This window comes from Pelecanus crispus, chromosome 1, assembly GCF_030463565.1.
Source record: "Pelecanus crispus isolate bPelCri1 chromosome 1, bPelCri1.pri, whole genome shotgun sequence".
In the NCBI taxonomy this organism is placed as follows: Eukaryota; Metazoa; Chordata; class Aves; order Pelecaniformes; family Pelecanidae; genus Pelecanus; species Pelecanus crispus.
The window spans coordinates 91,339,067-91,483,245 of record NC_134643.1 but is presented as its reverse complement, the minus strand read 5'-3'; the positions used below and the strand labels follow the sequence as shown (position 1 = coordinate 91,483,245).

Here is a 144,179-nt window from a genome sequence, read left to right as displayed (position 1 = left end):
GGTGAGTGTTGAGGGCTTTGTACACAACTGGAATTGCACAGAAGGTTAGGTAAAGCTGTGAGACAGTTAAATGAAAGCTCAGCCCAGTGTGGTTTTGTATATGAACAAAGTCGTCTCTTGTCTGTAGTGGCAAGCTGCCGAAGAATGGCAGAAAGACCTGGGCCTCTCTGTATACTTTGCTTTCACCATAGCCAGGCTTGCTATTACTGCTGATAATGAGCCTGGGATGGGGGAGGGCAGTAGTTACTGCTGGCAGCCCTCTCTAGCAGCGGAAAGTAATGTCTCTTCCTCCTTCCTGGATGCAGCAGAAGTGGTAAGCTTGGCTCTTTGCCTTGGCCCAGTCACATCTCTGCTCAGAGATTCAGGTGAATGAGTAAGAACTGCTTGTGCAGAGAGCAGCTGCTGTGTGCAGAGAGCAGCTGCTGTATGCAGTGCCCTGGACCCATCTGGGAAGCATCTGGGTTGGAGCAAAGAGGTGGGCTGTATGAGTTAGCCCATACCCCAGCATCAGATCTGCTGGGGAAAAAAAAAAAAAGGTAGACAAGAAGAAAAGAAACTATCTGGCCTCCATGTAAGTTCCTAAAACCAACAAGTGGATATTTTCTTTGTCCATTCAAAGTTGTCACCTACCTTGATTGATTCCTTACTCCTTACAGTCTCTTTTCCCACCCACAGACCCTTGAAGACCCCATAATAATTTATATCTAGGTCTTTAATGAGTAGAATTTATAGGAAGCATTAGGATGAAATTGCTGCACTCTTATCCCTAAAACTTTGATGTAGCTGCTTGCTTTCTCTATTTTCCCTTTTGCCCATCTAGATCAGGTATCTCATATTTTCTGTCTGGTCTCTCTGCATTCTGCTTTCACTCTTCCTTTGCATCTTTCCCTAGCTGTCTGGTTCCTCTGTCAAATTCTCTCATTCTGTGTTTCCTGCTGTCCCCTTCATGAGTTAGAACAAACCCAGTGTGAGGCTGACTCTTGGTTTAAGGTTGTAGCTGCTGCCTTTATAGGTCTTGATGTAAAGAGGAAATATTACATCATCCTGTGGAATGACATTGGGAATCACAGGAAAAAAAACATGTCCAGAAGAGCTCTGTGTTCTTATTTAAACACAAGTATATACATGCTCTTGCAATGGAAGATCGTGTTCTCATCCTCAGTTTTTATCAGGAATGACAATCTATTGATGAGTGAGTGCAAATACACGTGATTAAGGGGTTTCTGACCCCTCAAAATTTGAGCTTCCCTAGATAACAGCTTACATGTTACATCAGTAAGCTACTTCATAATAGCCAAACTATTTCATAGCCAAATCACTGTAGTAGTTGATGTACATCAGCTCCAAATACCAAAGGCCAGTGGGTTTGGCACCTTCTTTGGCTTCCCTCGAAGGGAATGGGAAGCTGTGGAGGATTACCTTGATGCTCACTTTTCCCACTGGTTACTGAGCGCTTGGGGAGAGATCTTACTCTACAGCAGAGTTGAATAAAGGACCCCTCTGCTGTCGTTGTCCAATACTGCTCGTCTTACCATCGCTGACAACCCGGAGTACAGCTTCCGTGGCTCAGCAGTCCCAGCAGTGCTCCTGCGGGCTCGGCACCACCCGTGGATCCCCCAGAAAGGGGCAGTCTAGGGGGAACTGATCTTCCACAGCGAAGGAGGGGCAGAAGTCATCACCCATCGCCCGTTGTCTCATCTTCCTCCATCTCCCCTCCTTCTCCTCTCCGCCTTCCCCTGTGCCGCCGCCCGCCCCGGCGCGCCTGGGGCCCGGTCCCAGCTGTGAGGTGACCTTTGCTGTCTCTCCTTTGAAGCCCGGCTTGGGAGGAAGACGAGGGGTGGGGGCGGGAGCCGGGAGGGAGCCTGTGCCCTTCTCCATGGCGAGGCAGGAGGAGAGGAGGCTCCCGAGGAGGGACGCCGGGAGCTGACTCAGCGGAGCAGGCCGGCATGTTTTCCCGGGAGCACGGCTTCCCAGCCGGAGCCTGCGGAGGGTACGTACTGGCGCCCTGCCGTTCCTCCGGCAGCCGGGGGACGGGGCAGGGGGCCGGCGGGATGCGCTTGGGGCGAAGGGCTGGAGCGGGTCCCAGCCCCGGCGGCGGCCGCCGTGTTGTGGGAGCAGGAGGAAGAGCGCTCATGGGTTGTCTGAAAGAGTGGAGAGCCGAGGAGAGGGAAGGCGAGGGCCGTGCCTAGGCTCGGCTCTGGCGTTGGGGGCGGCCCTGCTGGCGGCAGAGCGGCGGCGTAGGGCGGCCGCGGTCCTTCCCTCGCTGGGCCCCGCTCCGGTCGGGAGGAGGCGGGCGAGCGAGGCTGGCGGGTGCTCCTCTTGCTGAAGGGGGGAGAGGGCGCTGGTGAGGCTCGCTGGCTTTGCTCCTGCCTCCGCGGAAGTGGATGAGCTCTCTAATTTGGACTTCTCAGGAGGTGGGAGTGTGGATGCGTGGCGAGATTAATTTCCCTCGGGACTTCTCCTTTCTCCTGTCCTGCAGGAGAAACGCGGGGAGCGAGAGCTAACTGGGCTCCCCGGGGTTTCTTCGGTACCCTGCCCACCCTTTTTGTCGGTGCAAGAAGAGACCGAGGAGGTCCTGAGCAGGGATTGCGCACGTCTGGGAGCAGTGGCTCTCGCGGAAGGGGCGGGAGCTCCCCAGCAGCCAGAGAGGGGAGTGCAGCTGGAAGTGGGGTTCCTAACTGGAGGTCAGAGTCTATGGGCAGAAAAGTTTGTGACCAGCTGAGAGGAAACTGTGTCTCATCTGTAGTAGTTGCTTCTTTCTTCTAGTTCTGTCTTGGTAATTCTTTTTCTTGAATTTTAGGAATCTGTGTGTGAGCAAAATTCAAAGCCATAATTTCTGTGCATACCACTGTTAGTAGAGTAAGGCTGTTCGTGTCATGTTTTCGGCTGTCTTCACTGAACACCTAAAAGTCTTTTTTGATAGGCAAATATGCCTCTCAAAGGGAGAAACAAGGGAGTGAAAGAGCAGAAGCTGTTGCTCAAGGGAAGTGGTTGCCCAGAATCTTCATTATGAGCATTTCAGGCCTGTTCTTCTTGTTTCACATTGCCTTCAGTTCTCCTGAATCGCCTGTCCCTTCTAGTGAGTGATTTCAAGAACATATCAGCATCTCATTGCAAGAATCACTCATCAGGCTGGGATGCTACTTATTGTACTGACTGTCACTCCATAATTAACTGCAATCGTGGCTTCCAGAGTAGCAAAGGTTTTTACAATAGCTGTACACCTGCTTCCCTGTGAACTTTCAGGAAAATAGTTACCTGAGGATTTGGGGCACTTGTCTCTTCAGAGCACAACAAATCTCCTTTACCTCTGGAATACTTATGAAAGGTGGATGAAAGGATGTATGAAATCTGTCAGGGCCAATTTGTGTTTTTCTCAGAACAAGTGTTTGCATTGACTTGGTTATTGAACTGTGTCAGCTGTAGCAGATGGGAATGATTTTGAGAGAGCTGTATAGAGAGATCCCAGGACTGAAATAGCAGAGGATGCTGCCAGATGGGAATACAGGAGGAGCAGAGTTGTGTGTGCAGAGATAGTGGCTTAGAGGTCTGCGAAGGTGCTTCTCACACCATTTCAGAATTGAGAGTGGAGTCTTTAGCAGTGTATGAGCAGTGCCTACTTATAGTTTGGCTACCTGCTTGATATTAATGCACTGGTTACTGTCAGTAGTAAAATCCTAGTTTAGTCTTTAGCATTTTCTAGGCCCTCTGCTTCCCCTTGTTGCCACTTCCTAAAAATAAAGCTTCAGCAAGTATACATATTCCTCTCTCAGTCTGCAGAATTGTTTTTCAGAAGGATGATATTCTGCTTTTCTGTTGTCAAAAAGTTTGAAGTTCCAATTTGAAAAGAAGTATGTTCTCCTTCTAAAAATAAAGCTTAGTGCTTTTCATTCCAGAAGTTCAGAATTCACAAATGGACTTTCAAGCAATAGTTACAATGGCCCCAAATTTTTGTGATATTTTGTAAAATATAAAATCTAAGTCATTCTTCTGGATTTTTAAAGTCCCTTGGTACATTCTTAATCTGGGATAATTACAGAACTGAGAACATCTCTGAATGTATAAGACTGGTGATTTTGGCATCTGCTAGAGTCATTCTGATACTAGAACTGTACTAGGATTGAATGGTAAGGAGCAGTTGCTGCACAAAGTGCTCAAGTCGGTCCAAAGTGTGGAGATGAATTTATGGTGAGAGAACAGGGGCAGGACTGGCCACACTGACCTCATGTAGGAGCTGCCAGACTTCTGTGATGCAGGTGTGTATTTTCCTCTTTACTGAATGCTTCAGGATTCAAACCAGTGTCAGCCAAAGAAAAACACTATAACTTGCAACAAGGCCCCAGGGCATCCAGCTGCACAAAAGTTCTACTATTATACTTCTCCGGAGATGGCTAGTTTATGAAAATGAGAATTTATCAGATTAAGCTCTTACCTTTTTAGTGCTCACAGAACAGAAACTTCAGCTTTCTAGAAGAAACAATTAAAATCTTTCATGTACTGACTTGGACATAAATTTTGTTAGTCCCAAACATACTTCAAGTAAATGAATAAAATAATAATTCAAGCATGTGTTGGTATAATATTAATATTCTTTTAAAAAACATTTGCTATCTAACTATTCCAATTTTTATGTGAGGATGTCGGGACTAACTCCTACATTTTTCCCTCCCATACACATTATGGATTTAATCTTTAGATGCATTGCACAGATCTCTCTCATTTGAGTTTTAGGAGAAAATTGTGGGATGGAGGCACTGTGTTACTTTGTGTGGATCAGTCTATATACAAGTTACATGATGCCATTGGGCTATCCAGATAAATTGTGAATTGTCAGAAAATTGGTGGGCATAGAGATTCTCAGAGCTTGTAATAGAGCGTAGCTTCATGATTACAGAAATATGTTACACTTCCATGCAACAGGGAATGTAGCCACAGGGTTCAAAGCAAGAGTCTGCATGACTTGCAGATACCAATCTCTTAGCATGGAAGCAGTGGGAGTCATGCATCTAACAGAGGATAACAATTCATGATAGCGTTATATGATCACATAACAAACAATTCGCAATTGCATTACAAAGTGGATGAGCCTTGTCTCTTGGATTAGAAACTTGGATTTTGTTCCGAGCCCCACCTATGTGACCTTCACCATAACTTAAACCCCAGTTGTGACTGCTAGTAAAATCTATGAATGGCATGGAAAGTTTATTTGCTAACAGTAGGAGAGCTGCAGCTAGCAGTGGGACTGTCCACAGTGCAATGGGCAATGCCATATATGTCTTTTAAAATACAGTGTATTGTTTCTATTATTTTTTTGTTTTCGCTTCTATGAAATCAAGTAAGTGCTGCTGCTATTTGTATATGCTGCTGCTCCAGCAAGGGCCAAAATAATAATATATTTTCAATAGAAGATGTACAGACAAAAGTCCATCTAACATGCACACTGGCTTTACCAGCAGTGGTAACACAGAGCCGTGCCTACATCTCTGCTGCAGGGTGTATCAGTTCTGTTCTGGCACCATCTCTGTTATGTTCCTGTCTTGGAGACTCATACCTGGGTTGTGGCAACCAGGGCTGTTCTTTAGGTGCTGATTTTGGCGATATTTCCAAACTTTCAGCTCTTTTAATATGGTTCAGTTTTGGGATCTGATCTCAAAGATTCCTGTGAGACCTGTCTGTTCTGCTGCAAATCTATGATATAGGAGGAACTTGGCAAAAAAGATCATTCAGCACTTAAATGACAGTTCTGAGGAAAATAGTGCATATGAACAGAGACAGAGCAGCAGTCAGGGCCAGAAGATTTTTGCTGTTATATCCAGGATGCTTGCAAGTGGTAAGTTAAGACAGCTCAGGGAATCTCACAAGGAATGACAGCTTCCTCATAGGCAAGAAATGGTCTGGGGAAAGGAATAGTAAGCAGACGGCAAAGGAGGCACTGCAGGCAAGCACTGGCATCTTGAGTTCTCCCAAGAGTTGGAAGTTTTTCTCCACCCTCCAACCGCCCCCCCCCCCCCCCCCCCCCCCCCCGCTTCTGCCTCTGTCTTTTACAGGAGGTCTGAGGAGGGGGTGCGCTGCTTCAGTGATGTTATAGACTCTCCCACCCACGGCTTTCCATGTGCTCTCGCTCCTGCTGTCCCCAACAAGGTAAAGGCAGTCCATGTTCCTCTGGCTCAAGGTTAGAATGTGCCTGAACCACTGAGCAGAAGAAATGACTGAAAGCAAGCTCGTGTGCATGCATGTGTTATAGCAATAGTTGCCCGCTTCTCTGACAATCCTAAACTTGTTCATTTAATCATTTCTTATGATATACTGTATCAAGTCAGTAGTCTGACCCACTGAAAGAGAGAAATTCCTGATACCTGTCCGATCAGATTCCAGGCTAAGCATTTGCAACACAAGCTGAAGACAATTTGGCCAGTTGTATTGTCCATGCTGTCAGTTAAGGAAGAACAATTCCATCTTGTCTTCAGTGAGCAGTAGTTTCTGTGCCAAAACATCGAAGGAGCTGTTGGTCCTTCAATATCTGGGTTACCACAGAAGATAACGTTAGCTTCTGCAAATGTTAAATTCTTTTCCCTGTTGTCTTTTCCTTTTCACAGACTGTGGACTTGTTTGAGATGATTGAAAAAATGCAGGTAAGGAGAAGTTATTCTGTCAAACTTTGGGATATCTTGAGTTTTTTGTAGCCAAACAAATAATCAGCTGCTATTTGTCTTGTCACTTCACTCCTAATACCCTTTAATTTGGGCTTGCAGAATATTTAGCTCTTCTAGGCCCAAGCTCCTATACCTACTCCTAAATGGGGTTTCAAAAGTGTTTTCCTGTGTTCATTTTTCCAGCGAGCATGGTGGAAGGAATAGACACAAATTATTATAATTCTGTCTGTTGTTTGCAGAAGTGTGATTCTGAGAGAAAATCAAAGTTGCATTAAGGTGTATCTCTGGCATCTTCAAGAAACTATGTTTCTGCTGGGTAGCAGCTGCTAATGACAGGTGATTAATGGGATGTTAACATAACTGCATTTAGCAAGGTCAAACAGTTTAATAAATAACTACTGTAGGCTCTGTCTTTAATGTGCACAAGAAAGAAGGACTCTGGCTGAATTATCTTATGAAAATACATGCATTTAGTTGCATATATTACCTAATAAAATTAAAATAGAGCAAAAGGGAAAAAAACAACCCTGCCCTACCAAATAAAGAGATAGTAATATAATAATATGTTACAATGTTATGTATCTAACAACAAAATCTTTAAAACTGAATTTTTCAGATGGTCTGTTCTCAGAACATCCTTACAGACTACCAATATTTTCTCTGAGTGGTAAAACTTCTTTAAAATGCTGTGGTTAACTTTGACCTAACATAATATGTAACAAGGCACATAATGCCTGCATTTTATTATGTGCAGGAATTAAACTTATTAGAAACAATTAACTTCTTTTCTGGGATTTGGGTGATCAGATTATGGATATGAGGAAAATGCAAGACTTTGGTGGGACTATAAAGGTGAGGAGCTGGAAGGTAGCAGCAAAATGCTGAATACAGAGTTATGAGGCTGAAGTACTATTTGGGAGACTAGAAAGGAGAAGTGGGGGAAGGAGGGGCTGAAGGTATATCTTCTATATAGTCATGTGTGGACAGACACAGACCTTGAAACCACTGTACTGATACCCGAACTATATTTGGGATATATGCTCAGCTTAGAATAACAAGCTCTGTAAGCGTGCCTGGCTCATTTAGCTCTGTACTAGAAAGTAAGCTTGAGCGTGCAGAGCTTCTTGTTCAGTTCAAGCACATGTTAAAAGGTATGACAATCCTTTCCAGGCCTTTTGAAATCTGTATAAGGAAGAATCACTAGCAGATGTCCCTTACTGGAAGACTGTGTCGCTTAAGAGTCTGTGTTTCTCAGCTCCCAGTTTACCATATGAAAACTGTCTCTCGCTGGATTTGGACCTTTTTAGTTAGAGATATAACAGATGGAGCTGATGAGAATGTCCAACATACGCAGACCAACCAATTTTGCATCTATATTGGTTTCTTAGCTGCCCATTGTTAAGACTGTGTAGTGGTTTTTTTTATTTAATTTAGCTTGTTTTATCACCTGAATTGCACTCGGAGAATTAATAACTGCTGCTTAAGTATGACAGCAATTTTTTGAAAGAAGGGAAGAGAGGGGTTTTCCAAAATAAAAAACACCCCCCGCAAAATTTCTTTTTATTATTCGTTGTGATCTTTCTTTATATTTTTACTAATTCTTTCTTTATTCTTTTTTTATTTGTTTTTGCTTTCCCTTTCCTTCCATTTGACTCTGGCTATCCTTTAGGTTTATTAACTTATTCTTGAAAATTAGATCTGGGATTTTCATTAGCAATCAAGTGAGTGAAAGCCAAAATAGGAGACTCGGACATTTCTCCTGTAAAATAACAACAACAAAGCCACAGGATAGAATTAGTTTTTGAGTACTTTAACAATACGATTGGAGCATAATTGCTTGACTAAAAATTAACATAGTCATTTCACATTATGTGTGATGAATTAACAAGTAAAGTTGTGCTTTCTTTTTAAACTGGAACCTGTCCCCAAGGTCTGGGAATAAAGTTTGGCCTTTTTTTTTCTTTTTTTTTTCTTTTTAATCTTAATAATCATTACTTGAAGTAAATGGGCTACCGGCCACATTGTTCTATGTGTACAGATGTAGTGAAGTCACAGTAAATAGTTTGTTAAGGACACTTAGGAATACATTGTTCCTAGGTTGCTCTGCAGTGCAAGCAGTTGAAAATCAAGCAAATCTTTTCTCAGCCAATAAACCCAGATGTTTTAAGTCTTCACATACTTGCATAACCACCCCTCTTCACTTACCTGCTTTTGTCTTTTATGGTGTGATTCTCTATTCTGCCGTCGTACAGCTTCAACATATCCTTCAGTCTTATTTTCTTACAACTACCTTCATGTTTGTTTTTCCTGTGTCCCCTTTTATATCCAAGTTGTCCGTTTTGAACTAGCCCCCCCAAGGCACCACTCTTTCCCCATAAAAAACATGTGTTAGCATAGCATTGTTATGCCACGTTGGACCCAAGTGTGGGTCTGGATGGATTTCACTCTGCTGTCCATTCTTTCATCCTGCTCAGGCCAGGTGTTTCCCCTGCACAAGATCCTGGGAATATCAGATCCTCAGACCGATGCTGTCTCCAGTAAGCTAGCCAGGGAGACAGTGAGGGAAAGCCTTTCCTTAATGGCAGTGCTGCAAGCCAAACTGCACCAAACCAGAAGGGTGTCTCAATGGGTGTCTCAACAGGTGTCTTGAGACTGCTATAGTTTATGCCTCTCCCTGTTGAGGAATGACAGTGATCATCAACCAGTTGTTTTGCCCCTGCTTTGACACTTCAGTAACTTATGCTGTAAGTTCCCTGTGGTCCTGGTTACCCTCTAAAATAAAGCTTTGGAATATATGGCCCAGGGCTGCATTACATCTTTGCCAGTATCTTAAGCTTCACTCTAGAGGAGGGTTTGGTAGATTTAGGCCTACATTTTCTGCGCCCAGGCTACCAGGAGCTCCTTTAACAGTGCAGAGTCATGGAATGTGCTGGCACATTCCTGTGAACTCTGTGGAGGCTCCGATACAAACAGCAGCTCCTTTACAGCAGCCCAGGAGGTTTTCCCTTAGGCCTGGCTGAGATAGTGGTCTTCCTTTGAAACTGGAAACTTTTTGCAGTTATCAGATCTGCCAAAAATGCCAAGGAAGGGAGAGATATTACAACATTGCAGTTTCCCAACCTCCATTTCTGTTCAGAAATCCTCCGGTGCATAGCAAGTTTATCCTGGTACTTTCCACAGTTTCTTCCAGAAGGCTGGGGCTGCTTTGTACCTGCGTGTATCTCCTGTCTCAATCCTGTTTTGATAGAGCATAGGGCTTTCTTGCCCCAAAGAACTGTTCCAAAGACCCCTGTTTCAGGACCTAGCCTTCCTCATGAGCACCAACGCACTAGGTTGACAAGTGAAACTCCAGATCACATCAACAAAACATCTATTTGCACTTATATTTCATGCACTCCACTTTCTCAGCTTCATGACTTCCCCAAATGCAAAATGGTTAGTACTACCTCCACAAAAGGTAAAGATCACTTGTCAGCCTCTGTTCCATCTCAATTTCACAACCTACCACATCCTAGTAATTTGTTGTTCATTTTGTCAGTGCTGCCTACTGACATTGCAGTTTGAAACAGATCTTCTGACATTTCCCTGTGAAGAATAGTTCTAAGCTGGTATTTGTTGAGGCTCCTCTGTTGAGAATATAAATCAAAAAAAAAAATTTTTTGGGGGGGGTAGCTCTCTTTTTAAGCTCAGCTTTTATAGTTTGATCTTGTGTCACCCTGTAGACATTTTGGCAAGCTTCTTTCTCCTAATATAGTTAAGGAAAATAATTTTTTTGCTGTTATCTGCAGATTGTTCCTCACCTGCTTTTCTGTCTGTCTGTATTTCACCAACTAAAATTTGTTGTTATTGCTGTTTTTAATGTTTGAACTCAACTTCAGACTTACGAAGAATGCCCTCATGCATCTACTATGAGTCTCCCTTACCTTGGAGTTTAGTCATACTGGTTTACTTCTGGTGTTTCTAAGAGTTTTTTGAAGGTGTTACGCATTTGTTGTGACCTCAAGGTCTGGCTCCCCTCATCATTCATGAAAGGTTTAGGTTTTTTATGGGTCATTTTTAGGTTCTTTTAATAAGCTTTCTTATTTTTGTATAACCTCGTTTTTATGTGTAATGGATGTCTTTTTTTTTTTTTCTTTTTTTTTCTTTTGTTGCTCCTGTAAAGAGCATCCTGATCATTATCAATCCTCAATCTAATGTTGCTATTGCCCAATGTTAATGTTGTTGCTATACTAGCAGTTTTTTCACCCTATATGGCTGGACCATTGGCCCCAAACTTTTGCTGTTGAGCCTCTTACATCACCACTGTAGAGCTCCACTCAGATGTACGTATTTCTACCAGAGGCTAGTTTACAAGCTAGTTCCACTGTAGGATACTTGCATGGATATAGCTGTTATAAATCAGATCCTGCTTATTTTCAGAACAAAGTCGAGAGCTGCTTATCCTGTCTGGAATCCCTGATTAGCCACTCCATTAAGCAGTCACCAATGGTCTATAAAAATGTAGTCTCAGCATCATATTTGGGTATGAGAGTTACAAGATTTAGGTGGCAGTAGTTGAATACTCATGTATTCTGTATAAGAGAAAGCTGCAACTTAAATCCTGGTCTTCAGCTTCATATCTGACAATGCAAATTTTGCCTCTTACTCTTCTGTCTGTATTGATGCCCACTTGGACTATGGCCAGCATTTTATGGGAGCCTGTTGGCCCCCATATCTTTTTGGTGTATTTTGTTCTGGAACTCTGCTCAGTCTGCGTTGGGGCTGTTCTCACTAAAATTTTCCTATTCATCTGTGCTTCTGCTGCAGAAGTGTGGTGGAAGTGAGCTAGTCTTGCCATAGCGAGAAGGCAGAGGGTGGAATAGACTTAAGAAAGAGAATCGAGTCTGGATGCCAGCTGCCGATTCAGGAAGAAACCAGGCATCCAGTAGTCTCTTGCCATGCCATTCTGACCCACCTCAAAGTAATGGTGCGTAGGAAAGCAGATGTGCAGGGCTTTGCTACGTGGCTCCTTGCTGCCTGCAGGAGTCTGTTGCACTAGTCAGATGTATGAATGAAGAGCAGCTCTGATATTCTGTCTTACCTCCAGGAGACAGATTTGTTCCCTTATGTGGATGGAAGCAAAGCACATAAACTGCTTAAAAGTCTTCTTGCTTAGCTCTAATTCTCAAAACAAGTGTTTGTTACTTCTCTTAACCCTACTCTGAGATTCTCAATGCTCTGCTTGACAGTATCTTCAAGGGAGAGGTAAGAGTAGAACAGGAATGAATGGTCTGAAATACTGTTCTTTTGCGTTCTGTCTTTACCTCTTCCTTTTTTTATTGCTTGGGATAGGAAGTAAAGGAGCTAGACGAGATTAGAGAATTAAATAATAAAATCGGTTTGGGAGATTACTTTTGATTTCTGCCAGCTTTCTGCTTTTTAAGAGATGTAAGTTGGGGGGGCTTTGCAGTTTTAATGCCAAACTAGGGGACTGGCCAAGTTCCAGCTTTACTACTTTTCTGTTTATTCCTAACTTGCATAAAATAGAAGATTACATAGAGAGACAAAATATGTATATTGGGGATATGGAGAAGGACACAGAGGGTAAGTGAAACAGACATGCTAAAACATAGGATTCACTGTCTGTGACTCTCTGTTTCCAGGGGAGTCGTCTGGACGAACAAAGATGTTCCCTTCCGGCTCCTCTCAAGGTCAGGCCAAGTCGTTGTTGCCTCCTAAGCTGCTGAGAATGGCAGATAATAACTGACCTGACTTGCAGTGTATTTTCATCTTGGAGTGAACAGGGAGCTTACGAACAGCCCAGGATATGCTTGTCTTTTTTATTTTTTTTTTTCTTGAAGTTGCTGCATGAGGGTGAAACTGTAGCTGAAACAGAATCAATACTTCCTTTTTTCAAATTTAAGTGGTTCCAGTAATCATTTAATATTATTAACAATCTTAGTTTTGACTAAATAATTTCTTAAATTTTATTCCAATAAAGAGCTATAATAATATTTATGAAACCAAACTGCATTTATTTCAGTAGTCTGCTTGAGGACTCATAGATGCTACAATTCCTTCAGTATTGGGCCAATAAGAACAGATTTCCATCTTTAAATTCTCAACTCTTCCTCTCCATTCTTTCAGTCTCAGCTCAGGCACAGTAACCTTAAAATCAGCCTTGACCTTGAATTTAATCTTGGAATGACCTTAAAAAAACCCAAAACCCACATAGAGAATTGATATAGCTCAATTCTGACAGAGATAGTCAGTGCTCTTTGTGGTGATGGAAGGGGCATCCAACTGGCATGAAGTGGCTCAGGTAGTCCTCGTATTCTTGCAGACAAGCCTGAGCCCTGCTCAGTTGTATACCATAGGTCTAGCTATAGAGATGACACAACCTTGATTTCGCTGTAAATACAGTACTGTTTCTACCATCCCTACTGTCATCTCTGTCTGCAGCTGTCTAACACTGTGTGGAAGGAAAGGAGAGAGAGGCTCTCACTCCTAACCTCATCCAATTTGTCTGTAGTTTGACTAACTCCTCGTTTTGCATGCCTGTATTCTGTGTAGTTTCAAGGAGGAAGGTGGGTGAAATCTAACTCCTAAATTTATTGTTCTCAAAGTTCTATATTATAATGCTAAGACCTGGGAAATGGAGTCTAACCTTAAATCCTAAAGTAAAACTGTAGAGATGGACTAGGACAGAATGGAAGCTGAGGGCACAGCTGGCACCATCATGACAGCATAACACTTTAAATCGTGTCACACATTTTTGCTAATGGTCTTTTCCGATTTCAGACAGAAGAGGAGTATATTCCTTACCCCAGCATCCATGAGGTGAGTTAGTTCTCTCTCCTGTTTTTCCTTGGACTTTATTGGCCTTTCAGGTTATTGGCCTTTCAGCTTTCATGTTCTGTGTCCTTCTGAATAGGTATTACAGAAAGGGTGGCCATATCCTCTCATTATCTTACCCCAGTTTGGGGGCTACTGGATTGAAGGGACCAGCCACAACCTCTCCAGCTTGAGTCCAACTCTGTCTGACGTACCCTTTCCCTGGAGTGGTAAAGTGAAACTGGAGAGTGACCCTACAGCCAAGCTGTACCGCAAACATTTTCTGGGGAAGGTAAGGGTGATGATCTTCAGAGCCTTCTCTGCCCACCCAGCCTCAAGGCTGAAATGTCTCTTGGGCTTTTCCTGATGGACTTAGAAATAACTGCACAGCCACTCCATTTCAGTTCCTCATGATGCCTTGAACTAATGTAAATAAGGTACATACTACCGTATGGCTAGTAGTGTGTTAGTTAGGTTGGTTCTGTCCCCTTGTGATGTGTGCATCATCCTGGTTTGCACAGGAAATGCTTATATTTGGTTAAGAAGCTCTTTTGAGGCTCCTAGACAGATACCAACCTTGGGATGACAAGGGGGAAAAAGTATAATAATATTGGTAATGGAGATGGTATTATTTTTAGAGGGGACTTTAGCACTGACAGTGCAAGCCCCTTAGTAGTAAGAAAAATGGTCCATTTTCCTCATTGTAGATAAGTAGCAAGTATGGTCATTACAGAATGTATATGAAGAAACTGGACAATGTGTTTTATAGTTGTCTGATTTAAGTAAGTTTGGTGCTAGCTGTTGCCTGACTTTAAAATTTTCAGTCTGACAGATAGGGAGACAGAGCTTGGCCTCATGAAGTGGATTTTTGTTGGCTGGCCATTAAGGTCCATCTGGGCTGGCCTGCTTAGGGAATTGATTGCTTCCCAGACTGGATCTCAGGATGGTATTTAACCACCAAGAACAAGTGAGAACAAACCCATGATCTTTTCTGAAATTCAGCTCATGGCATAAGGAGATAAGAAAACCTGACAGGTATACTCACTCTGCATCTTATTCAGTGGTCTCTCTCTGACTGCTTAATATGTTCAAAACCAGGAAGAGGTTGAGTTTTGGGCAGTGCTGGGGACCTGTTCTACAGTAGTTGGACTTGTCTGAATGACCTTGTGTAGTGTGCAACACCAGAAACCAATATTAATGTAATTTATATGTAAAGTACCCTTCCTGGAAGCTTCCTCTCTAGACTGACAGATCTGCTGTACAGTCTGTTAATGGACACTTATCCTGTGACATTCTGGAAGCCTTCAGTATGCCAACTGTAATTATTTTTCTGTCATGGTAAATTTAGGGTTGCACTTGAAGGTTTCCAGAGCCAGCTAGGATGAGAGGCAAATTGGGATATGATTTTTTCAGTCCAATTTTAGGATTTGCTGCCGATCTGATATCACAGAATCAAGAAAGGTTGAGGTTGGAAGGGACCTCTGGAGCTCATCTTGTCTATACCCCTGCTCAAGCAGGGCCATATCATTGGGCCTGTCCTTCCAAGTGAGATCCAGGAATTCCCATGCCATTGGACTGTATACATTTGCAAAGCGCCCAACCACCAGTGCTTCAGTACTACAGAAAAACTCCTCTTACCTATATTCTTTCTTTTCTACAGCATCCAGTGTTTTATTCTGTCTTAATTGATGTGAATGTGTGTCTAGGGTCCATTAAACATGCAAGTTTTTGAGCAAGCCAGTGTCAGAAAAGAACAAGGTGAACAGGACTCGTCGCAGAAAACTCTACCCATGGGTAGAAAACTTTACCCATGTCTTTACCCATGGCTTAAAGGCTTAGGTAACAAGAGAGCTCAGAGCTTTTCCACAAGGAGAGTATTTCTTCAGTTCAAAGTTGAGAGACCGGTGATTTTGATGCTCTGTGGATTGAGTCCTTTTCTTGTTGATAACATGGGAAGGTTATTTCAGAAAGGTAAAGAAAGGTCTCTTGCATGCTTTGAATAACTGTGGACAGTTCTTAGCTGAAGAAGAGTCCGTAAGCATCACGTGATGGGAGAGGCATAGCCAGTGGTTTAAGGAATATCCTTTAAGCAAGATGGGGGATTAGAGTATGTGTGGTATTACAAACTTAATGCGCATGTCTGTGTTGTGGGTGTGCATATACTAAGTCAAGCAAACTTGGACAATTCTTCTGACATTTTTTGCAGAACACCTTATAGCAGATTGTATAAAACAACCACAAAAAAAAAGTGCTAGGACATAAAAGCCATAGCTCAGTTCCTTTCCTTTGTTTCATGGTCTATATTTTATATGATTACACAGTAAGATTAATTTTGCCTGTAGGAAGAAGGCTGTAAAATCTTATGTCTTATACTGTAGGAATTATTAAATGTCTATGTTCTTTTTCAAGGCTATAATAAAGAGAAGTAGCCTGAAGCCAGGAAGGATTTAGTAAAGGTATACATTGGAAATGCCAGTCAAAGAATCTTAGGGTGCAAGTTTCACAAGCACTTGAAGCTGGCAGTGCTGATGAGAGAAGCTTTCTTGCCATATGTTCATATGTGGTCATGTATTTCTCCATTATGCTGTCCTTTAATTGTGCTGGTTAAAGTATTGTTGCTGCAGTGCTGTGAACTGTTGGGGAACTGACTCAGTGGAGTCCTCTGAGTGGGAAGAACTGTGTCTTAAGTTATTAGTGTGAAATTCTAGCTTAACCTAGGACAAAGAGGTGGAAACTATTTGAAGCAAAGGACAGTTTTATTATTGTAATAATAATTGTAATGATCTCTTGTTATTTTAAAGTCTCTCTAATTTTGTTTCATTACTGCAAGTCTATGATTTTAGTAAATGTGTTCTCTGACTTGCTGAGACTGCAGGTCTTTGCATATTCAGGATTATTTTCCTGTGGTGTGCAAATACATATATTTTGGGGCTTGTTACTGTTTTCCTGTCATGACAAGCTGGCATCAGCCCAAGACTTTTTTTTTTTTTAAAGTTTTCTCCCAGCAGAGATGCAGGGAGGGCCTGCAAGGAGACAACCTTCTCAGGTATTATTTCAGCACCAGCCCGGCCTTAGTGGTTCTGTGTTCTGCAGTTGCCAACAGTGATAGTAGCTTCTAGGTCCTTGTTGTCATCTGACTGGCAAACAACACTTTACACTTCTACTAAACGGCAGCTTGCTGGAATAATGATGCTGCCTACTCAGTACTGTAAGTTTCTTAGTTCACAGTTGATAGGTTTGGATGTTCAGGTATCATTATCTTCCTGTAGGTCATCACATAATCATTTGGCCACCAAGGCTGCTTTTCTTCCTTCTTCAGGAATGAAGTCATCCCAGTATCTTACCAGGTGACCAGAGGTTGCTGAGTTTTTTCAAAGTTAATTGTTTTTTTGATTTTCAGTTGTCTTGAAGGAAGAGAATGGGCTAATGAACCCATTTTGAATCCTGTAAAGATCTTTTAGTGTTCTCTGGCTTCCTATGCTCCTATTGCTAGAAGAACTGATGAAACATACCAGGTCCCATGGGGAAGACATCTTTTACTTTTGTCTGGTTTGTTCATCTTTGGTGCTTCACTACTGAGTAGTGAAAAATAATTCTATTTCATCAAAAAGAACCCAAGCAGCTAAGAACATGGCAGATGTCTTTATAACTTCTCAGACAAACAGTCAGCACTCTTTGTGTATTCTGTTAAGTCTTTTCCCTTGGCCCCATGGAAGATGCTTAATTGCTTTTACAGAGATCCATTTGAAATCCAGAACTTCCTTTCAGACTGCCTTAAATGTTATAGAAACCGCTTCTATGGCTGGACAAATTTGTACCTATACAATAGTCATCTCAGCTCAAGGGTATCTTGCCACTGCTGAGTTGCCATCTTCAGTATTAACCATAAAGCCTTTTGATGGTTCATCTCTAACTTCAGGACAGCTAACAATAAATGCGGTTGTACGCTGAAGGACTCTCAGTCTGCATTCTGTTGCCAATGTGTTTTTACAGAGAAAGAAAATCACAAAGGAAAAAAAAAGGTCATAACAAGAAAATTACAGTTTTGTTCATACATATGATTACTCAGATCTCAGTTTAAACCCAGGCTTACATTCAGGATCAAGCTAGGCAGCCAGAGTAGCTTTGACAAAAAAATCAATTATTTTAAGACCTCCACTAATTCTGGTGCCTGTTCCCCTGTGAAGACTGCACCCCTTTGTGCAGCTCTGCCCAGTTATGCTGTCTGCAGAGCTGATAGCCCAGTCTCCAAAGCAACTGAGATCCCAATGTGTCTGACCTGCTGGGGTCTGGCTTAGAAGTCTCATCAAAAGGCATCCTGTTTTCCGGTCCTTGCAGCTCAGTGTTACTTTTGGCTGCAGCTAACCTCAGGCTCTGGTTCCTGTTCCTTTGTTCTGCCTTCTAGTCCTGACTTCCGTTGGCATTGTGCCATCTTTTTCCTTAACAGCCTGTCTTGGGCATCCACCCTAGCATATTACTTCTTTGGTTTATGGACTTCTTTGATTCTAGACTTCAGCTGACCATTGAGCATGCTCTTGTTTTGCTCCTTGAATCTGTCTGTTCCTCAGCTGTTCTGTCTTTCTGTCCTTCACAATGACTACTGTACCTGCTTCTTGTTCACATTCCAAAAATCTATTAGTATCCTGAAAGTCATGGTCAGGAGAAATAAACTGTCCTCTCAGCCTTTGTGGCTTCCTTTGATTCAGCTTTTCTTTCCATGTACAGATAAGTTCAGTCACTACCATTGACTTGTGTGACAAATCACACTGGACTTCTGTGATTTGAACACTGCAGCTAGAGGCCACATTATTCTGTTAGCCTGTTTGCTGCTCTTTACTTATACCTTATCTTTTTCAGGACCCACTCGTTTAGTCTGCTTCAGCAGAAGGTAGACTATGCTAGCACCAGAAGCCATGAAACTTTTTCCCCGTAAGTCAATAACAGGGCAGTTCTGGGTGTTGGGGTTTTTTTCTGTCTCAGAGAGGAAGTGAGGACAATGATATCTCTAATACTTAAAGAAGTTCAATAGCTTCATCTTCACATCCAAGTTCAGGGTAGTGACTGTAGTCTTAGTTACTCCTCTCAAGGATTGGTTTATGTCAGTTTACTTCAAGATGCCTATGTCCACAAAGATATCAGAATATTTCACTAGATGTATCTTTATTTCATAGTGAGTCAGAACTATGACTAACATAAAAAATTGTTTAGAATTTTTTCCACGTCAAAAGGCAGTCTCACCAGTGTGCTGAAAGAGGTTGCAATCCACCAGAGACAGAACAGACCTGTATTTTCTAGGCAAAAGGCTGAAGAAGGAACTCTTAGACTAGCAACTCTTTTTGATCAAATTACACACTTTGCTCCCATTGACTCCTTATTTATTAACTAAGTCCGGAGTATCCTACAGAACACATTCCAAATCATGCAAGTTCTGACTGTACAACTGGACACTTACTGTCCCAGTGCATAACACTTCTGTGTCATGTACACGGATGCATTTATGCAGTTCTTTCTGTGATGCTCCGTCTGAGTCTTGCAATCCTGGTTACTGACCTCATGCTCCCTGGCCATCTTCTCAGGTTGCAAATGACTGTCTTTGATTTGAGATGACTGCTATTCTGGTGGTGGAACAGCCCATTCATTATTTGCAGGGGAATGGTATTTTATCTCTCTCCTCCATTTAAGTTGACCATGACAAACACTTTGCATATAGGCTGAGGAGATCATTTCTACAATCAGACTTTCCTCCCACCTTGTTGCCTAAACTGTTCTGCACTGAAGATCTCTGTGGACGCATTCCTGATTCCACCATCAGCAGATTGCTGGATGACTTTCTCCGGATTTTCATGGTCCCAAGGCATAAGGAGGCACTGATAATTCTGCCTGCTATAGGGTAGCTGAGACAATTTTGGGTTTGGGATTCTTTATTTTCTTTTATTTTCTTTTTTTATGTATTGTTATTTTGCTTTTCTGAGAGGACTTACCCCAACTTCCATCATTGCTAGCTCAGAAGTACTATGCCAATCTCACTATATTCTCCTGGGTTGGAGGCTAAATACTGGAACGTACTACAGCCCCTTTCAACAGAAGTTGTCATTAGCAGCAAGAGATTAAGATATTAATCTAATCAAATCTAATCCAAAGAGAATTGGATCCCCTGTATGACATTCTCTTTGGTCTCTCTGTCCTGTTTATACCTCAAACCCAATAATTTTGGACTGTTTGCTGAAAGCATGAGTTCAGTCTCAGCTTTTTGGTCAGAGTTTATGTAGCAGCCAGTTCCAAAAACTGGCCATAAAGTGGTTTTCCATTAGGAAGATGGGAGTGATCAAAGCATTTCTGGATTATTCTACCTATATAGCATTCTCATTGTGCTAGAAGTTTCTGTTCACATCCCTTGACAAAAGGCTTTAACCTTTTGAGGTTAGAGGTTATATATATCAATATATGTTTACATATATGTAAAAAAATAAAAATATATATCTACTAAAAAAAAAAATTGATATACCCAAGCCATTGGAACATGGCTGTATACCCAGGAGAAATGTATGGCCACAGACACTTCTATATAGAGCCTATGAAAATGTTTGCATTAGGGTTCATTGTTTGACTGAACAACTCTCTCTGTTTGAGGCACACTCCACTAAAGCTCAAGCAGTGTCAGTGGCACTGCTGAGAACAGTCTTCATCTGCATAGTAGTTACCTGGATCTCCAACTGCGTCCTCCCTGAGATGTGAGTGCTCTTAGAGATCAACCATTTGGTATAATGATCCTGCTATTACTGTTTGTATGGAAAATTCCCATGACCACATCCAGTTGAATATGCTGGAGTCCACTACTTAGTCATACAGAGTCTGAATGGATACAGGGAAAGTCCGTGAAAGATACAAATTTATTTATAAGAAATTCAGTTTCTTCAAAATGTCTTGCTGAATGTTCTCATCCTATTCCTTCTCAGGAGCCCTTCTGATGATGGACAGCTGAGGAGGAACTGAACTGACAGTGGATAAACTTCGACGGATATGCTCATGCATTGATCACCAAGGGGGCTGGGAGACAGCATATGCATGTCTTCAAGCATGCCATTGCTAGTTAAAGAAAAAATTAGCTAATCTTGAGTGACACGTTGTATGCAAAAAATTTGGTAAACTTCTCTGGGAAGCGTGTTGGGAATAACGCATTTTGGCTTCCTGTTTTCAGGAGCACCAGAACTTTTACTCCAGTGACATGTCCTTGGGCTACCTGGTACTTTCTGTGAAGTATGAACAGATTGAGAAACAGGAAAATCTACGCCTGTTGCTGAGGTAACAGTGCCTGTTGTTGAAGTGTATGTTACTGTGCTGTGTCTCTCGTCTTACCTTGAGCTTCCTCTGCACAGATATGGTGTGAATCTCGTGTCTTTCTCCTGGAGAGGACTGCAAAGCAACCTCTGAGCCTTCTTTTCTTGCCTTCCCCTCTGAGTTTCTCTCAGCAGTTTCCTTCAGGAAGCTGAAGTGGTGTTTGCAGGCACATCTTTATAGTTCCTGTGTGAAAGGAAAAGTTCCCTCAAAAAGTACGTTCTTCTGTTTATTCTGTTTACTTAGAGACATGTGAGTACTCTCTAGGTGAATATGGATTCCCCAACGGAGGGCAGCTTACCCCAGGCCTGTCTTTGTACTTGGACTTTGTACGTGAGACTAAGGCTCCCTTGAAGGTGAGCTAGAACATTCCTTAGCTTCCGAGGACAGCCTGTGAAGTGCCATAACCCTTAGGGCTTCCACAGAGAGCCATTACCCAGAGAGAGCTGCTGAATGAACTAGAGGAAGAACAGAGATGGATCTTGCATAGGTGAGAGGCACACTACAGAAAAGCTTTTTACCACACTATGGGCTGTGTGCACTTCCAGTAGGCAATATGTTACTGGAAGCAACTGACGTACAGTTGCTGCTGACAAGGACTCATACAGGGCTGAGGGAAAATACTGGTTGCGTAGGAGTCAGCTACAAAAGAATCACTGGTGGGTTTCCTCCGCTGTAAGTGGAGAACACTTCAGAGTGCTGGCCAGAGCAATAATCTGGGGGGAAAAAAAAAAGAGAGCCCATTTGTGAGCTGTGCCAGGGAATGTTTATCTGAGCCCAGAAGCCTCCTACATGGAAGAGACCAGTGAAGAGCAAAAGGGTAGTAATTCCTCTATTAAGATACCGTATTATATGTAGCACCTTTTGTTCAATAGCTTGTTTATAATGGTTTGAAGGGAACTCTGCCCAATGTTTCTTCCCCCCCTAGAAAGACATCTCTCCAGACAGAGACAGAGAGAAAGGAAGCTTTTCTCCATCAGCTTTCTGGAACAATGCTACACCAGTTTCTATCTCCTATACTTTGCACAGATCTGCTTTCCTAGGTTGTCTCTAACAGACCTTTTAACAGTCTTTCAAACCCTCATTGTATGATCTTGTGAAGCCATTATAATACTGTGTCCATGAACTGTATTTCAGCATTTAGATTTCTGCGAAAGAAAATGGCGGGGGGTGGGGGGAGAGGGGTGGAGAGCAAACTATTTCTTCAAGAAAGGAAAGAATGCAAAGGAGCAAGAGACTAAACATCCCTGTTTTGTCTTCCTCTGCTCCCCACAAGAAGTGATGAGCAATAAGAAGTGTAAATACCTCCCTTTTCAAATGATTTTATGCACCAGGCTTAAAATTAATCCTCTGGAATGAACTGCTTTAAGGATAATCTGAAGGAATGGCTACTCCTTCTTTGAAGAGCCAACGTTGCTTATGTGTCTCTTCAGCTTTTACTCTAATGCCTTTTTTGTTTTGTCTCAGAACTCGGACTGGCACCAAACATGACCTGATCCCCATTTCCTGTCTGAATGAGTTTCCCAATGCTGTCCAGATGGCAAAGGTGAGATTCGTGCTTGCCTGTTCACTCTTACAGCCTCATTCTTCAAGATATTTTCACCTCTGTCCTCCCATTTCCCCCCAATAGTACTGTCATATACTTCCCTTTTACACTTCCATTTAGCTTCTCTTCTTTCTCTTCTAATTTTACCTCAGAATTTTTGCCTGAAGGGACTCCTATCAGATGGTTATAAACAGTGCCTACACTCTCATGCCCACAGCAATCTAGGGCACATGATAATCAGACTTCTGTTTCCCTCCCTCCCTCCCTCTCCCTCTCTCTCTCTCTCTCTCTCTCTCTCACTCGACAGCTACTATGTGAGGATGTGAATGTTGAACGCTTCTTTCCTGTGCTCTACCCCAAGGTATAATGTTCTGATATGTCTGTATGTCCCTTTTCCGCCAAGGTCTGGCTAATGACATCCAACTGATAATTTGTATTTTCATTACCTCAGGCTTCGCAGCTTATTGTTGCATTTGATGAACATGTCATAAGCAATAACTTCAAATTTGGGGTCATCTACCAGAAACCTGGACAGGTAGGCTCCCTCAGATCCCACAATACTTGAGGCAAAACACAGAGTCAGTTCTCTTAGCTTAAATGTAATAAGAAGGTCTGTACTATCCTGTGAAAAATACAGACGCTGTAAAGAGAAAGGATAGAAGCTTGCCTTAAGTTGATTGATTTGTTTGTGCAGGTCCTCAAAGGTGGTTGAACCGTGTGTAGAAATTACTGCCTGTTCTTTGTACTGCTTGTGCTCCTTATGACTTCTCCTTTCCTTTTGAAGACGACCGAAGAAGAAGTCTTCAGTAACACAGAAGAGAGTCTGGGTTTTCTGGAGTTCCTGGATTTTCTTGGTGACAAGATTCAGCTGCAGGATTTCCGTGGGTGCGTACCCAGCGCTGCTGGAAAACCAGATTGAGTTAGGGAACGCCACGTGTTCAGACGTTGCAACTCTGTTAGAGCCCTGCTTTCTAAAAAATGCTGTGTCCTCTGGATCCCAGTGCAGGTGGAGAAGCCCAGAATGCTTTTGTCAACCATCCTGTCTGGGAACCAGTTAGAGCTTAGGTCTCTCTGCTGGTATTTTCATTTAAAGGTCTCCTGGTATGTCAGTCTGACGCACAGTATTGCACAGTAAAATAAACTTATTCTTTACTGAATGTAAGTTTGTTTCACAGTGGTAGGGGTAAGTATTGTTTTAGTCTCTTTCTGTGGAGCAGCCTGTCCTTTCTGTAGTTCTAAAATACGGACTGTGTTTCTCGGAAGAATGCCAAAGAAAGTAGCTCCTTTGAGGATCCCTGATTTAGCTTCATAGCTTTTAGCAAGCATGTTCATCAGCAGAAACATTGTGCAGCTTCAGTCATTGCCTTTGTTTTGGGAAGATTTGGTACCCCATTATCACTGATTTCTTAAAAATCACCTTTGATAATATTGAGGTACCAAGGTACTGTTACTGATACCTTCTCTCTTCTCTCCACTTTCTCATGTCTGTCCTGTCTGACTAATGGCATGGTATGGATTTGCTCAGGTTCCGGGGAGGCTTGGATGTCACTAGAGGTCAAACAGGCACTGAGTCGGTCTATACAAATTTCCGGGGCAAGGAGATCATGTTTCATGTGTCTACAAAGCTGCCTTTCACAGAGGGAGATTCCCAGCAGGTATTGGAAGGAGAACTAAGGAATTCAACAGTGTGGCTAAGAGTGGAGGGGTATTTGATGAGGGCTAGTTGGAGGGGAGGATGCCTAACTGTGTAATGTTGGGAATTATGTCTGGAGTAATGGTAGAAGTAGTGATGAGGGGGTTGGAGATGCTAGACAGACTGGTGTTTGAGGCCCCATCATACTGTTCTACTCTCTTTCGCCTGCCTTCTCATGTTATTTTTTTTTCCTCCCCAGCTTCAGCGGAAGCGTCACATTGGGAATGACATTGTAGCCATCATCTTCCAGGATGAAAGCACGCCTTTTGTCCCTGATATGATTGCTTCTAATTTCCTACATGCCTATGTGGTAGTTCAGCTCACTCATGGCACCACTGGGGACACTCTCTACAAGGTAAACAGAGCCAATAGATTCCTCTGTACTGATTTACTGATCTTGATCCTTGAAGTGGAAACCTGTTCTTGGGCCTTTGTGAGAGGTACAGGTTCAGCCAGCTGTCATCCTAACAGCTTTGCTTGCTCTGTTAGTAAACTTGATCAACATTTTCAGTGAAAGGCAATGATTAGATCTCTTACCAGTAAACCTAGAAATCTAGTAGCTGCCACCAGCTCTCCTTCCCCTTCACCCACTCTTTGATCTCTGACTGGGAGTTCCTTCCTGCTGTGTTCTTCTCTATACTGTAGGTTTGCAGAGGTCCCCTCTGGTGTGATTGCTACTATTTAGCAATCTGTGTTCATGTTTGTTGAGTATTCAGATTTCATAAAGATATTGATAAGCTGGATGGGGCTAGGAGGTCAGGCTGAGAATGATTAAAATTCTGGAACACAGGTATTTTATTGAAAGGAGTACAGGACTGCTTACTGTCTCTACCTAGCAAATAGAAGGTTAAAGAATAAATTGATCAATTTGTTAAGTATCTACACATGAAACTAGAATGTACTTGTATGTTTTTCAAAGTAGCTGTTGAATTTCTGAAGCTTAAAGCTTGGGAATTGAAGCAGGATGAATCCAAATAAAAAATTTTTGTTTATATCAAAGAGCACGAGGAGCAATTGATGCCATTTTAGGAGATACCTGACTTGTATAATGCAAGCAAGACAAAATTCATTCACCTGACTTACAGCCATGTCTGCATTGCTCATGCTGCAGAGCACAGTGCTGAGAGCTCGCACTGCCTGAGACTGCAGATCAGATACAGGTGGTTGGCCCGATCTATGGAATCCAAACCAGCTATATCTGCTTTGTGGGATCCCAGAACTGGTGCCCATCTGGCAGGGAAGTGCTACCTGTTAGGGCCCTCCAGTTGAAAGAAGCCCTGCTAGGACATTAATTCCCTAGCTGCAGCCTTCAGACACAGCTCTTTCTCTGTCACATGATTCTGTGTGGATGTGTATGTAACTTTATATTCAACTTTCAGTCATGCTGAGAGAGCAGAAAATATATATACAAGCTTGCAGTCTTTGATGGATTTTCCACTGTAGAAACATTTTAATCAAAGTGCTATGTCTCATATTATGTAGGAATTCTGATTTGGTGATGAGTCCTTATGCCTTGGAGGTCTACAAGAACACCAAGAATATCAAAATTAGGACAGGTTCCCCATCTCCTCTCCCACTAAAGAGGGTACTAGGGGTCAAACAACCACCTTCCATTGTTCCCTATGCTATGGGCAGCCAGGTCTGTAGTGACACAGTAGCCTCATGTTGATCAGGGGCATGGGTTTCCAGTTCTTGTTCTCTATTTTGTAGGGCACAGAAATTCACTGGATTTTTTTAATGACAAGAGAAAAAGCTAGGGAAGCTTGCCATTTGTCTTGTCTCTTCCTACTATTGTTTTCATCTTTGCCTGTCTGCAATGGCATTGCTTTTGTCAGTGTAATAGTGTTGCCTGTATCATTTCATGAAAAAGAGATAGTACCAGTCAGCCCTAGAGCCAATGCAGAGTTTTCTGCAAAGGCTTTGCCAAAGGGGTTTTAACTCATTCTGCCTGGAGAGCATTCTAGTACCTAAGAGACTGCAGTTTGGGAAGATTTTTTTTCAATGTGTTGTTCCATTTACTTAAGCTTTAGTGCCCAGTGGTTAAATTTGAATATTAATGGCATTTATGTCTTTGAATCAATTTTTGCAATCAGAAAATTAAAAACGCAAAGTAGGATTTAAACTGATAGGTATCTATTGGGAGGGAGAGGGAGGCCTTGTAATTAGGGGAGCTGGCCTGCAATGTGAGAAATCTGAATTAAATTGAGGGCCCCTTCTTACTCTCATTAAACTCATGCCTCTCACTGGCTCTGTGACATTTACACTGCAGTGTTATTCTAGGGCAGTTGCTGTTAAGTTGTTCTGACATTGTTCCCTGTTGTGTGAAATGGCAAATAATGGTATTGTTCCATCTCAAACATGACGAAAAAAGTAACTTGAAATATTCTTAAGTGCTGTATGTATGTGGTAAGATAGCTGCATGTAATTATAGGTAAGCACTGTGAAGAGCCAAGTTACAGTATGTAAAAACTGGACTGCATTACAGTTACTTTTTTTGGCATTGGTATATGAGGTAGGTGTATGTTTCTAAAAACAAACAAAAAAATCATGGATTTACTTATCTCTTACTGGGAAAGTGCTTTTGTATGTTTACCACATGTGACTCAGAGAGGTGGTGTCACTGAGAGACAGTGCACACTGAGAGGAGTATTTCCACTGAAGATTCTCTATCAAAAAAATAGGTCAGTACAACCATATTGACAAAGGTTCTTCTAGTGGAGGTAAATCTTGCAAGTGGAATAGAAGCATCTTATTTTTCTGTTCTAAATACACTGGTTATTATTAAAAATATATATTAAAAATATTTTTTAAAGAAGCAATTGCTTCAGTTGTTTTTTGTTCATCTTACTGTGTGCACATCTAGCTGACTGAATTTCAGGGAGATAAATCAGCACATCCATTCACTGCGTACAGAAACAGATGGATGCATGGGACAGCATATTAGATCTCTTTTGGATATGTAAATGATTCAGGAGGGATCAGGTGTACCATAGTAGTTTGAAGGCTTTGATAGTCCCACTTGTGTTATGATATTTATTTTTTTTCCCCTTATATTGTTTCAGGTTTCAGTCACAGCCCGAGATGATGTCCCCTTCTTTGGACCCCCTCTGCCAAATCCAGCCATATTTAGAAAGGTTTGTTTCTCTGGTCCAGTGTTAGATGGCAGGGGGATATGGTACATACCCTTGTGTCTGAGTCAGTATTGTCAGTCTGGCTAGATGACTTTGGGGTCTAAAGAGTAGTAAGGCAGAGCTTTTTCTCATGTGATACTTTTATTACTGTTTTCATCCAATCTAGTTTTCATCTTGTCTTGTAGAGTGCAGAGTTTCGTGAATTCCTCCTGGTCAAGCTTATCAATGCTGAGTACAGCTGCTATCGAGCTGAGAAATTTGCTAAATTAGAGGTGGGTCTATTACCTGGTTGCTTCCATTAAAAATTATAAAACTATATTACTGACAGATTAAGAAAATACGGTATAATTTTTTCCTTTCTTCTACTTGTAATTTTGTGTTGCTTAAAAAAGGAGGATTAAATGTGACTATGCTCAGCTATGTGATGTTTCCTTTGTATTCCGCAGCAGGCATGACAGAAAATGAACAGGTACATTCTAATGTAAAGATCTAATCCTCAAGTAAGAATAGAAATATGATGCATACATTTTGCTGGAGGAAATTCTGTATTAGCTGAAAGGAAATCAGTATTGTGCTACAGAATGCATACTGATATCATTGATTTTGGTTCAAGGTACCAAAATTCTGTTCCAGACTCTGCTGCTTGCCTGATCTAGAAAAAACTGCCCTCGATCCATGCCTCTGTTTCATCACCTGTAAAAAAAGTACTATGTCCTTTATGACTTGCTTTAGAAAGAGTTTAAAAGGGCTGGGTATTACTGTAATATATTCCATAACTATACAGCTGAAACCACTTCATACTGCTTAAATTAATTTTTATAGTGATCTCTCTTTTTTTTTTTTTTCTTTTAAAAGAGGATGTGAGACACTGCAAGAACAGGAGGAAAAAAAAATCCCTCCACTCCCAATAATAGCTGTGTTTTCATTCCCTGTGTTGATGCAGGAAAGAACCCGGAGTGCCCTCTTGGAGAGCCTTTTTGAGGAGCTGCAGCTTCGCAGCCGCAGTATGATGGGATTGCCCATCGGGGAGGATGACAAGATAGAGAATGGCAGTGGGGGCTTCCTCGAGAATTTCAAGGTGAGCCATAGCAGATTGATTCCTTACCCAGTTGCTCACACTTTTCTCAAGCTCATTGTGTCTCTCTCCAAGGAATATTGACCCTGCTGATCAGCTGTGCTTAGGGTGAGACAGCAAAGAAGTCTTTCTATCCAGCAGCATTTCTTTAGAGCATCTTCAACTGTGCTTTACCATATCTCTCAAGAAAAGACATTTTTCCCCTTCCTGTGCTCCTTTCTACAGAGCTACAGCATGGTCCAGGGTGGAGTTTCATACTGTCCCTGAGAAGGCAAACTCTTTATGCTTCATGCTGGTATCTAGTGTCAGATAGGGTTTTACTTCATGACTTACAGAAAAAGGAGTGAGTGTTTGCAAGAGGAATTTTAATAACTAGTAGCAAGCAGCTTTCAGATCCTACAGCAGATCTCTTCCCATTCATTTTCATTATAACTGAAAGAGTTGCAAGACCCACTGCAAGAGAGTTTCTAACATATCTGTGGGTGCACTGTCTAGAAAAACTGTGATGGTTTACTTGCCCTCTAAAAGCCAGAGTTAATTTACCTTTGTTCAGTGTAGATGACACACTTTTCTTTCTTTTTTTTTTTTTTTTAATAAATCAGGATCAGGTGATAGAGCTTACTTCTAAAAGTGATCAAGATATGAGAAAGCAAAGGTTTTGTATGAACAGGCAAACTGAGTTTTGAAGTGACTGTATAGAGAGAATCTTATATCACTTTCCTATCTAATTCCCCTTTCCCACTTCTGTGGGAAGTGCTTCACCACTTCTTTTGTATAATAAGTTATCTGTCTGGATAGAGAAACATATTATAAATAGCATTTCTTCAGATGACCTCCACCTGCTTTGTATGGTTGGCTGATTAGAGTTGTTAAGGGCTGTGATACTAATCCATTCACATACAGGTTTGGTAGCTCTATGTGTAGCTTTGTTCAGGGCTGGGGTGCTTCGGTGAGGTGTATTTTTACATACCATCAGCCTACCCGGCCTTTGCTGCTAACCAGGAGTTTCATACCCATCCATGTCTTACACTAATTATCCCAAAATGTCCTTTTCTGACTTCTAGCGGATGCTGTGATTTGCATGTCATGTACACAGATGACCTTTGTAAAATGCTGGAAAAGGCTGAGTAAACTCAGAAAATGGCTTTTTCAAATGCTGCAGATTTTGATATGGCTGCTTTCCCCTTGGAACCAGCATGCAAGTTCATGCAAGACTGAACCTTACAGTCTTGAACAGGAGTTTGAGTTTGTGTTTTATAGCCTGTACTGGGTAGGACTGCTCCAGATTATGCTGTCTTATCCAGCATGCTGGGATACTGGTAGGGAACCTCTATTTATTGCAATAGAACAAGGCAGGTGAAAGTAGAGAATATACTTGAGGAACAGTTCTTCCCTGGCAGTGAGCTCCATGAATTGGCTAGGACCAAAAATGAGTAGTGTCTAAGATGCTGCCTTCTAGGAGTTACAATTTCTGTGGTTCTGGTGTTGGTCTGTCACAACTTTCCACCCAATCTGTGGTGCTTTTCATGCTGCCCTACCGTGTGCATGTCTATATGTGTATCTGTGTCTGTTTCCCTGCCTCCCTTCTGTTCAGCGGGTGATCAGAGGCCGCAGCCAGAGCCTGGATACCATGGGGATATCTATGAGAAAGCAGCAGCCAGCCACCCTGCCCAGCCGCCCAACTACAGCTGGCCTTGCCCTCAGCCAGAGTGTCGCCGAGGGCCCTAAGGCCATTGCTGCGGTAAGGTATTTGGGTGGGCTGTAAGAAGAAACCCAGCGTACCTTCGTGACCCACCCATACATTTTATTTCTCTTTCCCTATTAGTTTGTCCTCTTGTCCTTCTGTGAATCTCTTTTTGTTGTGTCATCCCATTTCACAAGTGGTGACAGCATGTGTTGCAGTCTGTTTTCTCTGTGCCTATCTCTAGCCCCAGTTCATCTGTAAACTAGAGCTGAGATTGATGCAGACTGGGACGAGAAAGCCAAACATGATTCTACATCAGACATTTATCTCTGCTATCCTGGATTAGATCATGTATGTTGCCATACCTTAAAAAAAAAAAAAAATGCATGCACAGTGGTTTGACCAGAATGGTACTGTATTGTCATATGGCAACAGCTGAGAACATAAGGACACTAGATCCGTTCCATTTTCTTCAGTTTCACTGATCAGATTCTTTTCTGTAATATAAACAGGTACACAATGTTACTCAAGGTGCTGTTTTGCTGTAAATAGACTTTGCATGTTGGGAACAAACAGCAGAATTAATAAAGTTTGGGGTGAGAAAAAGAGTGAATATTTCTAGCCACTGTCAAAGCCTTTCTTATTTGATGGGGATACTAAACATACGTGATCAGTGTGAGCATAATAAATCCATGACAAATGTTACCAGGAAAGGATCCATGTTTCTGATATTGGAAATATGGTTACCTTGACCAAAGTGCATCCAGCTGATTCTTGTCTCTGTACTAGTGATGTCAATACAGGCAAACTACCCAAAAAACCTCTGAGTAAGCCAAGAAGGTGCCTTTCAGAGTGCAAATTTCGTGGTGACAGTTTACTCAGTTGGATGCATTCTTTATGTCAGCACAACAAAGTCACAGAATAGTAATGACTTGGGTTTGCTGCCTCCTTCTCTCCTTTAACTTCTAGCCTTCTGTACCTTTCTGATTCTGCCTCTCCTCCCGTCATATGGGGATACCTTCCTTCCTGAGCCTCTTTCTCTGTATACTGGCTGTGTATCTTGTTCTGCCTTTGTTTCTATATCTCTCTATCTCTTTCTCATACCACCTTTGTAAGCCGTAGCTTCTCTTTCTCACTGACGGAAAGTATTCCTCCTTGCACCGGTGAAGCTGGGCCCTGCTATTGTATTGCAGAGTAAAGGAGAGGATCTGGATCCATATCGCAAACTCCCTCTCCCATGTTTCCAGTTCTCCACTTTTTCGTGTCTTGTTCCCCTCCCTCCTGTCTGTCACAATTTCCTTTTTTCTAGTCTTTTGCCTTGCCTGGTAGGAGCCCATCGCGTACTCGAGCCAGCCGCTTCCACGGGCGACGGAGTAGTGCCATTGGCATTGAGAACATACAGGAGGAAAAGAGGTATGAGCTGTGGGAAGATGAGACAAAGAGAGAGAAAAGAAATAGGAGGTGGTGAGAAAAGGGAGATAGAAATGCACATACAAGGACAGAAAGGAAATCAACAGGAATGAGAACTGAAATGGAAATACTTGGAATGAGAAGAAAAGCCTGATTATCATCTAATGGAGAAATGGGCAAGTGGCAGAAATAAACAAAATAAAAAAGGACATTTGGAAATAGGGAGAATCAGTAGTTGAGAAAGAAGGGAGGAGATGGGTGGAGGAACATAGTAAGATCGCTCTTGAACATTGTGCAGCATGATCCAGGACTCTTGGTTCTCCTGTATTCGCCACTTTTAGATAAAAGTCAAGTGAAAGGCTTTTACTTGGGAAGGGGGAGTTGGGTGCGTGCTTGCTTGCTTGTTTGTTTTCATGTTAAAAAGTTCAAATAGGCAAAACTTCTGATATCTTAAAGGATTTTTTTAAAAAAGCTTTAAGTCAAAACAACTAGCATTTAAGTTAGATGGTCTGAGAAATACTTATAATTAAGGGGTAACATACAGGTTTAAGGAGTGATTTGGCATATTTGACAGAACTATAACCATTCAAAAGTTGTCTAATGGTCATGAGAGATTATTTAATTAAATCAATAAATTTGTCTCAGCTCTAGCTGAGAGTCTCAAAAGTCACGAGTGCTCTGCATCTAATATACAGTTTTCCTAGTTGCAAAAATTGCAGGGAACAGATTAAAGATGCAGTGTAAAAGGGGAAAAGCATCTTTACTGTGGAAACTAGTGATTTCACAACAGGAAGAATTACTACATCTTTCCCTTCTTTCCAGTTATTCTCTTGGACCTTTCGTTAATGAGGTGCCTGTGACCTAATCAGAATAAAAATAGTATAAAACTTTCAGAAAAATAAAATCTTCTGAGACAACTTCCCTGTAACAGTCTAAGCCAACACAGTAGCCACAGCTCCTCACTACTTCAAAATAGCTTTATACCTTATGCAGCTGTGCCCCTCAACCCATTACTTTGTGTATGACATCCTTCACTATGCCCTAAAAGATCTGTAAAAGCTTTCTACAACAAGGAAAAACCCTGGATTTCTTTTTTTTTTTTTTTTTTTTTTTCTTCCTAGGAGGGAATTGGTAAGCTGTTGGGTTTATTTAGCTTTCCTTTTGCTTATTTGTAATCTTAGATATGAGGAACAGTAAGCCTTATCTTGTGTTTTGTTGAAGACTTTTTGGGTTATTCTTGAAGGTGCAGTTTCACTAGCAACTGGTCTGTTCTAACAGTTCATTGCTACTGAAAAGCAGATATCATACTTTCCCTCTCCCAGTGTCTCTTCCAACTACCCTATCCTGTCCCATTCCTTGTGATGGCTCAGATGTTTAGTGGACCCTTCATGGAACTGATTCAGCACATTAATCTAACAGAAGAAGTATCAACTTTCTTTCATTGAACTGATTGTCTGCCGGGTTCTGCCATGAACTGGCTCATGGAGAAGTCTGATGGGTACCGGGAGTGATGGAAAGTACACTCGGCAAGTGTGGAGGAGGCTGGAGCAGGCTCTCTCTCTGGCAACAGTGAGCTCAACATGTCGTGTGACTTCACCCTTAAGCTGTAGTTTAATGATATGCAGGCTTTGATGACAGAGCTGACCCAGTCCATCCTGCTTATTCTTGTGTCATAGAATTTGCAGGGTTGTTTTAGTTTCAGGATTGTTTTTTGTTAGGATAATTTCCAGTCTCACAAACAGTTGTATTAGCACAAGTGAGGGCATGAGGAATTGCGATGTGAGGGGTATGGGTAGGATCAAGTGACCAAGAGAGCAAAGGAGGAACTTTGTGAACTCCATCACTGAAGCTACAAAAAACCCCAACAAAAACCTGAGTTTTCCAATCCTTAATTAAACATACCCCACTTTTCAGTTACTCACACAGTTTTCTTCAGAAGTATCTTGACAAGTACTATTAGCAATAAAACTATTGTAACTATCCTGAAACAGGGAAACTTGCCGAATCCTTTTTCTTTATGCAATAAATATATAAGCTCTCTAATCAATCTTAAAGCTGCTTCAGACCAATGAAATGGGGAGGGCAGAAGAAAAAGTTGAAGAATTAAAGGAGAATACTGAAATTAATTTAGGCTTTTATATCAATTCAAAAGGAGCTTAAAGTTCGCCATTTCTAATATATTGCCCTTAACGGGTGCATCTAAGGAGTCTGCCCTTTTCAACACAACTGCAGTTGCTTCCCTTTCATGTGTATATGAGAGATTCAGCTTTGTGTTGTGGCTTGTAAGGAAGTGTTAGAATAGATAGTGGTTAACTCTGGCCCTGGGGTATAGCTGGTTTCTCTTTTGTCCCAGCAGAGACACTGCAGAGAGGATACAGAAGGTGCTGGACAGTCCAGGAACTTTCTTTGACCTGAAGTCTGATGGATCATCCAGTCCCAGCTCCCCAGAGTTCCCCAGCAGGAAGAGCAAGTGAGTTGAAAATAATTTTAATACTTGAAAGATGCTCACTGTGTCTGGTACTGATTTAAGTGTGGTGCATGTCTTGCTCTGTTGGAGGCTTTACTGAGATTGTCCATATCAGGCATTGCAGCATCTTAAAAGTTAGATGTCTGGCTGTGGCACAGTAATTTAGAGCATGTAAGTAAGGAACTCGTCTTTCTTAAACAGCCAGGGGAGAAAGATTGGACCACTTAAAGGTGATTTTGGCTATATCTTTACTGTAATGTTAGCTTGCATCCAACAGGATACACAAAGCCCTAGCTGTCCAATTATCTATGCTTATTCATCTATATGTTTCCTCTGTAGTTTGCTCTGGAGTGATTTTGGAGCTTCATGGAGAAGCTTGGACAAGGGTATGTTGGGATGTTGAGTTGTACTCAAGTTCTGCCCTATAAGCAGGATTCATGCTGCTGCTCCCAAACAGTGTGAGTTAGGCTGCCTTCAGTCCTTGCAAAGTGTTACAACAGGGTCTCATGTGTTGCACTTAATGTTTCATTGCTAAAGCAGGCCATACCACACCCAATGTTATCCTGCAAAACACTTCATGCAGTAGTCTGCAAAATAGTTCTTCAGTTTCTAGTGGTCAAAAACTGGAAAAATGCACTTTCCTGGTAGTGCAGCTTTGCTATTGTTAAGCTGTATTATGCTGGGATGTGATCCGATCTGAGACACTTCAGGACTTCATGGAAACCATACATGTTAGCTCAGTTGGTTAGAGCGTGGTGCTAATAATGCCAAGGTCAGAGGTTCAATCCCTGCTCACTGCAGGGGGGTTGGGCTAGATGATCTCTCAAGGTCCCTTCCAACCCAAAGCATTCTATGATTCTATGTACATTTCCAAGACTCAGAATCATCCAGGTTGGAAAAGACCTTGAAGATCATCAAGTACAACCATTAATCTAACACTGCCAAGTCCACCACTAAACCGTGTCCCTAAGCGCCACGTCTACGTGTCTTTTAAATACCTCCAGGGATGGGGACTCAACCACTTCCCTATGCAGGCTGTTCCAATGCTTGACAATCTTTGGTGAAGAAATTTTTCCTAATATCATAGAATCAGAAACTCCAGAGCAGCCTGTCTGTAAATCCAAGACTGCAGCTGACTTTCTGGAACAGCTTACCACACCTGATTTTTTTCATGAGAACTTGGATGAAATTCAGTGCAAAAAGGGCACCGAGTACTTTGTAGTAGGGCATGTCCCTTTCTCAGGACTGGGTCTGCTCTAAGAAAATTTCAGGAGATGCCCTAAAGCCAGGCCTCTCTGGTTGTAGTTGCTCCAGATGCTGAGTCTGACAAGGAAGGGCTTTGCTTCCAACTAGACCCCATGCTCCCTAAGAATTACAGGCTGGTCACTATCTGCAGTAGTTCAGCTGCCCACGTGTATGCTGTAGGACTGCCCAGAATTTTGTCACAGCCAAGGTGTAGAGTTCTGGTAAGTATGTTTTTGTGATACTAGTTTTTGGGTTGGGTGGGTGTCCAGAATTTTGGTGGGGAGGAGAATGGGAGCACAACCAAGAGATACAGACCATTTAAGATGCTAGCTCTGGCAGCCAAGGACAAGAGAGAATGCAGGACATGGAACTGCTGATTGGTCAGCAACCCCCATCTTCCAGTATTATACATCGTTGCACCTCCCCTTCCTCATCCTGCCTGGGACCTTACTAGTGAACTAGAAGTTCCTGGCTAGGTACATGTGAGGGACTCTTGTTCTGATTAGGTAGCTGAAATAACCTTGCATAATCAGCAAAAATTGTGCCTAGTAAGAAAACATCTCACAGCTTGGCTAGTCCTGGTTACCCTACTGTAGAATGTGTGCATGTCCTGGAAAACAATGATTAAGCTTTCTTGACATCTGTTCCTAATTTCCACATTTGGTTGTGGGCTTCCCCACTTCCCAACCCCCATTCTCCATTCATCACCTGAGGAGGTAAGCCAGCTGCAATGGCTGTTTCAGATTGATATCACATGCTTTCAGAGAGCAAAACAGAGCATGGGATTTCACTAACAATACTTGCATGAATATTGTTTATGCACGAGGCATGACCTGTATGATTTGGCAGTCTGTCTACTTCTGTCTGCAGGATTCTCTCTATGCATCTTTTTCCAGTCATGCACTCAAAAACACTTGTACAATCACCAGAAAAAGTCTTTTCACAGTTATGGTGGTTTAGCCAATTCCTGGACAGTTTATGAGGTGGGATGTATCATGGAGTTTTTGCACAACTGGTGATTAGTCAGAGTTGTGATTTCTGAGTTAGGGACCAGCCCACGTGTAGTCCTACCTTCTGCATCATATCTGGGACAGGGGATCAAGGACATGTGATGCCACCATATAAAGCACACCATTTTCACTAAGACAGTATTAGCACGGTATTTTAGGAACAGGCTTGGGAATGTCATTCTAACAGTCTGTGTCAGAGACAGTTTTACTGAAGTTCCACTGAAATAGTCTACTTATTGTTCATTAATTGTGGAACCAGAGATTGGGATCATGATACAGGCATATTTGTAATGCAAAAAGAGTTCCAGCTGGTGCTAGAGTAATTTTTGCAGCCCATATTAAAAATGTTATCCCTGGTACTATGTCATCAATCCACTCCTGGTTCTCTCCAGGGAGCAGTATCACAAAAATTTCTCTATCGCAAAAATGTCCAGCATGTTGCTGCTGGTCTTAAATAATCATTTGAGATTCCCGACTTGAATGATCAAACTCTTCGTCTATGTTCTACTAAAACCAACCTGGAAATAAATCCAAAGGGAACACATAAATAATAGATTAATTCTTTTACAGTAGAGACAAACCAGCACTTACTTTCTGTCCTTGCATGCTGATTTCCAACACACCCTTCTGCAGTGATCAGCCTGCAATCCATGAAACCGCATTGTTGACTTGGGCTAACAGTGTCTTCTCTCCCACATACACAGACAATTGTCCTTAGTTTTTCTGCTCCACTGTCCAGGTAGCCTTCCAAATAATCCTTCTTCCCAAGGGACAGACTCAAAAGAACAAACCCAGCCTAAGTAACCGGGTAGCGAAGCTCCTCAGGATCAGATGGCTTTCTGGGTTGCCTCTGAAAAATCAAGCAATGTACTGTGTATGTCCAATCCTAGGAAAAGTACATGGGTTTTTTGTGTGTGTTTTCCCTCCTCAGACACATCTGAGTGGGGACATCAAGCCAATCAGGAGTGGACCGGATGCTACTCAGTCATTGGTTGCCTCACTGAAGATATTGGCAAGACTTTTGGGGTGAAATGAGAGTCCTGGCTAAGAGGAGCATGAACTTATTAGAGGACCTCAAGGACTGTGGAGAGACCAAGTGGCACCAAGTAACGCTCCACTGGCAGTTCCTGGAGTAGGAATCCTGGGAAAGGGAGATGGACAGAGCTCCTATTGGAGTATTTTGGCTCTATGCCCTTCCCATTGCCCAATCAGCAGCCACTGAACCAGCCTCTACTAATGATGGGGGAAGGAGGCCACCTTGAGTGCCTCCCCTTCTCTTCCCCTCCCCTCAGATGAGCGAGAAGAGAACAGCTTGGCCCACAGAAGGCAAGAGCAGAAGAACATGTTTCCACCTCTGTTTCTAGTTCCTTTGGATGACATAGGTCAGGAAGTGCAGTGCAGAGAATGAGGATGGAGAATCCTGCTGAGGAAGGATGCTGAGAAGGAGATACTTTGTGGAAATCTAGGTCCCAGCTCACTTGAATTCATGTTATTGATGTGCTCTGCCAAGGGAGAAGCATGTTGGCCTTCATTTTCTCCAAAATATATTTCCTAATCTCCTGAGGAAATATCTTTGGCCTATATTGGCCCTATCATTACTGTTCTCCCTGTTGCATGCTGGCATGTAATATGCCTGGGACTTCAGGTTTCATTACTGCTTGTAGGTCAAGACTGGCCACATTTTGCAGTGTTTCTGAAGGAATAAATATATTTAGTATGTTAAAGGTGTCTTATCTTTCTTGCCTCTCTTAGCTTTTTTGGGTTTCTTAGCATTTTTAAGCACTCCATCTCTCTCTTATTGCTTGGTCTCTTGTGCAGGCTGTGAGTATTTCACATAAATGTTAGGCTTACATGCACAGTGCACCTTCCACCATGTAAGCGTATCAGCCTCATGGACTACTCTTTCTCCTAGATGACTGCAAGCAGTGGATCCCAAATTCTGAGCTGGGAGAAGCTGACCTAAAGGGTCTTTCTTGACAGATATGAAACATGCATCAGACTACCTCAGTGTCCATGACATTTGAGAGAGTAGTGGTCAAGTGATTCAATACAGTTTGCTTTGAATGTTCCCTTTGTAATGACCCTGTGTGAGCTAAAAGTCTAGTGGGATAGACCTACAGGAGCCAGTCTACTGGCAACTGGGCACATGCAAAACCACCAGGATGGGCATCCTGACCTAGGTATGTTCCTATCTGTAAGCAGGAGGAGGGTTCTGACCTGTCTGTGCAAGAGCTTGGCACTTGATCCTAATAGTTTGGCACTGAAACATCCTAAAATAATGCAGATCTTGGTAATTTGTTTCTACCTCCCCATTGCTTCCTTAAACTTTCTTAGTTAACCTTTCTATAATACTGGTTAATGTCTATATGCTTTCCTGACTCCTCCTGTTACAGCTGTCCAGAAACACAGCGATGACAGTTTATAAGCTCTATGACATGAAAAAATGAGCTTTTATAGGCCCATTTTACTGTCTGGAATTTCACGTAAGACCAAAAATGATAGGGTGAGAGTGGCTGTGGGAATGGGTGGCCTAGGCTGGGTAGTGCCTTCCCTTTATACTCAGTTTAACACCTCATCATGTTGTGTTTAGGATCCTAAAATCTCTGATCTGCAAAATGAAGACATCTGTTGATTTTAATGAATGTCTAGAGGTAAACAGTGCTTAAATACAGGTGGTTTGACTCCACTTTAAGACAATTAGGTCTGTGACTTAAAAATTCAGTTAGTCTTGTTCTTTCATACAGTTATCCAGAATGGAAACAAGAAGTGGTGTTACTGCTAAGTGAAGTAGCAACTAAAAATTAAGGAATGCAAGCCAGTTCACCTGAATTCTGTTCCTAGGTGGAAAAACTAGCTGTGGATGAATAATTTCTTCTTACTGTTTCTGACTGCTATATAATAAAGCTATGTCACAAAAAGTGCAAGTCTGTGTGTACCAATAAGCATGATGATGTTGAATGCTTGCATTTCACAGAATGCTCAGGAGTCAGACTTCAGGATACTGTGTGATGCAGCCATTCTCATGCTCTTCATCCACTGTAAGCAGTTGTTGTAGTGGTTTGAGGGAAAATGAAACATCCGAGGAAGAGGAGAATGACAGGGTGGGTGTATGATATCTAACAAATAGGCTACGTCCCTGATTTTACCAAGTGCATTGTTAAAAACACATCTTCTTTGCCCTCTCCAGGAGCTGATGTGCTCTCTTGAGGGCCCTCCAAAACAGGATTCAATGGTTCAGAGTATGTGGCTGGATGACAGTGACTGCACACCCAGTACTTCCAGCTCACCAGGTAAAAAAGAAAGAAAGAAAGAAAACCAGAAAAAATCCTCTGCTTATGCTTCTAGAAGCATATGTCAGGTTGGGCCATATTCATTTGGCACAATCTTTTGTATAGCTATACTTAAGATTTGAGAAGCATAGGTAGATGATAGGCTCAGAGAAATGGGAGAGAAGCTAGCATGCAAACTCTAATGGGGAGAGAATGGGAAGGGGAAGTATGTTTCAGTAGCGTGACTAAATAGTGCTGTACACACTGCAGAAGGAGTTACAGTAGATTGCAAAGAATTGATGTGTTTACATGTGTCTATGGAGAGCATGAATCTCAACGGTTGCTTTTCTGAATACAGTGCCCCTTTATAAACTAGACAGTTTGGATATGGGAATTACAGAAACAGTGCTTCCTGAACAAAGCCGTACGCTCCTGAGAAGGTGGGTAATCAGGTAGCTAACCTGCACTGAGCTTTTTGACTGCCAAAGCTGGCCTCTTAGTGTAGTACTTACTTAAAGTTGAACTGGTTGATTAAAGTCAACTTGGATCCATTCACAATGTGTTGTGCCTGGTGGCATGAGGGTTTTCACTGTATCACCATAACATTGTGCAGGCTACCATTTTCACAGGTCTGGGATTATCCTGAGCAGGCCACAGCTTCCCTCACAAATGTCTGAGCTTTATTCACTCCTGTTGCCTCTGTGGCACTGCACTGAGACCAAGCAGGTGTGAAAGATGGTTCCCTGTCAAAAGTGAACAAACAGCTTGTGTTTACTTGTGAGGAGAAATACTAACAGGAGCAGAAAATTAGTATAAATGCAAACTAGTTTGTTTTGCTTGAGTGTCAGAAATTGTCTGTTGTCATCAAGTAAAAGATTTCACATTCCTTTTGACCTTGTGGGTAACTGCAGTTCCCCTTGCCATCCATGTATCTGAGAGCACTCCCAGGCACAGACATAATGCAGTGCTGGTTTTAACAATGCTGTTACACCTCCCCTATGGGCGATGGCCCATAGTTTAATCCAAGTGTGATCTTTCCATAAATCCACTTATCACTCCCATCTACCTGCATCGCATAAAGCCCAGTAGAAGTGATCCACTGTAAACTTTCATTGTATTGGCTTGGGTTCTCTCTCCTTTTACCCTTTTACTCACTTGTGCAACATTTTCCTTCCCGCATTCTTTTTCTTCCCAGAAAATCCCACTGGATCCTAGAGCTGTAGCTGAGCTATGAACGTTCTGATCTAGATCCAAATCCTAGGCTGATAGTAGAGGCCCAACTCACTCTAAGCTCCCAGCTTGCCACCTTGGGGAAAAGCTGCTGACTCAGTATACTCTCTAGCAGAAGAGTGTTAGGTTATTCAGCCTAGCTGTTTCCCTTTGGTTATGGATATTGGAAGTAGGGATGCTTTCCAGTGGCCTTTGCTGCTCTTCCCAGATAGCTTCCCTACCTGCTGACTCCTTATTGTCCCACAGGTATATACATCATTAATATACATCACTGAGAATAATCATTACAGAGAATGCAATGTGAAGTTGAACATAATTTTTAGGTTTTATACGCTCCATTGTCAATGGTAGTGATCTGATACTGACACTGTAAAACTTTCACTGTGGTTTCTCAGTACCTTGACATGGTAGTGTTAGGTTAATGGTTGGACTGGATGATCTTAAAGGTCTTTTCCAACCTAAACAATTCTATGATTCTATGGTAAGACAGCTGCACCCTGCAGGAGTGGCGATTTTTTGCTGTACCATATCTACTCTTGTATCTTCAGTGCAGAGTTTAAGGAAAAATGTGTATAAAGGTACACCAACAAACATGCAGCTTTGTATATGTGCTTCTGATTTATGCCAGGAGAGCCATGGTTAAAAGGGATAAACATAGTGTATACCTTTCTGACTGGTTGAAAGCAACACACCTAATCAGGAGTCACGAGAGATGTAGTCTTGAGTGCCATTGCTGGTTGCAGTAAGGAAGCTTGGTGATGTTACCATCCACACCATTTAGAATGTGTTTGTGGTAATAGATGAAGGGGCAGAGAGGAAGGAAATAAAAGGTTACATGTGTGTGAGGTACATGAGGTAGCAGAGCTGAGCCTGTATTTTCTAAGCACAGCGTGAAACCTTGTCCTTAGGAATTTCAAAGTTTTTGAAATTTTATTTTCCAGAAATTCTGATAGTTCTTGAGCTAGAAAAAGATAGGATTAAGAGCAATTTGTTGTGCTAAAAAAAGTTAGGACAAAAACCAGGGATGATATATTTATTTTCATTTTTGCAAATGCTAAAAAGTTTTCTATTTATGTACTACAGCCAGTCCTGATAGAAGACTAATTACCAAAAGATCAAGTGTGACAATACGTATTAATATTCCTAGACAAAACTACATTTAAATGAACATTGATAATTTGGGTTAATCTGTGCAACAGGGAAGAACTGTAACTATCCATAACTGAGCATAATAAAAAGAAGAAATGCCAGAGTTAAGCTAAACTGAAAGGAAAGAAAACACCTTGGGACACAGAGAGGCATCCAGGTGTTTTCATCTTGCCCTTTAGTGAGCTATACAATAACTATTCAGCCACAGTTAAGGTACTGTGTAAAATCAGACTGAACTGATTTTTTATGAAGAAACCTAAGATGTTTTGGATACCCACTGTAAGTCTGGATCTAATGCTCAATGATTCTAGAATTCCTAACCCATGTACACATTCCTGGATTCTCCAATTTCCCATTCAGATTCAGAGAGCAAAGTTACAGGGGAGAAAAAAAAAAAAAAAAAGCAGTAGTCTATGGTCATTATGCTGCCAGAGCTAGATAAAGACATAGAAAACTGCTATTGCCAAAACTGCGATTTTCTGAGTTGGCTTTAAAGCACCAACACGTCTCATATGCTAGTGCGTATCACATGAGGCAGAGGTGACTTTCCCCCTAGCCTCAAGGCCAGGATATAAATTCAGCTATATCCCTCCTTAACACTTTATTGAAGACTCTTCTAGGCTAGTTAATACGCATAATTGTGTTAGATGTGTTTTATTTCAGTTACTCGGTCTATTAGTGACTACCTACAAACATACATCACAAATTTCAAAGTACTGGAGCTGGGATAGATACAAAATGGAGAAGAACCCTGGTACTGCAAATTCATGTTGTTAAAAACCACAGTTTAGCAACGAATGGCAGTGATTTACTAGTTTTGTTTTTAAACCTCAGAGTTTTAAATTACATCATGAAACTGGGAAAGGGGGTAGCTGACCTTAAAAAACTGCTGAAACACAGTTGCATCTCATCTGTTCCCTAGAAAATATTGGTATGATCATGTATAGTTCAAAAAGAAAAAAACATTCCTCCTAAGAACATCTTTGTTTACCATCTTATTGCAGGAATCCCTCATTAGCAAATTTTACAGCTTTCTTAACTTTCCTGATTGAATGGTGGATAGGTATGCCATCAAAGTCATTCGTCTGCTCCTTCTGCCCCCTTAGCACATTCCACACTGACACCAACTCTTTAATTCAAACTGTTTCCATTTTCCTCTGATTCAAAGAAAAGAGTTGTAATACAGATTCACTGCTGCAATACAGCTATGCATAAACTCCCAGAAACGATACTATTTATGAAATTACAATATTTAATAATTTTAAACTATCCTTAGTGCATAGGATGGAGGGTCACCTAAGAATAAATTAGAATGGTGTAAGAAAGAGGGCTGTTAGGTTAAAGACATCATACTCATTACTTGTGAAATGTGTATGGTGAATATAAGCTGATCACAGAAAGCAAAAGAATGTTTTAAGTTTGTGAATTTTGCAAAGGATTTAATCCCTGGTTTTGCCATGGTGTTGATACATGATGACAGGCAAATTCCTTAAACCCTGTGTCAGGTGTGGGAATCTTAAGGGAGGGGGCAGAGGGAGGAGAAGGAAGAGAAATGCTGTGAGAGCATAAGGTTAGACTGTGCTTCACAAAGTGTATTCTTAAGGATAAGGCATTCAGGTTGCACAGATGTATTCAGTAATGGCATTTCTTAGCTTGACTACACGATGCTGTCACCTACTGGAAGCTGCTGTATTATTTTAACGGGACTGATGGAAACATTTGGGAAAGTTGGAGAATGCCTTCATTACTCATTAGATAGCTATAGACATAGCTTCTTTAGACAAGAAGCTATAGCCAGAACAGCTGTGGCACTGAAACAGTCTGGAAGCAGTGGCCAATGATTTTTTTGAATGAAACAAAAGCCAGGTAGACACTTTCCTCGTGTTTCAAGCTGGAATAAGAAGTAGGTCAAGGTAACATTAGTCAAGTTGGGTGTAGATACGTTCCTTTCATTCTTACCTGTGGATGAGCCACAGATCTGAAAAGTTTGGGATAAAACCAGCTACGTGTGCAGCTCCTGGGACACCCTCTTGATTATTTATTTATTGTTCTGTGCTTGGTTCCCTTCTAGGAAGCAGGTTGCTTCCTTCCAGCAGTGTTGCTGGCTCCACTGGAAAAGGAAAAGGCAGCAAAGCAGATGCTCAGCACCATAATCCAGTAAGTGCTTTAATAAAATGTTTCCTTCTCACTCACACAGAGGTAAGGATGGGAGAAAAGGGAGAGACTTAATTTAGGAGGCTTTGCTTGTGGAGGGTTGAAAGGACAATAAGAAGGTGCTTGCAGGGGAAGGTTAAAGAAGTGCCTTGTTCTGCAGGCCTCCATTTTGTGCTGCGTGTGAGGTCACCGCTGGAGGACTGTCTCGGTGCGCACTGGGTGAGAAGCACAGGTAACAGGCATGGAGCAGCACTGCAGGCTGGTGGTTCAGGGTGGAGGCAGGCCCCTGGGCCATCCCTGGCCTCACTGAAAGAGTGCAGCAAGTACTGTATGGCTTCCAGTAAATAGAGTTAATCCTGTACCTTCTTCCCCAAATGATCTTCCACGGCTGGCTGACTCTGGCCTGTTTAATCTACCTAAGCTCTGCCTGTCTTGGTTGCCTGCTCCCTCTCAGGGAACAGCATTTCCCATCAAGACACCTCTCTCTGCCCTAATCTATGCCCAGTTTTATTCTTTTTCTCTCATTGTTCAGTTTCCTTTGCTCAGATGCCACCTAGCTTTCTCTGCACCTATCCTCCGCTTCCTATGATTTCATTATTTTACTGAACCACTTTCTTTTGCTCATTTCGTGACTTTGTGCCTATCTCTGCACTTGCTTGTTTGCTGTCAGCCTAGCATTGGTGGGACCTACTTCTCCATGCCAGTTTCACAGCTTTTCCAGACATGGGGAGTGGGACTGGCTGTCCTGGTGAGGTCTGTAATAGAGCGAAACACAACTCCCAAGTTTGTTCTCTCGAGTTCATACTCCAGTTTTGCCCCAAGTTGCTGAGAGTCTCTCTTTCGGCTCAAAGTCCCTTTCCTTGCCCAGTATCTTCTCTGGCTTAACAGCTAAAGAGCATGCTGCCTTGAAGGTGATGTGGATGTGAGGCTCTCAGGAACTATTGGTATATAGCTAAGTATAAGAGGTATCATCTTTATGGAAGAAAATTCTTCCAGCTATTCCTAAATAGCTGGCAGTTCTTATTACTGCTTAGCATCTACCTGGTAAAAAGACACAACAGTTTAGATCCTCAATGTTAAATTTCAAGTAACGCTCAACTTTTAGCTGCCCTGCCACCTGGTTGCATTCAGAGCAGTCCGATAAACAGTTCAACTCCATGTGATAGTGGCCATTAGTGTTGCAGCAGACTGACATTTACAGGTCAGAAAGGGAAGCCAGGTAAAGAAGCTGGCACTCAGTGCTGAGACTGCTTAAATGCAGACTACGCCAAAGTACTGAGGATGACAGTATAGCTGCCAGCCAGTGTTTACTGGGGTAATCACCAGAGTGTCTGCCAAGAGCTTGTGCTTATGATCAGGTCTCTGTAACGCAGGAGTAAGGTTGCCTAAACAAGAGGCAGAACTTCCTCAAAGCTCCACTCCCAAACAGGCAACTTTTGCTTGAAGTAGGCATACAGTCAGAATTGCAACAATATGCATACTCACTGACGTAAATGCAAAGGCTGTAACCACTTAACTAGTGGTTATCAGAGGCAATAAGCAATGTACAGAAAATCCCGAGTTTGGATTTTCCTTATTTCAGTATTGTTTAAGTACTATTTTAGTACCTAAGGCTTTGAGCATTTCATTTCCACTGATTTCAACTAGGTCTAAGGGCCTTTAAGATAATTTTGGGAAATACATAGCAGTCTACAGGATCCATCTCGTTTGGTCCATCTGCTAAATCAATAACATTCTGTCACAAAGGCTGTTTTTTTTAGCCAGGCTGGTTCAAAGGACAAAGTTTCATGAGAACCTGGCTTTCACCATGAGATTATTTCCCGATGTTCCTTGCATTCTTCCCACCTTCCCACCAGAGTTCATTACCTCCCATTTTACCCATTTCTGAGAGCACTGCCTATAGCAGTGGCCCCAGGTCACTGGCGTGATCTGGCTTAAAGTGATGTTACAGTCATTCCATTTTTATCACAACCTCAGAATCAGTTTGATAGCACAAATTCGAGACTAGCAAATTTCAGGGGGGGAAATGGTAAAAGATTTCTGCATGGCTTCAAGGGACTCAAAGAAACCTATCGCATCCACAACATGATAACTTCCCTGTCATTCTAACTCCTACATGAATATAGCCTCTTATATCTCACAAAGATTTCCTTAAATTCCAGGCTGGATTTGCCCAAAGACTAATGGGTGCACTGGTGGAAAGGAGGAAGGAGTTCTCAAATGATAGGTACTTCCTGAAGAGCTGAAAGAGGTGTAAGAAGGAAAAATTGTGGATGGGGGAACAAATGATACTCCCGCAACACTTACAGCTATAAGAACATGAAGGATACAGAGTTTTTTTCTCATGCTTTGTTCCAGGATTTGCTGTTCAAGTGAACCAGCATAAATATGCTTTACCTTAAAGTTCAGAAAGAGAGAAAAAACGGAATTCCAGCTGCTGCTAGTTCTTCTGCTTCCTTCAGTGATGCGTCAGAGACAGCCAGGAATCACTAAGAAATCAAGCCTCATACAAATCAAATTAATTTGAGTGCGTTATTCCAATTCAGCCAATACAGAGCCAGGTTCAAACTATTTCAGTGTGAAATTTCTAAATACTGTAATCAGAGATGATAGTGAAAAATCAAGTGTTTTTGTTTAAATTTTGTTGTTTGCATCTCTTTCCCTCTGCAGGTTGTATGATGGGAAGTCCCTCATAGCCATATCTAAATCACCTTTGGATGGGCAGCAATTAGGCTGTCCTTGAGGAAGCAAAACACAGTCTGGTTCAGTTACCAACTAATCTTACATGGTATTCACCATTGTCCTCCAAAGACATTACTATAAAACTGGCATTAATTAAAAACCCCTGCAAGGTCTGGGGCTGGTGCCCAAGAACGCATGCGTGTGGTAGTCCTCTCAGATGTCAGTCACTGCAGAGCAAGGTGCATAAAATACTATTCAGGAGGATGACAGCTCCTTTTGAAATACTTGATTGGTTCCCCAGATTTTTCTTTGGGCTTGAATTGTCCCTCTCTCTTCCACTCTTCGCTCTCATGTCCCCTCCAATTGCCATGCTGCAGAGTAAAAGGAAGCATGAATACCTTGTCCTGTACTTCTAGTGTCTTTGTAGTATCTTGGACTTAAAATAAAAGGAGAATGTGATCAGCTTCTCTTAGGCTGTATGTGTGTGTGTTTCTGAAGGACAAGCAGGAAGATACGAGAAATCCAGAGATCGCAGTCCTGTAACAACACTTTAATCCTCAGACTTTTAGGGTAAGAGAAAGAGAACTAATCAGGAAAGAAGAATATTTAATCTGCAAGAAGTTAAATATTTAATGTTTAGTCTTTAATGTTAATCATTAATCTGCTGAAAGAAAAGAAGCACATTTGTATTGGTGAAGACTTCACCAGACTGGTAATACTGGCAAACCTTGAACTTCTTCAAAATTAGAGATGTGACTGAGCTGTAAAGTTAGCTCTTAAGGATGAGAAAGCCATCTCTATAAAATTGGATACATTCAGATGAATCACTGAAGATTGACCATGTACATATATATTTTCACTCTTATCTATTTCCCCAGAACTTTTCACATCTTGGAGCTTGGAACTGATGGAACTGGTCCCAGCCATTTTTCACCTGCAAGACAAACCAGCACAAAAGATAAAGTTAAAATTTAGTACATAGAAGTGATTGGCCAGTCACATTTCTGCAGTAGGATGACTGTTCCTACTCCTCTTTTGAAGGGTAACTACTGATGATGGAATACAGATTTATATCTTGTTTGGCATGCTTCAGCCAGCTCCATAAATCCTTCACTCTTCTAGTCACAACTGAAGCTGTACAGAGGAATTATTTTCCTCTGTCACAGATGAGAGATTCTGCAGGTCTGTGGCACTCCATAAGAGGGTGAAGCCAATTCCTTCTAGGACTCCTTTTTTTGAGGGGCTGGGGGTAAGGAAGAGAAAGAGTGAAGGGCTGGGGAGTCAGAGAAACAAAAGGAAAATCTGTTGAAGTCCTTGGAGTTGAGGCTAGAAACCAGGCCATAACAAACCAATTAGGATTAGTGACTATTCCAATTCTCTAAAAATTTAAAGTTCATATTCTGTTAATAGAAAAATGAAAAGAAGGATGATCAATATATGAATTTCTGTTAAAAAGTTGTGTAGTTAGGTAATTAGAAGTTATGGATTGGGGAGCTGTGATGATGTGCTTTTTATTAAGAAGGAACAGATACAAAATGAAAATGTTAAAACTACAAAAAAAAAAGGCAGTATCAGGCATAGTCTTAATCTCAGCCAAGACCTAACCAAAAGGTTAAATATGAACATTTTGATAAAGAGTTTCAGTAGTAATTTGAGAATGGCACATGGAGTACAAAGCCTTGAAACATACCAAGAGAGGACAGAGAACACAAGTTACTTCTAGTTTGGAAAAAGACTAGATCTTTGGTCACTCTGACTGTACTGAGATACAATCCAGTCAGCAGTGTCATCCCATGAGAAGGATACCCAACATTATTTAATATTTGAAAGACCTTAAGAGTGTTTTATTTAGCTGTGTTACATATTTCATTTAAAGAGGGCGAAAGCATGAAACCAAAAGTGGTAATATTAGATACACTCACCTATAACGCTGCCTAGCAGCTCTAAACGATCAGAGCCAAAAAAGAGATGAGGTTCCCCTTTAAAATGTGCCACAACAGCAGGCATCCCAAATGCCTATTGACACCATGGAGATGAGACAAAGAATGTTATAATGAGATAAATTTTTGCAGACACATGATCAATCTTCAGGAATAAAAAGCAAAAACTTCGGCTTTTTTTCCTCCCCTTCTTTTCACCTTTTTAATTCTTAAAGATGAGTCTAATGGAGCCATCAGAAAACAGGGGATTCTCCAGAGCCTGTGTGCCCCTTTTGAAGGAACCAAAAAAGCAACCTGATAAATCTACAGTTTTATGTCAAGTAGCGATAAATGGTATCTCTTAGTACTGGTCCTGTAGCTCCTCATCCTTGCTTTCCAGCTGGAATGAGCTGAATGGGTCAACCTTGGCTTCCCAGATGACAATGAGATAAACTACCACCAAACAGTGAGTTGGCTTTCACATGTTCAAAAAACAAAGACCACCTAAGAGGGATGGTCTATATAGTGCTTTCTAATCATCACCTTCATTGTTCCTTGCTTCCTGGTATTCTTAATAGGGAAGGAATGCATAGCTGTGATGCCAAGTGGCATTGGAAGCATCTCACCCCATATTTCATTGCTTCCTCTGTTGTCTCTTTCAGTCGGTTCTTCACTGCAGGGGATGAAATCATTTCAAGTAGTTTCTGGGCAATCTCTGATGATAGCCCAGCCTGTCTGGCAACCTGAGAAAAGATGATATAATTAAGAGTATTCTAATACTAAATATTCTAATTCCTACTACAGTCTAATTGACTTAATCTTCAGTATTATCACCCAAGGTCTATTACTAAAAAAATTACAAATACCCTTGAAGCACTTTTTGCACAACTGTCTTGCTGTATTCCTAACCCATTTATCAACTCGCAGATACAAAGTAGAAGGGATATTTTAAACTTCCAAGCCTCAAATCTGCACTTTTTTTCAGGAGTTCCTAAACAGGAAAAAAAAAAAAAAGAAAGAAAGAAAAAGATAAATACTACGTTTAACCTCTGATCCATCAGATAACTTACCAAAAAAAAAATTGTTTTGAAAAAGAAAATCTTACTGTACAAGCCTGGGACAAAACCAATTTGTATGACGAATGTGGTCACATAGGATCTATAAGTGATACTGCATGAAAGAGACTGTAACTAACAGAAGTTAAACAGTTGCTAGTGTTATTGCCGTATCTTTTTAGCTTCCTCTGTGCCTCTGCCACACAGCAATGAGATAAAGTGGCCAAAGGTAAAGGTCCAATGTTTATCGATTAACATCAAAGTTACAAGTACCTATTTTAACAAAGTATTTCACAAAAAATGTTAACATCCATGCCATCTACATGAATGACATGCCTTTTTTTTTCTTAAAAAAAAAATTTAAAAATGCTTACAGTATTGCACACAGACCAGTAATCCTGCACATGCAGGTGTTAATGAATTTTTCCTTCTTTCTCGCAATGACTTTTTTGTTTAGCATCCACATTTTCTTGTGCCTTCTCCTACCTCCACATCAGGGAGATTAGGAGCTCCTTTTGACTCTGCTTGAACAGGAGATAAACAAGTGGAGCACTGGAGTAGAACAAAATGCTGCGTATGCTTGGTAGCCACAGTGTATAGACTGTGTTAGGGCACAAGGGGTATTTAAGTGGACTGGGGCAGGATTCAAAGACTATACATTGCTTCTATAGTAATTTATGTGAAGTTACTGTTGACTAAAAAGAAGTAAAAAAATACTAAGGAACTGTATCAAGTAAACAACACTCAATTTTTCTAATTGATGTGTAAAATAAATTCACCTATAAAGACTCAGGTGAAAGGGTTGGGACCCCTCACCCACCTTTGGATGGCATACTTCTAGAAGAGAGGAAAGTCTAGTACTTGCTGCAGGGGTGAAAGAAAACAGACACAAGCAAACAAGGAGATGCCTACTTCTCTGCCTTGTTGAACATAGGGGGATGTTCAGACCAGAGACCACCAAACAGTGACTAAATTACACAGATATCCGAGTATGAAGTTTGTTTCTCTGAAGTTCTGCGTGTCCTTGCTTTATCGTATTTAAATAATGATGGATTCAGAGACTATGTGAGGACTTTCTGTATATATTTATGTCCTGGGTCTGGCTGGGATGTAATTTTTTCTTCACAGCAGCTCCTATGTGTTCTGTGTTTTATATCTGTGACCAAAACAATGCTGATATGACGCTAATGTTTTACCTGTTGTTGAATGGTGTTTGCACAGTGTCAAGGCCTTCTCTGTTTCTCACTCTCTGCCTCCCCCGTGAATAGACTGGGGGTGCGCAAGAGGTTGGGAGAGGACACAATAAGGCAGATGACCCAAACTAACCAAAAAGATATTCCATGCCATATAACATCATGCTCAGCAATAAGTGAGGAGGGGTTTTATGGAGGTTAGCCACCTTTTGCTTGGGAACTGGTTGGGCATCAGTCTACCCATGGGAGGTGGTGAGTAATTGCCTTTGCATCATTTGTTTTGTTTTGTTTCTCTCTTCTTCCACTTCTCCTTTGCTTATTAAGCAATTTTATCTTGACCTACAAGTTTTCTTGCTTTTATTCTTCTTTTCCACTGTCCCACTGGGCAGTGGGGGGAAGCGAGCAAGCACCTGTGTGGTGCTTAGCTGCCTACTAGGGTTAACGCACCACAGTTTAATTACATCCTTCAAATCTTGCCTCTTGAAAAGGCAAAATGCAAACCTTTGCTGAAATTCTGGTAAAAAAGGTACACTAAGGTGAAGCTGAAGTGCAAGGACTAGACTCTGGGGAAACAGCAAGACTGCAAGTTTCAGGTTTCAAATAGGGATGTTGGATAGGAAAGACTAGTCATGGACAATTCCTCTCTTCACATTCCAAGAACTTAAAAAATAAAATAATGTAGAAATGAGAGCCCTTAAAGAGGATCTCATGGTATACTAACTTAGATGTCATTACAGCTTTTACTGTAATAAACAAAATCTAAACAACAAAAGAAAATACATCAAAAGAGTACAATTTCTAAGCACATAAAGGGACAACTCAGCCCTGAACTTAATAGTAAAGCCTGGCTCCATCACTCCAAGGAAAGCCAACTTCCCCGAAGTGTTGCATTTCACCTGAAGATTTCATGTAGCAGCAAAACCTCAATACGTACTGGAGACACTGTTCATACTTTCACTACCGTTAATACAACAGTATTAACAAATAATTTGTTGTCCATCCTGGGTATCTCACCACATCCATTAACAAAAAAAAAGGAAATTCTGGTTCTGAGTGTCATTCAAAGCATGACAAAAAAAAAAAAAAAATTCCAAACAGAGCTGCTAGGGAAATGAAATCCACTTTTTTCTATCTGAAATTTTTCAGACCTCCAAGTGATCATTTCACTAAGCTGTCTTCATGTCTATTACTCATCCAAGCCATCAATAAGAATCTATCAGAAATGCAGAAGCACCAAAAGAAAAGAGACACTTACGGCCAACATATTCTCCGGCTGACTGATATCTTCATGCTGCCAAAAGAATAAAGTAATTCAGTACTTAAGAACAAAAGCTCAGCTCTGGACTTGAAAGAAAGTTTTCTAAGAAAATAGAAATAAAAACTGTACAAGTTGCTGGAGAAATTTCCTCAGAAAAAGTTTTAAGTCACCTAATTAGGAATGTATTAAGTGCTTTCTGATACGAACTACTGATCCACTCAGCCCACAGGACTCACCATACATACCTAAAAGGCGGCAAATTAAGCTGACTATAAACTAGTTCTGTTCTTGTAATGGCTCCTGAACCACTATGACCTTAAGTTTCCTGCTATGACTTTTCATTAAAATACACATTTTCTTTCTCTTGCTTGAATTCCACATTTGAATGAAGTGGGACAGGAAGGGTGTCAAGGAAAGGATCAAGAAGTTGGCTTCATAAAATACTGACCTGTGACCAAAAACGTATCCAGAACTCCCTAGATAAGGGTTCCAAGTATCGTGGTTGTGTCATATCAATGGCTGTGATAAAACGCATGGCCCCAAGACTGCCTGGGATTGGTGGGGAGACAGAGAAACATACTGAACAAGGCACAGGATCAGGAACTGATATAGTCTGCACAAATGCCACCTAAGAACAGTCTGATCTTCTCTGTAACAGTCCCCAAACAGTAAAGCGCATGTTAATTCACAGTATCTTCCATGCTAGTATCATTCCCAAGCATATTTCTCCAGAAGTTCCTTTTATGGTTAAAAATGCACATACTTCATATTGCTCACAGATACAGGAAGAGGCTGTGGACAGGGAATTCATCTTCACCCTTACTGTTCGGGAGAACTTGAACCAGAAGTGCTAGAGTTGAAAGATACCAGCTAAGCTAAGTCTCTTACTTACTTGTACCAAGGATACGTTGGAAGTCATCTTCTGAAATCTGTACAGGGACTTGGTAGTATTTTGCCATCCTTTTTATATCCTTCAGCATGTATTCTGCACGCTTTGGCAAAAGTGCTGGGGGCTTGTTACCTTTCAGAAAAAGTTCTGTTGAGATTTTCTACTGTATTATAACAACACTGGACAAACCAAAACTAGACAAATTAGACCTTATCCATACATGTGCCTAAGGAAGAGTATAATTTTATACTGGCTTACTGAAACATACACAGCTTTTCCAAAGATAATGCTAGGGTTTAAACATGATTTATTTTGGTTTTGCATAGATCAACCCATTAAGTTAGCAGAATCAGTTTTAAACCAAGGTACAAACGTCCTAGCAGGGATTTATATTGATTAAGACAGATGACTTTTAAGCTAAACAACTACTAATGCATGGGTAAACAAATGTAGAGATTTGCTAATTTCATGAGTTATAATCTCAGCGATTAACTTGTTCTAATGAGGCCACAAGTACTATTTTATGGCATACTTGGATCCTTCATATGTATTACAAACTGCAAGTGTTCCACAAATTAATTCTGGTTTGAACTCAACAGAAAAATTTTAGGAAAACTTTCCATATCAAATTACTATTATTGTCCTATTTTAGAACTGACAAACTTTGGCATAGACTGCATGTGCCGCAAACAGTGGCTGTGTAGTTGCATAGTGTGAAATTCCTTATGGCTGATTTCTAACAACCCTATAGTTAATGTGTTATTGGTGCCAAAACTTAAAGCTGGCTCTGTGGGCTCTGCACTCACTAAGAGCTTGCCTGCTAGTGTCCTACTAGTAAGGAAGGTATTTCCTTACAGACCTCATCTCCCCGTATTGCCTACCAGTTGCTTGCATTATGCCACCAAGGAAAGCTGGACGAAAGCGCAGATCAATATTCCAGATGTGCTGGTACCGGCAGAGCACCTGGAACATAAAAAAGCAGTGATGGATTAACAGTCAGAGGAGATGTCTATAGAGCTGCATGCAGCTAGGAAATAAGCTACGGTATTAACTAGACACTGCAGATGAATCCTTTTCTGTTGTATTAGTGATAGCCCTAAAAGCCTTTTCTGGATGCTGCGAGAGAACTCTGATCTCAGAAAAACTGAAAGGACCGCGTTCGTATCATGACTATACAAGTCTAAACGGGGTAAATAAGGAAAAGATCAAGCTCATGAGTAAACACGTGCACTTGTTAAACATCAAAACCATCAATAAAGCAAAATGTTCAGCAATAACTCCAAAATACGCCCAGGCCATGCTGCCATTTGGCTGAGATACGCTTCCGTAGCGTCCCTGGTTTTCAACACGTGAGGAAGAAGCCCAAATAGGCCTCACAAGTGAGATTAAAATAAAACCGGAACATGAGGGGGGAAGGCCCGGCGAGGCGGCCGGACGAGCTGCCCTTCAGCCGCCTCCGAAGGAGAGGCAGCAGCGGGAGCGACCGCCCGGCCGGTGCCAGCAGTCGCAGCAGGCCGCGGGAGAACGGCGGGGCACCCCGGGAACGGCCTCCCTCCGTCTCCCCTCCTCCTCACCTCAAACCCCAACCAGGAATAAGGGGACACCACATCGTAAAAGAGCTCCACGAGCGTCCGTCCCATCCTATCCTGGCCTGGCCGGGCCGTCCCGTCCCGTCCCCTCCCGTCCCGCCGCCGCTCCTGCTACCCAGCGCGCCCCAGCGGCAGCGGCACCTCCCCCGGGGCAGGCGGGGACCCGTGGCGGAGGCGGGGCGGCTTTCTGCTCCCGCAGTCCCTGTTCGTCCCATCTGACTCCTTTTCCCCGCCTTCCCCTGTGCCGCCGCCCGCCCCGGCGCGCCTGGGGCCCGGTCCCAGCTGTGAGGTGACCTTTGCTGTCTCTCCTTTGAAGCCCGGCTTGGGAGGAAGACGAGGGGTGGGGGCGGGAGCCGGGAGGGAGCCTGTGCCCTTCTCCATGGCGAGGCAGGAGGAGAGGAGGCTCCCGAGGAGGGACGCCGGGAGCTGACTCAGCGGAGCAGGCCGGCATGTTTTCCCGGGAGCACGGCTTCCCAGCCGGAGCCTGCGGAGAGTATGTAAAACTTAAACAAAAAAGGCAAAAAATTCCCAAACAAAACTAATCAGTCGGGGTAGCAAATTGAAGTTCTTGCTAGCTACAAAATTCATAGCTATGAATCATAGAATCATAGAATGCTTTGGGTTGGAAGGGACCTTTAGAGGTCATCCAACCCAACCCCCCTGCAGTGAGCAGGGACAGCTTTAACTCGATCAGGTTGCTCAGAGCCCCATCCAACCTGACCTTGAATGTTGCCAGGGATGGGGCCTCCACTACCTCTCTGGGCAACCTGTTCCAGTGCTTCACCACCCTCACTGTAAAAAATTTCTTCCTTATAGCCAGCCTAAATCTATTCTTCTTTAGTTTAAAACCATTACTCCTTGTCCTGTCACAACAGGCCTTGCTAAAAAGATTGTCCCCATCTTTTCTACAGGCCCCCTTTAAGTACTGAAAGGCCACAATAAGGTCTCCCCGCAGCCTTCTCTCATCCAGGCTGAACAACCCCAACTCTCTCAGCCTGTCCTTGTAGGAGAGGTGCTCCAGCCCTTGGATCATTTTTGTGGCCCTCTTCTGGACCCTCTCCAACAGGTCCATGTCCTTCTTGTGCTAAGGGCTCCAGAGCTGGATGCAGTACTCCAGGTGGGGTCTCACCAGAGCAGAGTAGAGGGGCAGAATCACCTCCCTCGACCTGCTGGCCATGCTTCTTTTGATGCAGCCCAGGATACGGTTGGCCTTCTGGACTGCAAGCACACATTGTTGGTTCATGTCCAGCTTTTCATCCACCAGCACCCCAAAGTCCTTCTCCACAGGGCTGCTCTCAATCCCTTCATCCCCCAGCCTGTATTGATATCGGAGGTTGCCCCATCCCAGGTGCAGGAGCTTGCACTTGGCCTTGTTGAACCTCATGAGGTTCACACAGGCCCACCTCTCCAGCTTGTCCAGGTCCCTTTGGATGACATCTAGTCCTTCTGGTATGTCAAACGCACCACTCAGCTTGGTGTCGCCTGCAAACTTGCTGAGGGTGCACTCAATCCCACTGTCTATGTCATTGATGAAGATGTTAAATAGCACCGGTCCCAGTACATACCCCTGAGGGACTCCACTTGTCAACGGTCTCCATTTGGACATCAAGCCATTGACCACTACACTCTGGATGCGACCATCTGGCCAATTCCTTATCCACTGAACAGTCCACCCATCAAATCCATATCTCCGCAATTTAGCCTTCCTTATGTTGTGGGGGACTGTGTCGAATGCTTTACAGAAGTCCAAATAGGTGACACCTGTTGCTTTTCCTTTGTCCACTGATGCAGTCACTCCTTCATAGAAAGCCACTGGGTTGGTCAGGCAGGACTTGCCCTTGGGTGAATCTGTGCTGGCTGTCTTGAATCATCTCCCTGTCCTCCATGTGCTTTAGCATAGCTTCTAGGAGGATCTGTTCCATGATCTTCCCAGGCACAGAGGTGAGGCTGACAGGTCGGTAGTTCCCAGGGTCCTCCTTTCTTCCCTTTTTAAAAAAGGGCACAACGTTTCCCTTCTTCCAGTCACCAGGGACTTCACCTGACTGCCATGACTTTTCAAATATCATGGAGAGTGGCTTGGCAACTACATCAGCCAATTCCCTCAGGACTCTGGGATGCATCTCATCAGATCCCATAGACTTGTGTACATTCAGGTTTGTCAGGTGGTCTCGAACATGATCTTCCCTTACAGTGGGAGGGGCTTTACCCCCCTGGTCCCCATCTTGCGGTCCATTGACTCGGGAGGTGTGAGGAGAGAGGTTGCCAGTGAAGACTGAGACAAGTGAAGACTGAGACAAGTTCTTGAGTACCTCAGCCTTCTCCTCGTCTGTTACTAGGTCGCCATTCTTGTTCATTGAGGGGGGGTACACTTTCGTTAACCTTCCTTTTCTGGTTGACATACCTGTAGAAGCCCTTCTTGTTATTCTTTACATCCCTTGCCAAATTCAGATCCAGCTGCACCTTGGCCTTCCTGACCCCCCCCCCGTCCTGGTTTAGCCCCAGCCAGCAACTAAGCACCACGCAGCGGCTCGCTCACTCCCCTTACCCGGATGAGATGGGGGAGAGAATCGGAGGTGTAAGAGTGAGAAACACTCCTGGGTTGAGATAAGAACAGTTTAATAATTGAAATAAAGTAAAATAGTAATGATAATAATAACAATATAATAATTATAGTAATAATAATAATATACAAAGCAAGTGATGCACAATGCAATTGCTCACCACCCGCCGACCGATACCCAGACAGTTCCCGAGCAGCGATCACTGCTCCCCAGCCAACACCCCCCCCGCCCCAGTTTATATACTGAGCATGACGTCATATGATATGGAAGCCCTTTGGTCAGTTTGGATCAACTATTCTGGCTGTGCCCCCTCCCAGTTTCTTGTGCGCCTGGCAGAGCAGGGGAAGCTGAAAAGTCCTTGACTAGCTTAAGCAGTACTTAACAACAACTAAAACATCAGCGTGTTATCAACATTCTTCTCCTACTAAATCCAAAACACAGCACTATGCCTGCTACTAGGAAGAAAATTAACTGTATTCCAGCCGAAACCAGGACACCCCCTCCCTACACAACCGGGCAGCTTCCCTGTACTCTTCCCAGGACACCTGTCCCTGCTTCCACTGCCTGTGCAGTTCCCTCTTACTCTTTAGTTTGGCCAGCAGGTCTCGACTCAGCCATGCTGGTCTCTTCCCTTCCTTGCCTGATTTCTTACACTTGGGGACTGAGAGCTCTTGCGCTTTATGGAAGGTGTCCTTAAAGATCTGCCAGCTCTGTTCCGTTCCCCTGTCCCTGAGGACCACCATTTCCCAGGGTGTCCTTCTGACTAACTCCTTGAAGAGCTGGAATTTTGCTTTTCTAAAATTTAGGGTCCTGATTGTACTCCTCGATTTTCCCATGTCCCTCACAAGTGTGAACTCCACCAATGCATGATCACTGCAGCCCAGGCTGCCTCAAGTCTTGACGTCACCAATGAGCTCACTTGCGTTAGTGACCATCAGGTCCAGTATTGCATCTCCTCGGGTAGGGATGTCTATTACCTGGCTTAGGAAGTTATCCTCAATGCATTCCAGGAATCTCCTGAATTGCCTACAGCGTGCCGTGTTGCTTTTCCAGCAAATGTCAGGGTGGTTGAAGTCCCTCAGTAGGATGAGAGTCTGCAAGTGCGAAGCCTCCTGGAGCTGGAGGAAGAAGGCTTTGTCAGTAGGCTCCCCTTGGTCAGGGGGCCTGTAGTAGACACCAGCCACAAGGTTCCCTTTGTTGCCTCTGTCTCTGATTCTTACCCATAAGCTTTCAACCTGCTTGCGGCTATTCTTCAGGGACAGCTCTTCACACTTTTTTTGGTATTATGTTACATTCACCAGTCAAACAATCTGTAAGTCTCTTTCTGTCTCCTTTTATGATGTTTAAAAATCTTGTCAAGTATATCCTGATACCAAGCTTGAGAAAAGCAAATGCTTCCCCTCCCATGAAACAATGTAGCCAAACTTGGAATGTTTCAAATACTTTATGGGTAGATGGCCTTAGAGCTTGCTATAAGATTAGACAAAAGGGAATTTATGGGACATTGTATCCTTGAGTAGAATAGATAAGGAGGATGTACTAGAATAAGCTAGTTTTGTGTCAGTAGAATTGTATAACCAAGCCAAAAATGAACTGAGCATGCCAAAAAACCTGAGTTCAACCAGCGAACACAGTGAGGAAGAGTACTGACGACCACCAGAGGACCCTGAAAGACCACCAATGGACATAAGTACGCATGTGTGAAGGACATTTACATATGTTAATGAGTTCCAAGAAATAACATGACTATGATAATAATTTATTGGAAATGTAATGAATATGTATATCTTAATCGTATGTAATCTTTGTAGTTAAGTAACCTGGTGCGCACACTTAGGTGGAGAGATCCCCTGTGCGCCCGGCACCGTAAAAAAGAACGCCTGCTTTCTAAAACTCCAAAGATGGGTCTTAGAGAGTTTTTGCAACCAGCTGTTATGGTAACATATTCCAATATCCCATTGAAGCATATAGCACATGGTGGCAAAATATTAACTTGCTACTTCCCATCTCCATTTTGATATACTCGGTAAGTTCATTTTGCTGTTTTAAACGTGGCTTGTGTACATGAGCAACAGCGCAAAGTCAGCTCTTCCAAAAGCACACAGCCCATTCTAATTCCATCATCTCTTTCCTCAGGTGACTCCTCATGTTCAGAGACAATCACAATCTGGCCTTAGAGAAGTGAATTTCATCTTTCATGCTATCTGATCTGGAATTGCAGTATGCTTCTCTACCACCTTCTTCCACCATTGAATATTTGCTCTTTGAAGTAATTGAGGTACACCTACAGACTCAGCTCTTTGGTCTTTACTTCCTTCCTTATAACAGTGAACAATATTGAATATGCTGGGCTAAATTCAGCTCTTGGATAGACATCTCCCACTGCATTTTATAGGTTTCCAGGCACTCAAAAGCTCTGAAAATGGGCCTGTTCCTCTTCAGAAGTTGAAACATGAATGTGTCTAACTTTAGACAGTAGGTTTTAAATGTTGAGATTATGACAGTTTCCAGCGTAGAACTATGGTTGCTTATAAACTTCCATGTTTTAGAAAAATAAGATGTTCATTATAATAGAACGGTTTGTCTTTATATTTAACATGTTTAATCTATGAAACTATATTGGTTGATGATTCTACATCTACCCTTGGAAAGGAAATGTGCTGTTTCACATGTAGTTCTGAAATGACATTGTAAGGATGGGCTAACATTAACAGCTACAATCAATACATATTTTCTAAATGATTTTGAGTGCTGCTTAAGAATTTAATCCACTTGAGTTTTTCTATTAAGTTCTTCATTCACTGATACTATAAACAATCAAGAGATTCAATTTTCCCTTGGAGAAGCCAAACTGGCTCACAATTACTGCTTATATTATATGTATTTATACAAAGACAGAGTCAGACTGGCTACCTTTGAGTGGAGCACAAGTTGTTCCTCTTTGTATTAAAGGTGTTTCACTCGGCTCTCTAAGATTACCCAAACCACACATTATTTAGTTATGTCCATCTTTACCTTACCTCTGGCAACACAAGGTAAAGAAATTAAATGCAGACAGAAAGAAGGAAGCAAAACCCACTCTATTTGTCCTCTAATTTATTACTTGTTATGTGAAAACACTGAGAAACCTTGCCATAAAGCCAGGTAGAGTCAAGACAACTCTCTTTATATGTAGGTGTTAGGGCTAGCAATTGTCCTGTTAAAAATCATTGAAAAGTATAATTTAAAATCACAAAGGATTTCTCCTTTGTTATTAACTAAGTCTTCCCTTCTTTAAAGAAGGCAAATTCTTTAAAAAGTGGTTTGAAAAGTAAGTCATATACATGAGAATAAATCAGCTTTGATAAAGAGAACATGTTTTCTAAATAACAAATACTGCTACTTTGAGGTGATAATTAAGATAAATGTGAAAGCAATCTACTGCTGAGTACCAGTAGCCTGTTTATTCTCTCTTTGCATCTTGTCTTGAAAACAGATGAAGATGAGACACACAGGCACTCTCACACTCAGAACTGGCCCTTAGAGACCCACTCAACGCTGCCCAGCTCTGAGGTGGCCTCACCTACTCACTGGATGGTCTGGTTGGATCTTCACTAGCAATCACACACTCATGTGCATTCCTGCACTTGGACCTGTGGTCTGTCTCCAGTTGCTGCACTCATACCCACACACATACACATGTACACAGGGTAAGAGAGCCCTCACCCAGCAAAGAGTTAGAAAAGGCTTCAATAAGAAGATAAGACAGGTGCAGGGCATGGCCAGACAAGTATACTGACCAGCAAACTGTTTACATGTGACTGTCGCTTTTATCCCCTTACCCTCTATTTTCCTACCTTGTCTATTTTCCTACTTGTTCCTTCTCCCGTCACCTAAACCCTTCCCTTTTCCCACCTTTGGTTCCTCCCCTAACCATCCCACAAGAAGTCCTGTGCAATCCCAAAACGTTCTTCCCCTGCATCCTGTAATGCGTCACAGTCCCCTAGGTGGCACCCCCCTTAGTCCTAGATGTGATCTGGAATATGCTCCCGATGACTCATCTTTCTGTAATCTTGATTTTTAACAAAGTGGCTTTCTGAAATTAAAGTAACTTTAACTCAAGGATGAAAAATTTGAACTGCCAACAGTAGTTTGTTACCTCTCACTGAAATCTTTCTTAACACCTGAGTACTGAGTACCTTAAGAAAGGATTTAGGAGAGAGCTGGGAAACTTCAGTGTGAAGTCTTTACCAGGCATCTTGGTAGACATGGTGGCAAAAAAGAATTAATGAACAACTGAATAAAAAGACCTATTTGGAAGAATTGGTAGGGCTTCTATAAAGGAGAATCCTGCCTTACGTTTTTTTCAAGGAGTCAACAAAACTATAGAGTATGACGTTAAGGGATGTTATAAGACACTGCCTCTGGCATCCTTTGGGGTCTGGGGATTTCTTCTTCCAGGCCACCGGAGCCTACGGATGTGGCTGCTGCTTTTCCATGTGCAGGTTCAACCAGTAGTGAGGCTGAGGGTGTGGCCCAGGCAGATACATGCGTGCACCCACACACATACAGAGGACACTAACATGGCCAGTTACACAGACTGCAACAGGCAGTGTGCTGCCTTTAACAATACTTACATATAACGCTACCAGAACTCAAAAAAAGTAAGTATAGATAGTCTGGTCCTGTTGCTCTCTGGCTGATTGGGGTTAACTTCACTAGTGAAAATATACCCCTTCACCCTCTAGATTCACAAGAATATGCACATTTGCAGATCCCTTGAATATCACCATGGGCCCTCAACCCCTCTCATGTTCATGCCCCGATCCTGAGTCCTCTTGACCAGTATATGGGTCTTTTACTTGCCAGCTAGTCCAGCTCAATACTCGTAGCAAACAGAGGCATGCACTTACACACTTGTCTCACAAGCACTCTTACACTCATGGATCCCTTGATTATCAGCAGAGGCTCTCAGCTTGGCCCATGGACTGTGCTCTAAGCTCCTGTAGGCACTTCCAGCTCAGACATGAGTCTTTCCAGGTTTTCCTCCTATGAACCAGGTAGTACAGTTTGAAGTTGTTAGGTTATCTGATAAAAAACCTAATCTGCACATCCACAGAGAAGCACAGAAAGACAATAGTGGATGGGGGAGCCCAAGTAATACCCTGCCCTGGCTGCTTCCTGGCCTGTCACAGGAGCATGTCACAGGCCCATCTCTGCAAGCGCAGAGGTGGTCAGGGGCACAATGGCATGTGAGAACCCAAATTTCACCTCTCCAAGAGGTGGAACACACTGTCCTGGGCTCCTCCCAGGGCTGTCCCAGGACAGACATCAGCCCCATGGTCTAGGGATAAAACCCATAAAGTCAGCAGGAGCAGGACTGTTGGGGGCCTGGGGGTGGTACTGCAAAGGGGTCTGGGATGCAGGGTAAGATCATTTTGGTTTTACAGTAGATTTATGTGGTGTTTATGGGAGGAACCAAAGGCAGGGAAAGGAATGAATCTAGGCAATTTCAGGAGGAATAAGCATGGGAAAATAGAGGTATAACAAGATAAAAAGGGCTGGTCATATGTAAACATGACTTGGCCACCACAGGGACCAGGGGACTCCCAGTCAGCTCTGTGCATGCATGCCTATACGTCTCAAAGGGCAAGACCACAGGAGTTGGCTTCCAGAGGGGACCAGGGGAGTCCCAGCCAACTGCTGGAAAGTTGTGAGTGTATGTATGTATGTGTGTCAGTGAGGAGGTCTGTAACAGCAGCTGGAGTGAGGCTGTGGCCTCAGGGGCTTCTATGACCAAGTGCCAGCAACTGGAGAGATTGGGATCCAGTAGCCAGCTACTTGGTAGACTGTCTTAGTCAGGTATGGAGGGGAATCCATGTTGTACCTAGTGGATCTTCATCCAGATCAGCCAGAGCAGGGAGAGGATGAGGCTGTTGGTTCTGTTTGTATTTATGTGAGTGCTGAGTGTGTCTGACTGTGTTGATCTGTGTTGTATATGTGTGTTTGTGTATGTGCCTATCTGGCACACACCTTCTCAGTTGCACTACTGGTCGTACCTGGGATCATAGAGCTGTGGCATCCTTGCTTCTGTCAAGCTACCAGATTCATCCCATCCCTACCAGAAGATTTCTAGCAAATTACACATACTCACCCATGCACATCAGGTTAGGGGAAAATATAAATGGACAGGTCCTTCCATTAGCTGGCATCCCAGGTACATGTGGCCTATGACCCCTATGACCCAGCACCTGTTGTCAATGCTGAGACCCCCCACAGTTGGTTGCTGGCACCACAAAGAGATGGGCTCTTATCACCCATGATCTAACTTGAGTTGCTGGCATTTGATTCAGTTAGTCTGGTCTTTCCAGTTGCTGTCACCTAGACCTTTGAACAGTCTCACATGGGATAGAAGGTGAAATTCAACAGAAAGATATTTAATAAATATTAGTAAGATAGGATAGCCTGTGATCAGGCACAGGGCTCCTTCAGACGCATTCTGACCAGCAGCTGCTTATACACAAATGGACCGTTTTGTTCTTCCCCTCTGTTCCCCCTACGTTGTTCCTCCCTGATTCCCCTTTTTCCCTACCTTTGACTCTTTCCCTAAACATTCCTTAGTAAGTTTTGCATAGTCCCCCAGGCCTCCTCAAATATCCCTAATGTTCATGTTCTGTTGTTTCCCCCTTCTTATTGGTTACGAAGTCCAAGTCAACTCTCTTCAAAGCTATTTCTGTAGATTCTTGATGGCCCATCAGCTAGTGGTTGAGGAATTTTAGTCTTACTGTCTCTCTTATCATTTCTCAGTTATGTTTGTGACTCTGTATGCACAAGAGCACAAGGATGTGTCAGAGGGGGGTACCTCATTTCCAACCAATTGACTCCAACATCTCCATCCTTCAGTCCCCCACTGCATTGTCTCATTTCAGTCTGTGGTGGTTCAGTAGTTAATTTAGAATAAGTTCAATATGAATTAAAACATAATTCCTTCTGCTCTGGTGAATGAACCTTGCATCTGTGGCACTGTCGGGTGGGGTGGTATTGGTCTCTGAATGCTGTTTCAACCCTCTTCCCCTGCAGTGACCTCTTCTAAGTGCTGTTATTTTTAGCAGTTAAGTTATCGGGAAGGCAGGGATGTTGATGGGTGGGATGTCATGCAGCGTAACCTGACCACACATAAACTGTAACCTGACCCATCCTGTGCATCCATATTTCTGTTGTTCTTCAAGGGAAAAATCTTTAAGGTTCCCTAAGAGGGTCCAAGTTTTTAGAAATTGTGTATTTTCCCTTGGGTCAGTATTGTTATCCAAGCATCCTCAGAAACACAGGCCTATGTGCTGCTGAAATAATACTGGCTGACCCTGGGTTATCCTGTCCAGCCATTTCTTGCTTCCTAGTAGGATGTCTAGGTGTTTGTCTAATGACAGGAGCTGTGAGAAATGTGCATTTCCACTAGGTATATTATTTACATTATTTGTGGAGTACTGTTGTTTCAGAGAAAGATTAAAGGCAGTATAGGGAAAAATAGGTATGGGAGGATTAGAGGGATCAAACCAAGCAAAATTAGGTGAGGTTGAAATTTATATGCAATACTCAAGAGTTCTGCTATCAGACTCCATTAGGTTTAAATCTCTCTGTAAATTGAGGCTATACCTTTGCAATTGTGTATTTTCCTTTTGGTCTGATTTTTTCACAAATTTTAAGGATTTGGATTTGTAATGAGCTCAGCCTTAGCTCAATTCTCTTTGTTTTCATCCTGCTCATTAGCCAATATTGTGTCTGATTTCATAATTTGAAGTGATCTGTTACTTATAGGAGGTCTTACACATACTTCTGTAAGCATCTGTTTTCATCCCTCAGAGTAGAACTTTTGCCTGAGTAGAACTTTCCCACAGTTAAGCAACTTTACATCTCTTATTATTCTTGTGTTCTGTTAATATGCTTTCAATCTGATTACTCCAATTATCTTAAAAATTTCCTTGGGCAGGTCCCATTCAGGTGCACTAGTAATGCAATAGAAGATTGGTTACAAATTTTAACACTGTGGGCACATTTCCAAGATATCCACTTGCCATATTGAGGATTATATACACTTATATACAATCACCTGGGGAGTACTTGGCTCAACTGGATCATGCAATGACATCAGTTGTTGCCATCTCTGAGGCCCAGGGGATTCCTTCCTGGTTGCTGGAGCTCAGCCCAGTGCACCCAGGGAGGGGAAGTTCTGTCCTGTATAGATAATTCTGACAGGGATAAATAGTCTGCTACACCTATTTCTGGCATAGAATTGGTTGCCCCTGTCAGTTTCTGCTGCCTTTTTCTATTCCTTGCAAACACTGACTGTTTCTGCTTTCCTAGTTTTTCTATTAGTGAGCCAGGAAAAGCAGATTAGCGTGATGCAGTTACATTACATGGATGTATGTGTTTCCCTCCTTCTGTGACTCACCGCATGCCTGTAGCATGCCTGTCAGGTCTTGCTGATGCTGCTGGAGAAGCAAGCAGCAAGAATTCCTTTCTCAAAGACTTGGCTACTGCAACAGCTTTATGTCCTCCTGTGATCCTAGGTTTAACCAGGGAAGTAAACCACTCTTGCCTGGAGCTAGATGTCAAGGTGGTTGCTTTCCCTTAGGATCTCTTTTAACAAAGTGCCTTGTCTTTGCCAGACTTGTCTTTTCTTTTGAATTTCTTCCTCACTACTTCCAGTCTAGCTCGGAAAGGATAAAGTTACGCAGATAGAAACATGCATCACAGAATCATGTCAGTACAGAGTACTCCTGTGCTCTCACAATATTCCACAGGAAGCTCCATTCAGTGCTGAGAGGGAGGCATCCAGGGAAGCATGGGTTTGCCAGGATAATCACTGAATACCAAGAAGTATTCTGTTCATCTCAGTGCAACCTCTTCTGTCTCAGTCTTTGGCATGGGGTTGTAGGGTGTCTTGATACTGGGCTAATCAGGTTAGTGAGGCTGTTTGGGAAAGGATTTGCTTGTCTCTGTGTCTTCTCAGCTGTCTGGGACAAACTCACATTTCTTTATGTCTCATGATGGCTAGAACAACTGTTGTTTTTATGTACAAATGAGAGTCTGTTTTAGAGTGGTTTCGAGGATTCCCAGGGAAAGAATGGCACGCACACACAGACTATCTAGCAGCACAAAAGACTTTATTAACTACACTACAAGCGTTCAGCAAAGCAATAGTCTTACCAACCCAAGGACTGTGAGGGAGATGGACCATCCATACATTCTTGTGCCATCTTGTGCTGCGAGCTCAGCCCAGAGGTTGGTAGGTGCCAGCTTTACGTGGGCGTCCCCACGGAGGCAACAGTGACCTCGCCGTACACCTGCCCACCCCTCTTCAGGAAATCCCGATATTTATATTGCAGAGGAAATGGGTTTTGACACACGTGGCCAGTGAGTGCTGAAACACGCCTCGGTTGCAACAAAGGGAGACTATGGTGCATGCGCCCGCTGGCCAGGCACACTGCACGCGCCATAGGTATCCCGTCTGTTGGTTCATGGGCTTTGTTCACGCGGCATATTACCATAATCCAGCAGTCACGTATCGACTGTGCTCAAGCCAATAACAGGATACTTGCAAAGCAAGTAAAATTGTGAGCTGTGCCTTGTATCTTCACAGCTGCACATCCTCCCTAACATTTCTCAGCTTTCTTATCTCTATGGTCAGCATTTCAAACAATAAATTATCTGTCTCCTGTGCTAACTGCATTCCTTGGCTACCTAATTCTCACCCAGTGTCCATCCATGGACCAAAATTCCATCTTTTAACCCTTCCGTACAGAGAGTCTCATCTAGATTATGGTTCACAGGTATTTATTCTAGACACATCATTACACTCACATGCTCTAGGCAAATTCTCAACAGCTTGCATTTCCACTACCTCTGATCCAAAAAATCATATCCATGTTGAAGTTTCAGACCTTTTTCTTTTGAGATACTTAGTTGATCAGAATAAGGCTCATAAAAAAATTCCTTCATATTCTTGACTAAATTAGCAGCTTTCTTGGGTGGAGAGGGAGTGCCTACTAGAATGGTAGGGCTCAGATTTTGAGGGATAAATGGAGGCTAAGAGAGATGACAGAATGCAAGGGAGGCTTTTTGTTTCAGCACCTGAAAGAAATTTCATTAGGAGCCAAGACAACAATACTTCACCTTCTATTCCATCAACATGTGGACTTTTTTCAGTTTGCCTTCATATGATTAAAAGAAATGACATGACAGACACCTATAGGTATGACCACCACTTGCCATTTGTGGAAAGATAGTAAACTGTCTCTTACTGTATAATTGGTAAGGCTTTGGGAGAAAATAAGTTATGATGGTATAGAGGGAGAGAAGAGAAGCTTTTCCCTCCAATCAAATGCATGATTCACTTGTACATAATTCAAATGACAGACCTGCATCTAAGGTGAGGACAAGAATAACCTCTTGCTGAGTTTCTCATCTCACAAAGTGATATCTAGGAAATTAATTCTAGTCCTCACATTCTGTGTGACAAGCAAGAATAACCAAAAGATGAAACAGAACTTGGATTTTCTTACAGTTCGGTCTCCATTTCTAATAATCTCCAGAAAGCTGCCCCATATATCTGTGAGGAGAAGCAAAAATTTGAGAAGAGATCTTTAAACAGTTTCTAATATGAAAATATCATAAGTTGAAAAATTAACTCAGTAGAAAAAAAAATTACAATGAAAATATTTAGAAATAAAAAGCAAAAACTGTCCAGGCAGTCTTGGCAACAAGAAATTGTAAGGGAAATTGGAAAGATTTTCTTAACAGTCATGCTTGTATTTCTTCTAAGTATGTAATTGCTTCTCTGCAGATAAACCAAACTTAGGTAAACTAATCCTAAATGCAGGTTGTTCTGGTTCTACTAGCACCCGATTAGCATTTTATGAACAGAGGTGTATTTCCAAAAGTGGTCAGTACAGCTCAGCAGTCTCTGTCAGTGTCCCAGCTCTTCAATGTCATCATAGCCTGTATCTTCAAGAGCAGGGGATGAATCTCTCTCAGCCTCAGAGGCCCTGTTTCCTGACACATTAGGACTGCAGTCTGGAAACATGAAGGGAAGAACACTGAGATAAAGGCACATCCTGTATGTATTACCTTTACATGGTTGTGCAGCTGGCAGCATGAGTTGTCCGTTGTCTTCTCCAGAAATTGGAACCATAGATATGTGTGGCTGTGAAAGACCTGAGAAATACTTGTCTCATCCTGCCTCCTGCTACATGTACATATATCCAAGGATCAAGCTTACTGTTACTGATCTAACTTTAAACACTTCTAATAAAGGCAATTCTTCAATATCCCTAAATAACCCAACTCTGTTTTACTGCCTCAAGTGTTATCTGACACACTGCAAATTTAGTAGATCTGTCCTTGTCCATCCCACAAGTGTGCCCTGATCTGGCTCCTCCCAGATCTGTCGCAGGAGAGTGCTCAGCCCATTGTCTGTGTGTGAAACCCAATGAAGAGGACGTAACCTTACTGACTGAGGGGTGTGGCTGTCCTCAAAGGTATGAGACTTGTTATGAGATACAGGGGAAGAGCATCTTGGGATCATAGAAAACTTACTATGGGCTGCTTAGGGGAGGAAACAAAAGCACAGGAAAGGAGGCATCAATGTAGTTTGGGGAGGAACAAACATGAGAAAACAGAACAAAAAGGGGATAGAAGGGGCTCATGGCATGTAAACAGGCTGCTGGCCAGTATGCGTGTGTGGCCATGCCCTGCATCTGATCAGTGGCATCTGTTCTGTCTTCTTATTAAACTCTATTTCTAACTGTTTTCCTGAGTAAAGGGGCTCTCCATTCTGTGTGTATGTGTGTGTATGGAGGTCTAAGTGCCAGCAACCAGACCCGGACCATGGGTCAGAGGGGTCTGTGTGTCCGTGGTGCCAGCAGCTGGAGAGACCGGAGTGGCTAGACCTCTAAGTACCATCAACTGGGGTGGAACTTGGGGGCTTACATGTCCAGACACCAGCAACTGGGGGAGGCCAGGGGATCCAGGGGCTAGTAACTTGGTAGACTGCATGCCTAAGCTCAGTTACTGGGGGACGCGTTGTGCGTATGTGTGGGTGTTAGAGTGCATGTGGGTGTGTGAAGTAACTGGAAAACCAGGGGGTTCCAGGACCAGTTACTGGATAGACTAGGTATCTAAGGCGAGTTACTGGTGGAAGTATAGTGTTTGTGTGCATGTGTGGGGTGTGTGTGGGTGTGCATGTGTAGGTCTGATTACCAGACACTGGAGTGGGTCTGTGGGCCTCCAGGGTTAGTACATGCAGGTGACAGCAACTTGAGAGACCAAGGAACCAGGGGCAGTTACTGGATAGACTTAGTGTCTAAGGCCAACTACTGGAGGGATCCATATTGTGTGTGTACATATACATTTTCCACCAATAGGCTTTCATCCTGGTCAGTCAGGGAGGGGAACAGGATGAGGCCATTGGTGCTGCTTGTGTTTGAGTGCTATGTTTTCTGTCTGTGTGGGCTCTACAAGCCAGCCTTGTGTATCTGCATATATGTATTATACATGCATGCATGTATGTGCATGCCTACACATGCTCAGCCTCACTGCTGGCTGGACGTAGGGCCATGGAACCTCCATCAGACGACCAGATTTAGCAACCCCTAGTATCTTCTGATTTTTAGAAGACAAACACATTATGAGGAGGTGAATATACCTTAATTATACACAGTTTTTGCAAACAGCAAAGGTTGTCAATACAACTGAGCAGCTTTGTATGAAGTCAGCAGCAGGTGAGGTTCACAAAGACACTGAGCATTTGTTTAAGTAAGGTAGAAATGTATACAACTTTATACATAATGTTAAAATGAATATAATCAGGGGCTGTTAAAAAAAAATCTCTATTGTTTCTCTAATCACTTTAAGTCCTAAAATATTTTGATAATTTTTTCATGCTTTCAGTCTGTCTATCACTATCCCAAAAAGTGGAGTTCAACCACTGATCAGAAGGTGTTCTGCAGTTATATTAAGCGCACAGAGAGAGAGAAGTCTTATCTTAAATATTTTTTGTTAATTCTTTTTGAATTAGATGGGCCTGACAAAATTCAGTGCTAGGATAAAAACCTAGCTGAATCCATCCTCCAGCAACTATCCACTGTCTTTAAGAACTCACAGAGAACAGGCTCTGAAGGACTGGGAAAACATGAACAACATATACTTATTTTTAAGATGGTGTGTGTGGGAGAAACAGCAAGATTAGGAGTTACAAAAGTTCAAATTCAGAAGAATATGAGAACAAATAAACTACTTGTAAGGAGACAGAAGAAAAAAGCAGGTAGATAACATAACATGGATTTATCAAAAATAAATCACACCAGATAAATCTGATTTTTCTTTTTGATTATCTAAAAGTGCTTTTAGGAGGGAGTAGAGCAAATAGTCGCTCACCTCACATGATATTTTTACAAGTAAACTAGAGAAATATGGTCTAACTCAAACCTTTGTAGACTGGGTACAAGTTCAGTCAAAAGTGGTATTCTTAGTGTAGCTCACTGTATCAGGTAAGATTCTTTGACAGCCCTACATACAACTAAGTATTTTTATTAAGTCCTAAGATAAAATAAACATGTTTTTACTACATTTTCCAGAGGATAACCATACTATATTAGAATTCAAATGGTCTTGGCAAAGTTTTGATGAAAATAGAATGAAATCTAATAAGGATGCTTAGAAGACTACAAATGAAGGAAGAAACAATCAACTGCATAAATAGGAAGATTGATGTCTAATGTAGTATTTTACAGAGCAGACATTGAGCACTATCAGAAGTGTCATGCTGTTGCAAAAAAGGGAGACCTCACACTGGCATGCATAAACAGAAGGATATCCTGTAAGACATATGAAGCAGTCCTTCTGCTCTACCTGACACTAGTAAGGTCTTAGTATCATGCTGTACAGAAATACTGTAAAATTTTGGTTTTGAAACACTTTTTGAAAGATAGGGACCTACTGACACAGCCTGGGTGGAGACATACAGAATGTGCAGAGGTCTAGTCAACAGGACCTGTGTAGAAAATTGACTAATTTAGGTTGCTGCAGTCTAGAGAAACTAAATACAAAACAGAACAGAGGGGAGATATATTAACAGTCTTCAAGCACTTAAGAGGCTGTTACAAAGGTGAATGCAACTCCTCTATCCCCATGGTCATTAGAGTAAGAAGTAACAATTTTAATTTGCAGCAGTGAAAACTTAGGTTAGGCCACAGGCAAGAATTTTATAGCTGTAAGGAAAACACAGCATGAGTGTAGATTACCTGCAGAGGTTGTGGGAACACTGCTACCGAGTGGCTGTAAGAAGAGAATAACAAACATCTAACCTACACTCTTCATGTAGGTAGATAGTGTTCCTTCCTGACAGTGGTTAGATAAATCCTAGGTGATCCCTTGAGGTACCCTCCACCTTGATTTTCCCTGAGTTCAGTACAGTAACTACAAATTAGGAAAACTAACAGCCCTGCTCTTCTGGCCTCACCTGTCCATGAATCCTTGTTTCTGTCACTTTCTTCAGGGATCTCAATGATTTCATGTTCATTCTGCTCTGAAAGAGAAGCATCTTTAGGTCCAGGAGCTTCTGTCCCATCATCATAACCATCTTCCAGGGTATTTCCAGGCAGTGGAGAGAGCTCTGGAACAGTACAGGTATTAACTGTAACAGGGAGAGATCTTCCACTAGAGAGAGCAGTAGCTGATGGTCCAGCGACAGGGGCCTGTAATACTGACATTATCATGATGATAATGAATGATAAGAAACCAGGAATCTTCCTAAAGACTCTAAGGTATTCCAGACAACAATGATATAGCTCCAATAATTGTTATACATTGCTGTAACAAGTAGAAAGCAAAAATCAACATGGAGGAGGGACAGGAGGGGGAAGAAGATCTGGGGAAGGAGGCAGTTAGTGACAGGGTTTGTTTCAGAGTTAGCTTCCCCATTGCATTTCATAACTGCACAATGACAAATCACTCCTTGTTTATCTCTGTGTAGCACTTGCTTCCTTGTCTTTTCATTGTTTTAACCACCTTCTGTTAAATTTCTCTGAAATGGTCTTGCTAAGTAGCTACCCTTGGCCATTTGCCTATGGACATGTGGCTACAAACTTAGGCCAAACCTTTGGAGAAAAATATCTGCAGTTCTGCTTCTCTTCTCTGGGCTGAACACCTCCAAATCTCCCAGCCTTTCTTCACAGGAGAGGTGTTCCAGCCCTCTGATAATTTTTGTGTCCCTCCTCTTGACCTGCTCCAGCAGGTCCATGTCTTTCCTGTACTGAGGACTTCAGAGCTGGATGCTGTACTCCAGGTGGCAGACAGATGCTGTACACACCAGAGTGGAGTAGAGGGGCAGAATCACCTCCCTCGACATGCTGGCCATGCTTCTTTTGATGCAGCTCAGGATATGGTTGGCTTTCTGGGCTGCACGTGCACATTGCTGGCTCATGTCCAATTTGTTACCCACAAGTATCCCCAAGTCCTTCTCCACAGGGCTGCTCTCAATCCCTTCATCCCCCAGCTTGTACTGATCCTGGTGATTGCCCCGAGCCAGGTGCAGAACCTTGCACTTGGCCTTGTTGAACTTCATGAGGTGAGGTTCATATTTGCCCATTTCTCAAACCTCAAGTGTATCAACAGCACCACTCAGCTTGGTGTTATCTGCAAACTTGGTGAGGGTGCACTTGATCCTGCTATCTACATAAGTGGTAAAGATATTGAACAGTACAAGTCGCAGTACAGACCCCTGAGGGACACCACTTGTTACTGATCTCCATTTGGACATTGAGCTGTTGACTGCAACTCTTTGGATGTGGCCATCCAGCAAATTCCTAATTAATTGAATAATCCATCCATCAAACTCAGTTCTGTGAGTAGCCAGCTCTCTAATTCCTCAGGGGCAACTAGCTCTATGGTCTGTACCTAACTGAAAGCCATCCCACAGGGAATATTAGTTTTCATTGGTTTATAGTATATACCTACACACATGGACATAAAAATAATACATACATAAAATTAAAAGTCAGTTAAAGCACTCTTATTTGACTTTTTACCTAGTACTCAATATTCAATCTGAATAAGAAAGAGAGGTCTTATTTGGAATAATTGCCTTCTTGATGAGCATTTCAAAGCAAGTAAGGGAAAGAAAAGCTTTTAGTTTAATTTTAAATAATAAAACCCCTTAATGCAAGAAAACAATAGAAAATAAAATTAAAGACATAGCACAGCAGAGATTCAGGGATATGGGCAGCTGAGGTCTAAAACTGCTCATGCCTTTGGCAGTTGACTCTCTGAGACCAGGCAATAGCTAAGAGAGCCTTTTGGTCGGCTCCAGGAAGATGCAATTCTTCTCCAAACACTTGCTCTCCCTCAGCTTTTCAAATTAAAAAAAACCCCACATCTGGCAAACTGCATTTTCTTCAGATCACTCAGATTAAAATTCACTAATCAGCTCCAATGGTATGCCAATGTTCTTATTTGGAGAATGTTTTTCCTCTGTCTTAATTCTCCCTATTTATCTCAGAAAAGAAGCAACAGCTTACACGCTGTTACAGTTGCAATTTCTGGGAGAAGCAGTTGTCAAATTTTTGGATTCATGTGAGTGGATCCTTGAAGAGTGCAATACTACCAGCAAACATTTGTTTTCAAATTCTCATATAGAAGACTAGCACTTGTATATGAGATTGCATGACATTCTTCCACCACAAGAGTTAAACAAGAATTTTTGGTTCATATCAGAAAATCACTAATAGGCATGAACTGCAGCAAGAAAAAAGTTTTAATCACCAATAATGGTTTGGAAATTAAAAGCTACCCTGATTTTGGGTCTCTTTCTTTGTAGGATCCCCATCTTCTGTTACCTTGAGTAGCTCCAGGACCATTTTCTTCATCACTGTCCCTGCTATAAAACTGTGCCTTTGTTTTTGAACTCTGTGAATGAGAATCTAGGCAAATGAGAAAGAGTGTGATATCAGATTAAACTCTCCTTAGCTGCTAAGACTGCATCACGAGGAAAAGAGTAGGCTACAGTAATAACATCCAAGTCAAGCAGATTCTTGGGCAGTCATTATTACTCCTGCAAGGTAAAGTGCTTACAGTGGAATAGCCAAGAAGCCCTCAGGGACCCCATAACACCTCTCATGGCTCATGCGGGAGGCAAGCCACGAAGGGAGAAAAGGATTCAACAGGAGGAAGCCTACAGAGACACATAGCTACTGGGAGGGAGATACAAATTATTCCTTTATTTGCTCCTGCTTTAAATAATTGCAGCGAAAGCTTTTTTATTATTATTTGTTGGGGTTTGTTTGTTTGTTTGACCTATACTGATCTATGGCTGCAGTGAGGACAGCATAAAGTGAATTGTCCCTAGGAGAGGAATTGGCAGAGTCCAGTGGGCTGGAATCCCCTCTCCTCAAATCTAGGAATTTTCAGTTTCCCAGTAGATTTGGGAACTGCAAAGTATCAGACTGGGATCTGGGCCACCAGGTAGAATTTTCCCTTGAAAAGAGCAAGACACACAGACCTGAGAAGCCAGTCGTGCCCTGCTTTTCCCTCATCAGGTTATAGCTGATCTCTTCATAGACAGCCTCAGAGAAAGGGTTATAGGATAGTCTGGAACCTGAAAGTAAAAGGCAATGATCAGTCACACAGTCTCTGCTCATACCCAGGCTGGGGTCATGAAAAGGAGAAGTGACCTAAAGGGGTCTACATGGCCTGGTTGGTACCCAGAAAGTCACCGAGAGGTGCTGAGGATAAGCACTGCTGGGCTCTTTCACTGCCACCTACCTCTCTGCTGTGCCCTGGCACTTTGGATCTGTCCAGCAAGAATGGCAAGGACCAGGCAGAGAAGAGCCCCCAGGACAATGCAGAGGATGACAGGTGTTGAAATTCTTATAGTGTCTGTTGCAGGGCGGCGGGGAGGATCTGAATGGAAATGAAGAACCAACAGGTAGAGAATCAGGTGACCCAAAGGGCTGCTCCTCTGTAGCCTCCTGTTGTGCCCATGCTAGCTGGGTGAGGCAGGTCACCTGCTGCCCAATTGTTGGTCTTGCTCAACCAGCTAGAATTCAGCAGCTGGGGATAGTGCCACTCGGCTCTCCTTTACAAAAGGCTGCAGGAGATGCTTTCTGATGAGCTGGAATATACTGCTGATTTACCTGCTGTGCAGTGGCAGGGACATTAAATCCTCATTTGATGGGACAAGGAAAGAGGGAAGAAGGAATGTTTTACCTGCTCTAGTGGGCGATGCTGTGGTGTCTGTCATACCTGCAAAAGGAAGGCGAGTCCAGATTAAGGAAGAGGCAAGTGTGAAAAATAGGGAGAACATCTTCACATAATTTGTGAGGTTTCTGCAGTCAAAATTGTGAAGGGGCTAGTCACTGTGATGTACAGCTGACATAATATTCCTCTATCCGCCTCCTTCCCAGATCTGTGTAATGAACCAAAGGACCAGTCACTAACCGGAGCAATTCACAGCAGCATCTTCCTTATGATCACAGTTTTTGCTGAACAAGGGCTTGGCAGGACAGTCCCAAAGAGACAGCTCTGTTCCTTTACAGTGCACCTTCTCCAACCAGATGGGACCAGTCCCTTCACCAAAGGCAGCTTCACTCAGAGCAGACACAGCAGATCCACAACCCAGCTGCCTGCATACAACATTAGCATCTGCCACGTCCCAGGAATCATCACAGACTGTTCCCCAAGAACCTTGGTACCAAATCTCCACTCTGCCTGAACATCCATTCTCTCCTCCTACGACTCGTAACTTCTCCCTGTCTGCAAAACACAGAAATCTTGTGTATTGCTGAAACAGCAGGAAGGTCTGTAGGGACAAATAAAGAGAAAGAAAGAGGTAGAGGTACCTGAACAACTTGTAGAGTTTGGACACTCAGCAAATGTGGCTGGAGACGTTGCCTCTTTTCTTTCTGCAGAATTTAAATACTGAAGTAAATAATTTTATTATTCTCTGAACAGAGTGAGGGAGTATAAAATGCCTGAAAATTAATAATCAAAATAATTTTTTCCTATTATATATATATGGCCTATTTAGTACTTAGTGGATCACTGTTTGACTATTGCTGTGAATTAAATAATCTTTCTGATGACTGTGCTTTCTTTCTTGTGTGAGGCAGCTGCAATCCCTTTCAGGAGATCTGAATGTCATCTACAATTAATTTACATTATAGTGAGAACCCACAGGTATGAAATACTGTCCTAAGAGCAGGCATTAGAAATGGACCTTTAGAACTGAACTAATTCATACACTTGTCCATGGTTATGTGCATGCACATGCGTACATGTAGATATGCACTGATATGCCTCCAGATGTGTAGAAAGACATACATGCCTCTAGACTTCTTGAGAAGTCTGATTCTAACTCAGATCTCACAGACTGACTTTGTATCATAGATTTTTGCTTTAAAAATATGCAATGGCACCATCCTATCAGGGACTTCCTTGGGATTTCCACTGGGTAACCGCACTCGGTGACACTCATGTAATTTTAATTCACTCATTTACATCAAGAATATAGACAAAGAAAAATGTTTGTGCCATTTGCATGAAACTAGAAATAATATATACCAGATAACAAATGAACGTGAGGTAATTACTACAATGTCCATATATGCATGCATAGGGTTATGCATATATGTCTGGGCAGTCCTGTACAGATGCATTTCTAATTACCAGTGCAAGAAATATGGGTCTCTTCTGCTCGGTTATCACATGACTGAGGATCCCAGGGGTCTGACTGACATTGCCAGAGAGAGCTATGTTGCTCAGTACACTCAATGTGGTCCAGCCATGTGGGCCCAGAACCTCTGCCATATTTGAAGTCTCCTGCAATTTCCCCACCATCTCCACAGTTCAGCTGTTTGCATACAGTTATTGCAGTGAGTTGAGACATATGATTGGAGCAAATGCTCCCCCATGTGCCATTGTAGAAAACTTCTAGCCGTCCAGCACAGTCATTGCCATTCACCAGCCTCAGAGCCAGGAACTCTAGAAGTGAAGACATAAAAATGGGATTAGAGGGGCCTGATTCTGCTAGGAACTTGGCTGTGATGAGCGAAACCCAGAATCTGCTAACAGTCCTGTTCACTCTGAATGAGAAAGTGCCAGAGGAAACCACTCTAAAAGTGACAGACACTTAAACCCAAAAGTCATACAGTGATCCTCTCTGCTTAGCCAGCATTCACCAGCATCTACATCAACAAACAACAGTGATGGCCACCCCCACAGCTGCAGGCATGTTTCTTTAGTATGTTGAAGCGCAGGGGCCATGTGCTCCTCTGATTTGTTGAAGTTTTGGTGTGCAGTGACTTGTTTACAAACAATTTCAGAGCCAGCTGGAATAGCTCCCCTGCAGAAGCGCAGGGCACCCCTGCAGCCTCCAGTGACTGAAACCCTGCCAGTTGTAGCCAATATATTTCACCCCTCACCTCTGTGAAACACCTATTTAAGAAGTGTTTGAACATACATTCATTATAAACTCTACATCATCATAGTCATAAAATACATGCATTATAAACTCTACCCTTAGTCCCAGACAATAGGTATTTACATTCTAACAATGTGTGCATATAGTCAATAAAAATGCTACCTTTCATTCTGGGAACCACATTATAGGAGTTAACATCATACCAATCTCAACATATATTTATTACAAGATTCAGACCTTGTCCCTGCAAAACACATGAACAAGAACATTGTTTATGAGGTAAAGTAAGATTACTGTCTTCTCTTTACTTTATGTAAAGGCACACATTTCATTGTTCTTTTTCCAAAGACCAACCAGTAGGTAAACCCTGCTCTTCAAACAATAGAGACCACTTTCTTAGGGATTTCAGCTGTTGCAGGCTTCCCAAACCAACCCAAACCCTCTCTACTCATTCTTGAATGGTTGTACTTTTATAATGACTTACGTTGTCTGATTCCTGCCTACACGGCATTCTGTGCCAACAGATGTTTGTTTATTCCTTCTAGGGTGCGACCTGTGTTTGCTGTCTGAGTGGGGAAAGCTTCTAGCCACCCTCGTGATACTCTAGCACTATGAGAACATAGCATCTGCCAGTGTTGCTGGGGCAGAAGGGGTTGGTCTATATAATCCATTTGCCAGGCATCTCCAGACATTCATTTCTCTCACTGTGCCTACTGTTTCATTGTTCACGCTGTATGTTGTGTTATTCCACAGACATCACACTGCCTAATTGCTTGCATTATGTCTTCCCAGGACAAGCCTAAGCAGGCTTCTCTGTCCTCAATCCCTCACAGCATGCTCAGCAGTTTCCTAGGCTCATCTATCTAAAAAAAGGTTTTCTCTATGCTTTCATCCCACATCTCTACTGACAGGTTGAGCCAGCTGGTCAGCTTGGTTGCTGTGTTTGTCTTCTTGAGTTGCCTTTGAATTTGGGATATGTGCATTATTAGAGTGACATACTAAGCAGGTCTTTCTTCAAGCAGCTGTGGTACTACTTTCCATACTTCTGCTCAAAATGTTTTTCCTCACTGCTGCCAGTTATCACAATTTCATTCTTCAAGCCATTTCCTTACCACACTATTCACCATCCAGGAGTCTGTATACATGTGTCTGTTGATGCTCCTGAGTATGTTCCAAGGCTGTTTTCAAGGCCTTTCAGACTTCTGCAAGTCTCCTTCCAGATGGCAGCTTCTCCCGTAGAGGTATTTCAAGGATTTCCACCTCCCGTTTCCTGCTGTGATTTTACAGGTTCCATCAGTAAACAAACTCTGTTGTTTATTTTCAGTACTTAATTCATCATATGCTACGGCTTCGACAGTCAGAGGTGTTTGGTCTTCCTCATACTATTGATTGCTGGCCATTGACTTAGTAAATTCAACTAATCCTGGTCTGGAGCTTGAACCAATATGTGCAGATTGGCAAAGGGCCAATAGCCATTTTTGCCATGAAGTTGTGGTTGCTCTTCCCTCAGTGGTTTTGAATCCTTGAACTTAAAATTCAGCATAGCTAGTCTAGGGCATAACCACAGTGACTGCTCTGCACTCACTTCAGTGGCACTCAGACACCCTCTGCATATGCAGCTAGGACTTCTTGCTCTAGAGAGGAGTAGTTTTTTTCTGCTCCTTTGTGTCTCTGACACTAGAGTGCCAACAGTGTCTCTCATTTCTTGAGATGCTCAGTGCCGCAGACTCCATATGATGCTTTTCTTTCCTGCATGTGTATATAACAATTTTTTTACATTGCTACCTACCCATATTGGTCCTAATGCCATGGCATGGACTGTCTCCTGCTGATCATCTCCAAAGCTTGCTGGTGTTCCTCTTCCCACTCAAAATGAGGCTTATTTCAAGTCACTTGATATGTGGGTTTGGTCAATTGGCTATCACCAGGGGTGTGCATACATCAAAATCCAGTAATGCCCAAGAAAGCCTGGGTTCTTGTTTATTGTGGGAAGGTCCATGGTGGTTATCCAAGCAATTTGGTCAGCTGGTATGTATCTGCATCCATTTTGCATGCCTAAAACCTGTATATCTTGAGAGGGCCTTTTTACTTCGGAGTGCTTCATGGCAAATGGTAATAGGTAATGATTACCTACAGTCCTTTACTTAGTACTTCTGGAGTTGTTCCTCCAGTCAAATACATCATCAAGGTAGAGGAAAGTTCTTTGGAATTCTGTTGCTTTAAATATTGGTGGATGATGCCATGGCAGATAGCAAGGGCTGTGTTTCCACCCTTGGGACAGTGGTTCCAGATGTACTGCACACCACTCCAGGTGAAGGCAAACTGAGGTCTTGGTTCTTTGACCAGTGGAATTGGAAAAAAAAGCATTTGCAATATCAGTTATAGCATACCAGATATATGCTTTAGCTTCTAGCTCATACAAGAGCTGCAACGTATCTGGAACTCTAACAGGTAATGGGGGTGTGACTTCATTCAGAGCTCTGAAGTCTACTGTAAACCATCATTCTCCAGCAGACCTCCATACAGGTCAAGCAGGACTGTTGTAAGGTGATTGTGTGTTTAAGACCACCCCTTGTTTTTCAAGGGAAACAATTATTTTGGGGATTTTATTGGTGGCCCTTTGGTCAGTTTGATACTGCTTTTAGCAAATTACTTGGATTGCCAAAGGACTGACACCTGTGTCTATTTAAGCAAATTCAGCAATGTTTGGGTGATTAGAGAGTCCTGGGTAGTCCCATAGCTGGTTCTCACCTGTGCAAGTCACACTGCCTACTCCAAAAAATCTGAAGCCTTTCTGTCCCATCCATCCATCTATCTCCGGTGGTCAAGAAAGTCAATGTGAAGGATGACAGGGGCAGTAGGGTCAGTGGCAGCAAATAAGGTGTACCAAACCCATCTATTCAAGCTTAGGTTCCCTTCCTCCAGAGCTGGGCGTGTTTCTCCTCCAGTTACTCCAAGAACTATTTGTTTATCTACTGCTACACAGAGGGGACAATAAGGTGCACTGAGCACCGCTATCATTAGGTATTGACCAGCACACAACATTGTTGAGGCAAGGGTGCCTGGCCACCTACATCTGGACAGTCTAATAACTTTGGTTAACTTCATCCACTGTCAGGCCAGGGGAAAACCCCCCAGTGCAGTAAGTTCAAATCAGTTGTCAGAGCAGTATGTGGTCCAGAAGTGGGGCTGGCAGAAGGGAATTGTTTGGATAAACTCTCACCTCTCTCCTGTGCTCACAATGCTAGGTCTATGAAGGGCTTTTCCTCCCAGTCTCTTGTATTGTCTCCCTTTTCTTTCAGACACAACCTTACATGTCAGTGTGTAGTTTTCGTGAGGTTGACCAAACTGCATGATCCTCAGCAGCATCCTTGTCTGCACTGCTAGGCTTGCACTCTTCTTCTGGCATCCTCACTCCAGAATCGTATACATAGGTCACCTCTTGATCAACAGGGCATCCCACTAGGTTGTACCAGAGGGGCATTAGTAATTGTGCCTAGCTGTTGGAGATTTCAAGCATTAGTGATCACAAGCTTTCCAGAGTCCCTCTCCCTTTGCCTGTAACCACACTCCAGCAGTCCAGGAAACTGCAGTTGATTATCCCCTTCTTCCCAGTCCTTTCAAAGGAGTATTTTTTTTGTAGGATCAGCACTGCTCAATGTATCTCTCCATAAACTGATCCCAAAGGCCTCCTACGTTGTGCAGTACAGTCTTTACAAGTAGCTTATGCCCCGAACTCCCCAAAGTCCTGCTGTCTCAAGCTTTCAGCTGTATCTCTCCTGCTCTGGTGTCCCAGCAGTGCCCTAACCACTGCAGAGGCCTGCCTCTGGAGCAGTGACTGTAAGTTTCTCCACATTTCTCCATTAATTTACACTCAGAGTAAAGACCCAGTGAGTGGTCACAGCCTGGGGAACAGTGTACCCTTTTCTGTAGGGCTTCTTAATTACTGTAACTACAGCGGCCTGAATGGACTAATCTTTTAATTAATCATAATCCCCTGGTTTCCCCTCCCAAGGTGTCAGGGTGCCCCGCCAGGTCAGTCAATCTAAGCTGTAGGTGCTCCCACAAGCAGCCTGAAGCTTGCCATTTGACCGTTTCAGTGCTACTAGCTGCTAACTTCTGACCAGAATCCTCCCTTTTGTGCTGAGCACTAATTAACATCAATTTACCAGACCATTACACTGACAGAGACCATCAACTAGATTCCCCAGCTCTGCTAAGCTGTCCCAGTGCCTCTTGAAGCCCTGCTGTGAGCACATGGTAGGCTCTGGTGTACCCACAGCAAAGAAACACACCACTCTTTTGGGGTTTCACAGGCAACATAACCCCTTTGCATCTCCTGGGCTGATATTCCTGGAGACAAAAATAGCCAGGCTCCAGGCCACTGGAGTTCTTGCCAATCACATTCCCCTCCAACAAGGTCTGTCACACTCTCCATTTCCCACCTGTTTACACATAGCTCGTACCCTTCTCCTGCCCCACCTCCTGCCCCAAAAATGGGTGTACCATTTACTCGACACCACAACAAGATAAATTTCCAATATCAGAATCAAGGCTTCTCTGGAGCTTCAAAATCACTACAATTATTCCAGTCCCACGGCATGCCAGGTACTAGTGTTGCCAGTGTCTCCCACATTTACTGTCTGCTGTCATGGGCAAAACAGTTTCCACTTGGGAAATTTAACTTGATTTTATTTTTTGCACCTAACATAATCTTAATTATTGCTTTAGGTAATGAGGGCAAAATCAAAAACATTAACAATTAAACAAACACCTAGGTAAACATCTTTGATCCACTCCATTAATCCCAACTTCCTTTGTTTTCCCTCCCAATTCCTTCAGTGAGGGTGGCAGTGCAGGAGGTTGTGGGTTTTTTCTGCTGCTCCTTGGTTTTTATTAATTTTCCTCTACTCCAGCATGGATGCTTCACAGGCTGCAGTCCCTTCAGGGGTTGTATTTGCTCCATTGTGGGTTCTCGAAAGGTTGCAGTCCCTTCAGGATTTGTACTTGGTGTAACGTGGCTGACCAACTGCTGTCCACAGGCTGCAGTCCTCTTCAGGGTTTGTTCCTGCTCCACCGTGGGTCCTCCACAGTCTGCAGTCCCTTCTGTTCCAGTGTGGCGTATCCACAGGCCACAGGCCTCTCAGAGGCATACATCCCCTGGCATGGAAACAATGTCTCCAGTCACATCCCCAGCAGTGCCTTTTTCCACTTTTCCTTCATTTCTCCTCTCTCTTGCAGCTGCCACTCTGTCTTAAATATGCATGAGCAGAGCCACCATATTCTCCCCTGATTGGTTGATGCTTTGGTGCACAGTGGGTTGTTTCTGTTGGTTTCAGAGCCAGCTGTAACTGACTGTAACAGGCACATGGCAGTTGATGACCTCCTCCCGCACAAGGAACACCCACAGCCCCTTGCTGTGGAAATCTTTATGGAAACCGTCCAATTTACCCTCCAAATATCCCACCCCACCACACATCTTTTGTGTGTGTGCTAATGCAAAATAAGGACTTCTGTAGACCCTTTGCATCTTGGTGGGACCAAGGTGATGTGCTGACCAACTGTGCTTGTAGTCAAGAGAGCAAGAGGCTGTCCAAGCAAGTCTCCACTATTCCCTGCTTCCCCTTCATGTAACCCTCCCCTTTCAACCCACAGGCTCAGAAAAGGATTTTCTAAACACACCTGAGCACAGGACTCCAGCATCCTCTTTGTGTTGGCAGTTGTGCTGGCCCCATGCCCTAGAAGGACATGCCCAGAGATCAGATTCAGCCCCAGTGCAGTTCACATCATCCAGCCAGATCTGTCCCGAGCCTTCGCCATAATGAGCAGAGACAAATGCCTTGATGGCATGTCCACATCCCAGCTGTTTGCAGGCAACATTAGCATCTGATAGATCCCAGTTATCATCACAGATGGTGCCCCAGATGCCATCATGATAAAGCTCTACTCTCCCAGCACAGCGCTTTGTTCCATTCACCAACCTGATCTGTCTGCTACCTGCAGGAAGACAACGCAGCTGTCAACATGCAATATGGTAATGCACAGGTCAGCATTATGGCTGTAGGTTTAAAGCACTTTTAAGGCATCATGTTCTTGTCATATTCTAGTTCTTCTGTTATGGTTTCTTGGGCAGAACTCCTGTGATGCTAAAACTGCATAAAGGGAAAGGCCTACTCCTGCATCAGGTAAATGTTTGAATAATTTCTGTGAGATGTTGCAAACAAGAAGGAGTGTCTAGTCATACTAAGTATATGCAGAGATCACCTTATCTGATAAATCTGGAGAAGCTGTTTTCTATCTAAACTCATATAGTTAGACAGAGACAGACAGTTTCTGTTACAGATGGGTTACAAAATAAAAGCAAAGTAGAAACAGTTCTAATTTACTTTAGAAAGGCTGCAGGTATCTATAAATATAGAAATGTCACAAAATAAAACCTGTTTGATTCCCAAGTGACAGTCAGAATGTGTGGCAGTCATGGCCAAATTGGTGTTCTTATGGCTTCTGTATTCCATTATTTCTTTTCAATTCTGCGAGATAAATTCTTTAAGAAATTCAGATGAAAGCATTATGCAATTTACACTTGCTTCCTTAACTATAATTTGTCCCTTAGATTACACAAGCTGGTGCATATCACAAGCTCAGACCCATGACTATTTAAGATCTGGTGAGACCACAGCACAAGGTGGGCTAGAGACAACCCTAGGAAGCATTCTGTACCTTTCACACAGTAACTCACCCGAGCAAATCACACCGACGTCTTCAGCAACTCCTGTTGACACTCTCTGAGAATGGGAGGTCTTACAGAGCATCAGCTGAGTCTCATTTCCAGCACACTGGACACTTCTTAAGGCAACAAGACCCATGCCTCGCTCAGACCTTGGGAGGTAATAGGCTTTCTTGGCAATTCCACATTGGAGCTGTCTGCATACCACATGAGCATCCTTAATGTCCCAGTCATCATCCAGGACTCTGCTCCACATGCCATGGAGTGAGATCTCAACTCGCCCATCACAGCGGCTCTCGCCACCTGAGAGTCTGAGTGATTCAGCAAGACCTGGGCTCAAGAGAGTTGGAACATGTATTGAATAACATCTACTGCTCTTAACTGCAGTAGAAATAACATGCAGGAGAGAGATGGAAGACAAATTTCTATGTTGGTAAAAAAATAATTCTCACCACTGGTTAGAGACAGCCTCTGTTCAGGCTTTGTTTACTTTCATGCACACAAGGGTCTGCAATGGGAAGTGAGAAAGACCCCCCCAGCTCAAAGACTAGATCCTGTGAGGAGTCAGTCATATCTAAACAATGTGAATCCCTCTACTAAATGAAGTTTCTATGCTGCAACCAAGGTTGGAGGGGTAGGGGAAAGGAAAGGGCATTAAAGACAGGCTGACACACCAGACTTGCTTGGCAGAGTGAGATCTGATCAACACTGCTTTGGTCTGAAGTTGCACTACCCATAAAAGGCCACTACTGACTTACCTGAGCAAATAACAGTGGCTGCTTCCCTGGCTGAACAGGTTGGATTGCCCAAAGTCACTTGAGCACAATCCTGCAGGCAGGACTCTGTCCCTTCACAGTGAAAAGCATCTCTCCATACAGGCCCATTCCCGTCCACAAAATGGTCTCCTGTCTGGATTGACTTTGCATAGCCACAGTTCAGCTGATGACAGAGAACGCTGGCAGCTTGCAAATTCCAGTGGGAGCGGCAGAGTCTTCCCCACGTGTCTCCATGGCGGATCTCCACTCTGCCAGAGCATGTGGTGCCATTCACCAACCTGCCCCCTGGGCACCCTGAATATAAGAGAAAGTGAGTAGTGAGGTGTCATGTTCATAACTGCTCATGGGCATGACCTGAAAGTGACTGGAAAATGGGAATGAGTTTTCCTTAGCATTCAGTAGCAAAAATGACTCCACTGGGCCACTGGAACTTCCATACTCATACCTAGAATTCAGTCCACCCTATTTTACTGAGAAGAATGACTAGAAATCAGGATCTGGTCCCCTTTGAAATTTTTAAACTCGGGGCACTAGGTTTCAGGGGTCTGGGTGAACCAATAGACCTTAATTGTTCTGACCAGCCTCACCTAGGGCCTCCAGCTTATGCACCCTCAGGCTACTGGTCCAAGGCCTCACTTAAACCTGGACCAGGCCTTCAGTCCTTGCCTCAACTATGTGACTGGTGTAACTGTCTCCATTCTTGTCTCCTGCTACTCCTGACTGTACTCTCCAGCTGGACCCTACATCTGATTGATTACTTTGGCTTGTCTGGGACTGAACATCAACCTTCTTATCAGTACCTTCCTCTGCCCTCTGTGAAGATGCTTTGGATTGTGCCTGTGTTGTCCTCACCCTCTGACTACCTTAGGCTCATCCTACCTTGTGGAGCAGCCCTGTTCTTGCTATTCCCTGACACTAGGAGCATTTCACAGAGACCAGCTTTGTGGTACAGGTGAAGTGCAGTCTCGACTCCTGGAAATGCCTGTAGCAGCAGACAAAAGACGGAGCTTGGCTCCACAGACACCCTCTGGATTTTGGGTCCATATTTTTCCTCAGAGAAGGAGTTTTTCAGTTCTCCTCTTAGACCCTTCCACTGCTCACCTGAACATACCACACGAGCATCTTTTCCAGCAGGGCATTCGTCATGACCTAGCACACTCACAGGACAGTCTCTCAGGTGTGAGCCATTCTTCTTGCAGCTGAATGTGCCATTCCAGACAGATCCATTTCCTTTCCCAAAGGACTGTCCACCTGGTATCAGTAGGGCAACTCCACAGTCCAGCTGCTGGCAGAGGGCATTGGCAGCTGGTAAATCCCACAAGTAGTCACACAGGGTTCCCCACATGCCTCCATGAAGAAGCTCTACTCTCCCTGAACACGTGGTACTGCCATTTGCCAGCCTGTATCCACCATAGCCTGTGGGAAGAAAACATATTAGCAGTAACATTTTTTTTGTGTGTTATTGCATTGAAAATTGTAGGAGAGATCTAGCTGCAAGGAACTAGCACTCACAATGTCTCACATTACTGGGAAGCATGTCAGACCACGATGCTCGTAAGCCAGCTCTGAAAAAAAAGTCTTTATTGTCCATGTTGTAGTGTGCACTACATGACTAAAAGTCTTTTGACTCTTTAAGTTCAGTCTCTCCTCCTCTGCTCTGCTCTCTCCTCCCCTCCAGTACTGCTGCTACTTTGCAACATCTTTTCTTGCAGAGGCAGTTCCAGCATTGCGTTGCATTTGGAGTACGTGAGAAATTCAGAGTACGAGCTACTAGTAGCACTCTCTGAGTAGCTGGTCATCTCACATTACCTGGTAAGCAGCAACTGCAGTGTGCAATTCTCAACTTTCATCCATGCCACAGCATAAGGCTCTGAACACAACAGGCCATGCCCATCAGCATATTCACAATAATTTAAGTGCAGCATGGGTAAGACTGTGGTGTCCTACTTCCAGCCCCATGCAGTCCCTCTATCTTCTCACACTGTTACTTCTTACACTTGCCTGCTCCTTGCATCATACTGCCCCTAATGCGACCTGGATTTCTGCTCTGAGCTGTGACTTGCAAGATGGAGGCAGGAGCCAAGACCTGTCAGTTACTGATACCTTAACTGGTCCATTTGGCTGCCGCAGCTCCCCAGACAACACTCTAGATTGCCATGGCCAGTGGGACAGTGTCCAAGGCAGTCTTGAAACAGACTGCAGCCCTTTGAGTGGGAAATGGACGTGAACTGCAGTCCTTTCCAGGCTTGTGTTGTGACAGGGTGTTGCCAGCAGCTCTGTCCCATGTTCAGTTTACCCCTTTTGATTTGTGCCCTCAGGAAAAACGTTGTGTTTGCTAGGTCTAATCATCACTTTTGTAGTGGGTGGCAATAAGCTGTATTTAGAGCTCCCAGCAGCTATGACTGTATGGAGTTTTTAAATAATGTTACCTGGTATTCACAACTAAAGTAATCCAGGCTTCTGACAACTTTTTCTTTTTTTTTTTTTAAATAACTTAAATTTGTAACTTGTGCCTCCTTTGACCTTATGGAGGTATGGTGCGTCTTCCAGTTTTATAATCAACCAAAGTGCCAGGGATTAACATACACACTGGCAGCACAGAAAATAAATTCATTTCTCCATGTTCCTGCCTGTCTGCTCTGGCCATCTCTCCTTTTATGTATATGAGAAAGACATGGAAGGAATTCTCAACACTATTAAGTGCATACCTCTAGTAGCATAAAAGAAATTACAGCCCTTTTGAGATCTGCGTGCCTGGTGCAGAAGTGAAGTTGTTAGAACAGCACCTGTCTAAATGCAGACTTTCAGTAGAATGAATGAGAGGTTGTGGGGCTGCTCTCTATTACTTCCTGGCCTTCCCTGGATGGCTCAAGGCATGATAGGGGAAGCACCCAAGAACCCTGAGGACCACAGAAATATACAGAGGTTCTGAACTGTGGGTTGACAGAAAGAAGGCATACAGGACACATGTAAATTACGTCCATCAGTCCAAAGTCTCACCTGAACATACAACAGTGGCATCATGAGAGCATATCTTATTATGGTGCAGTGTCCTGGGACAGTGTGCAAGGTGAGTCTCATTCCCTACACAGTGAAACTCTTCTTGCCAGATCAGTTCATGTCTGTCTCCAAAGTGAGTGCCTCTCAAGATATCCACAGCTTGGCCACACTCTAACTCATTACATATAACAGAGGCAGTTTTGAAATTAATGTGTGAAAAACAGACTGTAGCCCAGGTTTCTTTTTGCTTTACTTTCAGATCTCCTGAGCAGGCAGTGTCCCCTCCAGTCAGACGCAGCCCAGAGAAACCTGGAAAAAAAACCCAAGAAATCCAGCATCAAGGATTAGTTGTACTGACCTAATTTAATAACTCCCATATCTTCATGGACAACACACATGCCACTTTTCTGAGGACTACTGACACATTTAAATAACCATTGTGGCAATTCCTGTGTGCCACTGACAAGAGAGAAAATGGTGTGTGGGAATGCTTGTTTCTTAGTATGTGAAAATACTAAATCCTTGAGAAGCTACAGAAGGAGGGAAGTTTTGAACATTTGCCAAATGCTTGAGAAGTAGCAATCCCCAAATAAATAAATAAATAAATAGCCATTTACTAGTGTGTGTCCTTGAGACTTCATTATTCAAATTAATAGGAAGCTGAAGTGCCCCAGAAAGAGGAAAGAAGAAATGTTGCACCCATCTTCAGAAAAGACTAAAAAGACAGTTTGGAGATCTACCAGCTTTTCAGCCTCACCTTGGTACCTGGGAAAAACATAGAGTGAGTCCTCCTGGAACACATTTCTGGGCACCAGAAGGTGAATAAGAAGAGTCAGCTTGGATTTACCAAGGGTAAATCATGCCTGTGTGGCCTTATTACTTTCTCTGATAAAAGTGGCTGGATTTGTGGATGAGGGGAGACCAGCGTGTGTCATTTACCTCACATTTAGCAGGGCCTTTGACACTGTCTTGCACAATATTCTTGTGTCCTAACCCTAGTTATGTTACAATCTGGGTGGGTGGACAACTACATGGTTAAAAATGGATGGTCAGGCCCTCTACCTGGAGGCTGGCAACAAGTGGAATCCCACTTGTTGGGTCTTTCCTGGGACCTTTTCTGTTCAGCATCTTTACCAACAACCTGGAGGAGGTGATGGAGTGCACTCTTATCAGTTTGAGAGGTGGGGGGAAGTAACCCCAAGGGCAGAGCTGCCATTCAGAGGGATCTAGACAGGCTGGATTAATGGGCTGACAGGAACCTTATAAAAATGAAAAAGGACAAATGTAAAGTCCTGAAGCTGGGAAAGAGAATCCTCTTGCAATGGTACTTTATCCAAAGAGCAAAACCAAGCGCATCTTGCAGAGGAAGGCAGCCAAATAGACATTGGATTTGTTTGCTGTTGCAGACTGTCCTGTCTTAGCTTACATGAAGATCTGGAGAAGAAGGGCAGTTGTATGGCATAACACAGCATTTTCTTGCTTCTCCATCTACACCTGCTTTTTTAGACCCCATTCCTGGCCAAAGACAAGTTTATTACTGCTTTCCTGTTGCCTGGGAGAGCTGTGGTAGAAACAAAGAGTGTTTCTTTTTCTGTTCTATGTCATTTACTATGTCTACTTCCATTCTATGTCATTGCTGTGCCCAGGCAAAGGGGACATACACTTGTAGTCAGCAGAAGACTTAATGCTGGTGCAACTTGCTTTGGCTGAGTGAAGGCCATGGAGAAAGTGTTACCTCTATATAATACTTGGCTTTATCCAGCTAGGACAAAGTTTGATCTCAGCCTTGTAGCATTTTACTGTTACACAAGGTTGCATGACTTCTCACCTGAGCAGATCACTCCAGTATCAAAGTAATGAGGGCAGGTAAAAGCACCCCATCCTCTATGTGAGCAGTTCCAGAGAGTGGATTCATCACCACGGCAATGGACTCGATACAACCATGTTGGTCCAGATCCTTCTCCAAAAGGAGCTCGATTAAGGGCCTGAACAGCAGATCCGCATTGTAGTTGCTTACAAACAACCTCAGCATCCTCTATGGTCCAGTCACCATCACACACAGTTCCCCACTGCTCCTCATGTTTTACTTCCACTCTCCCAGAACAGGGACCAGTTCCATTTGACAACCTCAATTCATCAGCACCTTCATACACAGAGACAGAACAAGGTTATGGAAAGGACAGTGCCTAATCGCGATTATGTATTGTAGAGAGATTATTATTAGTCTTAATTTACTCTTAAATCAGACTTACTCAGTTCACCTTTCTAAATAGTCCAACTTAAAGTTTTTTTGCAGGTAGTTGTGTCTGTGTTTACAAATTTGAACTAACCACACTACTAAAATGTAAGTTATTTCTAATGACAGGTGAGCTTTCTCTTCTTCTGACCTATCAGGGCTGGGAAATGCTGAGTAATGTCCCTGCTGTGTGATTCACAAAAACTTCAACAGAAACTCCTCCTTTCTCTTTGTTGTTCTGCCATGATGATAGCTAACTGAAAATGTTCACTGGGCACCAGTTTCTACATTTCTGTGTTCAGTATGGTGTGAAGAAGGAATTTCCCTTGTCTGCCTCAACTTCTTCCTCTCCGGCAAACTATTACTTGCAACTCAGTGTCCCAATACTCTTTATTTTTTCCCACCTCTTTTGCCCTAGCCACGGGGTCCCCTAGTCAGGGGTACCCATGAGAGAAGAGAATTACTCATGAGGGGTGGCAAGCTATCTCAGGAGATGCAGCAGCATAAGCAGAAGACAGACAGGGAGGTCTTTTTGCTGTTCCTCATGCCCCACCATCTCTTGGGGTGGGGCTGATGCCCAAAGAACCCTCTTTTCCTGCTTGGCTCCCAGGTCTGCCTCTTTCCTTTGGTATGGATACACATTTCCCAGTCCTTTTACCTGTGGACTCACAAAATAACATTATTTTGTTATAGTCATCACAAAGCACCTGATAAAGAGCCTGACAGAAGAGGGAATGATTGGTTTCTTGCTTTACAGTGTTGGACTGCTACTATAGGTGCTTCAAATATTATACAGTAGCTTATCAGAGGGACTTAAAGGCTAGAAAACACAGGGAGAATTTTGTTACATTCGAATGCAGGAATGATGGTGGGACACAGAAGCAGTTCTTAGGAAGTCAAGCTACACAAAGGCCTGCTAGGACCCAAGAAACACAGGGGAACAGGTCTGAGTCTGTGTCTTACACAGACACAGTAAACATTGGAAAAACTGAAGCAGGTAGCCTAAGATGTAAGGATACATAAAGGAAAAAAGTGGACTTGTTCAGGAATTGTCTTAAGTTTTTTTTTCCTGGTCAGGAGTTTTAAGGCAAGAGTTTTGGAACATCTGTTCATAAAAAAGATTCTTTGCTTGCAGAAAGGTTCATATCTGCTTGAGTAAAAAGCATACACAGACTCACAGAATCATAGAACATGTTAATATTCTTAATTGATGTAGACAATGATTTTCTGTAGATACTTGTGAAAACAAACGCTGAAACAAAAAAACCCCAAAACCTTCTGCCAAACTCCATCAAAACCAGTCACTGTTGTAATTAAACAACAATATGGATGGCATTCATTTGTTAGGTTACATGATAGAAAGCTTGTCTCCATGTGCAAAGAACAAAGGAACAATGGCAGGTGGGGGAACCCCAATAATCCAGTCAGGGTCCTGCCCTGACCCCTTCTAGGGCTCTCCCAGCAATGAGATCAGCCCCATTGTCCAGGTGTGAAACCCATCAGATGAATCGACATGAGGGCTTTCTGTGTCACTTTAGAGGTTGAGGGGGCTACTGCATAGAGGGTATGGGATACTCTATTGGATACAAGAGAACAGCATCTTGGAATTGCAGAAGGCTTATTATGGGGAGTTTAGGAGAGGAATGAAAGGTGGGGAAAGGGAGGGATCAAGGATGTTGGGGTAGGAGCAAGCATGGGAAAATAGAAGGGTAAGTGGATAAAAGGACCAGAGTCAATGGGCACAAACTGAAACACAGGAGTTTCCGTCTGAACATCAGAAGATACTTTTTTACCGTGAGGATGACTGAGCACTGGAACAGGTTACCCAGGGAGGTTGTGGAGTTAGCTTCCTTGGAGATATTCAAAAGCCATCTGGACATGGTCCTGACAACTGGCTCTAGGTGGCCCTGCTTGAGCAGGGGGGTTGGACCAGATGACCTCCAGAGGTCCCTTCCAACCTCAACCATTCTGTGATTCTGTGAAAAGCAGCCATTGGTGGGTAAGCAGGCTGCTGGTCAGTATTCTTGTCTGGCTATGCCCTGCACCTAATCAGCACTGTCCGTTGTGTCTTCTTATTAAAATCTATTTCTAACTGTTTTCCTGGGTGAGGTCACTCTATTCAATGTGCATGTGTGTGTATGGAGTTCTAAGTGCCAGCAACTGGAGCTGGACGACAGGTCATAGAAGCATGTGTCTTTGGTGCTGTACTGGTTTTGGCTGGGATAGAGTTAAATTTCTTCATAGTAGCTTGTATGGGGCTACGTTTTGGATTTCTCATGAAAACAGTGTTGATAACACAGGGATGTTTTAGTTATTGCTGAGCAGTGCTTACACAGTGGCAAGGTCTTTTCTGGACTCACACTGCCCCACCAGTGAGTAGGTTAGGAGTGCACAAGAAGTTGGGAGGGGACACAGCTGACCACAACTAACCAAAGGGTTAGTCCATACTGTATGACATTGTGCTCATCAAGACAAGCTGGGGGAAGAAGGAGGAAGGGGGGCACATTTGGAGTCATGATGTTTGCCTTCCCAAGTAACCATTATGCGTGATGGAGCCCTGCTGTCCTGGAGATGGCTGAACATCTGCCTGCTGATGGGAAGGAGTAAATGAATTCCTTATTTTGCTTTGCTTCTGCACACAGATTTTGGTTTACCTGTTAAACGGTCTTTATCTCAACCCATGAGTTTTTCTCACTTTTACCCTTCCAAATCTCTCCCCCATCTGTGACTGTTAACTCAACTCCGTCTCAGATTTTGGCTAACACAGCTCATGCTAAGGCCTGATGTATGCTGAGAGCAGCGCCATTAGGTCAAATCCAGAGCACCACATGGGCAGGACAGGTGCCCAGAAAGAGTTAAAGGGCCATTATGCAGCCATTATCACCTGCAGAGTGCTGGCTCCTGCAGCCAGTACCTTTTGTCTGGCAGTTTCTTCAGAATCTGCTAACTTATGGAAATGGTATAGACCAAACCTCCAAGCTGGAAGGTATAAAACATCAGCTTACCCAAAAAAACCTTGGAAGCAGATCCAACAGCAGCTAGACTGCTGAGGCGTGCATGATTCCAGGTGTGATACAGGGGATGCCTGCACTATGATGGAGGAAGGATGAGCACTCTCACCGTTCGCTAGGTTACTAATTATCTTTTTTTTTCTTGCTCATAGGTGCACAGATTAAAAGTTACGTGTTATAAGTTATGAAACCTTATGACTTGAATGGTGAATGGCTGATCAGATATGGCAGGAGCTTGCCAGATGGCAGGCTTCTTTTAAGTTAAATAAGGGAAAAGGGAAAGCTGTTATATGCTTGCTACTGGGCAGTTGTCTTAGAGCAGCAACAGGTATGATTGATGTGTTGAAAGAGGAAAATGTACAGTTGAAAAAGAAACATGGAGAAAAGGAAAATGGAAACATACTTGGAAGTGTAAGCAATTAGAAATGCAAAACAGACTGCTTGAGTCAAAACTTCAGCCCCAGATAATTGCAGAAGCTGAAGAGGTGGAGGAGCTTGTTGGAAACTAAAGTTTATTGTGCCATATATGATGGTGATTGGGATGGGGATATCTGGAAAGAAGCAGATTTGCATACCCTCCTCTCAGGGCAAGGTGGTAATGAGGATTCCCTGCCCCCTGCCCTCTTGGCACCAGTAATCAGGACTGACAGCAGAGCATGTCTGCAGGGGCACAAAACCTGCCTTTCTCCACAACAACGACTAGAGGGTTTAGTGCCCTAGAATTAAGAGATCTGGAAGAGAGATCCCCGACCGATGCTGGGGACACACTATCCATCCCGCTGAAGGTGGGGGGAGAAGCATGTGGCCCTCGAACTCGGCAGCCAGCCTGCAAACTGCCCTCCTGAAAACTGAATTAGAAGGACCAGCACCTGCTGTCCTGGGCACAGGACAACCCCCTCCCACAGAACTGAATTCCTGGGAGGTGATTTGTGAACCTGTACAATTCTGACCCATCATAAAGGGAGGTGAGGGGATGTTAAAATCTTTAGCTTTAGCCATTAAGAGAGGCTTAAACAGTATTACTTTCCAAGAGGTCCTTCAACATATGCTAGCAGATTTACCACTATACGTCCCACAGGATAAAAACCAGGGGAGAACCTCAGCTAAAGTAAAGGTAGTAGAAGAGAGGCTGCCTGTCTCCATGCAAAAGACAAAAGCAAAAAGGGGAAATTTGGAATCACCCTCGATCACTACTGAGCCTAAGAGATTATGGAAAGTGTGTTTAAATAAAGGGCTCTCTCCAACTCAGTTAAATGGGCTGCTAACTCCCCTTCTATGGCAACTGGACGGGTTTTCCTCATTCATTTCTCGTGATAGCCCTCTGGGACCTGTGTCAGGAGATGGGGGTGACACCATACGATTTAAAAGGATAACAACTAGCGAGCCAGAGGATCCAAGGGCTGTGAGTTCAGGGATATACCCAAATCTATCCACACTAAACCTAGACTGTGATTATGTGGGAAAAAAGGGGCAGGCCTCGGTTCAGTGGCAGTACTGGCGGCTGCTACACCCATTGCTAAGGATCCAAGTCCCAAGATGATGGCTGCAGTTAATGACTGTTACCTTACAACAGTCCTCATTGACACAGGCACCCCAAATAGTAATGGTAGATAGGCACAGCCCATGCTTAGCAAGCATTTGGTTTCTATTGTAGGTGTTAATGGGAGAATCACTACCCACCCACTCGTCAGAGCTGGACCCTGGCTGGTGAGGTGCCTGCCCTGCTAGACATGTTATCGCAGCTGGAGCAGCTGGCCCTTGCTGTACCCTCATACCAACTCTACAGCTCATGACTCATAGGAGTCACCTCTCCAAAGGTGACACAGTTAGCTAAGACAGCCACAATTCTTAGTGAGTAAGACTGCACTGGAAGCAAGAAAGGTATCAGAACCTGACCAGGTACCAAGAGAAGCCTGCAGTACTCATTATGACCCAGCACTGGGCAGTGATGTGAACAGAAAACAATGCAGCTGTGCACATCTTGCAAATAATCCAGAAAGACACCTCTCAGAGATCATCTCCTTTCAATGATGGCATTTGATAAGCGACAAAAGATAATTAAATTTGCACTAAGAGCTTTGGGTTTTCCAGTAAGAGTTTTCAAAACAATCTGGTGTGGAAAATACCACCTTCCCTCTCTTTCTCAAAAGAGGGAGGTGTTCCTACATATCACACTGCTTGCTGTCATTTGAGATTGTGAAACAAGAATATATATAATTTTTCTTTGCATTTGAAACCAAATCTAATTCCTCTATTCCCTGTAAGTACGTCAGTCTTAGCCCATGAACTGATGCTAATGCAGCCACTTCCTTCAGTAACTAACCATTGTTTCATTTCTCATTCCAGAGTAAACTGCTGGCAGTAGTCAACTAAAAGGCAATTTTGCCTCCATCTCTATGTGGTCTGTGGCCTGATTCTTCCCTGCTTCATCAGACACAGACAATATCGTTTTGACACATGATCACCTCTTATACATAGGCAAAAGTTTTGCCTCTTTGCTAACACTGCTGGACTTCCTCACAATTTCCTGCCTATCATTTAGATTTGGAAACACAAAAAGTTTAAGGGAGATTATTCAAGTGACTGACAACTAGTAACTTCCAAAAAATATTTTTTCTGCAAACTGTCCTCTCTCCTCAAATTTTATGAGTAAGAAAGTCTCTCACATACATAGCCCAAGCCTCTGATAGCTACAAAATCCCTTTCTACTTGCAACATGTAGTCTCAGAAGGGGTATAATCTTTCTGTAATAAGTCTTTTAAGACTCTTCTGAAAGATGTTCTGGAGAACAAGCTACAGCTTATTTGAAGAACATAGTCCAAAAAAGAGTTTTCTCAGCTAAAAACTATACATTTAAAAGAGAAATAATTTCTAAGAGAAGTTAACCTATTTCCATTAGCCATATCCAGGAGTAAAACAAACAGCTCCTCACTTGACTGATCAACCTCTCTGCACTTGAATTTTTAAATAATCCAGTGTCTGATGTTTTCAACACATGACAGCATGCAAGGCCAGATGCAGAGGTAGGCATAACCTAATCAACAGATTTAAATATTCCTGAATCAAAACTATCATTTTCTGTAATCAATCTTATGTGATTTTTTAATGTTACCTACAGGCACACTTTTTTGTATTTCCTCACACTCTATAGCATGTCCCACAAGTGCTTTCATTGAATTCAGTGGTACTAGTCACAGAGTGAAGTTCTGCTTGGATAAGAAGGCATCAGAATTTGGCTTGCTCCAGCTGAATACCTGGTTCCCGTTGTAGGCTAGGGATGAGAATGAACCGTGCATCCCTGTACCCAGACCCTAAGTGCAGGTTTTCAGCACATGCGTGCTGCCTTGGACGCAGGTTGCCCATTCACTCCCTGATGGCCATGCCTCCTGCACTGCCTGCACACTGCACCCTCTCTGGGTACCTGTGGGGGCTGTGGCAGCATGGAGAGTGCGAGTACTGCCCCAGCAGAGACGTGGATCGTAGGTGCTGATGATGGTGTCAAGGTAAAGCTACTCTTGTCTGCATCTGCCAGTGAGTCACACTGGTACTATTCCCTGTTATTAAAAAGAAGTTGGCAGAAAACTCACCCTCATTTCTACATTACTGATCAGCTGACACTCAAACATTGCTACAAAGATGTCTAAATACACATTATATTGTTCTTCACACTCCTTTGCCCTCCTCTTCCCACTTGAACTGTGACTGCATCCACACAACTGGTGAGAACCTTTAAGACGAGGGCCATGCTACATCAAAGTATCAACCACGAAGTCTTGTTCTTGTCATATGGGGATGCGACTACCAGTCACAATGCCATAGTGCCACCTCCATGTGTAGAGAGACAAAAATGGGGATTCCAAAATCTGGCTGTCATCATTAGCTTCAAACATGTACACATAGCTCTAGAAAAGCAGAGAGACAAATAGCAATAAGCTTCAGATATACAGGATCAACTGAGGGGACAGTATGTTACCCAGACAAACTCCACTGGAGACTCAGAGCGCAGCAACAACATTTTAACTGGTGTTGAAAAAAGACCTGGAGTTATTCATTCTGTCTACACAGAGCTCAACAGGGGAGGCAAGACAGTAGTAAGATTGCGCAGCTGGTTTCCATTGGCTGTTTACTAAACTTGGACTTGAATTCCTATGAGAATGGCTAGTCACTGATGTCTGAGTAAAATACAAAACTATTACAAATGGCTTACCCTTCTTTCTCTCAGGATCATGAAGGAGACTGAATCAAAGACAGAAATGTATTCAACCCCCTTCTTGACACTTTGCCTTACAGGTTGATGGAATAACAACCTATTTATATTGAATTTACATTCTTTTCCTATCTCACTGCCTTATGTGAAATAAAGTGTGTACTTACCCAGGGAGACCTGAATGGAGAGGAGAAGCAGCCACAACGCTGGAGTAGAAAGATGTCCTTTTGTTGCCATCCTGATTGTGGACAGATGAAACTTCACTCTCTGTTAGGCACTGCCTAGACCAAACTCCGCATGTGTTTCTCTGTGTCTCACAAATGACTACAAAGGAGGAAATATATAGATTCACATGATAGCATGAACTACATGAAGGAACCAATAGAAATATTGTTCACCTTTTTAGACATTATCAACAGATTAATCTCCAATCTGAAAGAACCAAAACCTCCAATAAAATCGGAAAATTGTGCCTGTGACCATATATGAAGGATGATTGCGTGTCTGATGTCATTATCGGTATTGTCTTGTTTTACTATGGGACCAACATTGGTGGTACAGGCAGAGCAGTATGCAAAATGGTTATTTCTCACCTGACAAAGCGATGCAAAAATGCCGAACATTGCTTATGTTATGAATCACTTTGGAAGAGAAAAAGGCAAAGAAAGTCCCTAAATTTGTAGCTCATCCATCTCCTTGGGAGCAATTGTGGTCTCGCTGTAAAATCAACAGAAGTGGTATTTATCACTAGCAGTAGTTCTGTGAGTAAAAAATGACACCCGCTTTGTCTTTGAGGCAAGCGCTGCTCGGGGTTTCCTTATTCGGTCAAAACTTGAGAACTGTATGGGCAGAAGCTCTTGAAGGACCATCTTCCTTAGGATGCAAATTACAGGACTTCCTGTTTCCTCTGCTGAGTTTCTTTTTTTTTCAGGTTATGTATGACCATTGCTGGTAGTTCTTCCCACTTGCTCATTCACTCTAGAATGATGCATTTAGGGAAATAAAAGCAGCTGTTAATCAAACTGGCTACCTGACTCATACCTGGCAACTGGAACAAGTTGCAGAGTGCTATCTGTTTACACCAGTCTGAACACACAGTCCTCTTTATGACACTGACACATATGCTTTTTTTGTCTGATGGCATCTATCTGGTGTTTATCCAGAATCTCAAGTCCAGTGACACCCAAGCTGTTAGGTCCTTAGTACGCCAACAAGCTCTGCAACCTCTTTCCCTTCTCACCGGTCTTTGCCTGTTCAAGGTCTGTATAACCTTGCAGCATTGTAACCTTGGATCACACTGCTGTGGAAAGAGCTGCATGAGGAAAAGCAGAGAGAAGTCTGGTCAGAGGCTGCCCATTCTTTGCTCAGGAGCTGCTCAGGAGCTCAGACACTAGACTGTGGTCTCTGCTAGAGCTATGTGGCAGCCAAACTTGGGTCTGGCCATGAACTTTGCTGATACTGACCCTGATCTGCTGACTTGACTTTATGGCTTGATCTTGGATCTACCACCTTACTATGGTCTTGTTTGGATTGCCTGTCTGCAGTCAATGGACCTGTTCTGTTTTTCTTGTTCAGATACTATGGGACTGTACCCTTTGGTGAGGATCCTGCCTCATGCCTGTCTTGCTGTCACCTTCAGTTCCTGGCTGACCTTCCCTTGCAGAGCAGCCTACTTCTGCTCTCTGATACAGATCTCTGAAAACCAGAAATTCACTGCCACCCCATTGGAAATCTGGTCAGGGTGAGGAAAAGAACCACTACAGATCTATTAATGAGAGATAGATAAGGTATCCATTATAATGTCTGTTCCTGTACTAAAGTTAAGTGGTTTCACTTAGCACTCTTTTCCTATAGCCATCAACAGAATTCTCACTGACATTTTAAACCCACTCCAGGAAGTCTAAGATTGAGATCTATTTCTCACCATGCAGGCCCTTGAGGACCAGAGTCTCCTTCCTGGGCACTATGACCAAGTAACCAGGTACATGCCAGTGCCCATGGATGTTAGAACTCCAGAATTCTCAGCTAGGGAGAAGCTGGTACTCTCCTTTTCTTCTCTTTCCCATTTCAGACAGGGATGTCATCAGGATCAGTATTCACTTGGGATGGGACTAGCAGCATGGATTCCCTGTGCCCAATGGGTATGAGGGCTTGCCTAAAAAACACAGTCCCCATGATGACTTTAACAAGTCCTGAGTATGTCTGGTGACACCAGGATATGCTTATAGTCAAATGACCAGGAGAAGACATCTATTCAAGGACAAGTTCAACGGCAACATGACATCATGTCTGTCATCTAGCCTTAACCACCTAGCAATGTTTGTGAAGGACCTTAAGGGTATCTTCTCACTAGACTTGGACACAGAATGTTCCTATATGGAAAAGTAACCCATTGGTTACCATTGCACAGCCCATCATAACTGTTGGTATCCTTTGTCTGGCTAGAGGGGCATTCTGGGACAGCATCTATGCTCAGATAGCAGAAGAAAAACCAGCACCATCTCCACTAAGCACAAACATCTTGGTCTACATATCCAGAAGTTCTGCTCCTTCCTCAGAAGTATGAAACACTTCCTTCTTCTTTGAGGAACCCACCCCCCCACCTCGCCCCATCAAACTGTCTCCCTTCTTCACTTCTTTCCCTGGCGACTTATAAGCCAGGCTGAGGATTCTGTCTCTTCTCGCCTGGAAATAGGGATGCTGAGCAGGAATCTTGCATTTGTCTTTAAAGCAGAGTTCATCTGTCATGAACTGAGCACCTTTTTGGAAAAGATTCTCTGCCATCAGATTCATGGCTCTGGAGGTCCATTCCCCCCTTCTCAGAAGTATTCCTTGATGCTTTCCACACTGTATTCCCACTGTTGGCCTTAGAAATCGATGCGCTCTTCTCTACAAGGAATTGGTCATGACAGCAAAAATCTGTAATGGGGCAGAGGGGGAATTGAAAGTTTGAAACAGCAGCTGATAGCACGTCATCAGGTGGGTCTGGATGACTAGGAATGACTTCAAGGCTTATGAAGAAATGCTGAAGTAGATTTGCTTTAGGTTTAGTTTTCCCAATGTGAACATATATTTCTGAATTCTTGGTGGTCTTTTTTTGACTCCACATGAGTTTCTGGGACTTCTGGATGGTTTGTGTTGCTTGTGAAAGTTCTTTCAGAATTGGCTTCCCTGCCAGAAAAGCCTAGGAAGATGGGAAAAAAACCCAACCCTTATGGTCTAGAGGCATGAAATAGAATGTGCTGGGGACAAGACTCAGCTTTGTGTGCTTGAGAACAAACTTTACAACTCTGTAATTAAAAATCATATTGCATATGGAGTTGCAGGGACACTGGTTAGCACACACCCTTGGACAGGAAGATGTAACAGGTGTTAGTGTCTAGAATCTGAAAGAGGTAGAAGACCCTCACATGAACCCTAATAAACTGTGAAATTTTGCAGCCAGTATTTAGATTACATGAAAATGCAGGAAGAAAATAAAGAGAGAATTTCCTGTGCTGCATGAGAAACATCATACTAGTATCAATTGCCTGACTTCCCTACTATATATTCTGAGAGCAGAATGAAGTATATTTCTTCACAGAAATGAAAATGGGGTCCGAGGATACTGGTTAGCTGTTTCTGTGTTTGCTGAGTAGGTGCTTCAAGACATGCTGCTCCCCAAGCAGCACTTTCTTCCAGGGGCGCCTGCTGTCAGCTCTACGGGTACCTTCTGGCTAAGGATTACTTCTTGGTTCTTTTGCAATAAAAATCTGGTGTTGATTCAGTTTTCCTTATGGGGATGAACAAAAATTAAGAGGTGGGCAGAGTCCACTGTTTTCCAGCTTGCAAGGAAGGAAGAAGAAAAGTAGATAGGGGCAGGACTCCAATCTGATTGGAGCACAGAGTGCAGCTTTGTTGTTCTCAGTATCTGTCCATATACAGGAGACACTTACCTTCCTGCAAAATGGGTATACATGGTGGGAGCAGCTCAATTAAATAGCCCACTGTTTCATAAGGGAATCTCGAGTCTATATCATAGGTACAGTGAGAGATTAGTAGGGTAGAAGAGAGCATTCTCTATTCTCTTCTGATGCTTCTCAGTTCTGCCACTTTGCTTTTGCAAAGAAATGTAGCATAGGGAACTGACACACATAAGCATGTTCTTGCAGCATAGCTTTGAAGCAGGCTGCATGGGTACCACCCATGGGTTGTGCAGCAAGAGTAGTTGGAAGATTCATGTGGCAGGACCCCACAGCTGAGAGGTGTGTAGGGACTTGTTTTCACACAGCAAGTACCATGGAGACACTGGGGCCTTCATCTCCTGGAGCAAACAACGAAGGATGTGGTTAGAGGCTCATCTCTTTTTTGAAGCAGTCAGCACAAGTATTGTCTACAGTGCTAAGTAAAAGCTGGTCAGGGATTGATTCCTGGGTTTGGTGTCAAGTGGCACAGACTGACTTGCACCCGCACTGCATAGGATTAATTCCCTCTATATCATATTTCCCTGGAAGTGCACCAAAGCAAAGCTAGAGACTGAACCAACACCTGAGCCATGGACAGAGGTTAAGTAGTTGAATTTTCTTGCTTACTATGCAGTGTAGGGGTACCAACAGGGTCCCTCCCACCTCTCTCTCCGGCAGCTGAAGAGCTCCCTGATCTTCTTGACGCCTGCCAGGATTCATCCCCATGGCAGGATGGGGGATCCCTCCCCATGCACACAAAGATGAAGTATATAGAGTAGGGAGTCGGCAAGAAAAGTCCTTCCCCGTAGTCTGTAAAAAACCTTCTTTCTAAAAGAGGTTTCAAGACTTGGCAGTACAGAGCTGTCTAGTGGAAGATCTCTTATGAAGCAGTTGTAGTGGAGATGGCTAAGAAGACCCATTAACAAGCTCTGTGAACCATCTGGTCTACAAAGGAGCCTTTGCAGGATTCCAGGCATGCATATTGGTGCAGGGTAAGCAACAAAGGAGGCAGTAGAGCCCCTTTTAGAGGATGGGAAAGGAAACATGGAGAACATTTCTTAGAGACCATCGTCTGAAAAACAGAGGTGAAGCAGAGAAAGTCACAGTTAGAGGGACAGGAGAGAATGGGAATGGGTACCTCAGCTGTACAGGCACAGGACTGTGGTACTACTGTCCAGCAGGTAGACACAGGGAATCTGTGGGGACAGGAGGTCCAGGACATCAGCAGATCTGCAGGCCACAAAAAGCTTGGTGTTTCCATCTTCACCAATGGCAGGTTTGATCTCTGCATACCAAGAAGCCCTCCTGTCACAAACTGCTTCAAGGTCTACCTCAGGGCTTTTCAAGAGGTCTAAAACAGGGAAGTTGATGTACACCATTTCTGAGGCTCCTGCTGCCAGAAGTTTTAGTAGTGAGGGAGCAACAGAGAGGCCATCATCTTCCTCAGCTCTCGGCCCATCAGTACTAGACCTTGTGGAACCTTTCACACAGCAGACCCAGTGGCAGCCTCAGCAGAAATTCGGAAAAGGAACTTTCTCTCAAAAGCAAAGGTGAGCTACTAGGCCTGCCATTTGCAATTTACTAACTGCAGAGGAGCACTTAGATCTTGCCAGCCTTGCCATAGCCAAAGGGATAGCCTAAGGGTGGCTCAGGGCACAGGGATGGCAGCATGTGGTGACAAGGGAGCACAGACAGGCATCATCTCCCTGGGAAGTACCTGGTCTCTCTTGCAGCACCTGGAATCATGTCAGCTGCCTCACTGAGATCCACACATTTGGTGGATTGCAGTGGGGTGAGAGAAAAGCTGCTCCTCCAGACAGTGGCTTAGGCCAATAGTATCTAGAAGATAAGTGGGGACATGATGAAAAGATGGCAGGGTTGCCATCATTTTTGCCTGTGCCAACCTGCAGCCTCATCAGAACCAATCTGATGTCCACTGAAGGAAACAGTAAGTGAAACCAGTTCAGGGATTGATGGAAAGATCCAGTGCAATCACAGGGGCTGACAAGAGGACTGGTATGGCAGTACTGCAGAGACAGGGCAGTATGAAAGACAGATGCACATTGATTTCCTTGGAGGTCTTATCCACTGCTGCAAAGGACCCTCTTTTCATATATTTGTGAAGGTTGCCAAAGCAGGTTAGGACAATACCTGTACTACTGCATGCATATTTCCTTGCATGTAAAATGATGTTGTATTTTATGGAGCAGATCATCTTGAGTGTCATCACATGGCACATACAGGAAACCACGTGATCAGGCCCAGTCAGCATGGGTTTATGAAAGGCAGGTCCTGCTTGAACCAACTTGATCTCTTTCTATGACAAAGTGATCAGCTTAGTGGATGAGGGAAAGGCTGTGGATGTTGTTTACTTTAGTAAAGCCTTTGACATTGTTTCCCACAGCATTCTCCTGGAGCAACTGGCTGCTCATGGCTTGGATGGGTGCACTCTTCACTGGGTAGAAAACTGGCTGAATGGCTGGGCCCAAAGTGTTGTGGTGAATGGAGTTAAATCCAGTTGGTGGCTGGTCACAAGTGGTGTTCCCCAGGTCTCAGTATTTGGGACATTTTTGTTTAATATTTTTATCAATGATCTGGACAAGGGGATTGAGTACACCCTCAGTAAATTTGCAGATGACACCAAGTTGGGCAGGAGTGTTGATCTGCTTGAGGATAGGAAGGCTATTCAGAGGGTTCTGGACAGGCTGGATTGATGGGCCGAGGCCAATTGTATGAGGTTCAACAAAGCTAAGTGCTGGGTCCTGCACTTGGGTTGCAACAACCCCATGCAACGCTACAGGCTTGGGGAAGGCTGCTGGGCCGAAAAGGACCTGGGGGTGTTGGTCGACAGCCGGATGAATATGAGCCCGCAGTGTGCCCAGGTGGCCAAGAAGGACAACAGCATCCTGGCTAGTATCAGAAACAGCATGGCCAGCAGGAGCAGGGAAGTGATTGTCCCCCTGTACTTGGCACTGGTGAGGCCACACCTTGAACACTGTGCCCAGCTTTGGGCCCCTCAATACAAGAAAGACATTGAGGTGCTGGAGTGTGTTCAGAGAAGGGCAACGAAGCTGGTGAAGGGTCTAGAGAACAAGTCTTATGAGGAGTGGCTGAAGGAACTGGGATTGTTTAGCCTGGAGAAGAGGAGGCTGAGGGGAGACCTCATAGCTCTCTACAACTACCTGAAAGGAGGTTGTAGCGAGGTGGGTGTTGGTCTCTTCTCCTAAGTAGCTAGCCATAGGCCGAGAGGAAATGGCCTCAAGCTGCGCCAGGGGAGGTTTAGGTTGGAAATTAGGAGAAATTTCTTCATGGAAAGAGTAGTCAAGCATTGGAACAGGCTGCCCAGAGAGGTGGTGGAGTCACCATCCCTGGAAGTGTTCAAAAAACGGGTAGACGTGGCACTTTGGGACATGGTTTAGTGGGTATGGTGGTATTGCGTTGATGGTTGGACTGATGATCTTAGAGGTCCTTTCCAACCTTAATGATTCCTAGTTTTTACTTTCATTAAAAAATAATCCAGCCACCAAGCCAGGAAACATGAAATTATTACTGTAGCCTTAATTGGTTTAGTGGTGGACTTGGTAGTGTTAGGTCAATGGTTGGACTGGATGACCTTGAGGGGCTTTTCCAACCTAAACAATTCTATGATTCTATGATCCCTCTCTCTAAATTGGGGAGATACAGATTTGACGGGTGGACTGTTCAGTGGATAAGGAATTAGTTGGATGGTTGCATCCAGAGGGATGGCTCAATGTCCAAATGGAGACTGGTGACAAGTGGAGTCCCTCAGGGGTATGTACTGGGACCAGTGCTGTTTAGTGTCTTCATCAATGACCTAGACAGTGGGATTGAGTGCACCCTCAGCAAGTTTGCAGGCGACACCAAGCTGAGTGGTGTGTTTGACATGCCAGAAGGACTAGATGTCATCCGTATCCTGGGCTGCATCAAAAGAAGCATGGCCAGCAGGTTGAGGGAGGTGATTTCTGCCCCTCTACTCTGCTCTGGTGAGACCCCACCTGGAGTACTGCATCCAGCTCTGGAGCCCTTAGCACAAGAAGGACATGGAACTGTTGGAACAGGTCCCGAAGAGTGCCACAAAAATGATCCAAGGGCTGGAGCACCTCTCCTATGAGGACAGGCTGAGAGAGTTGGGGTTGTTCAGCCTGGATGAGAGAAGGCTGCAGGGAGACCTTATTGTGGCCTTTCAGTACTTAAAGGGGGCCTGTAGAAAAGATGGGAACATCTTTTTAGCAAGGCCTGTTGTGACAGGACAAGGAGTAATGGTTTTAAACTAATGGAGGGTAGATTTAGACCGGCTAGAAGGAAGAAATTTTTTACAGTGAGGGTGGTGAAGCACTGGAACAGGTTGCCCAGAGAGGTAGTGGAGGCCCCATCCCTGGCAACATTCCAGGTCAGGTTGGATGGGTCTCTGAGCAACCTGATCGAGTTAAAGCTGTCCCTGCTCACTGCAGGGGGTTTGGGCTAGATGACCTCTAAAGGTCCCTTCCAACCCAAAGCATTCTATGATTCTATGTTTCCTTTGGTTAACACAAGCGTAGATTTGATGACTGAGGTGCTCCCCTTAAATCCCTTGTGGATCCATAGGGCCAAGAGTCTCCAGACCTTATGTATTCTTGGGAGACTTTTACATGCTGCCTCTCAGCACCTACCCATCCTTTCCTTGATCTGATTTCTGTTTACTGTTTTTCCATTCACACACATAGGCACTTCTCATTCATGCAAATTCACCCAATGTGGGCTTTTATGACAGAATTGCAGTACCTGAGCTGATCCATAAGCCAGCATGTGTCCAACAAGACACTTTCCTATCCCATGATTTCAGCTTACAGCAGTAATCCTTACTTCCAATCTCTTTGGACACAGTTCTCTTGTATCTATGTGAAATTTATATGTTATGGTTGCTGCACATTAAAACTTAGGATTTTAAAATATGTCTGTGACACTGTGACATAGCTAAGAGGCAAACAGCTCTTGCCTGATTGTTTTAATTCCCTCTATCACATGCTGACATAGTACTTCCCCTCAAATGACAGGAACTGTATCCCTATAGAGCTCTGTTTTTCACACTTTTGACTCCAGGGGCACACAGTTTTCCAATTAAAATTGGCAGAGTGTAGCAAATTTTTGTCTGTAATTTGTTGGTCTCCACCCAGCACAGCCTGACAGCATTCCAGTGATGTTCATCCTGCAGCTGCTTTTGCTGCCCCTTGGCTGCTTATCCCTGTCGGCCTCTCTAGCATGCTAAAGGTAGGCAGGTGAACGAGCTACTGCCCCAACACTGTGGCAACTGTTGTTCTGTAGTGTTCAGGATGAGCTGCTGTACTCTCTGCTTACCAGACAGTGCCATCACTAAGGGCTTCTGGCAAGCTTTCAAACTACTAGGCTTACAGGTATAGACAAATTCTTAAATATCTGTCCTGCAGTGCTATTAAATGGATTTAATCAGAATATGAACCCTTGTGTACAGAACGCTGTACACCTTTCTGTAAGCCTCCTCCAGGTCTTAAGACCTTCAGTCCCATATATCTATGAAAGTGGGTGAGGAAGATAAACACACAGACATACAAACTTATGTCTTGTGGTCCAAAGTTAATACAGGCTGCTTCAAAACTTGTTTTGGGGCTATATAAATATATGTGTCTTTGAACTGCTGTTATCTTGAAACAAAACAAAGGTGGAGCTAAGAGATGGAGCTAATACACTTAATGCTAAGGTAAAGATGGGGGTGTCTGAAGGAAAAAAAGCAGTTAGGAAGGAAACCACTTTCTTCCTTACTCAGGCTGTGCTGGAGGGATTTTGAGTTTCAGAGAAATGAGATGTATCCTGTGGTTAAGTTAAACCTGAGCTTTGAGAAGGATTAATCTCTGTATCTCAAACTGACAATGGTTTAAACAAACATCTGAAAGGAAGTAATCTGGAGTGGTATTTATCTTTGTGAATCTCTATGAAAGTATTTTTCAGAAACTTCCAAAAGTTAGTCATACATTTTGTTACTTTCTTGTGGGCCCAAATGCTTTTGGAGAAGTGGCAGTCAGAAATTTTCCAATGAAAGTATGACCTGAGGAAAACGTACTTTAAAGGAATATATATATTTGACAAAATTTGGTTTTAGAGAGGGCTCAAGTGCAAGCCAATATGAGTTATATTGTAAGAAAAGTTAAGATGTCATTCAGTTTCAGAATAAACTATATTTTGATCTTATGATCCATTGAATGTCTCTGTCCCCAAGAGTTAAACAAATTGAAAGTAAAGTTTTAGTGACTTCTTTGAAGATATTTTCAGTGCACTTTCTCTGAGACATTTTAGTTTATACATGGAAACTTTGGTGGTTTCTTTTTGTGGCTATTATTTCTTTCTGTGCCATTTTTCCTTGAAATAAAAAATCTTTTAATATGATTCTCTGTTACTTTTTTTCTCTCCAGTTTTTATAAATTCCAAGTAGTCATGAAATCACTATTTATTCAAGCCAGGTATGGTAAAATTAACTTGAGGTCCAGGATTTCATGATGAGTATGCAATCTACTAGTGACAGAACAACTGATCCAATGGCTTCTGAAAAGTTGCATTAATGATGGTGCATTATGCTATGACCTTTGCTTCAGAGAATTGTGAGGTCACCTCTAGTTTTGAATTAAATGCCAGGATTTAAATTCTGAAGATTAAAATGATTCTTTCAAATTTCAACAGGAAGGAGGTGATGTGTGCATGTCTGTGTTTGTCCCTTTTTGTAAGATAAGGTTTCTAAACTTATTCTCTAAATATTTAAACCTTTCATCCCTGAATTTGAAGACACAGATAAAAATCAGTGGTCTCTGGTAGCTGGCCTCCGGACCCTCAGATTCTCCAGTACCTAGTTCCTAAACTTCTCACTCTACTCACCAGAGAGTCCAGCTTGAAGTTTGCTGGCAGACCACACACAGAGAAAAAATGGAGAGCATACTCACAAGAAAGCAGTTAGAATTTAATAAGAAGCCAGGACAGTCCGTAGTGATCAGGTGCAGGGACTGGCCAGAAAGTTTACTGCTTATGTGCAACGGCATCTTTTATACTCCCCTTCCCCCATTTGTCCATTTTCCTCCATAACATGATCCTTCCCATTCCCTGTAAACATCCCATAATTCATCCTCTGCATTCCCAAAATTCCATTGTTTAATCCCCAAATTCTCCTCTTCCCTCAAGTTCCCCATTTTAACTTCTGTACTCCTTTATGCAGTGGTCTGCCTTTGTTTGTGCTGCATTCCAAAGAGAACTGAATCACCAATGGAGTGTTTTACAACAGGGAAAATTTCTAAATTAGTCAATTTCAATGGTTTTAGGAATAGCTGATTCAGAGGGATTAAGTTGGCCAAGTTCTTGATTTGTCACTGTTCTTCTGATTGCTTTCTGTGCATTTGAATAGCTGTTAGCCAGATATCCTTAGAAGATTTTTACTTATTAGTCTGAAGTATACATATCCTATGAACTTAGTTGTGTCTCAGGAATCTTGATCCTTAAAAAGGTTAAAAAAAGAATTTTGAGATTTACTACTTACAATATGGAAACTCTGAATAAGCACACACTCTTGAACTTCTAGAATGTTATTGTTAGGAAACATGTCACCAAATACTTGAAAGAAACAATCACTCCTTCAGTAGATCTCAAATTTGACTTACGACCCTCCATAAAGGAGCAGAGAGGCTTAAAGGGAGAAAGAAATCATGACCATCTGCACCTGTTTGGTGCTGCACTAAAAAATGCCAGATTAGGCTACAAAACACCCCTACATGTAAGAAAATCAGCAAAACCACAAAAATTCTTGTCAGCTGTCTTCTGAAACCAAAACACTCCTGTGGACCTCCTGGGGATGCAGTGGATTCAGCTGTGCCCAAAAATGCCAGGGAAGGGGTCAAACCTCATGGATGCAAACTCCCTTCTGAAGGGACAAGGATACTGGCCCAGGGACAGCTGTGCTCCAAAAAGCCAGAAAGCATGAGGTAGCCACTGGTGTTGGGCTCTCTTCCTGAGCTACTTGGGTATGGTGGAGGCGCTAGCAGTATCCAAAAGCACCAGCCGGTGGCATAACATACCTCCAAATGCTGGAAAATTCCAGACAACACTTGACAACAGGGGTTCCAGATCCTTCACATTTGCCACCCCAAAGCCATTAAGGGTGGCTAAGCCAGGAAACATCATCAAATCCCTAAAGTTGTTCAAAGACACCTGAAGGAGTGTACTGAAAGGGGACCTTGGCATCTCACATTTGAACATCCAGAGGTTGGTTCAGTATTCAGAAGCATTTCCACATGAATATGAACCTCAGTACAGGCCAACAAGTGCACAAAACCATTGCCAGCTGGCTGGTGGTCCTGCACACCTTTTCTGTGTCTCCTGACAGCCATTGTGGAGATAGCTGTGCCCCAAAACACTCTGATCTCTCCTTCAGGTACCCACATGCTGCTATGGTATATGCATGCCAGAAAACACCAGGAAATTCCCATAATACACTCCAAATCCCTTGAAGAAGCTTGCCAGACAGCTGTCTTGCTGAAGTGGGGCCAGGAAAGAACATTAACATGACCAGCACCTACCACAGCTGCCAGCAGTCTTGAATACAATATAAAAGAAAATCCTCCTCAGGATGTACTTTTTGTCCTTCTGGTTTGTGGGGAATGGATGAGTTGACAGCACTTGCTGTGTGTAGCCTATAACCTTCATTTTTGGTGAGCTGTGTGGGTCATGTGGCAAGATCTTTGAGTGGGAAGCCACAGGCCTCCTGTGAGTTCTTCATAGTTCTGAATTCAAGGTCTTAATTTCACCAGCAAGTTCATGCATATCTTTCTGTACAGAAAAGCAGTATAGACTTGCACACGGGGCTGCTGATGCTGGCTGTGCTGGAGATTGGGTCAAACACGTATTCTTGCATGTTCATATTGACTTGCAGCAGCCTTCTGTAGCATCAAGGAAGGAGAGTACTACCCCCTGTAGTGCTGGAGGCTATGCTGTCTTCACACCTCATACATGGAGAAAGTGAGACACAGAAATTCACCAGGGAAAAAAGAAACCATGGTTCCAAGTTGTTCTTAAAGCATGCTGTGACCTGCGTTAACTGACAATGATAAATATGAGTCTTAAAAATTGTGAAACAGAAATACAAATGGAAAAATTAAGAACAACTGTTCTTCAAGATTGTCTTTCCATAAACATTTAATAGTGTGTCTTTGGAGTTCTGTGGTAATAATTAACAAAGTAATGTTTTATGACATTTGTTGCAAGTCACAGTCCATACTAGAACCTCTTTAGGATCACAGCTAAAATCACACTAAAGGAGCATCTAGCCTGAAGTGAGTAGCATTGTTAACACAGTCACAGTGTCTAGGTTTCTACATGATTCAAGTAAACATTCAGGATGTGTTAAGGATGACAGGAAATTACTTTGCAGAAGTAATTTTGAAGTGCGTTTCAGAAACTGGAGGAAGCCTTTTCTGAGATAAAGTCCACAGGCTAGGGTTCCAGCAGGAATTATTCTGAGGTGAAAAGTTTTACTAGAGCATGACTGTACATCTGTTCTTGAGGACTTTTTTCCCTAGATATTAAAGAAAGATTCAGAAAGAGTGAGATTAAAAATAACTCAGTTCTAGCTTAAGAAAGTGATTTCAGATGGTGATCCTAGGAATGCAAATTAATCAATAAACAACTTTCACTGCTGCTCACAATGTTTGCACTTCCTTCTAGATTGCTAGAGATTGCTAGAGATTGATTACTGCTAATATTTTAATTCTGTTTTCCTTTTGTAATTACATTAGCAGTGTGTGAGTGAATCCTACTCGTACAGGAGAAATGCAGGAAAAAAACAATGATATCTGGTACTGTAGGAAAGAAAATACATTTAAAGGAAGTCAAAGGAATGGGAAAGAAGATTACAAAAAAGGTGTGAGTATCCCTTCATGCTCACTGTTCTAGCACAAGATCTTCTTGCAAAAATTATCATCACTACACCATAAAATTGTTCTGTGTGAGTTTGTGTAGGTTGTAGGTGGAGAAATAATTAGCAGGAAACAGCAGGTGGAAGAACTGAAAACTACATGCTTAGAGGTATCACAAGAAAGTCTCCCAAGAACTGATACACTCCAGCGACCAGTGGTACTGTTGAATCCACAGGAACTGATAAATTCAGAACACAAGACGACTGCTGAATGGGTGCACAGTCACCAGCACACACTGGTCTCAACAGCAGGTTGAATAGCTCAGAGCACAGCCAAGGAAGCAATAGCTGTTATATACAAAGATGTCCTGGTTTCAGCTGGGATAGAGTTAATTTTCTTCCTAGTAGCAGGCACAGTGCTGTGTTTCAGATTTAGAATGAGAAGAATGTTGATAACACACTGAGGTTTTAGTTGTTGCTCAGTACTGCTTATGCTAGTCAAGGACTTTTCAGCTTCCCATGCTCTGCCAGGGGCACAAGAAACTGGGAGGGGGCACAGCCAGAACAGTTGATCCAAACTGCCCAAAGGGCTATTCCATACCATATGATGTCATGCTCAGTATATAAACTGGGGGGGGGGGTTGGCCGGGGAGCAGCAATCGCTGCTCGGGAACTGGCTGGGTATGGGTTGGCGGGTGGTGAGCAATTGCATTGTGCATCACTTGCTTTGTACATTATTATTATTATTATTTTATTGTTACTATTATCATTACTATTTTACTTTATTTCAATTATTAAACTGTTCTTATCTCAACCCAGCAGTGTTTCTCACTCTTACTCCTCCGATTCTCTCCCCCATCCCACCGGGGTAGGGGGAGTGAGCGAGCAGCTGTGTGGTGCTTAGTCGCTGGCTGGGGCTAAACCACGACAGTCCTTTTTGGCGCCCAACATGGGGCACGAAGGGTTTGAGATAATAACAGATTAACCAGAGTGTGTTAAGGAATCCGTTAGCAGTTGCTGGTCACAATATTAGTTCATCTGATCTGCACCATGCTCCCTTTTTTGCTGTACATGTTGAAGATCGGTGTTGGTTTTTGCAGTTTGTTGTGCTCTACAGTGATTAGTGATGTTTTGCCTGGGAGATTTGTTATTAAAACACTGACCTTGAGCACTGTTTGGTATCTTGGGTTTGTACTGAAGCCACTACTGTACTTCAGGTATCACCTTATGGAGAGGATTAGCAATTATACCTCTTCCTCTGAGAGGTTTTTTGTGGAGGAAATACAGAACAGTACCTTCTCTACCTTCTTCTATGATGTTTCCTCCTTCATTACAGTAACTTTTCAGTATCTTGAACATCCGTGGGTAGTTAATACAATAGTACATCTATTGCTATTTCTTGGGAATACTGTTTCGGTTTTGATGAAGGTTAGTAAGCAATTTAAGAATATCATCCAGAGATCTGCCCCAAGGCTGGATAGTTATGAGTGGCAAGGTGTGTGGGATAGTATGGGCAAGTACCTAGGGCAGTGGGCACCTCCAGTGTTTTGGAACTTCACCCCTGAACAAGTGCAGAATCCTGAAGAACTAGTAAAGTATTTGGAAAAAGTATGTTGTCACCCTGGCAACTCCAGAGAGACACAAATCATTGCAACATGCTGGGGGCTGGCCCATGCCTATCGAGCTGTGGTCAACACTATTCAGAACCCTCAAGGGAAAGAGAAGGTCTCTGAATCTGATGACAAGACAACAGGCACTGTGGCCACTCCAACCCTGGTGACAGGCACTGCGGCTACTCCAACCCCCACCACAGGCACTGCGACTACTCCAACCCCAGTAACAGGCATCGTGGCTAAACCAGAGAACCAACCCACACCGGTATCAGTTGCCCCTATACAGAAGAAAAAATGCACAAGAAAATCAGCTTGTTTAGTAAGGGATGAAGATGAACCAGGGCCATCACGAGAACCAGAGGAGGAAGAACCCATAAATGAGATGGTAACTACTCGATCCCTATCCCTGATTGAGCTGCGAGATATGCGAAAAGATTTCAGTCGTCATCCAGGCGAGCGCATCATCACCTGGCTGCTCCGATGCTGGGATAACGGGGCCAGTAGCCTGGATTTAGAGGGTAAGGAAGCCAAACAGCTGGGATCCCTTTCCAGGGAAGGGGGCATTGACAAAGCAATTGGAAAAGGGGCAAAACCGCTCAGCCTCTGGAGGCGACTTCTGTCAAGCGTGAAGGAAATGTATCCCTTCAAGGAGGATGTTTTATACTGCCCAAGCAAATGGACCACCGTAGAGAAGGGTATCCAGTACCTGAGGAAATTAGGCATGCTGGAGGTGATTTATAGTGTCCTGAATGATGAGCAGTTACCCAAAGATCCAGATGAAGTCAGGTGCACACAACCCATGTGGCGGAAGGTGGTACGGAGCGCACCAGCATCGTATTCCAACTCGTTGGCAATACTGGCCTGGAAAGATGACGAGGCACCAACAGTGGATGAAGTGGCTAGACAACTCCGGGAATACAAAGAAAGTATCTCTTCCTCCCTACAGGCCTGTGTCTCGGCTGTGGAAAAACTGTCCCAAGAGTTCCAACAACTCAGAGAGGATCTGTCCTACTCCCCACCTGCACGGACCAGTGTCTCAGCCATTAGGAGTCAACGTCCTTATGCTCAAGAGAGAGGATATAGAGGATACACACCACGGGGCACCCTGTGGTTTTACCTGCGTGATCACAGAGAGGACATGAGGAAGTGGGATGGAAAATCCACCTCAACCCTAGAGGCATGGGTGCGGGAGTTGCAAGGAAAAACTATTACCAAAGGCGGTTCTCCCAGGAAAATTGCAGCTCCAGTTTCCAGTGAGCAGTTCCCCAGACAGAGTAAGAGGGCTAATTTTACTTCCAACCTTAATCAAGGGGCTTTTGATTCACATTTACAGGAAGTGAACAGCGAATACTGTGACCAGTGTTAGAGGGGCCCTGCCTCCAGCCAGGTGGAGGAAAGGGACAACCGGGTTTACTGGACTGTGTGGATTTGATGGCCTGGCACATTAGACCCACAAGAGTATAAGGCTCTAGTGGACACTGGTGCACAGTGTACCCTAATGCCATCAAGTTATAGAGGGGCAGAACCCATCTGTATTTCTGGAGTGACAGGGGGATCCCAACAGCTAACTGTATTGGAGGCTGAAGTGAGCCTAACTGGGAATGAGTGGCAGAAGCACCCCATTGTGACTGGCCCAGATGCTCCGTGCATCCTTGGCATAGATTACCTCAGGAGAGGGTATTTCAAGGACCCAAAAGGGTACCAGTGGGCTTTTGGTATAGCTGCCTTGAAGACAGAGGAAATTAAACATCTGTTCACCTTGCCTGGTCTCTCAGAGGACCCTTCTATTGTGGGGTTGCTGAGGGTCGAAGAACAACAGGTGCCGATCGCTACCACAACTGTGCACCAGCGGCAATATCGCACCAACAGAGACTCCCTGCTTCCCATCCATAACCCAATTCGTTGACTGGAGAGCCAGGGAGTGATCAGCAAGACTCGCTCACCCTTTAACAGTCCCATATGGCCAGTGCAAAAGTCTAATGGGGAGTGGAGACTAACAGTGGACTATTGTGGCTTGAACAAGTTACACCACCACTGAGCGCTGCCGTGCCAGACATGCTAGAACTTCAATACAAACTGGAGTCAAAGGCGGCCAAGTGGTATGCCACAATTGACATCGCTAATGCATTTTTCTCCATTCCTTTGGCAGCAGAGTGCAGGCCCCAGTTTGCTTTTACCTAGAGGGGTGTTCAGTACACCTGGAACCAACTGCCCCACGGGTGGAAGCACAGCCCCACCATTTGCCATGGACTGATCCAGGCTGCACTGGAACAGGGTGAAGCTCCAGAACATCTGCAGTATATTGATGACATCATTGTGTGGGGCAATACAGCAGAAGAAGTTTTTGAGAAGGGAAAGAAAATAGTCCAAATCCTTCTGAAGGCCAGTTTTGCCATAAACCAAAGTAAGGTCAAGGGACCTGCACAGGAGATCCAATTTTTAGGAATAAAATGGCAAGACGGACGTCGTCAGATCCCAATGGATGTGTTCAACAAAATAACAGCTATGTCCCCACCAACTAGCAAAAAGGAAACACAAGCCTTCTTAGGCGTTGTGGGTTTTTGGAGAATGCATATTCCAAATTACAGCCAGATCGTAAGCCCCCTCTATCAAGTGACCCAGAAGAAGAATGATTTCAAATGGGGCCCTGAGCAACAACAAGCCTTTGAATAAACTAAACAGGAGATAGTTCATGCAGTAGCCCTTGGGCCAGTCCAGACAGGGCAGGATATTAAAAATGTGCTCTACACCACCGCTGGGGAGAATGGCCCTACCTGGAGCCTCTGGCAGAAAGCACCAGGGGAGACTCGAGGTCGACCCCTAGGGTTTTGGAGTTGGGGATACAGAGGATCCGAAGCCCACTATACTCCAGCTGGCAAAGAGAGATATTGGCAGCATATGAAGGAGCTCGAGCTGCTTCGGAAGTGGTTGGTACTGAAGCACAGCTCCTGCTGGCACCCCGACTGCTGGTGCTGGGCTGGATTGTTCAAAGGGAGGGTCCCCTCTACGCATCATGCAACTGATGCTATGTGGAGTAAGTGGGTTGCACTGATCACACAACGGGCTCGAATAGGAAACCCCAGTCGCCCAGGAATCTTGGAAGTGATCATGGACTGGCCAGAAGGCAAAAATTTTGGAATATCACCAGAGGAGGTGGTGACACGTGCCGAGGAGGCCCCACTGTATAATAAACTGCCAGAAAATGAGAAGCAATATGCCCTGTTCACTGATGGGTCCTGTCATCTTGTGGGAAAGCATCGGAGGTGGAAAGCTGCTGTATGGAGTCCTATACGAAAAGTTGCAGAAGCTGCTGAAGGAGAAGGAGAGTCGAGTCAGTTTGCAGAGGTGAAAGCCATCCAGCTGGCTTTAGATACTGCTGAACGAGAAAAGTGGCCAGTACTTTATCTCTATACTGACTCATGGATGGTGGCAAATGCCCTGTGGGGGTGGTTGCAGCAATGGAAACAGAACAACTGGCGGCGCAGAGGCAAACCCATCTGGGCTGCTGCATTGTGGCAAGATATCGCTGCACGGGTAGAGAACCTGGTTGTAAAAGTTTGTTACATGGATGCTCAAGTACCCAAGAGTCGGGCCTCTGAAGAACATCAAAACAACCAGCAGGCAGATCAGGCTGCTAAGATTGAAGTGGCTCAGGTGGATCTGGACTGGCAACATAAGGGTGAACTATTTATAGCTCGGTGGGCCCATGACGCCTCAGGCCATCAAGGAAGGGATGCAACATATAAATGGGCCCGTGATTGAGGGGTGGACTTAACTATGGACAGTATTGCACAGGTTATTCGTGAATGTGAAACGTGCACTGCAATCAAGCAAGCCAAGCAGTTCAAGCCCCTCTGGTATAGTGAACGATGGCTAAAATATAAATATGGGGAGACCTGGCAGGTTGATTATATCACACTCCCACAAACCCACCAAGGCAAGCGCTATGTGCTTACCATGGTGGAAGCAACCACTGGATGGCTGGAAACATATCCCATGCCCCATGCCACCGCCCGGAACACCATCCTGGGCCTTGAAAAGCAAGTCCTGTGGCAACATGGCACCCCAGAAAGAATCGAGTCAGACAACGGGACTCATTTCCGAAACAACCTCATAGACACCTGGGCCAAAGAGCACGGCATTGAGTGGGTATATCACATCCCTTACCATGCACCAGCCTCTGGGAAAATTGAATGATACAATGGACTGTTAAAGACTACCCTGAGAGCAATGGGTGGTGGGACATTCAAACATTGGGATACACATTTGGCAAAAGCCACCTTGTTAGTCAACACTAGGGGATCTGCCAATCGATCTGGCCCTGCCCAATCAAAACTTCTGCATGCTGTAGAAGGAGATAAAGTCCCTGTAGTGCACATAAAAAATATGCTGGGGAAGACAGTCTGAGTGACCTCCCCTCTGGCAAAGGCAGGCCCATTCGTGGGATTGCTTTTGCTCAAAGACCTGGGTGCACTTGGTGGGTGATGCGAAAGGATGGGGAAGTCCAATATGTACCTCAAGGGAATCTGATTTTGGGTGAAAATAGTCAATAAACTGAATTGTATGATGTTAATTGCTATATAATACTGTATGTTATCTCTTAACTGTATGTTACTATAGTAATAATGTTAATATAATAATAGAGTATGTTAATGTTAAGTATGTAATACTGTATGTTATGGTTGCTATATGCCACATCAATGGTATTACAGTAAGAATTGCCCAGGTTAATGAAAATAAACTTTGATGAAACCGTGTTGGAATGAGAACTGGCTTCAGCATGCAGCAATCCAACACTGCACACCACCTCTCCTGCTCTGAAAGACTGTGATGACAGATGGAACCCAAAGTCATGGACTAAATAAACTCAATGGGCATTTTAGAGGGATGGCCCATAGACGAAGGGAATGATATCTGTGTGTATATATCAAGATAGGGAAAGTGGTAGTGATCAATTAGAACACATTGGAAGAGGGAGGTCCTGTGCATGATGTAAATGCTATAGAATAAGGGGTGGATACTGTCCCGGTTTCAGCTGGAATACAGTTAATTTTCTTCCTAGTAGCAGGCACAGTGCTGTGTTTCAGATTTAGAATGAGAAGAATGTTGATAACACACTGAGGTTTTAGTTGTTGCTAAGTACTGCTTATGCTAGTCAAGGACTTTTCAGCATTCCATGCTCTGCCAGGGGCACAAGAAACTGGGAGGGGGCACAGCCAGAACAGTTGATCCAAACTGCCCAAAGGGCTATTCCATATCATATGATGTCATGCTCAGTATATAAACTGGGGGGGGGGTTGGCTGGGGAGCAGCGATTGCTGCTTGGGAACTGGCTGGGTATGGGTTGGCGGGTGGTGAGCAATTGCATTGTGCATCACTTGCTTTGTACATTATTATTATTATTATTATTTTATTGTTACTATTATTACTATTTTACTTTATTTCAATTATTAAACTGTTCTTATCTCAACCCAGGAGTGTTTCTCACTCTTACTCCTCCGATTCTCTCCCCCATCTCATCTGGGTAGGGGGAGTGAGCGAGCGGCTGCATGGTGCTTAGTTGCTGGCTGGGGCTAAACCACGACAAAAGACTAGAACATTATTTACAAAGGTACTGTTCTAAGAGGTTTCACTGCTTAAATAAAAAGTAAGAAGGTGGATGCAAAGACATTTCAGTGAGTTGGCCTAAATAAACAGCAAAATTGGGCTTGTGTAAGACTTTTGCAACCTGCCATATCAGATATGCTGTTCTAGGCATGAGTAACAGTTGTGTTTCCATATCTGCACAACTTAAGCCACATGAAGATGAAAGAAAATGAAGTGTAATGAAGAAACTATGGCCTTTTAAAAGACGGATATTTTGGTTTAAGTAGCTATCCAGTTTGATGTTGAAGTCCTGCCTTCCATTTTTATATGCAGATGCAGAGGTATAAAGAACCATCATACAAGACACCTGGTTGCCAATATGTAATGTGCATGTATATGTTGGTGTGTACATGTAGTGTTCATTTCAGGAAGGTGTGTAAGGAATGAGCTGTATCTGTGTACTATTGATAAGTTTTCTATTTCTTAAAATCATGTTCTGAAGGGCATTGAAAATAGAGTCCATAGCATATTTTCCAGAATTTCAGTTATGAAAATTCCATCTATGTTTATGGATATGCAAATCTGAGAAGGATCCTGTAGTGATCTGTCAATTACATAGCACAACATCTTTGTATTTCTTGCCTTGAGCTAATGACTAGAATCAAATTATTGTTTCATTACTTGGAAAAGAGGCCAGACTGTGATTTAGAAAACAAATGAGGGCTGTTTTCCTTTTTATTCTGAATTACTCATTGATGATTTTTTTTATCATTATGAAGGATTTTATGATTTATCAGTCATCTATAGGCTACTTTAATAGAATACATTGATATTACCACAAAATTGAAGTTCTGACTGTGACCCCTTTTCTTACCCATTTTGTTCAGGGCCTTTTCTGTGTATGGCTTCATCAGTCCACAGTACCATGAAGTAAAACAGAAGTAATTTTCTGTCTGTCCATTACAAAGAAATCTAAAGGCCATATACCTTTTTAAAATACAGTCATGATGTTGCAATTTTATAATACTTCTTCAGGGAACAGAAATCACATCACATAGCAGTTTACATAGAATTTGCTCCTCAGGCAAAAAGAAAGGCTTCTGATTAAACTAGTAAATTAAAGAAATCCAGAAAAGTCTGTTTAGTGGAAAAGAGCTTGCTTTCAAATGCTGGCATCTTTGTTCTATGCTACATTTGAGCAGTTTCCTAGAAAATCTTGGGGTTTTTTTTTCTGGATCCTTAATGAAAACAGCTACAAGACAACATGATTTGCATCATCTCATTCTGCTAGTGTTAGAACAGGATGAGCTTTGACCTTTGCTTGTTTCCTGATTTGATTTACCATACCAGATCCTACATAGAGCTGCCAGTGCCTCTCAGTAGCATTGGTATGTGTGGAAATAGTTGGGATGTTTTAGAAGGGTCTGGTAAGATGAATTTCAAACTTTCTTCACGTTGCAAACTGGTAAGTTTAAGATGGGGGAATCAAACCAACTTCCAGCTTACAAACAAAACAGAGAAAAGAGAAAAATGCTTACTATCAGATAAGATGTATGACATCAAATAATCAAAACTCTACCAACGATTATTTTCCTACTAGTACATGGGTTGGTTTTTTTCCCAGAACAAATGTTTATCAATATTATCTAATAATTTATCAAATAGAACAACAAGGATTTAGTAGACTGTTTATAAAACTAATTTTAAAGATATTTTTATTAGTATGACAAGTTAGTTAGCTGGTCAGTTACAGAAAGAAAGGTCTACCAGAAGATTGACCCTATAAGGTGCCTTCCAGTATTTCTGTCTACTTTCCCTCTTAGGTTCCAAAATACATGTTGATGCACAGGTAACTTTTTCATTTAACTCTATGCAAAGAAAGCTTTGGAGGGAAGATCCACTTACAGAGTCTGAAAAATAACACAGGAACCTCTTTCAAATCTCATGTCCACTGAAGAACATGATTGGGTTGTTTATTCATGAGGGGGGAAATGGAAAAGAAATAGTGTAATGTAAACCAAGTTATGTGATAGAGGCTGTTCAGGGTATACCTGCTGAGCAGCCACATACCTTATAGCTCAGCCTGGAGCAGGACAAAACACATGTTTTATGGGTTGACCATACCTCATGTGTCTTGCTTGTTCCTGAGGTCAGAGAGATCTGAGGCTTTTTCCCTAAGGCCAGTGAGCAGACACCATGGAGGGGCAGAGGATAGACCAAACCTCCCAATGTGTCTTTCATGGTGCTAAGCTGGCAACCACCATCTTTCACAGATGGTGAAAATGCCATGTCATGGTGTCATTGCCATGTCCTGAATTTTCACCAGCTCTGCTAAATGCCATACAAAATTCTTCTGCAAGCCATTGCTGTCACCTGTGGAACAGTTTCTGTCACAAGGGGAAGAAAGACTTCAACAGAAATAATTCTTTAACTTAGTATTTTTAAATCTTTTAAAAAACCCAGTTCTGGCACAAACTCATTTTAAATACAGATACATTGCTTCAAACAGATTGACTGTGACAACATCAAACCCAGATATTTTAAATCAGAATGGGCTTAGTCAACACAAGGCTCAAGCCATATATAAGCCATAAAGTGATGATCACTTCAAAAGAATATAAACTCCCACTGCAGTCCCAGTCCTAATGTAACAATAACATGCTGAGTTTTGGACTCTGCCAAAATATGTGATTTGTCCAGGAAATTGTGATTTATTTCTAAAGCTGAAGGAATTTCTGTGTAGAAAAATATTACAGGACACAGCTTGTCAAAATGGAGACACTTCATGGAGATACGCAATTTCTAGAAACTTATAAAGAGAATTTCAAGCCATATATTTAAAAATTGGTGAACTTTTTTCTCAATAATACTAATTAATTAATTTTAATATTTTAGTAATTTAATGATATTTGGCAATATTTAAATGACACAAATCCATGCTTCTGATTTGAGGAATCTATTCTCCATAACAAAAATCAAAATATTAACCTTTCAATTCATTATTCAGAAAAGTCTGATATTAAGGAAATTCTTTTTCCTATTAGCTCTAATCACAGGATTTTGGTGAGTCTTCCAATGTATCTTTTTCCTGGGAACACAGACACTGATTACTAGTTTAGCAACAGCCAGGAAGCTCAAAAGTCTTTGTCATTCTTTACTGAATCACACAGGAATCTTAAAGATGCTTTTAGAATCAACAAATATTTTTTCTACTTATAGAATCAATCAGTAAGAAATTCCCAAATTCTTCAGAATTCCTTAGCATCCTCATTATGTGCTTGTACTAATCCAAAACAGCCTTCAAGCTTCATATTCACATCTAAAATTTAAGCATGCCTGTGCTTAATCAGGTCTGTTCTGTTTGTATCATGAGAGGCTGATTTGTAACTTAAACCATTTCAAGTGATTACATTATTGTCTGAGTCTTGGCCTTGTTTTTCTGCTGTCTTAGAGAAACAGTGGTGATTTCCAAAGAAAGTACAGTCAGTACAGTACTTGTATTCTGCAGGCAATCATCTTTTAAAATAGGAGAGAACTTACAGAATTCTTTGTAGCAAGGGTCATATCCAAGTAAAATAAATTCCCAGCTTCTTTGTGATTCCAGATCAGGGCCATAATCTACTCATTCAATGCTTCATTATTTTATACCTCTGGTGACTTCAATTTAATTAATTTGATCTGAACTAGAAAGCCCAGGCTAGCCCAATGTCTTTTACATGGATCTAGTTCTGACATGACAGTTTGTGTGGTGCAAAATCCTAGCTGGCAGCTCTCAAAATTTGGGGTTGCTTCAGATTAAGACCATAGAGTGTCCTGCAGGACAGGCAGCCATTACAGCTATACATATAGCTTCCCTCGTGCTTAAAGATAAAAAAAAAGTTGGATAAAATGAGAACCAAATAAATAAAATATGTAACATAGAGGATAAGGAAGGAAAAGACTGACTTGGTAGCACCAATATGGGCCTCTAAGCTGGGATCCCTGAAGGCGGTTGCATTATTTTGCATGTCTGGTGTGTATCCACAGAGATCTAATCAGTAGGATACTTGAAACAACAAACATTATTAAAGGCAAACCTATACCAGCGTTCCAGAGAAGAATCAATAAAACCAAACTAGCTTTCATTGTGACTCTCCTTTCTGAAGAGTTTGTCATGGTTAAAGGAGCAGTGAAGTTGTTGTGCACATTGTAGATATCCCAGGTGAAAGGAAGAGAGGTTGCAAAGGAGAAAAGATGATATTATCAGCATCCAGGGCATGAGACTGGAAATTCTCTGCTTCAGCCAGATGAAGAAAGACTGAGTAAAACTAGAAACCTTGATACAATAGAAGACACTAAGCCAGGCAGCAAACCAGAGGCTGGAGTAGTTCAGAAACATAAAAATTGTCTTGAAAATTACAAAAAAATTTTCTTCATAATTTCTTCTTCTTGTAAGGAGGTTTTGCAAAACAGACTTAGGAACAAATCCAGCATCATCCACAACTGCAAAAAGAATCTGGATAAACTCAGAAAGATCATAATCATATCATAGAAGGACATATGATGTTCCTGATGCAGCTAGTTGAACTGACAGCCAAGATAGTTCCATTTCATAGAAGTCTTGCCATGGATTCAATTATAGCAGTTGTTAGAAAAAGACAGAAAATAATGTGGGTATAGCAACTCAAGAACTCACAATATTACTCAGCTTTTCATGGCCTCCTGAAAGCCTTAGATTTGCAGGGCAATGCCAATCCCAACTAGCTCTCATCAGTACATGCTCACCTATTTATCTCAGAGGAAGAAGTATCATAAATAAGTAATTTACTATTTATATTATTTTTTTTTTTATGATTAATATCTCAGCTGCTTTCTCTAAGCGTGCAAATTGGATAAAGATTCAATTATGGTCTTTCCAGTTCAGAGAAAGGATTTGCATTTAAAGGGCTCAGATGCATTTTTAAAAATGTGTTGTAATCCAGTTTTCACAGAACCCGCTGAATTTATGTATGTAAAGATGGAGAAGAGTTTCAAACATGTATCCTCTCTCATGCTAGGATTTGGCCCCATACCCCTATGTGGGTGGACAGAAAGATCATTTCAATATCAGAAAGGGCAAGAAATACAAGACATTTTCAGAAAATACACAATGAACTAAGTTTTGTACACAAATGTCTAAAGTCTCTTAAACCTGTTTGAGGAGTCTGATCCAATTTCCAGATCTGGCTATCATGCAGTTAACATTCTTCCCCTTCCCTCACTCCTGCAACTGTTTGGCAAGCACTCTCACTGTGGGTCCTAGATTTGCAGAAAAGGCATTCACAGCTTGACTACTATATGCTTGATTTTTCCTAACAAAACAAAAGATTCAGACCTTGGTTCAACTCCACTTATGGACTTGTAACGGAATAGCTAGTGTTATTATCTAAAGAGATCATCCCATCCATCAGGGAACTGGGTGCTTTAGTACAGGTTTTTTACAGTCTTTTTTTCTTTTTTTTTTTTTTCCCCCTGAATCTATGGTGTTTTGTTTATGTATTGACCAGTCAGAAGTACTACCCCCTAAGCACTGAAGTTCTGCAGCCAGCAGCCTAACTACACCTTTAAGGACCAACCACACCAAAGCCAACTGAAGAGAAAGGTATGGTTTATGCTGATTGGCAGCTTATCCCTACCACCTAATTGATGAAGCAAGCACACATTTTGTTCTTGCTGATCATCAAGTCATGATGTGGATCTGATCTACTGCCTTGTTTCTTTCCTTTGACTGCTGCCAGCCCACTTGTTCTTGTTTTTATTCATCCACCATGTTGGAGCGTAGTGATCCGGAGGACAGGTTACTCACCCTGGACAAAAGAGAATCTGGCGAAGCCTTCCAACTTTCAGTTAAATCTCCTAACTGCTATATAGTAGAGGAGAAAAATATAGGGACGCTGTCTCATTTCCCATGATGAAAAGGCATTGTAACTTCAGAAATTATTTGAAGGTGACATTACCAAGAAGAACATGAATCTCTCTACCTTGAAAAGGTACTTCAAGGTGAATAGTACTCTGGATGGGAAAGTATCTACATCTGTTTCACTCCACTGAGAAAGATTTGGGCATTTTCTTTCCTTTTCTTCCTTTGTGTCTGTTCAGTGATCATTGGGAAACCCGGTACTTTCCTTAGCACTGGCAGAGGAAGAAGTGAGAGACCAGACATGCTGACATCCTAATGCTGTGAAATACAGACATGTCTAGGGTTATGCAGCAGCTGAACTGGGGTTTTTAGAACTACAGTTTTGAACGCCGGTGTCTGATGTCCCAGTTTACACACTTATATTTGTATTTTTTATCTGATGCCTAAACCTTTCCCTGAACTGCACAATTATCACTTCTGAGTTTATAAGAAATACTTATCATGGCCTCTTCTACATTAAGAAACAAAATGGATGTCCTTATACTGGTGCCTGAGGTCAGCTCCTTATCTTTATCAGATATATTAAAATGGTTGTTACAAAGAGGATTATCATGTTTTTCTTATGTATGTGGAGATTTTTAAACATTATAATTATCATTACATGCTTGTTCTGAGTGTCCCAAACTAGAATAATACATTTGTAGGAAGATAAGAACAGGGAAAATTAAAATTATTTTACCAAAGTACTTCACCAGTCCGTTTCACTCTAGTCTCCTGAAAAAACACAAAATTCACCTGAGGAATTTAAGATCTGGAAATATACAGCATTAAATACAGGAGGAATAGCAAAAGTGCTAATAGAGTCAGAGTCTTACTCCCACATGGAATGTGCATACTTTTAAAATTCTGTTGTACTTGCTAAAAGGAATTAATTCAAACACTTTCCACGTAAAAGAAGAAAAAATTTTAAGGGACTTCTAAGTGAGCGGACAGGTTTGGGTTTAGTGAAAAGATTTGGGAAGGATGTTTTATATGTAGGATAGAACACTGAAGAAAAAACACAGACTTTTTGGAAAGGAAGTGATACAAATTGCTGTCAATAGTACAGTAGAAGGTATGGGCATTTACCAAGGGAGAAATTTTGAAATTTTTTTTTCAACACTGTTTCTTTGTGTAGTTTGAATTTACAAATGTAATCTATGATCGCCTAGGGCAGTGATCAAACTTTTTTGATCATGCACCCTTATGAATAAAAAATTTTTGACCATGCACCCCTGATATGATTCTATACATATATTTATTTATTCATAAATTATATACATGTGCCACGGTACATATTATGTACATTACAAAACATACACAAAAATATAAATTAAAAAATATTAAAGATTAAATAAACAATATTTTAAAATAATTGTTGTTTTATTTTATTAATGGTACAACCCCTTTTTTGTTCTCACTAAAAATATTATTAATAACTATTTTTAGTGAGAGCAATGTGATTGGATATGCTTCATTATTTTCTAAAATCTTGGTTTAACACTTTGTGATACATTGATTCAAAGGTCTGGCTCTATGTTCACTTTATTTTGATACTTGGTCTTAATGGCTGTCATAGCTGAGAAAGCTATCTCACAAAGATACATAAATCCAGATGGAAGAAGTATACTGTTGGCTGCACTTACTAAATCATGCCACTCATTTTTCAATCCCATCAACCACTTATGCAAAGGTTTTTATTGAAATTCAGCTAGTAAATTTCCATCCTCCCTGATGTCAATCAGTTGTTCTTGCAAACTAATTGGAGTTGCTGTGGTTTTATATCTTTAACAAACGGGTTCAAAACTCACTGAAAATCTTCCTTTGGAAGATTTTTAAACAGGTTAGAAAGTTCTGTTTCCAAATTTTGTAAGTGTATATTTAAATGAGTTTTTGTAGGTTACATGCTTACATCGTTTTCAGCAAGAAAATCACAAAAATCTCCACAGCACAAGTTTCTTTTGAAAAGCAGTTACTTTCTCACCCACTGTTAGAACGTCACTTTCACCTTGAAGAGGTACATTAAGTGTGTTTATTTTTTTGAAAATAACTGCTAGGTAACCTACTACTGCCAGATGCTTGTCATCACAGAAAAGATCAGCAAATTCAGAACACTTGTCTTTTTGCAAAAGAAAAATGAGTAACTGGTGTTTAAATTCAACAACTCTTTTAAGCCCATTGCCATGAGATAACCAGCAAATGTCTGTGTGATACTGTATTGGATTTATGTGGCAAGGTTTTGCTAGAGGGAGGGGCTGCCTGGGTGGCTTCTGTGAGAAGAGACCAGGTGCTGCCCCATGATGCACAGAGTCAGTTCCAGTCACCTCCAAAACAGACCCACCACAGGCCAAGGCTGAGCCAAGCACTGATGCTGGTGGCGCCTGTGTGATAACATATTTAAGAAAGGGTAAAAAACACTGCACAGCAGCTGTGAGAGACAGGAGTGAGAAAATGTGAGAGAAACAACTATGCAGACACCAAGGTCAGTGAAGAAGGAAGGGAGGAGGTGCTCCAGGCACTGGAGCAGAGATTCCCCTGCAGTACCTGGAGAATATCATGGTGATGTAGGTTATCCCCCTGCAGCCCATGGAAGACCACACTGGAGAAGATATCCACACGGCAGCCATGGAGAGCCCATGTCACAGCAGGTGGATGTGCCCTGAAGGAAGTGCAACCTGTGGAGATCTCACACTGGGGAGAAGGTTCCTGAAAGGAGCTGCAGCCTGTGGAGGGGAGCCCACACTGGAGCGTGTTTTCTGGAGGGACCTGTGGCCTGTGGGGGACCCACGCTGAAGCAGTCCATTCCTGGAGGACTGCACCCTGTGGAGAGGTCCCATGCTGGAGCAGTTCATGATGGACTGTAATCTGTGGGAGGGACTCCACACTGGAGCAAATGAACTGTGAGCAGGAAGGAGCAGCAGAGACGAAGTGCTATGAACTGAGTGCAATCCCCATTCCCCTTCCCCCTGCACTGGTCAAGGGGGGAGGAGGTAGAAGAGTCATGAGTGAAGAAGAGGAGGTGGGGGGGGGGAAATTTTTTGTTTTGTTCTTTATTTCTCACTACACTACTCTGCTATTGATTGGCAATAAAATAAATTAATTTCCCCAAGTTGAGTCTGTTTTGCCTGTGATGGTAATTGCTAAGTCATCTCCCTGTCTCAACCCAAGAACTTTTTCATCATATTTTCTCCTCCTGTCCTGCTGAGGAGGGGTAGTATAGAGTGGCTTGGTGGGCACCTGGCAGCCAGCCAAGATCAACCCACCACAGATACAAAAGGTTATCATGGTCACTCCCCATCTCATTATGAAGTATTGTAAAGATTCTACTGTTTCAAGGTCTTGTTTTATGAAATTAACCATATCAATGACATCCTGTAGCACTTGCACATCTGGCTCCCATTTCTTTGCGGCAATAGCTTGCCTATGAACAATGCAGTGAATGAATTTCAGGTGTGGTGCTATCTATGTAACCTTACCATGCAATCCTTTTCCTAGTCAAAGCAGCCGCTCTACCAGTCGTTACACTTGAACAGGTTTCTGTAAAACATTTTTATTAAAGAAGTAATTTACTGTTGAGATATAGCTTCTCTGGTAGATTTTTCCTTTAGTGGCTCACAGAAAGGGGTTCTTCATGTATTTCACTATGGAAACAGAATCTAGCAAATGCCATAAGCTGAGACATATTAGAAACATCTGTACTTTCATCCAGCTGCATAGCAAGCCTCTTGTACTGTGTAATTTGTACTGATACTTGTTTCTTCAAATCTTCAGCAAGGTTTTCTATGCATCTTCCAACAGTGTTTGCTGACAAAGGAATGCCTTTTAGTTTGCCTCCGTATTGCTTTCTGTGTATTATTTCAGCCATTTTTAGTGCAGCAGGAAGAACAGGTGTTTCCCCAGTGGTATGTGGCTTTTTGCCTTTTGCTATGAAGTAAGAAACCTCAAAGGAAGCTTCTTAACATTTATCATTAAGTTCAGTGAAATTTTGTAAAGTACTGGATTGAATATCTCATAGCTTGAAACATTGCTGAAAAAAATGTAGAGGTTTGTCTTCATGTTCTGGATGCTTAGTTTTAAGTTGTCTTGCTAATTCTGATGGCTTCATAGTGTCATTAGTTAACATCTCAAGGCACATTATACAGGGTGAGCTACTTTCTGTGCACTTTGATCTCCATTGCCAGCTGTGTGCTTGAGTGTTCTGACTGTATGTGTTTGTGTGTGTTTCTGTATATGCCTGAGGAGTATGTGGTCAGCCTCACTACTGGCTCAGCCTCAGGAAAACAGAGCCACAACCTCCATGCATCATCAGGAAAATGGATTCATCAACATGTAGCAGTACAATCCTTAGATTATAGAATCTAATTAAGAAGATTATTAAGTACAGAAACTGCTTTAAACAAATATAATAAATACCATCTATGCTGGCTGTGTTTCAACAGGACAGATTAGTTCTACATTTAATGAAATCATGTAACAATGCACTAACATCTGTTAGTAGTTATTAACATACGACAGTACCTTCCTAATGGTACAAGTTGTTTGTACAATTAGAGAATTGGACACAGATCATGCCAGAAAATTGCTTACAAAAATTAGTCTTTATTTAGTTTTGGTAAACTATTAGTATGTTACAATTCATCTCATATGTAACAATTAACCTACAAAACTTGCAGTTGTTTCATGCAACTTTCTATGTCCTGGTGACCCATTCCAGGGAATGATCTTTGTTTCCATGGCTAAGAGACCTGGAGTGACTCACATGCTTATACTCATTGCACACCTCAAAAGCCAGGCCAAGCCTACCCTGTCCAGCAACTAACTGGCAAGCTGACTGACACTGCTGCCATTCTAGTTGCTGGTTTTGATTCAACTGCTGCTGTATTCTCAATTACACTCATGCTCAGGAATTATCTAGAAAGTACTGGACCAACCTTTTTCTCCAGGAAAGGGCAAAGTGAACTGCTGAAGGGTAGATAATTTCTTCACGCTGCAGAAAATGACCCTCTAGTTCTTGTGGCCATATTGTGTTGTGCACTTGGGTGGACCAGCAAATTTTGACATAAAGAGGGTCCCCTCCAAGGTTGTATGCAGTGACCTCATGCCTGTCACCAAGTGTCACCATATCACATTCTGGGTGCCAACACCTGAAAAAGGTCCTCCATTGCATTGTGTAGCCTTACCATCTCGATGTTGATTGCTAGACAGCCAATTTGAAGTCCATAGTGCAGATGGAGGTCTCCCAGGCCATCTTCCAGACTGTCTACTCATGAGTCAAAAGCAACATCACGGAGATCAGATGGGTGTTAGCTGAATCATAGAATCATAGAATCGTTTAGGTTGGAAAAGACCTTTAAGATCATCAAGTCCAACCATTAACCCACACTACCAAGTCTACTCTAAGCCAATCAAGGGTAGACTAGACTAAACCATGTCCCGAAGTGCCACATCTACCCGTTTTTTGAACACTTCCAGGGATGGTGACTCCACCACCTCTCTGGGCAGCCTGTTCCAATGCTTGACCACCCTTTCCGTAAACAAATTTTTCCTAATTTCCAGTCTAAACCTCCCCTGGCACAGCTTAAGCCCATTTCCTCTCGTCCTATCGCTAACTACGTGAACCTGAACTCCCCATCCTCATTGAATCATAGAATCATAGAATCGTCTAGGTTGGAAAAGACCTTTAAGATGATCCAGTCCAACCATAACCTACACTACCAAGCCCACCTAAAGCAATCAAGGGTAGACTAGACTAAACCATATCCCGAAGTGCCACGTCTACCCATTTTTTGAACACTTCCAGGGATGGTGACTCCACCATCTCTCTGGGCAGCCTGTTCCAATGCTTGACCACCCTTTCCATAAAGAAATTTTTCCTAATTTCCAGTCTAAACCTCCCCTGGCGCAGCTTGAGGCCATTTCCTCTCGTCCTATCGCTAGCTACTAGGGAGAAGAGACCAACACCCACCTCACCACTACCTCCTTTCAGGTAGTTGTAGAGAGCGATAAGGTCTCCCCTCAGCCTCCTCTTCTCTAAGCTAAACAATCACAGTTCCCTCAGCCGCTCCTCATAAGACTTGTTCTCCAGACCCTTCACCAGCTTTGTTGCCCGTCTCTGAACACGCTCCAGCACCTCAATGTCTTTCTTGTATTGAGGGGCCCAAAACTGGACACAGTATTCCAGGTGCGGCCTCACCAGCACCGAGTACAGGGGGACAATCACCTCCCTGCTCTTGCTGGCCACAGCATTCCTGATACTAGCCAGGATGCTGTTGTCCTTCTTGGCCGCCTGGGCACACTGCTGGCTCATGTTCAGCCGGCTGTCGACCAACACCCCCAGGTCCTTTTCAGCCAGGCAGCTTTCCAGCCACTCCTCCCCAAGCCTGTAGCATTGCATGGGGTTGTTGTGACCGAAGTGCAGGACCCGGCACTTGGCCTTGTTGAACCTCATACAGTTGGCCACGGCCCATCGATCCAGCCTGTCCAGGTCCCTCTGCAGGGCCATCCTACCCTCCAGCAGATCGACACTCCCACCCAATTTGGTGTTGTCTGCAAACTTACTGAGGGCACACTCAATCCCCTCATCCAGATCATTGATAAAGATATTGAACAAGACTGGCCCTAAAACAGAGCCCTGGGGAACACCGCTCGTGACTGACTGCCAACTGGACTTAACACCATTTACCACAACTCTCTGGGCTCGGCCACCCAACCAGTTCTTTACCCAGCAAAGAGTATGCCTGTCCAAGCCGTGAGCTGCCAGCTTCCCGAGGAGGATATTATGCGAGACGGTGTCAAAAGCTTTGCTAAAGTCCAGGTAGATGACATCCACAGCCTTTCCATCATCTACCAGGTGGGTCACCAGGTCATAGAAGGAGATCAGGTTGGTCAAGCAGGACCTGCCTTTCATGAACCCATGCTGGCTGGATCTGATCCCCTGGTTGACCTATACTCGCCTGTGGAGTTCGCTCAAGATGAACCTCTCCATAATCTTCCCCGGCACCGAGGTCAGGCTGACAGGCCTGTAGTTCTCCGGGTCCTCCTTCCGGCCCTTCTTGTAGATGGGCGTCACATTGGCAAGCCTCCAGTCATCAGGGACCTCCCCTGTTAACCAGGACTGATGATAGATGATGGAAAGTGGCTTGGAGAGCTCCTCCGCCAGCTCCCTCAGTACTCTCGGGTGGATCCCATCCGGCCCCATAGACTTGTGAGCGTCCAGGTGGCGTAGCAGGTCATTAACTGCTTCCTCCTGGACTATGAGGGCTCCATTCTGGTCCCCATCCCTATCCTCTAGCTCAGGGGCCTGAGTACCCTGGGGATGACCAGTCTGGCTGTTAAACACAGAGGCAAAGAAGGCGTTAAGTACTTCAGCCTTTTCCTTGTCCTCGGTGACAATGTTCCCCCCCACATCCAGCAAAGAATGGAGATCCTCCTTGGCTCTCCTTTTATTGCTGATGTACTTATAAAAGCATTTTTTATTGTCTTTTACAGCACTGGCCAGATTGAGTTCTAGCTGGGCTTTTGCTTTTCTAATTTCCTCCCTGCAGGACCTAACAAGATCCCTGTACACCTCCTGAGTTGCCCACCCCTTCTTCCAAAGGTGATAGACTCTCCTTTTTTCCCTGAGTCCCCGCAAAAGCTCCCTATTCAGCCAGGCCGGTCGATTTCCCCGCCGGTTGGTCTTACGACACACAGGGACAGCCCGCTCCTGCGCCCTTAAGACTTCCTTCTTAAAGAAGGCCCAGCCTTCCTGGACCCCTTTGCCCTTCAGGACCGCCTCCCAAGGGACTTTCCCAACCAGGGTCCTGAAGAGGCCAAAGTCTGCCCTCCGGAAGTCCATGGTAATAGTTTTGCTGCCCCTCCGCTTAGCATCACCCAAAATTGAGAACTTTATCATGTCGTGGTCGCTAAGCCCAAGACGGCCTCCAACCTCGACATTTCCCACAAGCCCTTCTCTGTTGGTAAACAGCAGGTCAAGCAGGGCACCTCCCCTGGTAGGCTCGCTTACCAGCTGCATTAGATAGTTATCCCCCACATACTCTAGGAACTTCCAAGACTGCTGCCTCTCTGCTGTGTGGTATTTCCAGCAGATATCCGGCAAGTTGAAGTCCCCCACAAGAACAAGGGCTAGCGATTGTGGGACTTCTGCCAGCCATTTATAGAATGCCTCATCTACCTCTACATCCTGGTTGGGTGGTCTATAGCAGACTCCCAACAGGACATCCGCCTTTCCGGCCTTCCCCCTCATCCTTACCCATAAGCATTCCACCTTGTCATCACCACTGTCAAGCTCTATGCAGTCGAAACACTCCCTAACATACAGAGCCACCCCACCGCTTTTCCTTCCCTGCCTATCCCTTCTGAAGAGCTTATAGCCCTCCAGTGGAGACAATTAACAAAGTACATATGACCATATGCTGTTTATGGAGAGGCTACTATGAGTACATCAATTTCAGAAGCTGCTCAACATACTGCAAGTCCACAGGGAGAATTATGGATGAAGCACAGATTACAATGGCCATATGTGTCAAGGAGCATGCCCCAAATGCGACAGAGCAGCAGGAAGAGCTGTTCCATAAAGGAAGGTGAGCCAGGAATTTAGCATCACCACAAGGCAGGCAGGACAGTAAGGGCATTGTACGGCATACAGCATATGAGAAAGGATAGCAGATAAGCTCTGTGATGGTAACTAGGGTCAGCCAGCAGTCTAGTGGTTGCCAGACAAGTCCATAGTGATAAGGTATGCCCAAGATCAAGCCAGAAATTCAAGTCTGGAGGTCAGGATCAGTATCCAGGTCAGCTAAGCATGTGTAAATCGCACATGCTGCCATAGAGACCAACAGCTTAAAATTACCACCCAGCTTAAAATTACCTCCTGAAAGTAGGAGGGGCCAAGCCCTGCTGAGGCTTCTCATAGCAATTTGATTTAAGGTCAGCCAGCTGCACTGGGAAAGCTGGCTCTGAATCTAGGCAGCCAAAATCCCAGAAGGACTGGAGAGGGAATGCACTCAAGGCCCTGACAATATGCACTATGGCAATATCCAGGAACTTTATCAATGAGTCCATCCCAGTACCATCTTTCTACTATCTGGCGGTAAAACTAATAATATCAGTGCTATTCAACACAAGTAAATTCCAAGGGTTTGATCAAGAAAACAGTTTTTTTAAACAGGAATAACCACCAGAGTAGATGGGTGGTTAAGTACACAAAGTAGTTCAGTAAATGTATAGAGAATAAGTATACAGTATTCTGGGCTGTTTTAACAGCAGCACAGACAGTAGATTTAGGGAAGTGATTCTCTTCCTCAGCACTTTTTAAGACAGTATCTGGAATACTGCATCCATTCAGGGGTAATTTTATTTTTCTAGTGACTGGAGACTATTAAATCTACAGATAATACCAGGCTTGGACTGGCCGCAAAGTTTTTTGAAGACAGATTCAGAATTCAAAATCATCTTGACAAACTGGAGATGCAGACTGAAAAAATATGGACAAATGTTTATAGATATGAATAAACATATGCATAAATACTCGATGGGGAAGAAGCTGTCAGCAGAACTGCAGAGAAGGATCTGGTGGGTACAGCAACAGCTGTGAAGACAATTATAAAAAAGACAAATGGCATGCTGGGATATACGAACAGCAATTTTTGTTTCTTGTACAAATCAAGGCATTGTACTATTCTATGTTGCTCTATTAAGGTTGTATTGCAGAAAATTTTTTAAAAATTGCAAAAATTGAAAGCTCCAGCCTTGTTTAGTTTCAAGAGAAGAAATCTGCAAAAGGGCTTACACGTGTGAAAAATAACTCTGAAGATACAGGAATAAACTTTTCTCCATGTACATTATGGGAAGGGCAAGAGTGGCAGGCTTCATAATTACAAAGTCAGATCCTTTTTACGATTAGAATGTTAAAACTTAGAGGAAAAGAAGTCACTTATATTCTCATTGCAAACTTCTTAGAAGAGTTTGAACAAGAAGCTGCAGGAACATCACAGGGAAAGTTGATCTAGCCTTTGAGAAGAGAAGTGAATGAAAGCACATCTTACTCATTTAACTACATAGAAGTGTACTGAAAATGAATTTGTTTCTATTTTCTGGGATAAAATCTTTCCCTGCTAATTAGGCTGTTCAGCTTGTCTTTTGACTTTGTGTACTGGAGTCTTTGGTACTTGTAATACCTCATAGTCACACAGGAAATTATTTAGTTAATTTCAAAATATGCCACATTGCTAAGCAGATACAAACAACTCCATTTTACAGATGCACTGATAAGTTAGCAGATGACTCAAACCCACATATTATGTCAGGATCAAAGATAAGAGTGGAACTTGAAATCTCCAGAATCCTGAGTTTAGGCCTTAACTAGTGAAACACAGTGCAATAGCTGCAGATACTGAGACAGGATGAAAGGTGTAAGAAGAGAAGACAAAAAATGAAAACTTGGTGGAAATACAGAGCAAGGAAATTGAGGGTTCATCTCAGGAGAGATGAGGTAACTTTTTTTTTTAAATATGGCAGTCCTCTTTGCATTTCACAAGCATTATCTGTGATACTGCAAAGTATATGAGGAGCCTTAGTATCAAGTACAATCTAAAACACAAATGGGGACAGCAGATTTGGGGACTGAACATAAGAGAAGAATTTTTATGACTGATGACACTTCAATATCTGGTCCACAGCTGTAACTAATGGTAAATAATATGGATGTACTTCTATCCAAAAAAATACTGAAAAACGGTGTTCTTGCTGACACCTTCTAAAGCACTGCCAATGGCCATGGAATTCCTATAGTTTCTAATTTAACTGTAAACACTGTGCTTCCACATACTTTATTCTTGTGGCATTACAGTTAAAATATACATGTTGAGACACAGGTCTCTGAGTTTTGGTCAAGTGAATACTGCTCTTTAACAGTCATGACTCATGTGATTCTGCATCAGAAGAAGTTAATCTACATGTGAAATATAATTGATTCTGCTTGTTAGCCCCATAGTCTCTGAAATTCAAGGCCCTTTTCACCTCACACATTAGCACCCATCGTTTAGGTTATAAAGCTTAGTTCTGTTTTACTGTCACCAAGCACAGGACTTAGGCTGAGTTTGCCATAAGTAGATATTAGCGAACAACTCCACAAGGCTGTCTCTCATCTCAATTGGATCTGTAGGGCTAATGCAGTAAAACACAGGACATAGCTTTTGTATTATTAAATTCACCAGTTTTGATTATGTTGAATATGAAAGGGGATTTTTTGTTCTACTGATTTTTCAGAATCAAAACTGAATTTTAGAGCAAATGTCCTTTTAAATCAGCCTGTAAGCAATTGTAAAAGACAAAGTAGGTAGCCAGTACTTCAAAGAACTATGGAAATGGTTTTCTAGGGTGTATTTTGGAAGGTGGTGCACTGTGCAGGAGCAAGAATAGAGTTGGTACACTCAGTTCTAACAGACTCCCTCTAGCAGGCTGCTGGGCTCAGACATTTCATTTGCCTGTTTCTTCACTTAGTTTCTCTGTCTATAGCTTGAACCACAATATTTTTTATTTTTATCTACTGCATTTTCAGCTTTCTAAACACTTCATAGGAGCAAATGTCTATTTTGTCCTTAGAGCAGCCACACAGCCTGCTGTTGAGGAGGCATGCTAAGTGTGTCTGCTTATGTCAGGGATTATGCTTTTATTCTTTCTTGCCCTCCTTCATTTTAAATAAAAGTTTCAGAGGATAGGGCTTGCTTTTCTGAATGGAAAACAATGCCTCATGGGTGTTTTGGGATGGTTTCACAGTTAATGTCCGAATATGTAAAAGATATATAACTACAAAAAAAAATACTTTTTTAATATAAATCTGTACCCTGTTGCATAGAAAAAAATTCAAGTTATCACTAGTACAGTAACTGCAAGAAACTACAAAATCATTAACAATAGCCTGAACTGACATTATAATTATGCCTATTTATTCTTAGAGATTTTGCCCAGTGAAGCAATAAAATGAGATATTAAAGCAACAGAGAAAATAAGAAAAAACATTTATGTAGGGCAGGATTATGTCCAGGGAAACTCAAGAAAATAAGGTGGGTGTTTTGTAGTTTCAGCTTCAATGTTTTCTCCTGCCATTCTTACTTTCAACTATTTGCCCTTCTCCTGGCTTTCTTGCCTAATCTTCTCTGCCTTCCTATCTTCATTCTGAGACTTCCCTTCTCTAGTACCTGAAACCAACCCCTTTTCTTTTCTGTCATCAAGGCTACCCTTCCTGTCTACCTCTGGATTCACATACCTTGCATCCATTCTCATCCACTTGGCTTCCAGGTCTGAATATACTCTTCCTTTTGGATGGATTGATGAATCTTCAGTTTGAAGGACCCACACAGGTCAGGCTACCCCACCTTTTCTCTCATCATCTTTAACAGATTCAACCAGGTAACTGAACTACCACACATTATGCTAGTCCATGGTTACAAGCTTTGGTCTTTCCTCTTCTTCCTGCTTCCTCTGAACTTAAAGTCTTTTGACTGACGTTAGTGGTTAGAAGTATCAGCAACTTTTCAGTCCTTTTTCCTGAATAAAGATGATGAACCTGAACTCCCCATCCTCATGGAGACAATTAACAAAGTACATATGACCATATGCTGTTTATGGAGAGGCTACTATGAGTACATCAATTTCAGAAGCTGCTCAACATACTGCAAGTCCACAGGGAGAATTATGGATGAAGCACAGATTACAATGGCCATATGTGTCAAGGAGCATGCCCCAAATGCGACAGAGCAGCAGGAAGAGCTGTTCCATAAAGGAAGGTGAGCCAGGAATTTAGCATCACCACAAGGCAGGCAGGACAGTAAGGGCATTGTACGGCATGCAGTCCCACAGCATATGAGCAAGGACAGCAAGTGGCCCAGAAAAGCTGGAAGAACAGGTTGCTCAGGGAAGTTGTGGATGCCCCATCACCAGAAGTGTTCAAGGTCAGGTTGGACGTGGCTTTAAGCAACCTGATCTAGTTAGTGAAAGATGCCCCTGACCATGAAAGTGGGGTTGGACTAGATGATCTTTAAAACATCCCTTCCAACCCTAAGTATTCTGTGACTCTATGATTCTATGTACCTGATGGACTGAAGGTAGATGAGAGAGCAAATATTTGGTGGAAAAAAAGGTAGTGAGAAGTTCCCATCTGCATATGTGATGAAGAACCTCTGAGAGCGTTTTTGCCCCAGAAGGGATCTGTCTATGTCATCCATGGGGCAGTTAGAACACTCTGCTAGATCCCTGACTGGCAGCTCCAATTCTGGGCTGTTTAAAATGAATTCATCCTGACGTCTATCCTCCCATCCACAACAGAAAACATCATGGCTCTCAGGTTATCCTGCCTCCAGTTTTCTGAACTTCTCTAGTGAAGTAACAAGCTCTTACAGTATTACAGTGTTCTGGCATTTTCAAAACAAATTTTTGCTTTTGATGGTTACCAAAACTATTACTAACCTTTGGCAGACAGTCTTCCATGTAAATGAGAATTTCTTTCATGTCACTTTAATCCACAAATCACACTGGTCACTGGTAGTACCATCCATTTGAGGTAGAAAAGCTTGAGTTAGACAATATTATTTATAAAAGTAATTACAGTCTCTTTGTAAGTAATAACCTTTCCACATGTTTTCATGTTTTCAAGATGGCTTAGCGACATTAACATCTGTGCATCGTGTTTTTCTAATGCTCTTTTTTTCATTTAATTGCATAAATCTGGCAATTTTTTGTGCAGTCTCTGATGCATACATATTTTCAGAAGCTTGAAGCTGGAATATCAATCTTTGAAGCAAAACTTTAACCTACCAAACTGTTGCAGGGGAATTTACCATTCACACAATGTAGAAGATCAAAGTCCCAATTCAATTTCACTTCAGGACAGACACTGAGAAAATAATTTTCTGAAATCTGCCTAGATTCCTAACCGTCTTGAATGTATAAGAAATGCTTGCAACATCTGTCAAACACGTATCAATGCACTGAATAGAATCATAGAATCATAGAATGCTTTGGGTTGGAAGGGACCTTTAGAGATCACCTAGCCCAACCCCCCTCCAGTGAGCAGGGACAGCTTTAACTACCTCAGGTTGCTCAGAGACCCATCCAACCTGACCTGGAATATTTCTAGGGATGGGGCCTCCACTACCTCTCTGGGCAACCTGTTCCGGTGCTTCACCACCCTCACTGTAAAAAATTTCTTCCTTATAGCCGGTCTAAATCTACCCTCCTTTAGTTTAAATCCAGTATTCCTTGTGGTGTCACAACAGGCCTTGCAAAAAATTGTCCCCATCTTTTCTACAGGCCCCCTTTAAGTACTGAAAGGCTGCAATAAGGTCTCCCCGCAGCCTTCTCTTCTCCAGGCTGAACAGCCCCAACTCTCTCAGCCTGTCCTCATAGGAGAGGTGCTCCAGCCCTCAGATCATTTCTGTGGCCCTCCTCTGGACCCACGTTTCATTGAATCACACCTCTATTTAAATCTAAAAGATATCTTAAAAGATAATTGCCACTAAACATTTTTATGTGTGACAGCTGGAAGGCACGTCCAACACTGTATTCTTTTCAATGTGCTGATCCGTCTCACATTTGGAAAAGCTAATGCACTGTATATAGAAGAGAAAGAGTATGACACAGAGAAAAATGCCAGAGGTCCTCTCAGTAATTTGTGGACTCAAGAGAGCAGAGCTGTCATCTGTGCCTTAAAGATAAGAAGGGAGTCAGTCAATAAGGATTACTTGTGACGTCTCACACACACACACACCCCCAACCCCTCTTCCTGCTTCTGTAGTTAGAAAAAGTTTACAGGGAAGCTTTTTGTCTTCACTTTCAGTAGTTGATAAAGGTGTCTTAGAAGAAACTTATGCGCTGCAGGAAAAAAACAACTGCATGTATACAGCACCGTATTCTTGTATACATGAATACTTTACATATTCAGCTCACAAGATCCCCAAAGCTCTACAGGCTGTATATTCAATAAACACATCGGACTGCACACTGCCATCATGCAATCTGCTCCAAGGTAAACCTTTTTCAAGGCTTAAATGCATATACAGACATAACATTGTCCTGTGGCACCTAACCTGAGTAAGACTTCCATATCTAATTGGTAGTGTGGAAAATGTAAGATATGCTTCCCTGGCTTATTACTGTCAGATGCAAATGTGCTCTGTCCTTACTCTTGATAGATGCAAGAAATTCTGCTTGAAAAGGTGCACAAGTACAGTGTCTGAATTACTTAGCTTCAGCTAATGACCACAGTCAAACAGATTTTTCTGAAATGTGGGTCATATAATCTTGGGTAAAATATGTCTTACACCTGGATACCTCAGAGCACAAGCACAGAGAAAGCATCTATGTGAAATAAATCCACATTCTCTCCAAAGACAGACATGAATTTTGGAATAAATAAAAGTTTTACCAACTTGATTCTCTCCATAAGAGTTCAGCTTTCCTACTGAAATATTTAACAAACTCTGTTGCAGCAGAATGCTACTCAGGAGCATACTCTTCCAATGGAAACCTACAGTAGTGTCTGTTAGATCCAGTATACGTTGCTATGGTTTGTGATGACTTAGGAGAGGGAACATCACCTCCATGCCAGATCTTGCAAGACAGCTTTCTCAGCATCACAGCGCCACTGAAACATGTACTAATTCAAAGACCCACACTCTTCACTGAGAAAGTGATGTGCATTTTATTTCCTGAAACATTCTGTGCACATTTATAATGAAGTTGTGATCCAACTACTTTTCAAGATGTGTCCTGATTAGTTTACAAGCTCTGGAAAAAATTGTCCACATACACACATTCAAAGTGATTTCAGACAGTGTGTGGGGGACAATCCATATGATGTGGCAATATCAATGTAACATTTTGTCAAATTATGTGATAAAATTACATTTAATCAAGAGGAAGTAGAGGACCTGTTTCAAAGATACTGGCTCATGAAACCATGTTAATGCCAATCATATCCCATTGGCAAATTGACCAAAAGGCTTTTTTGGTCTTATCAGGTTTCATTTTAAAACTGAATACTTCAGCCAAGGTTTTATTACTTGCTTTAATTTAAATTACATTGTGTTCAGAATTATCATAGCCATTTTATAATAAAAAGGCAATAAATTCCTTGCCCAGTGAAATTTTAAAGCCTAGATAGTGTTCATTAGAGAAAACAGAAGTAAAATTAACTTCATTACTTAAAGCTTGGGAGTTGTTAGATTCTGTAATTATGGAGATGGAAGAGTTCAGACACATAGATAAGACTGATAAATAAACTGCATATTGTCGTGAACAAATTTCTCCAGTCAGTTTACAAATATATCTCCACTGTAAGATCACTTATAGTTAAACCTAGTCAGGTCGCAACACACCTTTGCATACCATTTCTTTGTCAGTGCAACTACTGAAAAGCATTTGTGAGAGAGTACTAGAACTGTAGTTATTGTGAGAAAAGGTGTAAAGTACGGAAGAGTGGAAATGGCTCAAAAGGCAAAGGTGGCAGAAACACACGGAAGACTTAAAGCTATGTTGAAACAAAGGATTATAAGGGCTGAATTTTGTTACATATTCCCATTTCTCAGTTTGCACAAAGATTTGGAATTTGACTAGCTGTAAATTAATTTAGGCCACAATGAACAAAGCACCTCTGTATCTGTTGGACAGTGTGGATCACAGTAATGCTCCCCTCAGTGATGCAAGAGTTGTGACTACCAAAAGAGTGTCTTGTTACTTCCACTAAGTCAAATCTCAATCATTTATGCAAGAAGTATTTGCAAATTGGATTCTGATAGAATCATAGAATGCTTTGGGTTGGAAGGGACCTTGAGAGATCATCGAGCCCAACCCCCCCTGCAGTAAGCAGGGATTGAACCTGTGAACTTAGCATTATTAGCACCATGTTCTAACCAACTGAGCTAACCTGGCTGGTCTGATGTTAAGCTGAAGGGAAGAAAACAAAGGTCAGCAAGGACCTTTTTTGCTGTACACAAGGATCTTTTTTACAGTATTTAGAGCTGTTTGGTAAATGTAGAAATATATAGCTACCAGTGACCTGAGGGGTAGAAAAGAACTGGGAGTAACTAACTGGTTTCAGCCATATAAGAAGTCTGTTGTCACAGTATAATCAAAGATGTTAAGAAATTATGCAAGCACTACAGGAATAGGGAAAAAATCAGATTCATGAAGGTGGGAAGATTTGGACTTTAGGAGAGAGACCAAAGATTTGGGAAGCTCTGAACAACTGAACAGATATCTCATTATCTTCAGCCTAGTGAACCAAGACATCATAGTCCCCTGAGAGACTAGCAAGGTGGGAAGGTAAACAGTTCTGTCCTGGTATTCTGCTTGTTTCAGTCATTTTGGAAGCTGACACCAAACTGGTCCAACTGGTCCCCACCATTTCTCTCAGCTCCCAGCTGCCACTTTGAGAAGATCTCAACTTCCAATATCCACTACTCAGTTTTCATTGTCTCAGGGAAGTGATCCTGGTTCCCAGTCCTCAAAGCAGAGAAACTTCCCTCCCAAATATTTCCAATATGCATCCTTAAGGAAGTAAAGACACACAGGCTAGCCATCACCTGAGAAGCAATGAAAAACTGTAAATAGAATCAGTAGTGAATGATTTCTTTTATGCCTCTTAATGCAAAAGAATCAGAAGTGGATTTGTGTTAACCCCTTGAATGAACTTTTGGATGCAGATGGGAGAGAGCAAAAAGAAAGTCATCACACTGGCCTTTCTTTTGCAGGAGGAGGAGCACTAGGATCCATAACTGACACTATCTTGCAATAGGCAAAGGCCTCCAGGCCCCAGAACAGCAGGTTGAAACGGCTAGTAGCAGTGAGAATATCAGACCAAAACAGGCTTGTTGGGTGGGGAGGATAGTAAGGCCGTTGGAGAGAAAAGAAGCAGCAAATAGTTGAGAAGAGGCTGGGGGAGACAGAGAATCACATACTTCTGTTCAAAAATATTTCAGTGCAGTTCCAAGAGACAGAAAGACACATGGGTCACAGGGAGAGGCAGAAGGGAACAAAAAATATAGTTTTATGGGAAGTACAGGTGTTAGGAAGAGAAGGTGGGTGGAGAGTTGCAGAAATGCATCCATTTCCCTCCCTCCCATTTTCCTTAAGGGCGTTTTCCTCAGAGCTTTTCCTCTCTTTTCTCCTCCCCACAGCAATCAGCCAAGCTGGGAAGAAGAGATTGTCTCTGAACTTAGCAGTGTGTCTTGGCACAGAAGACTGATAGTAAACAAGTAAACAGAGTTGACAACTGTGGTAACCACAGGAGCAAAGCCTGCTGAGTGACAAGGATGAGGACTCTTCCAGAGGTAAGGAAATGGGTCTGTCTTGCAGTCTGCTGAGGTACCTTTGTTACACCCCTCTCTTTTTTTTCCACTGTCACAGCTACACTGCTTATTGCCCTAGGGAACTGGAGCAGTTGAGTTTTTGACAGTTTGTATCCAGAAGGGTCTTGTCCAAGTCTGAGAATTAATGATATGGGATGTGGTGTGTAGATTTAGGGGTTCTTGCCCTTCCTGTTAGTCATCCTAATGGCCATTCTGAGGCTGTATTCAGATCTGTTTGAAGCACTGACCAATTAATAATAATAATAATATGATTCTTTGCATCTTATATTGTATACCTATGTTTTCAACCAATTATTTTAAGAAAGTACTTAACAGTACTGCAGAAACACGGAAATTTTTCCCCACAAATAATTGTGGGTAAACATAACATAGGTTTCTGAATGTAAGAACATGGTAAGCCTAATCGCTCCCCATGTAGTGTGATGTCCTTTTCCTGATTTGATGTCTTATATAAATAACTAGTAAAGTGTTAATTGCATATTTACAGACAAATCACACTGAACTGTTAGCTCAGGGTTGCTAAAATGTACAAAACATTCAAGGAAAATAGAGATAAGTAAAGTTTTGTATGTTACTAAATAATATAAAAAAAGAAATGTGTATGTTTCGTTATGTTGAGAGCTGTTCAGTGTTGCAAAAGCTATGGTTGTAATGCAAATGGTCACTTTATCTTGTCTGCATTTTTCTGGTTGAAAAATTTGCAGAAATGTTTGGTTTATATATCTGTTCTCATATTTCTGTGTGATAAAGATCAGACAACAATCATAATTTTTAATAGTTCTTGGCCATAGTTATGCTTCAAACTTTTAGTTGTCCAGAATATAATTTAGCAAACTTTCTGTTTAGTTAGCAGGTACTATATTTTGAACACAGGCTAAAATACTATTTCTCAAACGGCATTTAATGTGCTCAATTTATGTGCTTAAAGTGATTTGCTGACAAAAGATAAATTTTAGAAAATGTTGATATTTTTGTGACTATTGGGGCATTAGTCTCAAAACACGTCATCCACATGACTAATGTGATAAACACAATTTGGGTAACAGCTGAAGTCAGTAATTCTTGAATAATCTACTGGCTGAAAAATAATTCCGCTAAATTGTCTGGTAAATAGTTATGAAAAATAACTCAAATTCTCCCTGCCTTTGATCTCTTTATTTTAATTTACTTTATTTTCATAAAAGTTAGATGCTTCTTTTTCTGCAACAGCACTAAACACTGGGAAAATGCAAGGTGAGGAAGAATTAGGCAGAGGAACTTCAACCTCCCTGCAGAATTCAGGAATGGCTCACAAACAGAAAGGAGATGCTGAAGGAAAATAAAATTCTTTGGCTGGCTTAGTTGCATCAAACAGTTCTTGCTTTAGTGATAACAGTACCTGTCAAGATTCTGCTAATCTAAGTCATGCTC

General features: G+C 42.7%; 5 protein-coding genes across 8 annotated transcripts in view; 2 read left to right on the top strand and 3 right to left on the bottom strand.

Moving 5' to 3' along the window:
- The first annotated feature begins 6,614 nt into the window (after positions 1-6,614).
- On the top strand, positions 6,615-33,814 carry LOC104029869 (rap1 GTPase-activating protein 1). The gene is made up of 17 exons (XM_009481372.2): positions 6,615-6,632; positions 12,296-12,343; positions 13,434-13,472; positions 13,567-13,758; positions 20,665-20,768; positions 22,269-22,347; positions 22,655-22,708; positions 22,799-22,882; positions 23,132-23,232; positions 23,873-24,002; positions 24,240-24,395; positions 27,103-27,174; positions 27,357-27,443; positions 28,115-28,249; positions 29,841-29,987; positions 31,240-31,343; positions 33,694-33,814. Exons 1-17 carry the CDS (start codon positions 6,615-6,617, stop codon positions 33,812-33,814), a joined length of 1,671 nt encoding a protein of 556 aa, XP_009479647.2.
- Positions 33,815-47,346: 13,532 nt separating this feature from the next.
- On the bottom strand, positions 47,347-54,503 carry GSTK1 (glutathione S-transferase kappa 1). Of its 2 annotated transcripts, XM_075724383.1 has the most exons (8): positions 54,435-54,503; positions 53,742-53,823; positions 52,864-52,992; positions 52,420-52,520; positions 51,969-52,004; positions 49,092-49,208; positions 48,469-48,562; positions 47,347-47,480 (listed from the first exon to the last, which is right to left on the bottom strand). In XM_075724383.1, the coding sequence occupies exons 1-8, from the start codon at positions 54,498-54,500 to the stop codon at positions 47,431-47,433; spliced, it is 675 nt and encodes a 224-aa protein (XP_075580498.1). In that variant the 5' UTR covers positions 54,501-54,503; the 3' UTR covers positions 47,347-47,430. The 2 variants fall into 2 exon arrangements, with proteins under 2 accessions (XP_075580498.1, XP_075580508.1); XM_075724393.1 differs by lacking the exon at positions 52,864-52,992.
- A 16,858-nt stretch (positions 54,504-71,361) lies between these two features.
- Positions 71,362-97,656, bottom strand: LOC104031385 (antigen WC1.1). The gene is made up of 15 exons (XM_075709799.1): positions 97,587-97,656; positions 89,794-90,108; positions 87,966-88,274; positions 86,067-86,381; positions 84,948-85,259; positions 84,202-84,519; positions 83,145-83,459; positions 76,709-77,023; positions 75,883-75,945; positions 75,482-75,796; positions 75,251-75,286; positions 74,803-74,944; positions 74,540-74,632; positions 73,882-73,949; positions 71,362-71,660 (listed from the first exon to the last, which is right to left on the bottom strand). Exons 1-15 carry the CDS (start codon positions 97,654-97,656, stop codon positions 71,362-71,364), a joined length of 3,285 nt encoding a protein of 1,094 aa, XP_075565914.1.
- Positions 97,657-122,242: 24,586 nt separating this feature from the next.
- LOC104026813 (taste receptor type 2 member 40-like) lies at positions 122,243-123,023 on the bottom strand. Its single transcript, XM_075709695.1, is given in 4 exon segments — positions 122,243-122,486; positions 122,488-122,712; positions 122,714-122,901; positions 122,904-123,023. Coding segments are annotated over 4 exon segments (777 nt in total).
- Positions 123,024-142,580: 19,557 nt separating this feature from the next.
- Positions 142,581-144,179, top strand: part of KEL (Kell metallo-endopeptidase (Kell blood group)) — a 22,569-nt gene continuing 20,970 nt past the window's right edge. For 2 of the 3 annotated variants that reach the window (XM_075727977.1, XM_075727975.1), the window contains exon 1: positions 142,694-142,730. Coding sequence is in view for 1 of the 3 variants with exons in the window: in XM_009492813.2 (XP_009491088.1) it covers positions 142,713-142,730 (18 nt within the window). In the remaining 2 variants the exon portion in view is untranslated. Of the gene's footprint in view, positions 142,731-144,179 lie in introns of all 3 variants that reach the window. The other variant, XM_009492813.2, reaches the window with a different exon arrangement.

Coding starts and splice junctions, on each gene's coding strand:
- LOC104029869 (XM_009481372.2), top strand. Junction 13,759..20,664: donor GCAAACATTTTCTGGGGAAG/GTAAGGGTGATG, acceptor TCCTGTTTTCAG/GAGCACCAGAACTTTTACTC. Junction 31,344..33,693: donor AACATACAGGAGGAAAAGAG/GTATGAGCTGTG, acceptor CTTTTGTCCCAG/CAGAGACACTGCAGAGAGGA.
- GSTK1 (XM_075724383.1), bottom strand. CDS start 54,500: ATGGGACGGACGCTCGTGGAGCTCTTTTACGATGTGGTGTCCCCTTAT. Junction 53,824..54,434: donor ATTCCTGGTTGGGGTTTGAG/GTGAGGAGGAGG, acceptor TTTATGTTCCAG/GTGCTCTGCCGGTACCAGCA. Junction 48,563..49,091: donor AGGAAGCAATGAAATATGGG/GTGAGATGCTTC, acceptor TGGTGTCAATAG/GCATTTGGGATGCCTGCTGT.
- LOC104031385 (XM_075709799.1), bottom strand. CDS start 97,656: ATGGCAACAAAAGGACATCTTTCTACTCCAGCGTTGTGGCTGCTTCTC. Junction 84,520..84,947: donor AGCCACTGTTATTTGCTCAG/GTAAGTCAGTAG, acceptor TCTTGAGCCCAG/GTCTTGCTGAATCACTCAGA. Junction 83,460..84,201: donor CGTCGGTGTGATTTGCTCGG/GTGAGTTACTGT, acceptor GTCTTCCTGCAG/GTAGCAGACAGATCAGGTTG.